Raw genomic sequence first — 139,653 nt, forward strand, 5'->3', positions numbered from 1 at the left:
GAGACGAGTTAGCTGTCGTTCCTGCCGACATAACCCTCAGCCCAGGGCACAGAAGCAGTAACTTGGTTCGGCTGCAGGGAGGATAGCATCAGGCTCACACTCGTGGGCTCACACACTTGCTAGCAGCTCACCAGCTGCTGATGTGCCTGCAGGCAGACCAGGCAGGCCTGGAGGAAAGGGAGGGGCTCAGGGAGACGGTTTCTCCAGGACACAGCTGTCTGGCCTCCTCCTCAGAGCACATCCCTATGTCCCCAGCCTCAGCCCAGCCTCCTGAGACCTGCGGGCATGGGGATGCCTGTGGGTCTGGGGTGGGGAACACAGCACCGCCTTCACTGATGTCTCTGCTGACCGCATCTCCAGACATGGCTGCCCCTGGGGAGATGTTATGCCACCATCCTGAGGATGGGGCTGGGGATGAGGCAGGGTCGGGGTTGGGGGGGGGGGGGCAATGGGCATCTTGTGGTGGAATCTTACCCCTTTTCCCCCTGAGGTGGGGTGGGGCCTTTGTAAGTGCCCACAGCTTGATCCTCCCAAACCACTCCCAAAGCAGCCCCCCACCCACCATTCAGCTTGTTTCTGCTAAGAGGTTGTGGTCACGCCCACCCTCCAGGCTGCCTGGAGGCAGATTCCCCAGGAAGCAACTGGAACATATTCAGGGCTCCTTGCTTGCACGAGCCCCTTCTAACACCTAATTTTATATGAAAAGATGCCCCGAGTTTTCTATGCTTCAGGCTTCAGGGAACCTAGCTGTACCCTAGGAAGGGGGAAATGGAGGCAGGGGAGGACATGATGCCCTCCAGAGCCCTTCCAGCCTCCTGTCCTGTCCCCTCCCTGAATGCCAGGACACTAACTGTGAGACAGTCATCGTCCCTCTCTAGCCTCGGGTCACTCATCTGTAACAGGACAGCCAGACAAGATGGTTTCTGACACTCTTTAGTTTCTGATGTGAGAAGACTGACCACCTTAATAGGACCCTATGGGGACAGCCTGGCTGGCCAGCTGCTCACGGGCACTGGGACTCACTGGGGCCTTGTCACCAGTATTGTAAGGAGGACAAGCCCAGGGCCTCAGGCCCCGGAATCACATCCGCCCTGGATGGCCAAGTCCGCCTCCTGCTGGGACGGGGCCCAGCTGTGTATGGGTGTGTGTGGGCCCCAGGGAGAGGGCATGGATGCCCTGCCCTGGTCTGGGGATGCAGATGTGGGGTGAAGTTAGGGACATCCACTGGCAGTCTCACCTCCTGCTTCCTTCTGGTGTGGGGACCCATCCGAGTCAGAGAAAGAGACCCCACCCTACTGTCTCACTGGTCTCCCCTAAAATGGGGCCTGAGTTCCTGGGGCCAGCATGAGGCTTACTCTTTATTACGCTGAACCTAATCATGGTCAGGGTGGAGGAGGATGAAGCAGCAGGACGGACACTCCTGTTCACCCTTCTCTTGTGGGGTGTGAGCAATGGAGTTAGAAGGACCTGGGTTCAAATCCCAGCTCTCTCACGGCCTGGCTGTGTGGTTTTGGGCAACTGCCTCAGTCTCTCTGAGTTTCAATTTATGTTCAAAACAGGGAACCTAATATCTACCTCATAGGAGTATTCTAAGGATTAAACGGGATAATGTGTGTGAAGTGCCTGGCACTTGGTAGGCCCTTGTGGCCACTCGGTATTACTATGACTATGTCTACTCTTCAGAAGAGGGAAGACTCAGGGGCTGCTGCCCAGAAGGGTCCCGGCAAGTAGAGAGGGCAAGGCAAGGGGTGAATGTGAGACTGAGGTCTCAGCAGGGGCACCAGGAGGCCCAGACACCATCTGGGATGTGGCCTCCTGAGGTGAGCTGCAGAAATGAGACCCCCTCTCTCCCATCCCCCCTTGCCCAGTGTGGCCTCCTGTTGGGGGGCCTGGAGCCCAGTGGTGAGTGTGGGGCCCTGGGCTGAGGCCCTAGTGGCCTATGGAGTAGGCCCCCGAGTCTGTGGACTGCTTCTCCTCCGTGGTCTGGTCACTGGGGTACACTGGGTTGGCCGAGGCAGTGACCTTCAGCGTCGTCTCGTTCACCTGCAGGAGGAAGGCTGGCATGGTTCTGCTCCGACTATGGGTGGGGACTCCCCTGGGCAGACTCAGCATGGGGCTAGCAGCCTGGCCTTTAGGGGACTGACACAAGCCTGTGTGACCCCAAGACGCCATCCCTATACCTCAAGGGCAAACAGAACCCGGAGCCACGCCATAGCAGGATTTGTCCTGCCCAGAAATGGAGTGAGGATGCCTGGATGGGGACAGTGAAAGCAATGACCCAGAGTCCCCATAGTCCTTACAGAGCCCACTCTGGGCCAAACTCCCTCTTGTCTGGACCCCCAATGTGCACTGAGACCCAATGAGCTTCCCTTCAGAAGCCCCCAGAAGGTGAGCCACTGAGCGTCTTGGGGTCCAGCGCCCCTCCTGCCTTGTCCCGCTGCCTCTCGCCTCACCTCCCACTCACCTCCTCAAACTTCTTAGCTTTGTACTGGTCGGCCCCCTTGAGGAAGTTGAGCAGGATGATGTCACAGAGGACAGTCCCCTGGAGAAGAAGGAGAGGCAGGGCAGGCCCTGAGCTGCCGGGACAGTGGGCAGGACTGGCCTGGGGCACACGGCAGGTCAGGGGTGGGGACAGTCCTCCAGGAGATGTCTGCCTGAGGTTTCCTCTTGGAAAAATGTCCAGGGGCTTTGTGGAATGTCTTTGCGACCTACCTTCCCAGTGCCCGGGGTGACGCCAGGGCAAAATGCAGGGAGGGGACTTGGGGGGAAGAAGCAAAGGGCCTGAGAGGGTGGAAGTCCCTGGGAGCAGGGCTCATCCTTTGTCAAGGTGCCTCACTCCCCACCCCGCCCTCATGGCGAGGATCAGGAGCCTTGTAGCAGGTGAGGCCTCCTGCAAGGGGAGGGCTGCCAGGACAATGAGCTCTCCATGACTGGAGATGTTCACACAACGGCCTCCCTGGCAGCAAGGTGGTGGAGGAGACTGAAGATCTGGCAAGAGGCTGGGCTTTTCACTCTAGGCCGAAGCAGAGCTTACATGGGTCACCACCCTGGCTTACCTGGGTCCGTTTCCTGCCCACCCCTACCAGCTGGGGCCCCATCCAGACTGGCTGCCTGCCACAGCCTGGAGGGGCTGAACTCACCACTCCCACAGAGGTGAAGGCTGCCACGGAACTGATGATGGTGGGGATGATGTTGAACTTGCCAGCCTGTATGTACAAAGACCAAGGTGAGTGGACAGAGAATCCAGCAGCAGGGCAGAGGTGAGGCCAGAGGTTGAGCTGGGACTCCCAGCCAGAGAGAAAGAGGTGCAGTAGGCCCCGCCCCTTCATGGTGTGGAGACTGGAGGTATGACCAGCTGATGGTTTCAGAGCTGGTCGGTGGCTGGACCCTGTCCCCCAGAGGAGCCTCCTGTGGGCCCAAAGGTGGTCTGGGTTTCCTCCCTTCCAACCCCAGCCCGGCGCAAGGACTTACATTCCCGTACACCAGCACGTCGAAGCGGATGCCGAAAGCCTTTAGGAGCGTGCGGTACTCACTGCCGTTTTCCAGCTTGTAGTACTTGGCAAACCTGGAGGTCAGAGGCAAAGCTGGGTCCCACGGTGGGCTCCTGTAGGGTCCTCTGGAGCCCACGACTGTCACGTACCCCACAACCCTCACAGATGGCTTGGTGGGACACCTGCCACTGTCCTCCCTGTGTGGTTGGCTGGCCCCCTGCACAGGCATCATCTTGGGGCCTTGTTAAAAGGCAGATTCTTGGGACCCATCATGACCCCATGGAACAACATTCCTGTGAGTGGGGCTCAGGATTCTGCCTTTGAAATAATTTCCTTCAATAATTCTCGTGTGTGTGGAAGTTTGAGCCAATTCACGCTTCTTCCGTTCTGCAGGCTGGGCTCACTGCAGGCGCTGCCCTCTCCACAGGCTTCTCAGCCCTCTTGGGTTCAAAGCCCGGCTCTGTCACTTAGCAACTACCTAATGCTAAGAAGCGAAGGCTTGGAGGAGAGGGGCTGAAAACCGTCTTCCTGAATATGGTCAGTGATGGCCCGGGCACGGCAACAGAGGGCGTCCCGGGCCAAGGCAAAATGGCCTAAATTCAAGTTGCACCAGCAGGAGAGGAGGTTGGACCCTAAAAAGGAAGGCATTTCTAGAAAGATAAGAAGGTCCAAGAACATGATTCTTCAAGGAGGTTTTTAAGGAATTTGCAAAAGCAGTATCTGGCACAGGCAGAGGCTCCAGGAAGCCTACACCGGTGGCTTTCAGGTTGCCCTGAGGCTGAATATGGAGGACCTCCGTCTCTACAGCACCTTGGACAGAGCACCAAAAACATGCAAATCTCTCACTGCGTGCCAATAAGCAGCTAGGTGAGTCCCAGCGAGAAGACACTGGTGACCTGTTTTATAGGTGAGGGGACAGATGGGAAGTAAATGGCCTGAGCTAGGATTCTTATCCACACTGATGGCTCCAAAGTCCCTGCTCTTAACCCTAAACGGTCCTGTCTCTGGGTGCTCTGTAGCCACGCCGGACACAGGAAGCCTGGCGCCAGACCTCAAAGCCCTTCTACATTCTGTGCTCTGTCTCCCACCCCTGCAGAATCCAGGCCTGGAGGGGAGAGTCTCCCTTGTCTGAGATGTGGCAACAGATGCCCATGGGCACTGGGCAGGGGTGGGAGGGCGAGTTGCAGGGCAGAGGCTGGACCGCGTTCCTGAAGCCTGCATTCCTGGCCACAGGGGGCAGCCGTGAGAAACGCCCTGACATTGACCAGGAGAACAGATAGTCGGCATCCTGGGCGCTGCCTTGCAGAGCGAGCGCTGGCTAAATTTATCTTGAGAAGGAATGTGAAGGGAACAGGGAGAAAAACCAGAGCGGACTTGGTTGTTCTCCAGCACCTGCCTTCCAAGAGGCAATAAGCATGATAAGATCATTATCTCACCCACCACCCACCCTCGGAGGAGGCTTGGCAGGGCCTGGTTCTCTGTCTGCCGGGAGGGAGAAGGAACCCTGAGCAGTGGGGGAGGGAAGGGACGAGCTGCAGACACAAGGACCCAGAAGCCCTCACTTTGGCCCTCCTGGGTGGTCAGAGGGGTCACAGAATGCGGCTCAGCCCTGTGGCTAAGACGGGCTTGGTGACCCCCAGGTCTGGGTTACCCTTCCTCTTGGCACACAGCTGGACCATGTTTCCCAGACCCCTTGTGTCCAGCTGGGGCCCCGTGACTAGTTCCTGCCCACGGAATGTGAAGGGACGTGGGGTCTGCGACCTCTGGGCTGAGGAGTGTCAGTGCAGTGGACCTTCCTCTTCCTCCCTTTCCTCTTGGCCAGCTGCTCAAGGGCCAGGGGAGAGCTCAGGGCCAAAGGAGCCACTGAGTCAACAGGTGGCAGGAGCCCAGACCCCTGGAGGCTGGTGGAGTGCCCCGCCCCCACTGACCCACAGTGTGCTGTGCCAGGAACACGGAACCAACCTTTGTGTTAGCCCCTGAGATAGGGGTTGTTTGTTACAGCAGTTAGCCATATCGACCGTTCCAGGCTCCTGCAATTTTACAGCCAGGAAGCCTGAGTTAGAGAATGAGTCAAAATTGGAGAGTCATTTGAGATGAGAGACACAGAGAGAGAGAGAGAGAGAACTCCAATGACGTTGCCCTCCTAGGAATAAACTCTCTGAGTAAGTTCTAGAAAAGATCTAAGTGTGATCCCACGTCTGTCTTTAACTAGCTTTTGACCCCACGCAAGTCACTCAATCTCTCTGAGCTTTTTACCTCAACTGAGAGGTGCGCATGAGGAGGACCGGAGGAGGGACTGTCCAGACATAGTAATTAGAGCATGATATAGTAAATGCTTAGAGCATGTCTCTGTTCTTTCTTGTCGCAGGGGCAAGATAAAGGGAACTAATGATTCCTACATTGCCCTTAACCGTCGCACCTCCTGCCTCTTGGAGGTGAGGGTATTAGCAGTAACAACAGACAACTCATGCTGGGTGCTTACTATGTGCCTGGCACCGTGCTCAGAGCCATCAGACTCAGAGAGGTTAAGCGACTCGTCTAAGGTCACAAAGCCAGCAGGCAAGGGAGCAAAGCTGGGAGTCAGCCTCAGGCAGTGCAGTCCAGCAGCCCAGACTCTTAGCCAGCGTTTCAGACGGTTCTTTCCGTTGCCTGGTTTCTGTTGGGTCCTGGCTCACTTCTTCCAGTTCTCCAGCATTTGTAGGGTGGGTCTCGCCACCCGCAGTCATTGGCTGGGAGAACAGGAGGGGTGGGAGAGCCATGGAGTGTCAGGAGAAGGCCCCCCAACCTGCTCATCTAGAGAGGGGGAAAGGCTGAGCTACACCTGCCAGGCCTGATTGCTCCCAAATGCTCTGATTCCCACCTCTCTAGCTTTGGTTTCCTCGGTCGGGAAACGGGGCTGGGTACAATGACACCGCCATTCCACACCTTGCCTTTGCCACCCTCCACCTGGCCCTGCCACCCTCCTGGCCTCGTTTGCAGAATGCCCTCACTGCCCTGCCCCCCTCTCGCACCAGCCACACGGGCTGCTTTCCTGTAACTGCACACACTTCCCAGACCCAGACTCTGGGCGGCCTTTGCCCATGCTGTTCCCCTCCTCCCCACTTCTACCTTGCAAACCCCTATTCATCTGTCTGGGCCCCGCTCAGGGACTTCTCGTTCTTTCAAGATTTAACAAATATTTAGAGCGCAGCTACTGCCTGCCAGGCACCGGGCTAGGCACGTGCTGATACCCCGGCAAGCTCTGCTCTCATGGGAGGGAGAGAAATATTAATCACGCCAACCCATAAGTAGCTACAATTGGACTTCAGGGCTGGGAAGGAGAAGCGCACTATTTAAGAGCACAGCCAAGGAAGAAATTTGGCCTAGGCTGGCGGGTCAAGGAAGCCTTCCTGTGAAGTAACACTGAAGCTAGGCTTGGAGGGTGGAGAGTTAAAAGGAAGGAAGCCAGCGGTGGGGGCTGCTTTCCTAGCCGAGGGGAACCAAGCCCGCTCAGGGAAGGGTAGGCATTTCTGAGGAAGCAGAGAGACAGCCCTGCCCCCTGGTCCTGGGAGGATGGACACTTAGGGAAGTGGCAGCGTCTGCTCAGCCCCAGCCCAGTGGGCAGAGCCCACTTGTGTGCGTCTCCCCCCAATTCCACGTGCACTGATGTCACACTTGCAGCTTGAAACTGTCCACGGTTGAACATTTACACCACAGAAATCGGCGAACACTACAAACCCAGATTTTGTTTTCTTTTTCTCCAGGGGGCCCGCTTCCCAGCGCTGAGGCTGTGAGGTCCCTCTGGGCTACCTTTTCTGTCACTACTAGGGTCCGAGTCTCCTACAGTCCCCCACCCCAGCAGACCACGGTTGATAATCTGGACTTTTGACTGCAAGCCAGCTCCCATTGTCTCTCTTTGCTCAAGGGCCCCACACACTGAATGCTTGCCGGAGGAGTAACTGAGTTTTCAGAGATTCCTGACATCTCCCAGATTGAGTTTAGCAGTGTTGGCCTCCGGGTTTCCTCCCCTTGACTCTGGCTTCTCCAAACGCACCCCGCTCTTCAGGTGGAGCTAGTCTACAGTGGTAACGACAGCTGTTTCTCTCCCAAACAGAAAACATCTGGATCTGGCAGCTGGCTGTGTGGGAAAGTGGGTGCTATTGGTTCCCACACGGGGACCCAGCCTGCGAGAGGGGAAGCGGGGGAAAAAGCAGGGACAGTTGTATGTGGAGCCCTTACTCCTGCTAAGCACCACGCTAGAGGCTTCCACACCCGTTGTCGCTGGGCCCCCCAGCAACTCTGTGGGGGAGCCAGTGGTTTAGGACTTTGAAATGAGCCAGTTCTGGGCTTCAGTCCTGGTTTTGCCACTTGAATTCCTTTACATAACCTGGGGCAAATTACTTCACCTCTCTGCTCTGAGTTTCCCCGAACGTGAAAGGGAGGTGATGGCCGTACCTGCTGAGTGGACTTGGTGTGTGGCTAGATGAGAAGGCTGAGCACAGTGCTGGGCAAAGAGCTTTGAGTATATTGTCCAGTGATCCTCAGGCAGCACGGTCAGACTTGACAGGCTGGAGGAGGCACAGCTGGGATCTGAACTGGGCCACCTGAATCCCAAGCCTCTGCCCACCCCCTGCTGCTTCCCAGCAGAGGAGCTAGGGAAGGAGTGTCCTCGTGGCCTCAGGGGGCAGGGAACTTGTGAAGCAGGTGCCTGTGGAAACACCTGAGCAGGTGTGACTGCGATCATGCCAGAACCACCAGAGGGGACAGCAGAGCCAGAGCAGGGGGAGGGTGGGAGAGGGAGGAGCCTGGTGGGGTGGGCTGCCTGCCAGGGTTGGGAGGGCCACCTGAGTTTAGACATTTGAAGGAAGGGGTGATTCTGGTGTGCTGGCTACTCTCCACAGCGGGCCGGCGCCTCTGGTCTCAGGGGTTTGGTCAATGCGAGGACCGGATGGGGACCAGGGCAGCACAGGAGTGGCGGGGTGCTTCCTCTGCCCACTGCTCCCTGCCTCCCCTTAGTGCCTGTGGCGGTGTCACCCTGGCTACCAGGCTCCCATTCCTCCCGCTGGTGGGGGGAGGGGTGGTGAGAGCGTCCCACGTGGTTAGGCCCTGGTGACTCAGCTTCCCCGTGTGTGCATTTCTCCACTCACCCCAGCTGGGAGTGCTTCCCACCAGGGACGCCTGTCCGTCACCCGTCAGGACACCCCCAACACGGGGCCTCATGGAACAATTCTCAGGCCTGACGTGCGCGGAGACACGTTCGAGTGCGGGGGAGTGAGGGTGTGGGGGTGCGTGCGTGCTGCCAGAGCCGCAATAGATAAAACATGAGTAAGTGCAAACGTCGATTAGCATAATAAATCGTTCGTCAGGGTTGCCTCCACGGGGCAGCCTTGAAGCTACTGGTAGTCTAGTCTATAAATAACAGTCCCTGCCTCAGCAGCCTCCCTTTCCGAAGCCCTCCCCCAGAAAACTTCTTGCAGTGACCAGACTTTTAGAGCCTGCAGGGGTCTTAGAGATTATCACCCTGAAGCAGCCAATTTTACCCAGGAGGAAACTGAGGCCCGTGGGTGGGGGAACGGGACTTGCTCAAAATCACACTGAGTGCTTGTGTCAAGGCCTGGAACGTGGCCCACGGGCCCCTGACCCACAGCCCAGGCCCTCTCTGCTTTATGTTTGCTTCACCTGAGTTATTCTTGGTTTTCCCCAGCACAAAATATATATTTTTGGTATAAACATGTTATTTGGGTTCAGGTTTATCATTCACACTAGGTTAAAACGTCCTTGGTCATAGGAACTGGTCTGTTCACCTCTGTATTGGAAGAGATCCTCACAGCCCTCCTCACATTAGCCACAAGAGTTTTCCCGCTACTGCCTGATTACCTCCAGTGACAGGGAACTCACTACCTCTAGGAGCGGCCCAACTTCAGCTTCGGGTAGCTCCCACCGTTAGAAATGCTTCCCCACGCTGAGCTGACATTTGCAGCAGGTGGCAGCCCTAAACATTTGCTGAATGGAGAAGGGTTTTTATCACGATGTACAAATCCCTTGGAAGCTCTCAGACATCTGTTTAGAAACGATCCCATAGTGGTGGAAACTCCTTCCTAAAGCAGGGACACGCAACTGTTACAGCAGCAGGGAAAACAGCAACGCGCTTGAGGGGTTCGGGTTGGACTTGCAAGGGAAAACTTGGGCCTGGAATTGGGGTTTCCAAGTGAAGGAGGTGGTGTTCTCAGCAAAGCTTTCTGCCTGGTGGGAAATCATCCTGCTAGCCGAAATATACTTTTACAGTTGATTTTATACTGATAGGAAAATATCGTCTGGCAGTCTCATAGCATGGGGGGTGGGCAGCATCCCTGAACAAGCTGGGACTCCTCCTGTTAGAGAAGGGCCCCAAGCCATATTTATTTACTTATATTCTAGGAATCCAGTCAACCTCAAAGACAGACATTTCAAAAATGGTTTGTTCTCGATCCTTTTTTAAAAAGACATATCACTACTAGTGTATCTTCAATGAGGCAGAGAAAGACAGGTGGAAGCAGAGTTAGGAGATGCACCTGAGAGCCAGGTTACTAGCTGTCTACTCCAGGGGGTAAGGTTTTTGGCCTCAGTTTCCTAATCTGTACAATGGGGGTGGGGGAATCACACTGTCCTGTCTGGATTCTGTGGTTGTGAGCACAGAGTCTGGAGCAGACCGCCAGGGTTTGGGTTTCAGCTCTAGCGGTATTTGCTGGGTGGCCTTGGGCACAAACAGGAAGCGTCTGAGCTTCCACTTTCAGCTACACCATTCTCTCTTCACTCGATGAGACAGATAACCCACAAAGAGCACTTGCGAAATCCTGGCTTGCTGGTAAGTGCTCAGTGAGTGTTAGTGGATAGTTCCTACCCGGGACGCTGGTGGTTGTGAGGATGCGGTAGCCATACAAATTATAAGGGGCTGTACAAATCCAGGATCGTTCTCATTGCCTCTCCCACCATGCAGAATTCAAGCAAATAGGCCCCATGAAAGCGGGCCTTCGAGTGCTTCTGCGGTGAGGATGGAGACGGCTGCTTTTAACACTCTCCTATGGCTCCTGGACGGAGAGAAACCCAGATTGCGGAAGGGGTGATTAAAGCCAAGGGCGCACTTCGAATCCTTCTCTGTCAATTGGCCTAAGATCTCGCTGATCTGCACGTTTCCGCGTGGAAGCAGCTCAGCTGCCAAATCTCAGAGCTTTGCGAAAGCTGCTGTGGGTACATTTCCAACGCGGAGCACTCACCACAAACACCTACAGCACGAGGAACATTTAGCAGCTGAACAGTGTTTTCTGTCCCAGACACTGGGGGAGGAAATCCAAAACCGCATTGCCTTTTAGGAGCAGAGCTGTCTTAGGCGCTCTCAGAGTAACAAGAATCAGACTTTGCTAAGTACACCATTTTGCTTCTCTCTCATCATTCCAGTAGTTACTCCTGGGTTTCTCTCTTAGAGCTGCATATACATTTTTTTTCCTTTTTTTTTTTTTTTCTTATTTTGCAAGAAATGTGATGGCGGAAGGTTTGCTAGAAGCAGTGGGATCAGGTCCCTAGGTGTGAGTCCTGATGTTCCTCTTAATCAGGCTGTGCAATTTTGGGCAAGTCTCAAAATCTTTCTCAGTCTACTGGGGGGTGGGTGGGGGGTCGGCAGTGAGCTGTCAATCCTGTCAAAACACGTGTGAAAGGGCTCTAGGGGCTCTTAATCTGAAATCCTGGTCTAGGCTTTAAAAGGTCTTCAAAGTCTGGAAATTTTTTGACACATAGATATAAATGAAAAGAAGGAAACTGACCACACTGTCTGGGATGTTAATTTCCTGCAAGGGAGCAGACAGAAGTGAAGGGAGTTTCTGCACTCTTACTCTGTATCTGTCCATTTTCTTGGAGTTATTACTCTGAGGAGGTATTTATATACTGTTTGTAGAAATAAAGTATCTTTTAAAAAAGAAATTGCCTGCAGCATTGCTCCTGGCTATGAATATGTGCATTTTTCTTGGGCAATCAATGGTGCATGCTTTAGTCGGGGGTGGGGGGTCACGGGAGTGTGTAGCAGAGTTAGAGACTTTCAGAAGTCAACGAAAGTCTGTGATTTCACGAATGACAGTTGTTAGGGCTGGTACTGGACATCAATGCTTCCCACTTCCTTCCTCACCCTGCCCTGGGCGGTCTCAGCCTGAGCCTGGCTTCTGGCTGCTGATGGGACCCACCTGTCCTATCCCAGTCTCTGGGTTCCAGTAACTGCCACATGCCCTTGCCCCTTCAGACCTGGGCAGCCGCCAGTGTCCAGTTACTGCACAATCCTTTATCAAACTCTCCTCAAATTACCCAATTTGCATGTGCCATCTGTTTCCGGTTGGGACCCTGAATAAGACAGTATTTTAAATCTGTCTTTGCGCCCTCTCTGCCTATACACTCACACACACCACGTCTATTCACTGACCCTCTCACGCACACGCACACACACTCGCCGGCTCCCACAGCGGACATTCACAGTCACTCACAGACACATACCCACACTACACACTCACCCTCAAACTCACACCCACAGACACACACCCTCACTCGCAAACTCACACTCACCCACAGACACACACCCTCACTTGCAAACTCACACTCACCACTCACCACAGCGTCTGCTCCCAGCACTGGGGAACGCCGTGTTCTGGGTAAAAGCCTGCTCTGGTGGGCTGAGGGTCCACCCGCAATGCAAGAACCCTGTCTGCCTTCACCTGCCCACCACTGGCCTGAACACTCGTGCCAGTTCCTATTTTTAGGAAGGCTGCACTTCATCCATTACTAATGCAGACAAACGCACCGATTGCACACTCTCAAGGTACTTGGAAAGAGGCTTCATAAAAATACCATATTTGAAGAAAAAACACTAGTTAAAGCGGCCCCTGGAATCTTTAACCATGCAGAATAAATAGACTTAGAGGTAAAATAGGGTCTTTCCACCAATTTTTAGGTAGGTAGGAATAGACAGAAACCTTCTGGTCACACAAAGACTCATTCAGATGGACAGCACCAGGGACTGTGGGCGGTGTTGAAGGGAGACACATTTTGGCTCAATACAAGGTCACCTTTACAATCTTTGGAGGCCATCTGGTGACAGTCAGGCCATCTTAGGAAGGGGCTCTTTGTCTAGGGCTGCGTTGCAGAGAGATGGATGTGGGGGTTGGGAGCAAAAACCCTCTAAGGTTACCCCAGGATGCACGCCGCTGCCCCTTTGAAGTTCCTACTTCCTCATTTGTAGAATGACCACCTCTGTCTGGGTGTCTCCAAGGGATCTTCAACAACTATAGATTCTGTAAATCTCTGATTTTGCAGGCAAAGAGCCTGGAAAAATGGTGGGGGGGGGCGGCGGTGGAAAGGGGCTGCGGAAGTAATTAGTGATGGAAATGCGAATCTCTAGCCGCCTCTGGATGTCTGAGTTTGCATATTAAAGCAGGGCTGGATCTGGGCTGAATGATTCTACTCCCTCCAGAGCAAGAGGCAGCAGACGGTAGGACTCTGGGAAATCCTGGCCTCTGTTGGAGAGGCCAGTGAGTTTGTTTGGGAGACAAAGGCTCTGCACCGGGCTGCCAACACCTGCTAGTTGGTTAGCCTTCCTGGACCTCAGATTCTTCGTTGGGGACCAAAGTCTCAAGCACATAGACAGGTTTACCTGAGGATTAACAAGTGCCAATGTCCCTAGCCTTCCTGGTTGGGGTAGGGACCATCCAAGAAAACACGTCTGCGTCTCGGTTCCCACGCTCATTGGCTCTGTGACCTTGCAAAACTTATATAAATCTGCGAGCCTCGGTTTTCTCCCATGTGAAGTGGGGGGATGGTAGCAGGGTGGGGGGCTGCAGGTGCAGAACAACGAACCCAAGCACTGAAGACAACTTGCACTCAGGGCACCCAGGGTCGTGACTCCTAACTGGGAGCTCGTGGGACACTCGGGAGCAGCATACATTGCGCCCATCACCGGCTCCACCCTGTGGTCCACGCTGACCTTGGCTGTGGCCCTTTTCCTCTCACCCCAGGATTCAGAAAGGTGGCTCATGCAGGCCCTTAGCTTAGCCTTGGGTGTCTGTGTGGTGTCAGCCGCTTGAAGGCAGCATGCAGGTGGGTGGCTAGGCATTCAGGGAGCCTGGGTGGAGCCCTCTGCTTGCCAGTGCTATTCCTCTGGAAAGTCTGTGAAACCATGCAGATCAAACTGGGCAGCTTTGCCCCTCCTATTCCGGCCTGGAGGTCTTTGGCGAGGGGTCAGTCAGGTGGGGCCCACACCTCTCAGACGGTTTCCCTAGGCCCCCCGGGGAAGTGTGCTCACAGGATCCTTAGAACCCCTCTGATCTGTCTCCCCAAACACGAGCCTATGCAGGACCGGGTCTGCCTCATGTGCGGTGGGGCACAGGCCTGGAGTGCCTGCGGGCGACGCAGCTGGAGATGAAGAACTCCAAGCCAATTCTTCTTTAAGTGAAAGCCATTGTTCTAAAACCCTATGACACTGCTAGTCGGGGTCTTCCTAATAGTTACAGTTTCACACACTTTCTTGCCAAGTAAGTGATTTGGAGGGTTGAAGAATTCCCAATGGCCAGAGAGAAGTTATGAAGATGAAAACTTGCCTTTTAGATCATGAGAATTTTATTAATATGTTACTATTTTAAGCCACCATACAAAATCCTTTGTATTGATTTCAGTGTGATGTACCCGACTGAATAAATATACCAATTTCTGCCAGGGAGCCAAACAGTATTTTTAAACTACTTTAAAATATGTGTTGTTTCCTATGATTTTTTAAAGTTTGGAGTTGATTATGAAAGCACTTTCAAATTTTTAAAAAATTCTTTTTTCCAGAGATTATACATGCATATTTTAAACTATTAAACATAAAGCTTAATGGGGTGGATAATTACTTTTTCAAGTTACAAAGAAAGGTTAAAAAAAGGCAAAATAATTTTTTTTTTGCTTATGTATGTTTCTTTGTTGGAAAGTACCACTACAACAAAGAAAATTTAACTATTCTTTAAACGTATAACTGAAATATATTCTTATATGGGTTTTTTTTTCTGATTACTGTCTATTTAGCCAATTAGCCTGTTTAGTATATAACACAGTGTCCTTGGGGCTCTGCCAGGATCTTCAAAAATTAAGGGAAAAACAGAACAGAGAGCTAAAGCTTTTCAGACATTGGCTGATAGGACCCTCAAGATAATAATGACACCATCGCCCTTTCATGGATGGGGAAATTAGGAGGCAAGAAGGTCAAGGGCTTGCTCAAGGGCTTTCAGCTGGTTCCAAATAGCTCAGCTGGTGTTCTTCTCTTTCCTTTTCTTCAAAGGGGGAGGAGGAGTTGGGGTTGCCTTGCATCTCGAGGCCATTGGGAATATCAATTAGACACTATTAAAGACTGGTTTGAGATCTACAATGGTTTGGAAAGGCCCTGAAGAACTAATGACCATTGTAACTGTTTGTGACTCCAGAGAAATTTCCCGGTTCTGGACAGAAATACATTTCCATCTTGCAAGATGATACCAGCGGTTGCCCTTGCTTTTTGGCATGAGAACCCTTAGGAACTGCAGGCGGAGGAGGAGGAATGGGGCTGCCGAGGACTGACTGAGGCACATCACAGCCTTCCGAGACAGAGAGAACAATGGGCCCAGAGTCCCAGAGCCCAACGTTTCAGGAGCGCGGGGGCCGTTAGGCCTCACCGCCCTCCAGAGCCTGAACCCTTGGCAGGGCCCCTCCCTGCGGCAGGGGTCCTCCTCTCACAGGACGGCCTATCCTCCCCCCAGAGGCTGTGGTTGGAAAGTCCTTCCTAATTTTGAGCAGAAGCCTGATGAGGGAGCGTGGGACCTTTTCTTCCCAATACACATCCCTGCTTCAGGAGCAGTTCTTTAGAACAGCCCTTGCCTCCTTCCCCTGTGCCCCAGGTTACCTGAAGTTGTAGCCTGGGGAGACGCTGCTCTTCTGAGAAACGCTGTCCAGTCGGGTGAAGGAGTATCTGGGGATGCACTGGTCCCAGGCCTTGTCTAAGTCGCACTCCCAGCCGATCTTAATGCCCAGAACTCCGCCCTGGAGAAAGGGGCCAGGTTTGAGCGCGCCCCCAGCCCTCCAAATCTCTGTCCCTGTCCGGGGGCGGGGTGGGGGGGGGCGTGATTTCTTTACATTTTCTTGGTAGAGGACGCAGGTAGGGAGAGAGAAAAGGGACTTGTCTCAGATTTGCTTAGTTCAGAAGTACTGTAGCTCAGAGGGAGAGCCCTCGAGTCTCTAAGTCCCCCTTACGGCATCTTCAGCCCCTTCCTTGCCACACGGGAGAAAGTGGCCACGGATCCACAGCGCCAAGGCCTCTCTCTCTGCCGGTGAAGTGTGAAGACGGGAACGGGGACGGGGCTTGGGGGAAAGGGTGAGGGAAGGGAGACCACTCAGGACCGGCGGCCGAATGGGAAGGGTTCAGGAGCCAAGCCAGAGGCCGGCCTGGGATGCCCCCACCAGGTGGCGCTGTGTCCTGGCCACTCGCTCCCCCAGCACCCCCACTGCCCGCTAAAGGGTCCCTCCCTCTAAGCTCCTGGAAGAGTGTCTAGGTCCTCACCGTGCTGGCCAGTTTGGCAAAATCCTGCCCCGCAAACTTGACCACATCCCCCACACGCAAGATGGGGCAGAAGGGGGCTTTGTCAGGGTGGAAGTGGCAGGTCTTCATGTCAGCCGCGGTCAAATTGGGAAGCAGGTTTCCCCTGGCGGGTAGAGAGCGGAGGAAGGAAGAAAGGAGAGAGGTGGGGCCTAGGGGTAAGGTGGAGACAGGCCTTCACAAGGTTTTCTCCAGCCTTTCGGAGTCTCAGGGCCCCCACGTTTGGGGCGGGGGCGGGGAGTCTGAGACCTGAGCTCTTGGACGCCCACCATCGCCCTCACCTCTGTCCCTGCATCATTCTTGTAACTCCTGCCACCCTCCCTCCCATATTTGCGGCGTGAGTGTCCATGTTGAATGTACCCCAGCTCTCAGGCTGGGGCTCCTGGGGGTGGGGGCTGGTGGAGGAACTGGCCCCAGGGTCCACCTAATACTTGCTGGTCAGGGCTGGCTGGGAGGTCGGGAACAGGAGCCCTGGGGAGACGCGGCGAAGCTGGGGAGGAGGTGGGGAGACCGCTGTGAACGGGCATCTCCTGTCCTCTGGACAAGAGGAGGCAGTGCTCCCCGGAAGTCACTGCCTCTTGGCTTTGGGGAGGAGGACTCACTTCTCAAAGTTGAAGAGGGGAAACCGGATGCTGTTCTTGATGAAAATAGTGAAGTTCTCGGCTTCCATCATGACAGGCCTGTGGGTGAGAACAGGAGGGAGAGGAAGGGGGACAGGGGAGCTTTCACCTCCAGGCCCACCCTTCCTGGCGGACAGGTCCCAACAGGCCCATGGTCATGGCCTCTCAGGGTCTGAGGGTCAGAGGGACGGGACCGTTGTCCGGGAGATGAGTCAGGGAAGGTGCTCTCCTGAGGGCACTACTGCCCCAGGTGGACACTATGGGGTGGGGAGGGTGCCTGCAAACCCCCAGGAGCTCAGAGACGTGGAGCCCCACACAGTGGCGAGGGAGAGCTGGGCTGGGGTCTCTCTTGCCGGCTGGCCAGGCCCTCACATTTCCACCGTGTCCACCTCGGTGGGGCACCAGCCCTGGATCTCACAGGTCCGGAGCTCAGAGCTGTAATTCACGCAGCGGCCGGTGAGGATCCCTGCGAGGGGGGGAGATACAGTGCTGTGTGCTGTCTGGCCCTTTGCTGAGTCCTTTCCCCACCCCACCCCTCCTCATAAGAGATGCCCCCAAACATACACACTTAGAGGGATCTTGCAAGTGGAGGGAAAGGACAGGCCGGGCAAGGGAGGCCTGCTGGTGTCACATGATCCCCGCAGAGCTCTCTCCTCTCTTCCCCAGCCCCTGGCCAAGCCAGAGGAAGGTGACCGTCTCCCTCTTACTGGGTCCCCATGTTCTCCAGTCACAGCATGCTCTTTTTCGCCTCAGAGCCTTTGCTGCCTCTGCTCGCTCTCTCCCACCCCGGTCTCCCACAATACCTCCTGGACGCCACTTGCCACCAAAAAGCACGTCTGTCTGTCACCCCCATCCCTGGGCTGGGAACTCCTCTGAGGGTCCCAATACCACTTTGGGGTTGTAAGAGGGTGGGGAAGGGGCTCCACTCACCCCCACCCGGGAAGCGCTCAGGCCTGCACTGGCTGTCTGACACACAGCGATACTTGTCCTCACTCTGCGGGGAGACAGGTCCACAGGTGGGTGAAGGACCCTGGGACAGCCTTGGGGGAGCCCCTTGTCACCCACTGCCTCCCCACAGCTGGTGGACTCTGGAGGGTGGAGGTCGGTGCTGGGACACAGCTCCAAGGTGGCACCTTGAACCTCTGCTTACACCCACGCCCCTCCCTGCCACCACTCCCCCTCCAACGTTTTCTTCCATGACCTGCTTCATCCATCCATCATCCATCCTCCCTCCCTCCCTCCCTCCCTCCTTCCCTCCTTCCCTCCCTCCTTCCCTTCCCCACTCCCTCCACCTCTGGGCAGAATCCTTGCATCTGGTTTTCAGTGACAATCATCTTGGTGATGATGACAAAGACAGAGGTGCCCTTAGGAGACAAATGGAGAGGAAAAAAAAGTGACAGCGCCCATCTGTGAGGCGAGGACTACTTTATCCCCACTCTACAAATGAGGAAACTGAGGCTGTGGTTAAGAGATTTGGCTAAGGTCACAGGGCTAATCAATGGCAGATGTGGGGTCCAAACCAGGCCCTTCCAACTGCCTACCTGGCCCCTCATGCTCCTCCCCCTGTGTCCTTGATTACAGGACAAATTGTGGCAGAATGAGAAAGGATGCCTTCTGCAGCACTACAGAGGGCAGGCCACCCCCCTACCCCCCTACCCACCAGCGGCTGGGGAAGGGGAGCTCTGGACCACTGAGGCCACAGAATCTGGTGTGGGAATCCTATCGGCATCTGCTCCTCCAACCTGCCCAGGGTCTGAGCATCTACACAGCAACCTGACATAGGGGGGTCATACCTGGGGAGGGGTCACATAATCAGACACATCCATGACTCTGTTGGCGTAGCGTCCAAAACCCTTCACCTTGGTTACCACGGAGGACTCAATGGCTGTGTCCCGCACTTGGTACGCCTTCTCATGCAAGAAAACCCACCTGGGCAGGGGAGCGGGATGGAGAGCAAGAGAGAAGGGTGTAGGCCCCTCAGACAGAGGCGGGGGGGGGGGGGGGGGGGGGGGGGAGGGGGGTCGCCTTCCTGTAGGGAGGCCCATGCTGAGGGTGTGGGACTTCACAGTGAGCGCTGGTTTGGCTTAGACTACCGTCTCCATCTTTCCTCCCATTTCTTGCTTAAGGAGCATTTTTAGACTTTTTTTTCCCCCTAATTGTCCCCCCGCCCCCATGAAATTTTAATACTATACACACCAGTTTATGCCTTGTACGTGTATTTGTGCTTGACACAAAAAAGTGAGATATATTCTTCAGGAGCCAGTGTTCACCCTTTGAGGGCGCTGTCACCCCGCTGAGAACACATCATCACTCCTGCTGCTGCTGAGGCTGGGACCCAGACAGAAAGGGCAGAGGGTCTTAGGCCTGACTTTGCATCCCAGGCCTCGCTCACGGCGGTATCCTAAATGCCCGCATATAGTAGGTGTCCACTAAACAAGTCAATGACGATGCTTGGGAACTGGGCACCTGGAAGTCTCCATCTGTGCAAGCATTGGGTGAAAAGGATGGAAGAGGAAGGAAGGGGCAGCAGCTGAGCAGGTAGATGGAGTAGGACTGGGGGGGGGGGGGGGGGGCGGAGCCTCTAATCTTATTTCTTGGGTTGTGCTGCCACCTGGTGGACATTTACCTGTACTAGTTTCTTCCTGCTGCTCCCAGCCATGAGGAACCCTTCCCTTCTTCCAACCCCACCTGTCTCCCCAGACTCTTGCAGCCTCCCCCAGCAGCAAGAAGGGACTGCAGACAGCTCTTCCCTCTGCATTTCTGTGAGGTGCCCACCTGTCCATTAGAACTTGCCCATCACAGCCCTCCAGGCTCAAGCCACGTGGCCTCACTACCACGCTGCAGTCTCATTTTCCTGGACAGCACACCAGGAGGCGGATGCTCACACTGTGCCCATTGTACAGATGAGAAAAACTCATCAAATATATGTAGAAAATGCTGCACACTCTCAGTTTTGCAGAAATACTGGTGATGTTTTGTGGAATCCGGGAGCGTGTGCATTTGGGAACTCTGGGTTGGGGCCATTTTGGGGGTCTCCACGCTGACCAAGGTGGTACAAGGTTGGAGAACCCTATCAGATGAAGATGGGCGGAAGGAACTGGAGACGGTGTGGGGCAAAGAAGACCAAGTTGGAGCCTGGGACGCCGCTGAGGGCAACACGTGGGCTGGCGGACTTTACAAGACGGGTGTAGGGACTTCAAGCTCAGGAGCTTTTGTGGGCTGTGGGCGGTGGTGAGCGCCACAGGCCTGGGAGGTCTCAAGAATCCTGATGCCCACCTTCCAGGGGCAGGTCAGATGGGATGACCTTATGGGGTCCCCTGATGTTGGAAGGTGCTGGGGGGAGCAGCTCCTGGACTATGCGGGGGATCAGGCATTGGCAGGCCGGGCACCCGCCCATCATGTTCATTTGAATGCAGGCTGACATTTGCCAGCAGCTACTTGTTCAGTCTTCGGTGAGAGGGTTCAGAGTCACCCCATACCAGGCCTCCCTGGTGCCTGAATCCTGCATGCTCTCCTGTGGGAGAGGACAGGTGGAGTGCCAGCCAGCCCTGCCAACCTGTCACCTGTTTTATTGTTTCAGCCTTACAGCAAGCCACCTGCTGATTTATGCCCCATTAAGAGTGGTTCACAGGCTTGTAAAACACTCTTACGAACACCACGCCTCTGTGAAGTCCAAGGCGCTGTGAGCTGTACTTCCTTTGCACTTTTCTTCCCCCTCTTTTTTTTTCCTTTTGGAAGGGAAGCAGGGGCTCATCAAGGTCTTGTAAGGAAGCGTGGCTCACATAGAAATGTCGTCTGCTGTCTTATGTCCCAGCAGAAGAGAAGGGAGCATCTCTGTTGCAGAAAGCTACCCAAAGGAGCGTTCTTCGCTCATGGCCTGGGGCCCTGTGGGGCGGAGGCAGGGAGGTCTCCGGCGGGCTCTGCTCCCAGCTGCGAGGGGTGCTGTCACCACTGTACACTCACCTGAGTGGACGTCACAGCCACAGCCCACCTCCGGAGCCGCAGTGTGCCTGGCCACAGGATGAAGACAGCTCTGAGCACCGACCTGACGACATGGTTTCCTGAGCTGCGCCCCCCCACCTTCTTTAAAGTCCAAGAGCATTTGCTGATGAGAAGCAGAGCTCAGATTAGTATTATCATCCAATCAACACAGCACGCCGAGTCCTATATGTGTGAAGGATTTATCGAGTCTTCACCACAGCCCAGTGACACGCCTTGTTATTATCATTGTGCTGCAAATAAAGAAACCCAGGTGCAGAGCGGTGTGCCGACCGGCCGAGCTCGCACGTGGGTTCCAACCCAGGCAGACTGCTCACAGCTTCCTCACTACAGGGTTTCCGCCTGTGTCCCAGGTCAGGGTCTGGCCCCCTGCACTGGATCCATGTCCAGCTGGTCCCTGACAGTCACTAGGAAAAGCACCTCCTAGCTTAGGAGCATCTCAGAAGGAAGGGCCGAGGGCTTGGAGGAGCAATTAACCAATCTCTTCCCTTCCCTTCTTTCCCCCCTTCTTCAGGGCTCCTTCTCGTGCCTGGCGGGGAGAGGAGAGGCCACATCAGAATTTTCTGAGTTAAATAACAAGTGGAAGAATTCAGTGGCCCCGTGGGGCTTGAGGACGTCACCAGGGCAGCTCGATGTACGGCGATGCTTCATTTCCAGAACGGAGGGGCCGAGTCTGTCTCCAGAGGCCGGGCTGAGGCGATGGGGCAGGACTGCGCCTTCAGTTCTTGGCATTGACTCTGCTGCTCTGACTTATTTTTTTCTCATGTTCCTGGTTTATTATTTATAGAGCGGAAGGCGGGTGGCAGCTCCTTGGCAGGTGGGGTGTGCAGGAAGGAGGCCAGAGCAGTGTCCCAGCACCCGCCTGTCCACCCCCAGGGAGTCAGGGAGGAGGCCAGGGTGTGGGTGTGAGGTGGTGCGTTGTGTGTGCTGGGAGAACAGGGGTCTCTCAGGAAGGCGTGAGCTGGGCGGAGGGAAAGGGGGAGGCCTGAGGGGGAACCGATGCAATAATGATAGTTACCATCTATTACTGAGTCACCCAACTCGGGCAAGGCGCTGACATGCAACTCCTCCTGGCCACAACCCCCTGGGAGAGGCATCCCTAAACCCATTTTCCAGATACTGTGACCGAGACTCAGAGACGTCCAGGCCCTGCTACTAGCTGGTTGGTATCAGAGTGAGGCTTGTAGCCAGGGTCTCAATGACCCATGGTCTCCCTGTCATGGGGCTGAAGTCGGGGGGCGGGGGGAAACAAGAACAAAAGCCACTCCTCTCTCTAAACCTGTAAGATGGGGTTTGGACAGGTCTTCCCACCATACTGTCACCTACTGTGCTGACAAGGTGCCTCAGGGTGCTACCCTGGGCTGAGAGGAGGGGATGAGGGGCCAAGAAGGTTGAATTCCAGCCCTTTTATTTAAACCAGAGCAGCTCCCCATTCTAACGGTTTTGTGGGCATGGTGAGTGTGTGGATTGGGCCTTGTGGTGGGGGGAGGGCAGGACAGGGAGAGTGGGGCTGTGATGGGGTCAGAGGCACCATCTGCCACCACAGGTCCTTCCAGTGGACAGAGCCTCAGAGGGCCAGGATCACCGTCCCCACTGGTTTGAAGAAAACAACCTAAGGCCGTGCACCTGCCAGCACCCCAGAGACTCAGGCCCCATAGTTCTCCTATTTCCTCCTCAGGTCCTCACCGGAACCAGAAAAGAGGCTGGCTCTCAGGAAGTCCCAGCCCACAGAGGAGACTGTGTTACCCCCTGGGCCCAGGAAAGACAATGGGAGAAACACCAGGTAAGTTCTGGGCACAGAGAGACCCATGAGGAAGAGGTGTCCACCACAGATGGGCAGATGAGGCTAGAGGTGGGGGTGTTCTGTGCTGCCGTGAGGGCGTGAGACAAACGGCTGGCTCATATCACACACGTCCTAGGTAAGGCTGCGCATCTGGTCTACCGAGAGGCAAGCTGTGGAAGAGACTCAAGTATTAGCTGAGCATTAACACCAGAGCGTTAGAAGTCCTTCCAAAGTCTATTGAGCACAAGCCACCATACTCTCTCTCCATAGGGCTGTCAACCTGTTAACACGTTTTCCTGCATGCATCCCTACCTGTTTCCCACCCCCTGGCATACCAGCCAAAGCAGTCTTCCCAACTCAGGTCTCATCACGTCTGCCTACCTGTCTCTCTCAGTCAGTCTCTCTCGATCTCACACACACATACACACACGCATTAAAACATTTTGGTGGCTTCCCGCCCATTCCTCTTCTGAGGTCTGGCGTCCAGCTGGGGTCCTGCCCCCATCTTACACCACCCTCCCATTGCTCCCTCCGCTCCAGCCATAGACACCTTCTTTTCTTCTCCCCATTAGCCAGGCTCTTTCCCTTTGCAGAGCTGGGTTTCTCTGCCTTGAACTCTCCCTTCCCTGGGTTGCTCCTTCTCGTCCCTCAGATCTCATCTTAAATGCCCCATCTGCAGAAAACCCTCCCTAGTTCCTGGCCAGGTCAACACACCTCCATACTGCTACTCTTAGAGTGCTGTGTGCCTCTTCTTCGAACCCTGAACCCCAGTTGAAATTTTACACGTGTTTGCAGAGATTATTTGACTAATGTCCCTCTCTTGCACTATGTGCTCCATGAAGGTGAGGACCCTGTCTGCTCTTGCCCGCCGTTCAACCCTCGGTGCACAATGCCCGGTATGAAGAAACGCTCACTCACTTTTTGCTAAACTAATGACAATGGATTCAGGAAGTCCTAATGGCGCATGAGCCCTTGCGCAGAGATGGGGCTCAGGCGGGGGGCTGCGCTGCGGAGTGCACTGATGTAAATGGGAGGAGCTGCTCCAGGGGGAGCTGTCAGGCTGGAAGATGGATGGCGCTGGATACCAAGACGCCATCTCGTGCTGGCTCGGATGGGCCAGGCCCCAGCACCGAGGATCGAGGCATCAGACGGGATCACGATGAGGGACAGACAAGGGCAGTGTGGTGCTGAGCAGGTTGGTCCAGGAGCCAGCTGTCTCTCCCCACCCTCCTTCCAACTCCTGCCTGGAGCCAGCAGAGCTGGGCCAGAACAAGAATGTGCTGAGGCAGCTTTTGGCACTCACCTGGACCATCATACCATCTTGGGGCTATGTATAAACAATCACAGCATCACATGTGTACCTGAACATGAATCTTTAGGAACCAACTTTGAGCCAGGCTCCAGAGATGCAGACATGAAACATTTCAAACAGCTCACAAAACCTCAAACTTGAAAAGGAACTTCAAGGCAATTCCATCCTACCCCAGAGCTTGAGTCCCTCCTCTAATGTCCCCACGAGCAGCCCTGGATGTACGGCGTGCCTGCAACATCCACACGATCGAAGCCTGCTGGCCCTCACCAAGCACTTCGTCCATGTCGGCCCACCTTTCCACACACACCTTTGTGCCCTGCTGCGACCTTCAGGCGAGGAGCCCCCTGCCCCCCACGCAGCTCCAGCCCGCACGCACACAGGATGCCTCCTGTGACTTGCTCGAATTAACTCATGACCGCTGTCAGTGGCATGCTGTCTGACACACACAGACCCATTGTCTCAGAGAACAGCGTGAACTAGAGACCTGCACCCCAGGAAAGAAAACCCTGCTCGGCCTGTGTTTCCTGGTGCCCGACAGTGTGTGCAAGGGACCATGAAGAGGACAGAACCCAGCCTGTTTCTTCCCCAGCCTGTTGTGTGTTCGGTGGCCCTTTGTGCGTGTGTGTGTCCACATGTGTGAATATGCATGTCTCTCTCTGTGTGCGCATGTATGTGGGTGTGTCTGTGTGACTATATGTCCGTGTGCATGAGCTTGCATGTCTGTGTGTCTGTGTATGTGTGTGTGCATCTGTGCATGTGAGCTGGGGTGCCTTAAAGAGCTGGGGGCCAAGGGGGGTGTTTGGACCTCGCTGGCTTTTACGCATCTCCCAGGTTGGGTTATGTGGTACAAAGTCAGGTAGAAGTAGGGAATTTAGGCTTTCTGACAACGGGGAGTATTTCTGGCTTTGTGAGGAGGGACCCTACCCCATGTTCAAAAAAGCCGCTTTTCTCCTCAACAGCCTTTCCCTTTAGTGTTTCTGGTACCTGTGTTTCTCCCTCCCTCCCAAGGAAAAGATCCCCCCGTTTTGTCAACACTCCAAGAGCATGGGCTACCCTCCTTCTCCCATTCTCTCCTACCCCCATGCCAGGAGGGGATTCCCTGTCCTAAATCGGGTCCAGTTCTCTCCGTCTCCCCCCAGCTGCTCTCCCTCCCACTCTATAATCAACCTGTCACCATCTCTGTTGTTTCAGTGCCTTCTGTCCCCTTCTGTCCCTCTTGTCTTTTTGAGACCTCAAAGAGTTGACTGAGGTCAATGGAAAGATGTGTGTTTGGGGGTCTGTCTACTCTCTGGTTGGGGTGGGGATGAGAGAAGGGAGAGGGGAGATGCTCCCCTGGGACCTGTCCTGGCGGAGGGTACTGAGGGGCAAGGACTGCCCTCGGGGTGTGTGCCTAGAGACCACTCTCCAACTATGGAGGATTTATGGGCAACAGAACTCTTCGGACCAGATCACTGATGGGAGCGGCACAGGCTGGTCCTCTGGACATGATTCCACCAAAGAGACTGTTTCCCCAAGAGAGGAGAAGCTTAGGAAGCTGGACAGCAATACGGATGGGAGAAGGGAGTCAGGATGCCAGGCAACCCTCCCCTTCTGAGACCTGAAGGGCCATAGACTCACCCCACAAAGTAGGAGATGATCAGAAGCTGAACTGCCCGGTTGATGATCCCAATGGTCCAGCTCTTCACAACCACAGACTTGGTGGTCTCATAGGTGAAGAAATCCGACATGCAGTTCATGCCGAAAGAGTGTTCAGGGGCTGCTCAGAGGGACCCAAGGATGGCCTCAGGAGGGAAGAGGCTCTCAGGGAGGGAGACAGGGATCAAGGAGTCCTGGAGGGAGCAGCTTAGAGGTGCTTATGGAATGGGGAGCCTGTTTCTTTAAGTCAGGCAACCCTAGCCCAGTGCCCAGGCTCTCTCTGCTCTTGACACTCTGGGCTGCCAAGAGTCCAAGGCCAGGGCGGGGGACCCCTTTTTGTTCGTCTCCACCCCACTCCCCTGTGATGTCACGGCAGGGGTGGGGTCTCCAATCCCAGGCTCCTGATTGCCTGGGATCCAGCTAGTGAGGGCCCTCTGGGACTCATGTTTTATCTGCATTCCGTCTACCGTTTCTGTTCTGTTCTCTTATGCTGCATCTTCATCCAGCTCACCAGCTGCTTTATGCACTCCTAAAAGCCCCTCGCAATGCCCCACCCCCCAGCCACCTAATAGCTTGTCTGCTCTGAGTACCACCTTCACTCCTGTCTTTCTAAAGCCACTCAGTTCTGCAGCCATCCCCGCCTTTCCCAAGTTGCCTCCAGTAGAATGGGAGAGGGGAGGGACCTCCAACAGTCCTCTTGGTCTCCTGGGAGGGGGCGAGTAAGGAGTCACAGTTCATATTTCTAACTCAGGTTGGCAGTGGCTGAAGCTCTACCTGTAGCATAGCGTTATTATATTGTTTTGTGGGGTTTTTGTGTGTGTGTGTGTGTGTTTTTGTTTTACTGTCAGTTTACGTATCGGAATTATTTGTAAAACTGTGTGCTCCTGAAAGGCTGGTGCTATTTCTATCTTGTTCACTAGTTTCCGCAAATCCTAGAACTCTGTTGGAGCTCCGTATGTATTTACTGGATCCAGCTGCACAGATCTTGCTAGTGCTGCAAAGGCCATCAGGAGGTGAAAGCCACCAGTTCGGAGCAACAGAGCGTGCCAGCTGTCTCTCATCCCACGACTGCATCAGCAAGCTGGTGTAACTGTTCCAGGTCAGATTGCCGGAGAAATCTTGAGTTTAAATATTCTGTCCCCATGTCTTCACACGGACACACTGTCAACCATTCTGGACGTAGAGTCACTGTGCCTACGACAAAAGAGAACTGGACTTGGGTAAGGTGGTTTGGGTTCTAGCTTCTGGCTTTACTGTCAACTCACTGAGACCCTGGGCAGCTCCTCTTGGGGTCTCAGTTTTCCCACCTGCAAAAGGAGGTTGCCGTAGACAAACGCCAACACGTCTTCCAGGTCTGGCCTCCTGTGATTTTGCAAGATGCGTCCTGGGACTATAGGGGGCGGGGGCGGGGGTGGGGTGGGAGCGGGCATGGGTTTGGCAATTCCAGGCTGACTGTGGTTTCAAATCAGTTCTGGCTCCAAGGTAAATCTGACACCAGCACTTGAACTTGACACCACCATTCGCCAGCCTCTTCCAGGCGATCCATACATTGCGGTTAGAGATGTGAGATTTTTGAACTCATTTCCAAAAGGGTCCAATCCCATGTGACTGCGTAGAGCAGGGCAGTCACGACGACACCAACACCCATTCTCTTCGCAGCCAGTGGGAAGGGTCGTTTCTCTTCACAGCTCTTTAAGTATTTTTCTTCTTGTCCCACAGTCTACTTTCCTCTCCACGGAAACCACAGTTGCAGAAGGACCCACATCAATCACACACACACACACACACACACACACACACACACACACACGCATCTGTGGAAAGGCCGCTAGAAGAAAACTACAGTTTCTCTTCAGAACCTAGCCCTCCATTGAAGAAGTGTCTGTACTTTTTTTTTTTTTTATGAGCCCTATGCATTCCCATTTTCTGGTAGGATGCCACCCGGGTGGGATTCCTCGCCGCCGGCTGCCCTCGGGTCCTCCAGAGCCGCCGACGCTCTAGGAGACCGCCTAGTAGGCGGGCCGAGCTCGCGTCTCTCTAGCCAGCTCGTCCGCTCTATGGTTCAGGTACAGCTTCCGGTGGCGGGACGCGGGGCCGCGCACGCGGGAAAAGCTTCCCCAGTGTCCCCCCCCACCCCCTGTGTCCCCGCCCCCTCCCCCGCGTCCCTCCGCGCGCCCACCGCCCGCTCCCGGGCCGTCGCGAGGCTGGTTGCTTAAGGAGGTGGGTGGTCGCCATCCCCGTGCCCCAGAAGGGTGCGAGTCCCGCTCCCCCCCGCGGGCCGCTCGAAATGGACTGTTCCGTGTTCGAATCCGCGGGCAGCGGGCGAATCCATTTTAGGGGGCGGGGAGAACCTGGGTCTGGGGCCGCAACGCGGTGGGAACTTTGGGAGGGAGACCCTGCTCTCCGAGCTGGGTTGGGGCGCGGGCGAAGTGCGGACTCCGGCACGCCTTGGGGTACCGCTGCTCGTTGCCATGGCGCCCGGCGGAGTGCCCAGAGCCTGTGTGTGGTTGGGGTGTAAGCGCTACTCCAGGCCCGGTTCTGTAGCGGGGGCCTGGCCCCTCGAGTCCTGCGGAGCCCTCCTGTAGGCCCCCAGGCAGAGCCACGGGTTGCCACCTGGCCCCGTCGGTGGGCAGAGTGAGGTGTTGTTTTTCATGCTCACGTGTCTCACTTTTGAATTTAGATTCCCAACCTGCTGAGTATCTGCACACCCATCCAGGAATTGGGGCCCAGCTCCCCAGTTGAGGCCAAGAGGGGCAGGTCATCATGGCAGAAACACTGGAGTTCAACGACATCTATCAGGAGGTGAAAGGCTCCATGGTAAGAAGGGCTCGGGCTTTTGATACAGGTGGAGAGTTAGGAGGGGAATAGACTTTAAGTTCATTAACAAGAGCTTGCAGTTGATGATGTTGCTACTTTGGAAAGTGAGTCAGAGTATCATACATATCTGGTGTTTCCCCAACAAAAGGCAACTGTGGCAGAGTACAAAAGTTACAGGGTCTCAGAGTTTGAAGAGACCATCCCTGCTGCTTAGTCTGGAATCCTGAAACTGAGGACCTGCAGGGGTTCTGGATGCCCGAGTCCAGATTAGAATCTGGATTTCCTGGCTACGTGTCCCTTTTTACTGGCCCCCACCACTTCAGCTCTGGCTTCTGGGTTGATATCTGGCCAGCTGAGAATGGGTGCGTATTGGTTGGGACTGTACCCCCCAAGCACTGTGTACCGTCTTCTCTGCCTTTGGGCCTATTTCTCCAACAGAATGATGGTCGGCTGAGGTTGAGCCGCCAGGGCATCATCTTCAAGAACAGTAAGACCGGCAAAGTGGACAACATCCAGGCTGGGGAGTTGACGGAAGGCATCTGGCGCCGTGTGGCTCTGGGCCATGGACTTAAATTACTTACAAAGAACGGCCATGTCTACAAGTATGACGGCTTCCGAGAATCGGTGAGGTGTCTTGTTGCCATAAACCCTCTTCTTTGGTGCCATCTTATTTGATTTTAATTTTCTAGAGAGAGTCGGGGCTCTTTCCTTTGATAAGCAACCATGCAGCAGCTAGTTTGGGCCCCAGAGAGCAGGGCCATCTAGGCCACAAAGCCATCGGCATTCAGCTTTGGGTGTCAGAATCTCGGGAGCGTCTTTGTGCCTTGACTCCAGAAGGTTTCCTGCCATCGTGATTTTTTTTGTGGTTTCTGCTTGTTGCCTTTATCCAGGTTTGGAATCGTAGCTTGATGTTTTAGTTTGGGTTTTGTTTTTCCATTTTGAACTGCTGGTGTTAAAGATTTCATTTTAATGTCCATTTTCATTAACATAATACCCACACAAAGATAGCAGTGAGAGGCCCATAACCACGAATTGTCAGTTTCTTATTCTGCTCTTCCCCTCCCAGAGATCCAGTCCCCAGAAACCACCTCTTTCAACGTCCTTTTAAACAGTTTTATAGCTGAGATTAACTCAGTATGGATTTCTGATAAAAAGTGTATTGGGCAATTTCTCAGAAATCAATAAACGCAGAATGTTCAAGTTTGTGTTAAAACCACCAGGGTTTACTGGGATTGCTCTCTCCACTGCACCCACAGGAGTTTGAGAAACTCTCTGATTTCTTCAAAACTCACTATCGCCTTGAGCTAATGGAGAAGGACCTGTGTGTGAAGGGCTGGAACTGGGGAACAGTGAAGTTTGGTGGTGAGTCCTGGGCCAGGCTGAGGTCTGGGGAGAAGGTAGGATGAAGGTTGTCAGCCTTTAACTTGTTTTGCTCTCTTTCTGTCACTGTCTCTGCTTTCCCCTCAGTTTGTAATGCGTATGTATTTATTGAGTACCAGCAGTGTTTCCGGCGCTGTGCCTGGTCTTGGGGGTGCAGTATAAGTGCAGCAGCCACAGCGCTCTGTCCTCAGGGAACCCACCGCTGGTGGGAAGATGGTTTATGCAGACTCAAGGGGAGAGGCTGTGGCTTGACAGCCTTTTCCCCACAGGGCAGCTGCTTTCCTTTGACATCGGCGACCAGCCAGTCTTTGAGATACCCCTCAGCAATGTGTCCCAGTGCACCACAGGCAAGAATGAGGTGACACTGGAGTTCCACCAGAACGATGATGCAGAGGTCTCTCTCATGGAGGTGCGCTTCTACGTGCCTCCCACCCAGGAGGATGGCGTGGACCCTGTTGAGGTGAGGCTGCCCCTAGTCACCTTGGGGACAGATTGGTGCTGAATAGGCGCTGGCTGGCCTGGAAGCAGGATCCCTGCTGCTCCATTACCAGCGTGCTTTTGCAGGCCTTTGCCCAGAACGTGCTGTCGAAGGCAGACGTGATCCAGGCCACGGGAGACGCCATCTGTATCTTCCGGGAGCTGCAGTGTCTGACACCCCGAGGTCGGTACGACATTCGGATCTACCCCACCTTTCTGCACCTGCACGGCAAGACCTTCGACTACAAGATCCCCTACACCACGGTGCTGCGCCTCTTCCTGCTGCCCCACAAGGACCAGCGCCAGATGTTCTTTGTGGTGAGCAAAAATGACCGAGGGCGGGTCCTTCTGGTGTTTGCTCGAGGTTTTAGTAGATGGATTCCCCTGGGGGTTAGTCAGTCAGCAGATTCTCGTGAGGCATCGACTGGTGCTAAGTCTTGTCGGCTCTTCCTTATCAGATCAGCCTCGATCCCCCCATCAAGCAGGGCCAGACCCGTTACCACTTCCTGATCCTCCTCTTCTCCAAGGATGAGGACATCTCCTTGACGCTTAACATGAATGAGTGAGTGCCCCCTGGACTCAGGCCCTGCCGCAGCCCTGCAGGTGTGCTCTAGAAGCCAGCTGTGCTCGGGACCTCATCTTCCTCTGTTTGTAGGGAAGAGGTGGAGAAGCGCTTTGAGGGCCGGCTCACCAAGAACATGTCAGGATCCCTCTACGAGATGGTTAGCCGGGTCATGAAGGCGCTGGTGAACCGCAAGATCACGGTCCCGGGCAACTTCCAAGGGTGAGCGTGCAGGCCCGGGCTCCTGGGCTGCAGGGGATGGGTTGTGTCACCTCTAGAGGCCTGGTTGGGTGGTATCTCGATGGTGTCAGTCACCCCTATCACAGCCACTTCGTGAGGCTCACTTGGGCCTGCACACACTTGCTCCTGAGAGATGGACCCTGCTGCTGCGGTAGGCACTGACTGGGCTCCCTGCACCCTCCGCCAGGCACTCCGGGGCCCAGTGCATCACCTGCTCCTACAAGGCGAGCTCAGGACTGCTGTACCCCCTGGAGCGGGGCTTCATCTACGTCCACAAGCCACCCGTGCACATCCGCTTCGACGAGATCTCCTTCGTCAACTTTGCCCGTGGCACCACCACCACTCGTTCCTTTGACTTTGAAATTGAGACCAAGCAGGGCACTCAGTATACCTTCAGTAGCATTGAGAGGTGAGAGCCTTTGCCAGTCACTTCTTGGGCATCCTGGTCGTGTCCCAGCCTTGACCAGGAGGGCTGGGGCCCCCTCTAGGCCTGTGACTCGTTGCCGACTTCAAGCCATGAGTAGCATTTTTCTTTTGCTTCCCTGGGTTTTGGTTCTTTTCCTTGGAATGCTCAGCCTTTGGAAGTCTCTGTATAGTTTCTCTTCTGTACTTAAAAAAGTATTTGTTTTCCATATTATGAAAGCTCTATGCTCAGTACTGGCTCTTCTCCTCCGCTCCCCCTGTGGTGGAAATGCTATCTCTCTCTTTCCTGGAATGAGCTCGGTGCCCGCCAACACAGCAGCTAATGTTTATTGAGTGCTCACTGCGGGCTAAGCATATTAGAAACCTTTCCGTGCTTAATCCTAGTAACAACTGTGGAGTATGAAGTACAGACCAGTAGAAAGATGAAAAATCCCTTCCCCAGACATCCTTCCCCTGTTTGGTGTATACTTGGTAACGAGGTACACACCCCTCCCCACCTTTTCTTTCTCATAACTCTGAGAGCTACATAGGTTCCTCTTTCAGGACTGGTGTCAGACCCTTCACCGCTGCCCTCCGAGGGGCCCTGAGCTGTTGGGTTGGGTAATATGGTCAAGAGCGCTGGGCCTCAGTGTCTGTCCTGGCCCATGGGTGCCTGAACAGTGTGCTGTCCTCCCCTCGGTGGCCTTGCCCGTCTGGTAACTTGGTGCATCTCCCCTCGCAGGGAGGAGTATGGGAAGCTCTTTGATTTCGTCAACGCAAAAAAACTCAACATCAAAAACCGAGGATTGAAAGAGGTACTGCTGTGTGTGGGAAGGATGAGCCTCTCCCGTTCTTCTGTGGTGGGGAAAGGGGCAGGGATTCTTCTGGCTTCTTTTTCACTCTCTCTTCTCTTCTTACCCTTATAGAAAAAAGAGGTGCGTGTGACCCTTCCCCCCCTCCTGGTGCAGGTTTTTTCAGCATGACCTTAGCTCAGTCTCTGCAGCCCCTCAGGATCCCTCAATGGGACTGGGAGAGGGAGGGGCTTGGACTAACATTCTTGGCAGGAAGTCTTCAGGGCGTGAGCCCTGCACGCTGGCTGTGTGTGGACAATTCAGCCCGGGGTCTTCTGGGGGCTGCTGCTCTGATCTTACAGGCATGGGGGAGTGCTTTTGAGTGTGCAGGGGTTCTGGCTCCAGGGCGGGTTGGCCCTTACTCCCAGCTTATCCCCTGCCTAGGGCATGAACCCAAGCTACGACGACTATGCTGACTCCGATGAAGATCAGCATGATGCCTACTTGGAGCGCATGAAGGAGGAGGGCAAGATCCGGGAAGAGAATGCCAACGACAGCAGCGATGACTCAGGAGAAGAAACCGGTGGGCTAGCCTCGGCAGTGCTGGGGTGTGGGGGCAGTCAGACTTCCCGGTGGCCAGAGCTGGGTGTCTGGGTAAGGGGGTGGGATTTCCACGGGACGAAGCTGATGCATCCTGTGTTCTTTTTCAGATGAGTCATTCAACCCAGGTGAAGAGGAGGAAGATGTGGCAGAGGAGTGAGTTTTGGTTCCACCTCACGGGGGTGAGGTGGTGGCCTGTGAGCTTAAAGGGACCAGAGATTTCTGTACATTATTGTGTCCCAGCATAAGCTGCTGAGCCAGAGTGGAAACGTGACTTTCAGTGAGGTGATAGATGGAAATGCTTTGATAATGGTCAGGGGCTGTAGAAGTGCAAGGCACTTTGTGAAGCCAGAAAAGCGTGGTGGGGAAAGGCCAGAACTTTGTGAGTTCGTGTAAGTGGGGAGTCCAGGGATGAGATTGGCTTTAGGCACCTGGATCAAGGTGCTCAGAAGCTGTGGGGAATCTGTTTCTGTTTGTTCTGATTTCCTTATTTTGGGGTAGGTTTGCCCCACGTGGTGCCAAACGACCTTCAGAAGCTCTGGGCAGGCTTAATCCAACTGGTTTAACACCCAGGAGTGCCTCCTCTCACAGCAGCAGTAAGCAGTGTGGTTACGTGGCCTTTCCGAGGCTGAGTTGTGAGCATGTGCGCAGAACTAGGCTGCATATCCACCCTTAGTGCCTGAGGTTGGGTGAGCCTGTCCTGAATGGCGGCATGGAACAGAAAATTGGGACTCTCTTGATCTTGAAGTCTTTGGAAGAAATGTTGGATGGGAATGAAAAAATAAAATTGATAGCGGTCCACTCTCTGTGCTTGCCCTGTGCTTATTCATAGTGAGTTAGTGAGTAAAGACTTAGGAAATGCCTTGAAAACGGTTCAGCACCATGCAGGTACAGGCAGTTCTCTATTCTGTGAGATTCTCTGTTTTAGGTAGGACTGTTAATTACATGGGTATGTACTGGGTTAGACTAGCTGGTTTCCCCCACTTTTTTTTTTTTAGTAACTGTCTCTACCAGAAAGACTACAGGGTAGATTAAGATGATTAACTCCAAGGAAGTGGTGAAATGGACTTAGGCATGCTGGTGAGACAGAGTTTCTGTCCTCAGGAGCTTGGGGATGCAGTAGGACCTGGGTGAGGCTGGGACCAAGGAGAGCAGCTGAAACCCATTTGCTTTGCTTTGATTGGTTCACTCAGTAGCCCATTGCTATCGCTGGTGGTGGAAGCCACCCCAGCACAGGGGAGCAAGCAGAGTTGGGGATGGTGGTGGAGGCTGTGTGGTCCTCCTCCAACTCTCTTTTCAGATGATGTGTTTGGACTTACTTTCTTCCTGTTCTGAGGCCATGGGGTGCTGTCCTCCCTTCTGGAGTCTAAGCCCCACTCTCCTTGGCAGGTTTGACAGCAACGCCTCTGCCAGCTCCTCCAGTAACGAGGGTGACAGTGACCGGGATGAGAAGAAACGGAAACAGCTTAAAAAGGCCAAGATGGCCAAGGAGCGCAAGAGCCGCAAGAAGCCTATGGAGGTGCGGCCTCTCCTCTGAATGGGAGGGTGCTGGGTGGCCATTGTCTACCTCTTGTCCACTACTGGGGGGCCTGTTGTTTGGTCCTCCTGGGGCTGATTTTTGTAGCTAGTGAGTATGGCCTTGATGAGTTATCTTGGAAACGTTTCCCTCTGGTCCTTGACGTAATCAGCTTTTGGGAGATCTGAATCAGGAGACCAAAGACAGGGGCCCCTAATGCACTGGGCACGGGGGTGCGGAGGGGAGGAAGAGCTGCCCTTAGGGGGCTCTCAGTCTGGCTTGACGCTGTTTAGTTCTTTCTCCATTTCGTGCCCAGGTAGGTGACCCAGATAACTTTGAGGGGAGAATGTCCCTAGGGGTCTGTGGGGTATAGACAGCTGAAGGCCTTTGGGTTGTCATGCAGGTGAAGAAGGGCAAAGACCCCAATGCCCCGAAGAGGCCTATGTCTGCCTACATGCTGTGGCTCAACGCCAGCCGAGAGAAGATCAAGTCAGACCATCCCGGCATCAGTATCACGGATCTTTCCAAGAAGGCAGGCGAGATCTGGAAGGGAATGTCCAAAGAGAAGAAAGAGGTGAGCAGCAGCAGAGATGAGGGTGAGCAGCAGCAGAGATGAGGGTGGCGAATCTTGTAAGCGATAGAGGGGCAGGGGCCCATCGTGGAACTTTTCTGTATGGGTTTTGCCTGCACCGGGGAGGAGACCTAATTCTCTGTGTGTGTGTGTGTGTGTGTGTGGCAGGAGTGGGACCGCAAGGCTGAGGATGCCCGGCGGGAATACGAAAAAGCCATGAAAGAATATGAAGGGGGCAGGGGTGAGTCTTCTAAGAGGTGAGTGTTGGGAACAGAATGGCCCAGTAACTGCCTTTTGGGCAGATAGCTTTGCAGGTCCAAGTTGAGGATTGGGGTGTGGAAGTAGCAGAGAAGCCTCTGACTGCAGTAGGGCAGTGCTTCTCAAGTCAGGGCAGGCAGTTGCCTACGTATGTGGGGAGTGTGCTAGGGGATTCCTGGTCCCTGAATAAATACGGCCCATTTTCCTAGAGGGTCAATTTTATTTGTAGGTGTAGGATAATTAAAAATACATACTATTACAGATCATAATTCATATGAATTTTTAAATAAAAAGCAAGAGATGTCAAGTAAGTTTTGTACATGACCAGGACATGACCCCCGAGTCTTCTGGTTACTCACTTACAATGCTTTTCCTTGGGGCACTCGGGGCTGATGTGGCAGGCTGTTGACTAGTGTGATGGGCACTGTGGCTGGGACCTAGAGAGGCCTTTGAAAGCTGGGGAGGTTTGGCCTTGGTGATGGGGTAACCTGAGGGCCTAGCCCCTTTGCCTTCTTGCTAATGTAGGGACAAATCAAAAAAGAAGAAGAAAGTAAAGGTAAAGATGGAAAAGAAGTCAACGCCCTCTAGGGGCTCATCATCCAAGTCATCATCAAGGCAGCTCAGCGAGAGCTTCAAGAGCAAAGAGTTTGTGTCCAGTGACGAGAGCTCTTCAGGAGAGAACAAGAGCAAAAAGAAGAGAAGGCGGAGCGAGGTGCGGCAGGAGTCTGGGGGCTGTGGGGCCTGGACGGGTGAGGGGCATCTGAGTTGGGAGATAGCATATGTTTCTGGGGTGGGGTTTGTGTCTGGTCCAAAAGAGTAGTGGGATGGAGTGGGCTGGTGGAGTTCTGGGGCTCTGAAGGCTAGTGCTGGGATTTAGGGACCGACGTAGGGAACTGGGGGCCCTCACCACTGAGCAGTGGCTGCGAGGGCAACCAGGAATCTACCATTTCCCTTAAGAGACATTTGGTTTTCAGGACTCTGAAGAAGAGGAACTGGCCAGTACTCCCCCCAGCTCAGAAGACTCAGCGTCGGGGTCTGATGAGTAGACAGGAGGAAAGTTCTCTCTCCTGGGCTTCTCTGGTCGCACCCCGCAGTCTCTCTCCCCGCCATGTTTTTGTACCACTTTCTCATACAAAATGTAGCGTTTGGGTTCTGTGCCATCTGAACAAGCCCTCCTGGCGGCGTGCGCTTCGCTGGGACAGCAGGGGAGGCATCTTCCTTGACTGCTGCTTCACAGGGATGATGGCTCTCTGTAGTTTGGGGAGAGAGTGGGAGGGAGGCAGGGCAGTGCAGGGATTCAGGTCCTCGTCCTTTCCCCACCTTCGGGATACAGCTGCTTCTCGTCCTGTTCACGTTGCTGCGGCAGGGCTCATGTGAGGTCAGGCCTGTAGCTCCTAACTGGGGCATATTTCTACTTTTATTTTGTATTTCTGGTCTGTGAAAAATCAACATTTAATAAAGGGAACTGACTTTGGAAACCATGTCCATATGCCTTCTCTCTATCCCTGTTGTGTGGCTCTCACTGTTCTTGGTGGTGTTTACCGTACTACCGACTGGGCAGGGCCCTGCCGGGCAGCTGGGAAGCGAGTCTTAGGGTACATCCTGTTCTGTTCCCGGCTGGACAAGCATTGGTTTTCACCCTCGTCTGCCGGGATGGGCCACCTGAGAGTCTAGAAATGAGAGCTGATCTGATTAGGCAGTCTCTCTCACAGTTCACTCCATTAGCTAAGCTAAGGGGAGGCAGCTACTGGCTCCATCCCCAATCACCTACGAATTAAGGGTCTTCCAAGGCTTTAGATAATGGAATCAGGATTGACTGGTCTCCCTACAACCAGAATGGAAACCTGAGCCTGGAGAGTTGGGAGGATGAGCGGGGTAGGGGTGGCGGCACAGTCTGATGGGGGTGCAGGAGAGAGGTGGAGTACTCTGGGGCTTTTCTTCAGGGAGCAAAGGGGTGCACCAAGTTATAAGATAAATTTGTATCGGAAGCGGGTATAACAGGAGATACATTAGGAGGATGACTAAAATAGAGCTTCCTGTTTTCCTCCTAGTGGCTGTAAATCTGAATTTATACACGTGTGGTGGCCACGTTGCAAAGGCTCCCAGGTGTTTGCCCCAGGAAGTCTTTCCAGTCGGCCAGTGGTTACCTTCTTTCTCGCCTTGACTCTATGGTGCTTCAATCGGTTCAGGCCGCTGGGCCTGAGGATTGGGCCGTGCGCCTTAAGTCTCCTCTCTAGCCGGGCGTCTCGGTGGCCATTTTGCCGGATCGCTATTAACGGCTGAATTGCGTCAGTTTCACCCGCGTCTGATCCTGGGGCGGGCCCCTTATTTGCGAAGCTCATGAATAATTGAGTACCTGGGCTGCGTCTATTTGCATACGGCCCGGTGAGTTAAGCACGGGCTTCCCGCTCCAGGTTTTCACGGACTCATGGATATTCATGAGGCGCTCTGGGGGTGTGGGCCTGGGCGGGGCTGGGGGCGGGGCCCGGCCGGGGCTTGCAGTGGCTAGGTCCACGGTGACGGCGGCTGCAGCGGTGGCGGCGGTGGCGGCGAGTGCCCGAGCCCGAGCTGAGCGAAGCCAGATCGGGGGGAGCGTGTGAGTGCGCGGGGTGGGGTGGGGAACAGAAGGGTGAAGGAGGGGGCGGGGTCCGGCATTGGGGGCGGGGGAGAAGCTTGGAAGGAGTGGGCGCTTTCCAGCCCGGACCTTGGCTTGGGGAGGGGGCGGGGGGTGACCAGGAAAGTTTGCAGGGGCCGGGGGTGCTGAGGGAGCAGAGAGCACGCAGGGAGCGAGGGGCACGCTGGAGCTGGCGCGTGTGCGCGGGGGCGGAGGGTGCACGGCCTGGAGCTTGTGCTGGCTAAGCCAGAAGAAAGGGGGGAAGGGGCGCGGACTTGGGGCGGGGCCGGGGGCGGGCGGAGCTGCTAGAGGGACCCTTGCCATCCCCTTCCTCTGGGTCCGTACTAGCCCCCTCCCCCGGATCTCTCGGCACGCCCCCAGCCACCCCAGTCCGCCTCCACCCCGTCTGCGTCCCTAGTCTCTCATCTTTTCCCCGGCTGCTTCACATCCCGCGCACCGGTCTTGGGCTTCTGCTGCCCCCTCTTTCTCGTCCTCTTCTCCTTCCTCCTCTTCCACCCCCACCCCGTACCCCCCCCCCCACCTCCACCTCTACCCTCACCCTTTTCTCCTCCTCCTCCTCTTTGGCTAATGCGGTCCCCTCTGTGTCCAGAGCTTCCCACTGGGCCCCTCCAGACGGCCCCTCGCCCCAGGCTGTTCCATCCTCCCATTGGCCCTCCCTCCTCCAGCAGTTTCTGAGCTGTCCCTGCCGACCTCTCTGGATCCGGATCTGGCCGGAGATCCTAAGGTCCACAGAGACGACCCCTCCTGCCTCGATGTCTCTCTCTAGGCCCCTTGCCCCGGACTGGAGCTGCCCACCTCTCCCTAGCCCTTGTGGCAGCCTTTGCTCCCGGGGCTCAGCCAGTCTACCCTGGCTCCTGGGGAGCGCTCAGAGCCGCTGTGATTCTGCAGCTTTTGGCTACGGACTTGGGCACCTGGGTTTCCTGGCACGGGCCTTGGAGCTGCTGTGGCGCCTCTTCATTTGGGGAAGTGGAGCCCCTACCTCATGGCTTAGCCCCCTCTACAGCAGAGGTGTCCGTCAGACCCCCCAGATGAAAGAGTGTTTAGGTTCTGGGCCAGTTCATCCCCGTTTCTAACCACCCACACTATGTTCCTTGTAATAATGTTCAAGGAGAAGGAAATAATCTTGTGTTTTAATTTTATATTTTCTATGATGTACCCCTCCCCCACGCACACTTGGACTGGCTCTGCACAATTATTCACCCACCCACAGTGAGCAGTGCTCCGTGGAAGCTGGCTGACCAAGGGAACTGGTGGTCTTGGGTTTCTCTTTACTCTCTTCCATCTTTGAAACAAGCTGGGGCAGGGTCAAAGGTGAGGGGTGGGTGGGCTTTGCAAAGGCTGGGCATCAGAGGGCCCTTTTTGGATTTGGTGTTACCTTCCCAGACCTGCTGGAGTGGGTGGCTCTGAGGAAGGGAGCACCCATTGAAGGTTGATGGGGGTTAGATTATTCTCAGAGACTCTGCATACCAGATGATAGGAAACATCCCCCTTCCTCTGGTACAAGAGGGACCAGGACTCTGTCCCTGAGGTTGGAGAGTCTGGGGGAGGGGTGTGGTGGGTGGGATGGTACTTTAAGAGCTGGGATGAGAACTGAGGAGGTGGTGGAGTGTCTGAAGAACAGGTGACAGGACTGGGCCCTGTGGGAGGGAAGGAATGGTCTGGGGAGAGGAGGAGGTGGTTACCAAGGATGTTCGCTCATTGGTGACACTGAATGGAATTGTACTAATAATGGCCAACATTTATTGGGCACTTCTGCAGTAGCCATTATGCTGAGTAGTTTACTTGCATTTTCTGCTATAAACCTCCCAACAGTCTTGGTAACTCCACTTTTCACATGGAGAAACTGAAGCTTTGAGAAGTAAGCACTGTGCCTAAGGGCACACGGCAGAAAGTGGTCGACCCATCCAGCATTGAATCAGACCCCAGGCCTGCTACTGGTCCAGGTTTAGAGGAGGGACACCCATTGGCTTCTACCATAGGGCTCTGTCACTTGGTTTAAAATTTCTTCTGCCCCTCAAAACCCCTGAGGCCAACCCTAGGGTGTCGAGGGCTGCCCACAGATCCCCAGTTCGCAGGCTGTGGCTGTGGTACCCTGACTGTCCTAGGAGAGGGAACCCCAGGGAGTTTTTCCCTCCAGGCCACCCCACCCCCCGGATGTTCTCAAGCCCTGTCCCATTCTCCCAGCCCAGGCCTGGGGCTCCTCCTTCCTCTTGGCGCGGCTCTGGAAATCCAGTGGGAGGCCATTGCTATGGCAACAGGACTAGGCCCTGGCTTTACCTCATCAAATTCCGAGCTGAAGCCAAAGCAATTGAGAAATTAAAGAAAAAAATGTATTCCAGATGTTTACTTCTTATTCCTTATTTTTCCGTGTTTGGATGAGACAGCTCTGAGGGAGGTGGGAGTGGGGCAGGGATGTGGAAGGAGGAGGGGGAAAGTGGGGAGAGGGAACCACTCCCAGCTGCAGGAGGGAGGGAGAGAAGGAGGGTGAGCAGGAAAGGGGAGGCAGGCAGTGAGGCGGAGCCCCAGGTTGGGGAGGAGCGGGTTTTTCCCGTCTCCCTTGAGGTGATTCACGAAGAGGCAAGACTTTGGGGCCCTCTTGCTCTGCCCCTGAGCAGATACCTCTAGTGGGGCTGCTACACCCAGGGGGTTCCCTGGGAACAGTAAGTAGGGTGTCTTGGAGAGCTTGCCAGGGGAGGGAGGAGTGGCCAGCTCCCTGCAGCTCCAGGACGTTGGGGTTAGGAGACAAGAGCTGGAGAGTGATCTTGGAAGACTTGAGGATAGGCTGCTGGGGACCTCCCTTGACCTCCCCACCCCCTCTGAAGTTCCCTCTTCCTGTCCCACACTCTGCCTCTGCTAGAAGTACAGACTTCCCCTGGCCAAGCCTGCTGCCAACGCCCAACCCTCTTGCCTTCTCTTTCTTTTCCTGGGCCTTTGGCCACCCCAGCTCATACCCCTCTGCTTCCCAATTCTCATGCAGGTCCTGCCGCATGTGATGAAAGTGTCTGCTCTCAGGGAAGGCACAGCCATGGCTTCCCCACCACCCCGGGAGATGGAGGAGGAGCTGGCATCCGCTGGCTCCGAGCCAGGTAGGTGCCTATGGGTGCAGGGTGGAGTGGGGTGGCTGAGAGGACGGTGGAAGGGGCTGAACCCCATTCTGTCCTGGAGAGGGGTGGTACATGATGATGGTTCTGTTGAGGTGGGAGTGAGGGGAGGAGTGCAGAGGGTGTGCAGGATGAGTTGGAAAGTGTGAAAGTTTCTCCGTTCCCGGGGAGGCCCTTCAGAACTGTTCGAGGGCATAGATCTCCCACAAATAAGAACAGGCTAAGCTTCAAAATGATGTGGGCAAAGCCGAGTGTTTTAAGAGGAGAGTGGGCCTACAAGAGAAATGATGTGTACCTATGGGGGTTTGAATCCAGGCCTCCTGGCTGCTGTCTAGACTCTTTGCTTAGGCTGAGCCGATGAGTGGGTGATAGAGGTTTCTATTAGAAGGGCTGAGGCCATGAGTAATTCCAAGGTCTTTCATTTGGCTTTGGAATGCATTATATAGAAGGCTGGTTCCTGGTCTTGTTTTCTTCCCTGTAGCAGATTTATATACTTTTGTGTGGGTTAGGTCAATAGTAACTTTGCATTCCTCGTCACACACCGGATGGCAGTGTGCAGGTGGCCTGGGTGTGTAACTGAGGGTGGGGCAGCCAGGAGGCAGAGTGGGGAGGCTCAGCTGGGATAAAAGGGTTACTGTGGGTGGTTGGATGGAAGAGTGTCCTGTAAGAGGACAGGACCAGACTGGGGAAATGTTGGGCTGAGTGCTTGAGATGGGCAGGTAGGCATTTATTTATTGGCTTATTTGCTCATTCATTCATTTGCTTGACAAGAACATGTGTTAGATGCAAAGTAGGGTACAAGGAAAAACAAGGTGCCAGCTGGGCCTTTAAATAGCTTTAGCTCATAGGAGGAATTGACTAAACATTTTGGGAATTTGGAGACAAGAGAAGATGCTTCTGGGCTGTGTTTGGAAAATTAAGGAAGGCTTTCTGGAAGAGGTGACATTTGACCTGTGCCTAGAAGGTTGTCAACATTTTGAGTTAATAGGGTGGGAAATAAAGTTCTGCTTCCTGGTTCTTCTGACAGCCTCCCCAATCAACCCTTTCCTTTTCGTAGGTGACCCTCGGGCCAAACCCCCTGTCAAGCCCAAACCTCGGGCCCTGCCTGCCAAGCCAGCCCTGCCTGCCAAGCCCGGCCTGCTAGTGTCTGTTGGGCCTCGGCCACCCCGGGGTCCCCTGGCTGAGCTGCCTTCTGCCCGGAAGATGAACATGCTGGCGGGACCCCAGCCCTATGGTGGCAGCAAGCGTCCTCTTCCCTTTGCTCCAAGACCAATGGCTGAGACCTCTACTGGAGGAGAAGCCACCCGAGAGGCTGGGAAAGAAGAGGCTGGGAAAGAAGAGATGCCACCCTTGACACCCCCAGCTCGATGTGCTGCCCCGGGGGGCGTGCGGAAGGCCCCTGCCCCCTTCCGTCCAGCCTCCGAGCGCTTTGCAGCCACCACAGTGGAAGAGATCCTAGCCAAGATGGAGCAGCCGCGGAAGGAGGTCCCTGCCAGCCCTGACCGCCTCTGGGGCTCCCGCCTCACCTTTAACCATGATGGCAGCTCAAGATACGGTCCCAGGACCTATGGCGTGGCTGCTGGTCCCGTGGATGAGGATGGTGGGATCCTCTCCAGGGGATGGTCCCAGGAGGGGCCTTCAAAGTCTCCCACAGAGTGCCCAGAAGAGCACAGCCAGACCCCTGAGGAGAGGTGAGGGGTGGGAGGCTGTATGTTTTGTTGCATTCTGGAGGACGAAGTGGGTGGCCCCATCTGGGACTGTGACCTTCACTTTTAGGTTAGTTGTGTGCTGTGAGTGCAGGCAGACCCTGCTCTAAGTCACAAAGCTTTCTGCCAGCAGACGGTGTTATGACTATATTCTCTTTCGGATTATAATTTTCTTTATGGAGTTGATGTGTGTTTATGGTAGAGTTCAAATGCACAGTATGGAAGTTTATTTTTTTTTTATACCAAGAGCTGAATTTTGCCTCTTTTAATCCACAGCCATTCTATTTAGTGAAGAGAATACTAGATCTATTCTAGAGATGAGAAAGCCCTGGCTGGTGTGGTTCAGTGGGTTGAGCATTGGCCTGTGATCCGAAAGGTCGCTGGTTTGGTTCCTGGTCAGAGCAGATGCCTGGGTTGCATCCCTGGTTGGCAGGAGAGACAGCTGACTGATGTTTCTCTCCCTCTCATTCTCTCTCCCTCCCCTCTCTTAAAAAAAAAAAAATTAATTATAAAAAAGAGTGAGAAAACAGATTCAAAAGTGACTTCCCATGGGTCCTCAGCAACAAGGACCGGGGTTTGATTTCAGGTCTATTTGATTCCAAAGCATATGCTCCTAACTGCTAGCTCCTTCTGTGTGTGGAGCAGGGTGCCAGGTGCAGGTGTGTGTGTCAGGATGAGAAGGGCACAGTCTGCCCGGTAGGAGTCTGATGGGAGAGATAAGATGTGAACACACCTTGATATCAGGCCAGCTAGTGTCACAGAGCAGAGATTACGGCCAGGTTGGAGACTGTTGCATGTAAACCCTTCTCCAGAGCTGGTCCAGTGTAAAGGAAGGCTAGCCAGGACCTTTTGGGGTGGTGAGCACAGGGCCTTGGAGGACGAGGCTGAGGGGTCTCAGGTTCTATCAGCTGCACAGAGGCCATCCCCAGGGCAGGGAGAACCCGCTTGAGGCACTTTGGACCCCTGGGGCTTTGGTGGCTGTGCTGGGCCCAGAGGCTCCCCACCCCGCAGCTGCTGGGAAAGGGCAGGGCTGCCATGGGGCGAGCCCAAAGCCTAAGGCCTGTGCTCTGCCCTGCCCTCCAACCTTGTCCCTTTCTCACCTGAAAGTACCTGGAGGGCACGGCTCCCAGTTAACCCTTCTTCGTCCCAGGGCTCCAGGCTGGGTCCAGCCCTCTAACCTCCCCTCCCTGGCTCCAAGTGGAGAGCGAAAGAGGAACAACTTCAACCTTGGAAAATCACTCTTCCCCCTCTCCCTCCCCCTGCGATCCTTCTCCTTCTAGAAGTATTGGCAGGGCAGCCAGACCAGCTGTGCTCTCCCTGGCTGGTTAACCCCTTAGGGGCTAGGGGAAGGAGGGATTATCTTTTAGGGACTCATTGAGGGGTCTGCGCTTTCAGGATGCTTGTTCTAAAGGGACTATGGGAATTTAACCCTTGGTGTGCAGGAAGGGAATGGGCACTCTGTCCTGGGAGACTTTCTCTGTGGAACCGCACAGCTTCTCTGTTCCAATGGTTCTAGGCAGGACTCAGTAGAAAATGCCTTGGAAGGGGAGCAGTTAACTTTGGGTGCTGTTAGGTCAGTTGGGCAGACTCTTACCAGACAACCCTGTCCCCTTATTCATCTATTACTGGCTTCTTAATTCTATGCCTTGATTTCCTGTCTTTCTCCTTCCCAGGAGCCCTGCTTTGGACCGGGCCTTCAACGGGGACCTGGCTCATCCTGCCAGCTCTGAGCTACTTACTGATGTGAGTTGTCCCCCTGTTATAAATTGGAATCACGGTACTGTAGAGCTGGAAGGGTCATCTGAAATTGCCTGCTCTATCTCTTTGTAGTTCAGAGCGGGGCACTGAGAGTCCTGGAGGAGGTGACTTGCCCAAGGGACTCCCAGGCCAGTGCTCTTGATCAAGTGTGGTTGAGGCCATGAGGCTACTCGCTATCAAGAGTAATTACCCTTCACAGTTGCCATTGATCAAGTACCTGCTGTGTGCGGGGCCTGTTTCTGGAACATTGACTAACTTAGTCCTAGTGATCACTGAAGCCTAGTAGAGCCTGTTGGTCCCATGTGAGAGGTGAAGATGCCAGAGCTCACAGAGATTAAGTAACTTACCCAGGGGCTGAGGCAGGATCTGGATTGTCTGACTCTAGTGCTCTCCTGCCTGGGCTGCCTTCTCAGGGTGCTGAGGAAAAGTCCCTCTTTGGGAGTTTCTTGTTACATCCCCACCTCTCGCCACCACAGCGTGCTTGGGAGGGTAGTCAGCCGGCTTTCCTGAGTCATTGAGCCCTTCTTGCTCATAGAGGCTGCCCCATCTGCCCAGTGGTGGAGACCTGACTCCATTTGTCCACCCAGCAAATATTTACTGAGCACCTACTCTGAGCCGGATGCTGGGGAAACACCAGAGAGCAGACCACACACCATCCCTGTTCTCTGGGAGCTCTTCTTCCAGGGCAAGAGGCCAGCATGAACCAAGACATCCCTGTGAACCAGCAGATAATGTAGTCAGACAAGTGCTGGGAGACCCGAGAAGGGAGAGAGGTCTGGGGTGAGGATCACTGGGGAAGGCTTCTCTGCGAACAAGGTGAGGGAGGCAGCCGTGTGGATGTTTGAAGGAGAGCATTCTTGGCAGAGGCATCTACAGGGACAAAGGACTTGGTACCTCCCTGGCAAAGAAGCCAGGCTGTCCAAGTCACAGTGACAAGGGAGGGGCTGGGTGGTGGTGAGTATTGAGAAGCGATGAGTGGGGAATGGAGCCTCGCTGGCCAGTGGGAGGTCCTTGGCTTGAGAGAGGGGCAGGAGCCATCCAGCCGTTTGGAGGAGAGGTGTAAAGAGTCACCTTGCCCTTTTGGTTGCAGGGAGCTAAGAGCAGCAGCAGGGGCCAGCTGGGGGGCTGTTGGAATAATCCAGGGGCAAGGTGATGGGCCCTGGAGGTAGCCTGTGCTGAGATGGTGAGAAATGTTTGCTCTGGGTAGAAATTGAAGGTGAAGTTGACGACAGGATTTGCAGGCAGGTTGATAGCAGAGAGACAGAGAGAGGGAGAGAAAGAGAGTGCGAGCGAGCGCACGTGCGGAATCAAGGATGATGCCAGGGCTTTTGGCCTGAGCAACCGGAAGGATGAGGTTACCATTTAGTGAGATGGGGGCTTCTAAGGGTGAAGCAGGATGAGAGGAGATGTGAGGAGTTTGCTTTGGGAGTCGTTAAGTTTGAGGTGGCCTTTTAGACAGCCTCATAGAAATGTCAAGTGGGCAGTTGACTATTTGAGTCTGGAGTTCCAGGGACTCGTCTGCTATACAGATGGTAGTGAAGACTGGCTGAGATCACCAGGGGAGTGAGTGGGTGAGGCACAGGAGGAAAGAGGACCCAGGCACAGCCCAGGAGCCAGGTGGGAGGGAAGCTGGTAAAGGTGGAGCCCTGGAGGCCAGAAGAAGCCAGCTTCCATGACTGGAGGAGGGCAGATCAGCCATCAGGTGCTGCTCACAGGTCAAGGAAGTTGAGCACTGAGAAAGGGACTTGGCTACAGGGGAACATCATGACTTCGCAGTTAGGTGGCGAGGTGAAGAAAGCAGCCTGTGTGGGGTGGGTTCACGAGGGAATGGGACAAAGTATGGGGACAGATAGTGAGTGTAGACAGTGTGTCCAGGAAAATGAGTGGTAGGTAGAGAGAGAGGTAAGGGCAAGAGTGTTTTTCTTTTTTTAAGGAGGAGGAAATGAAAGCAGTTCGTGTGCTGATGGACATGATCCAGGAGAGGAGGAAAAATCAACGATGCAGGGGAGGGAGGAGGGGTTGGCCTGAGCTCTGAGCAAGGACAGTTCACGATCTGGTCTCACATCAGGTAGTGGGCTGTGGCTGTTTCCTCCCCTGGCCTCTGTGTTCCCAGGGCAGCTAGGTTGGCAGCTGAGAGAGGGTGGGAGGAGGTGTCTGAGGTTTGAGGAGACAAGCATTGCCTGGGAGCATTTGGGAGCAATGTACCAACAGGCTAGACAGTAGGATGCAGGAGGGAGTTGAGGGTTGTGTAAAAAAAAGTGACTTTAATGGTGGTAAAGAGAGACATAGTAAGGACAGGAGGCTACTGGGAGATGGTGAGAAGGAGGGACGGTTAGTGGCTGTGCTTCCCAGAGGGGTTGAAGGATTGAGGGAGGTAGTGGTTGGGGGGGGTGGGGCGTGGAAGGATGGACCTGGAGAGACAGGAGGTGGGAGTGGGTGAGGGGGAGACTTGAAGTTGAGATTCTGGAGGGCTGCAGTTGTGAGTAAGGACGAAGTCACCGAAGAGGCGGGTCACAAAGTCATCAGAGAAGGAGCGGCTGAGGAATCCAGCCAGGATGCTCCAAGGCTCGACCGAAATCGCTGCGGACAATGGCAGTGATCCAGGGCTTGAGGGGTCTGTAGGGGCTCTGACAGGAAGGCGCGAGCTTTCAAGCCAGAGCTTTGTAGACAGGAGGGAACACGGAGGGAGTAGGAGGGGCCTTGAGAAGCAAGCAGGACATGCCTTCCTCTGTCCAGGCCCACAGTCCCGTAGAGGGGACAGCAAGGGACGTGTGACCTCTGGGGAGGGCAAAGGTCAGACAGAACAACACTCACTTCTCATCTGGGGCTAGGCCGAGTGGAGCAGCGAAGGAGTGCCAGCTGCCTGGTGCCCCTCTACTCCCCTCCTTCCCCACCCCTCTGCCCGCTTCTCCCCCACCCCTCATCATTCCCCTGCACCCTAGTCCTCCCCTTTCCGCATCGTCCTAGAGCATCCATTCTTTGCAAGTCCCATCCCAAGAGGTGCTGTGTACGCAAACCTTACTTTCCCCTCACCTAACTCTGTGAGAGGGAGGTTGTTGCCACCAGCCCCAATGGACAGAAGGGGAGAGGGGCTGAGGCTCAGAGAAACTGAGTGACCACCATCTGGGAGAGCTTACAACCTACAAGAGACTGTGCCGGGCGACTCCATGCCAGGGAGTTTCATGCCTCCCAGTGCCTTTGCCTGGAGCTCGAGGCCTGCCTGCTTCCTTGGGCAGCACGGGGACCTGTGGGTGCACAGAGCAGGGTGGGCAGGTCCACCCCCAACCCCCATTGTGCTGGGCTTGGAGTCCTGCTTTGAGGTGGAACCCCTGCTGGCCCGGATGGTCAGATTCCCAAACTTCCTTTTCCCTTTATAAAGCCAGTATTCTCTACCGTGAACCATGGACTTACGAGATCCTTTGGTGAGCAGAGGGTCATCAAAGGGTAGGTGGGTATGGTTTGAACCACGTGAAGTGGTGTGGGTCATATGTGACTAGGACTACATGTGTTTTTCTGGGGAGAGGGTCTGAAGGAGGGGTCTGAGAACTCTGAGAAGCTTACGAAGCCCTAGAAGCCCTAACTAATCTTTCCTAACTGTCCTGAGAGACACCCCAGTTTTCTCCTCCTGTCTGTGGAGGGAGAGTGTGAAAAAGCAGCTGACCTGTGGTCTATATCAGGTTGGCAGGTGCCTCCCGCTCCCACCTGAAGGTGAGTGATGGCTCTTGACCTTTCTCTTGCAGGTTTCTAAGCCCTGGGTCCGCTCAAGTCCAGGCTCCACCTCAGAGAATGGAGGGTCCACCAGCCCAGGCCTTCCAGCTGAAGTCTCCAGCCCAGCCCCTGGCTCTCCCAGACTTCACTCACCCGACGGGAGCTCTCCCTGCCACGTTCATCTTCCAGAAGCCCAGAGTCCGTCAGCCTCTGGGCCTTCTCCCTGCTTCCCTGTGACTCCATCAGCCCCTGCTGTAGCCCTGTCCGACGAGGGCTCCTGCTGTGCCCCTAGCCCAGGGCTCCCTGCTTGGGGAGCTCCAGAGACCCTCAGACCTGGCAGCCCTCCTGTGGAGAAGGTCTCGGGGCGCCACAGCCCAGAGCAGCCTCTAGTCACCTTGCCCCAGCCCCTAAAGGAAAGGGGTGAGTTGCTTGATCCCGATCGGACGTTTCCGTCTGGTGAGGAGGTGGCCAGGGCTGACACAGACCTCCGCCCCACCAGCCTGGCTCAGCGCCGATTTTCTGAAGGTGTGCTCCAGCCGCCTAGCCAAGACCAGGAGAAGCTGGGGGGCTCATTGGCTCACCTGCCCCAAGCCCAGGGGAGCCAGTCAGCCCTGGATCATCCCTTTGAGAGTGGGACAGAGTCCAACTGGAGCTTGTCACAGTCCTTTGAATGGACCTTCCCCACTCGGCCTTCGGGTCTAGGGGTGTGGCGGCTGGACTCCCCTCCCCCTTCCCCCATCACCGAAGCCACTGAGGCTGCAGAGGCTGAGGCTGCTGAAGCCGGGGCCACCGAGGCCCCTGACTGGGCTGCATCCAGTAGAGAGGGAGTGTCCCAGCAGGGGCGAGAGGCCCGATCCACTCCAGAGGGACCAGGAAGACCTGGTTCTGGGGTGCAGACAGAAGATTCCAGTATCTCCCCAACCCAAAAAGGTGTTGGGGAGAGTCAGCCTCCATTCCCAGCTGTTCCCCTTAAGCCTCTGCCAACAACAGGGTGTGCACCTGAACCAGCCTTGCTACAGGCAGAGGAGAGGTATGAGGAGCAGGAGCCCATGGCCAGACAGGAGTCCCTGCTCCCTCTGGCCACGGGGGAGGCTGCCCTGCCCCTCCTGGAGCCAGTCCTGGGGCAGCAGCAGCCAGCACCCCCTGACCAGCCCTGTGTCCTCTTTGCTGACACTGCTGACCCTGGGCAGGCATTGCCTGCTGAGGAGGAGACTCTGACCCTGGCCCAGGCTGAGACTACCCAACCCAGGACAGAGGCTCAAGACCCCTGTAGTAGCTCCCGCTGGCTGGATGACCTCCTGGCTTCACCGCCACCCAATGCTGGCAGTGCACGGCGGGGAGCTGGATCTGAGCTGAAGGACACACAGACCCCAAGTGCCTGCTCTGAGGTAAGGATGGGGGCACAGGGGGGTTGGGGGCTTCAGGGGATGGGAGCCAGGGCTTCGGTGGTCTTCGTTCTTTCAGCAAGGACTTTGTGTCAGGAGCTTGGGGGTACAACTGTGAGCAAGGCACCTGTGGACATGCCCCTCACAGCTGTGCGGTCTAGCAATGCTGTTGGCAGGGGCTACTGGATGGCGCTTAGGGTTTGGCCAGAGCTTCTGTCTGATTCCAGCATCTACTACTTGAGTGGTTTTGGGAATGTGCTCTAACCTCTAAGCCTCAGAGTCCTTTCATAATAACATTCTCCTCTTCGGGTTGTACTGCAGGTAAAGTGAGATGTGGAATGTGCTTAGTGCTTGGCATCCACTGAGTGTTCAAGCCATAATTAAGATGAATATTGTGAACAGCAACGGAGCGTAGCCACTTAGAGGTGGGTGCTGGAAGCAGATGGCCTGGGTTTGTCTTGGCTCTGCTACTTGCCCAGCTGTGCCTTGGAGCAAGTTATTTTTCTGCCTGTGCCTCAGTTTCTGCATCTGTAAAATGGGAATAACTCCCCCTCATAGGGTGATTGCGAATACTAAATGAGCTATGGTACTTGTAAAGTAGTGACAGTAGCACCTGGCTCATCTCGAGTACTTGGTAAGTGTTGGCTTTTATGAGCGTTATTGCCATTGAGCTTCAGACCTGCCTTGTAGACAGGCAGCCAAGGCCCAGAGCTGGCAAAGCCTGTGCAAGGTTACCCAGCAAGCCGGCAGCTGGGCTTGGGCCCAGTGCCCTTTCTCCTACCAGGATGACTGATTTTAAGGGCTGGGGTCCAGGTGCCTTTTGAAATGTGTTTTTCAAGCCCTGCCTTGGCTGGTAGGGGCGGGGCTGGAAGGAAGGAGGAGCCAGGAGCCTCTGAGGGGAGGGAGTGTAAGAGGAGGAGCAGGAAGGAGTTAAGACCGGCTGGCTCCTGCAGTAGGTGTGTCGTCCCGGGATGTGGGTGACTCAACTGGCTTCTGGGCGGGGCCACCGGAGCTGCAGTTGCTCTCCAGTGAGTGGGGCCAGGGTGAGCCCGGAGCTAGAGCAGTCGGACAAGTCCTGGCGAGGGGAGCGGCCCAGCCCTGTTCGGGTGCCTGCCGTACCCAGCTGCCTGGGGCGGGTGTGGGGGGCAGGGACCATGGCCGGGTTTGGGGATGGGGAGCACAGCATGTCTATTTTGAAGAGGCTGCTGGCCAACGCGGCACTTCGGGATGAGGCTGGCCGGCTTTGCAGCCCTGAGGCCAGGGTTCGCCTGCCCTCAGCAGTGAGTCAGGGAGTATGGAGTGTGGGTTGCAGGGAGCCCTGGCTGGGTCTTCCCCCTGTGCCAGAGGGTGGCTGTCCTGTGTCAGCATCGCCTCCCCCCCTGCCCCGCATCCCCCAGGGTTCAGGGATGGCTGGACTGTCTTCCTGGGGAGGGCTGGGCAGAGGGTGCTTTCCTTAGGGAGGGAGGGGCTGGGAACTCATGAGGACTGGACTGGCTGGGGTGGTGGTGGAATCTCAGTGTGGGAAGGAGGTTGTGGAGGGACTTTGAGTCTTGTCCTCTCCTAAGGGAAGTGTGCCCCACATCCCTGTGCAGACCACTCTACCAGGGCAGGGAGCCAAGTGTTGCCCAAGGGCTGTAAGCATGACCTCAGGGTCATTGTTTGAGGACCGGTTGCAGTTGCTGAGTGCTCTTTCTATGCCTGGCACTCTGCTGAGAACTTGGCTTCAGTGGTCTTGTTTAATCCTCCCTAACTGCCCATGCAGTAGAAATTACCCCTGTTTAAGGATGAAGACCCCAAGGCCCAGAGTGGTTAAGTGATTTGCTGAAGGTCACACAGCTGGCATACAAACCCAGGCTTTCTGTTGCCAAAGTTCGGCTCTCGGGCAACAGACAGTGCTGGCTCGCATTCTAGATTGACTCTAAGCATTGCTTCTCTCTCTCTCTCTCTCTCTGGTTCTCAGGGACTCCTTGGCTGGGCCCAGAAAGATCTGCAGAGTGAATTTGGGATTGCAGCAGATCCACAGCCCAGCAGTTTCAGCCCTTCCAGCTGGTGCCAAGACACTTCTCAGGACTATGGCCTTGGGGGTGTGAGCCCTAGAGGGGACCCAGGCCTTGGAGAGAGGGACTGGTCCAGCAAGTGTGGGCAAGGAGTGGGAGAAGGGAGCGCCAGGGAGTGGGCCAGCAGGTGTGGCATCAGCCACGAGGAGCTGGAGGTCAGCAGCCCGGATAGGAGTGCAGTGTCCGCTCCAGGGGGTCTTGCAGCCCAGGACCGGGTGATTGGAAAGCCAGCCCCACTTGGCACTCCACAGAGCCAGGAGGCGGATGTTCAGGACTGGGAGTTCAGAAAGAGGGATTCCCAGGCCGCTTTCTCCAGCCATGATGCGGAACTCCAGGACCAGGAATTTGGGAAAAGAGATTCACTGGGTTCTTACAGCAGTCGGGATGCGAGCCTTCAGGACTGGGAGTTTGGGAAGAGAGATTCTTTGGGGGCTTATGCCAGACAGGAGGTGGATGAACAGAGCCAGGAATTGGGGAAGAAGGACCACCTTGGCAGGTACAGCAGCCAGGATGCCAACGGGCAGGACCAGGAGTTTGGGAAGAGAGATTCGTCACTTGGCGCCTATGGCAGTGGGGGTTCTGAGCAGCCGGACCGGGATTTTGGGAAGAGTGCCTGGATGAGGGACTACAGCAGCTGTGGCAGCCCGGTGGCCCTCTCACCCCAGGACAGAGGCTTCGGGACAAGAGCCCTGAACACCGGGTTGAGTCCTGAGGAAGCCCAACAGCAGGATGAGGAGTTTGGGAAGAAGATTCCAAGTAGAGGAGATAGCTTGGGCGAGGCCAGCAGGGATGCAGGCTGTCCAGAGGAGATAGAGTCGGGGGGCTTGTTCAGCCCCAGCACCCCCCAGTTGCAGGATGGGGCACTGGGACAGAGGAGCCAGAGCAACTGGCAGGACAGCAGTGCCAGCCAGGAGGTTGGAGGGCTGCAGGAGAGACGGCAGGCTGGGGGCCAGAGCCCGGGCGATGCGGACCTACAAGACAGGGAAGTGGGGCAGCGAGGTTGGCCTGGCGACATCAGCCTCAGTGTTGTGCCCCAGCCAGAGGCGGCCTTCAGCCCAGGGCAGCGAGACTGGAGCGGTGACTTCTGCACGGAGGCTCCCGAGAGGAGCTATCAGTTTGGCATCATTGGCAATGACCGAGTGAGCGGTGCCGGCCTGAGCCCTTCCAGCAAGATGGGAGGTGGCCACTTTGTGTCTCCTGAGAAGACCTCGGCTGGGCCTGTAGACTGGACTGACCAGCTGGGCCTCAGGAACTTGGAAGTGTCCAGCTGTGTGGGTTCCGTGGGCTCAAGTGAGGCCAGGGAGGATGCCGTGGGACAGATGGGCTGGTCGGACAACCTGGGCTTGAGAGACATGGACCTGGCCAGCTGTGTGAAGACTGGGGGGCCTGAGGAGCCCAGGGGGATGGGAGTTGGGGAGAAAGACTGGACTTCTGATGTTGGGGTGAGGGGCAGAGATTTGGCTGGGGTCGGGGAGGCAGGAGGCCACAGCCAGGCCAGAGAGAGTGGCGTGGGGCAGACTGACTGGTCAGGTGTGGAGGCTGGAGAGTTCCTTAAATTAAGGGAGCGTGGAGTGGGCCAGGCAGACTGGACACCAGACCTGGGTCTGAGGAACATGGCCGTGGGGGCAGGTAGCAGCTCCAGGGAACTTGGGGTGGGCCAGGTGGACTGGGACAATAATCTGGGCCTGAGGAATCTGGAGGTAGCCTGTGACCTAGAGACTGGAGCTTCTCAGGAGCCGCGGGGATGTGGAGTGGGGCAGATGGACTGGAGCCAGGACTTGGGGCTCCGGAGTGTGGAGCTCTCTGGGGCCCCGAGTGAATCCAGGGAGCACGGGGTGGGAGAAGTCAGCCAGTGCCCAGAGCTAGGTCTCAGGGACACTGGCATGTTGAGCCCTGGCCTGGAGGCCAGAGACCCCATGGAAGCCAGGGAGCTGGGGGTTGGTGAGACAAGTGGGCCAGAGACCCAGGGTGAAGATGAGTCCTCACCTTCCTTGGAGACCTGCCCTGAAGGCCCCGCAATGGAGACAGGAGAAGCTCCAGGCTCTGGAGCCAGGTAAGGGGAACACCATCCCTGTGTGGGAGGGAAGGTGGTGCAGCTGTCTGAGAACGTAAACCTTTCTGGGGGGGGGGAAGAACCGGCTTCCCCCAAGGAGTTTTACTCTTTGGGAAATTACAACAGTTTGGGTTGTGAATTTTTATTTTGACTTTTACTTTTTTCAAAATTGAACTACGACCTGTACCCAGGTTGAGTTCCTATTTTGAATGAGTGTGATGTGTGAGGTGTGACTCTTTGTAGCCCACGCTTTAGGATACCTTGGTGACATTGTACGGTGATGTTGTACTGTGACGGTGCTGGAGGAACTGGAATGGTACACGTCACATCTTTGGGTGGTTTCTGGTGGGTTCCTCTTGAGCACAGAGGCTGTTCCACAGGCTCTCGGCTCTGAAGCCAGAGGTGCTCCTGGGCCAGGGACCAGGATGCTTTCCTGAGTGCAGGAAGGAGAACTCTTTGTTCACGGCCTTGACCACTCCAGGTCCGGAGCGGAGTGCACAGCGGCACTCACTGTCTCTCAGGAGGTTAGGAACACGGTGCTTCTTGCCTACCTTGTCTTAACGCCTAGAAGAAGCAACAGTTTAAGAACCTGAAGGACATGGGACCTGGTCCCTGGCCCCATGACCCTGGCCTCCACACACACAGTTGCTGAAAAAACTTTCCAGAGGAACACACTGATAATTTTACCAGCCAACCACAGTCTGTCTCAGGGATTTTTATGTTCTAAAACCGACTGAGGTGATTTCTCACCTGGAAAGGGTGCAAAAAGGCATTGTATGTCTTCCGTTAACATTTCCATCCACTGAGATTTGGATTCATTGTCTTGACTGAGTAGAAAGTTGGCCCTTTCCCAACCCTGGAGCTTCTCACCTGCCAGGGAGGAAGGGAAGGGGAGGGAGGTGTGGGGCAGGCTATGTTATAAGTGGAGGGGCTGATGGTAGTGGGAGGGGGCAGGAGGGACCAGGAAAGGTCTAGAGCAGGGGTGTCCAGCCTTTTGGCCTCTCTGGGCCACACTGGAAGAAGAAGAATTGTCTTGGGCCACATATTAAATACATTGTGACACATAATCACCAAAAAAAATCTCTAATGTTTTCGGTAAATTTACGATTTTGTGTTGGGCCGCATTCATAGCCCTCCTGGGCCGCATGTGGCCCGTGGGCTGTAGGTTGGACCCCCCTGGTCTAGAGGGAGTTGGGGTGGTGGTAGAGGAGTCGGGAAGGCATTTGGGTTTGAGGAGAGGGAGAAGAAAAGGTGATGGGGCCCCGACGTTGCCTAGGGGAGCTCAGGGGGGAGCGTTCTGGGGAACCCCGGCTTTGGAGAGGGAGATGGGGGAGCCTGGGGAGGAGGTGAAGACTGCAGGGACAGAGGTGAGTTCACAGGACTGGGAGTCCAGAGGCTCCTGGGTCCCCTGGGCCTTCCTGAGCCTCACACTGTAATGATAGACTCAGGAAGCGTTAACATTCCTAGTGGTAGAAGGTGGGCACCCAGTGGCCGCCCTGATTTCTCTTCCCAGGACTTGGAGAACTCTGCGGTCCCAGCCCTTGGCTGCACATCTGACCTCATTGGTCTTCACAGCTGCGGGTGAACAGGGAGGGATGATTGTCATCTGCAGTTTGCAGGAGAGAGGGTGTGACCTGCCTGAGGTCACAGTCAGTAGTGTCTTTCCTGCTTTATCTGAAATGCTGTCAGGTGTGGCTGTGGCTTTCAGGACTCAGAGGTGTGAGTCAGTGAGAGTGTGTGTGTGCCCTACACGTGTGTTTGTGCTCTGTTTTGAGGGAGCAGCAGGCAGAGATGCATAAGCTGCATTGAGATGCAAGGTGACCCAGCTTCTCATTCACTGGGCAAATGTTTGCTTAGTCCTGTTCCTGGCCAGGCCCTGGGCCAGGTGCTGGGGGCACAAAAGCAAAAGTGGCTGTGTCTTTGCCCTTGAGTTGCTCACAGACTGGCAGTGGGGACAAAGAACCTCTGGGGGCAGGGGCGCTGGCACAGGTGGAGCCCTGGGCTAGCAGGGCAGAGGAGGGGTGGTGGCTGGGGAAGGGGAGCAGGCCAGCTCCACAGAGGAATTAAGCTGCAGAGAGTGAGAGTGAGTGGAGGGGCACTGGTGCAGCTTCCCTGGCAAGGAACCACCGTGCCCAGATAGACAGCCGTCTGCAGGGCCGGGCGTGTTCTGTGAGACTGGGGCACAGGGAGGGGTGGCATGGGCAGGTGGGCCAGTGTCTGGCTCATCCCAAGGCGAGTGTGCCCCCAAGCAGGTGCTCCTGGGAGGGGTGCACAGATGGTGTCCACAACATCGACAGCAGTAGTAACGATAGCTGTTATTCACAGGGCACACTCTGAATGCCAGGCACTGTGACTCGAGCTTTACATTCTCATTTCATACCCCCAACAACACTATAAAGTTAGCAGCTTTTGTAGGTGAAGGAACTCGCTCAAAGTTTCAGTAAGTAGAAGACCGAGGATTTGAACCTGCCAGGCTGGCCCAGCTCATCCCTTCTATGCTGGGTTGTGTGAGGCCTTGACTGTGTCCTTCCTGAAAGAGCTTGAGAAAAGCATGGAAAGGAGGGAGAGGTTGGGGGGAGGGAGAAACAGATTTCATGAAAGGGCTTTGGGAGAGGGAGATGTGACCGCTTGGTGACCTTGTCCGCCGGTCTGTCTCCTTGCAGCCCTGGTGGGTGCCCGGCCCGCTCGCCGCCCTCTGGATCCCAGAGCCTGCTGGAGGAGGTACTGGCCATCAGCAATTCCAAGGCAGCAGCCCGGAGGGAGTCCGCAGCTTCGGGCCTGAGGAGCCTGTTGGAAGAGGAAGGAACCATGGCAGGGGATGACCAAGGGGAGTCCCCGGAGCCCGGCAGGGACCCCGTGTCCTCCTGGAGGCCCCAGCCTGATGGTGAAGCCAGCCGGACAGAAGAGGTGGATGGCACCTGGGGCCCTGCGGGGGCCGAGCGGGGTGACCAGGGCCTGACACGCCCTCCTCGGCGGCCCCCTCAAGGCCCTCCTCCCAGCTCCCCCAGCCAAGACTTCTCCTTCATCGAGGTCAGTGGAGGGTGAGCCCAGGGCAGCGAGTGGACTGTTGTGGGGGGTGAGGGTGGTGGAACCAGAGCCTGGCCCCTGGGACTCCCCAGCTGCTCTGAGCTCTGAGTGGTCTCGATCTAGGAGGTAGAAAGTGGGTGAGGGGCGAGTCCTATGAACAGGGGGCTCCTGGCTGCAGGAGGGATCCACTCACAGCCAGCTGCTTTTGAGAGGCTCCTGTGGGATAGGGCAGCACCACGGGATGGTGATGGCAGTGGTGTTGCTGTTGTCTTGGGCAGGATACCGAGGTCCTCGACAGTGCCATGTATCGGAGCCGTGCCAACCTGGGGCGCAAGCGTGGGCACCGGGCCCCGGCCATCCGTCCAGGCGGCACCCTGGGCCTGTCGGAGGTGGCAGACTCGGACGCACGCCTATTCCAGGACTCCACGGGTAGGGCCACTGTGTTGTTTGCTGTCTGTTGGTGTCTGGGGCGGTGCCGGGAGGTGGGAGTGTGGGGTGGCTGCCTGTGCTGAGCCCTCTCTGGACCCTTGCAGAGCCACGAGCTTCTCGGGTGCCGTCTTCAGACGAGGAGGTGGTGGAGGAGCCTCAGAACCGCCGGACACGGATGTCCTTGGGCACCAAGGGGCTGAAAGTCAACCTCTTTCCTGGCCTGAGCCCATCAGCTCTGAAGGTACCATTTGCTTAGTCAGCAAACACCTGGCCAGCTGGACACCTTGCATCCAGCCTTCTCCTCCCCATCATCTCTTCATTTCCCCACCTCCTCCTTCCCATTTTCCTTCTCATTCTGCTCTCCAGTGAGGGCCTGCTGCACCCCATGCTGTGTGCTAAGTGTGATGGAAGGGGGATCGAGGCTGTTCTATGTCCCAGAACCTCATGGGGTGGTGGGGCGCAAGGCCGTGTCCATAGTTAGATGTGGCGAATGGAGAAGTTTAGGGGTCAAGGAAGGGCTGGGCCTGTTTGGAGAGAGAGAGAAATTGCTTTATGACCGTGGGAAGCCTCATGCAGCGAGTGCCCATGCTTTGAGGCATGCATGGGAGTTGGCTACGGAGGGTGAGGTGCTGGGAGGCCTTCCAGGCAGAGGAAACAGAATGAGCAAAGGCACAGGGCTCGAGTTGCCTGAATTCAATTCAGCAGTACCTCTTTGAGGGGCTACTGTGTGCAAGGCAGCTTCAGCTCTCGGGCACGTTTGTCGTTAAGTGCCTTCCTGTCCATCTTGGTGAAAGCACTGCAGAGGTGTTTGGGCCTGACTGGCAACTGCACGCCCATTCTGTGAATCCTCGTGCCTGTCCCTCTGACATCTCTGTGTGCGCGGACTTGTCTGTCAGGCCAAGCTGCGCCCCCGGAACCGCTCAGCTGAGGAGGGGGAGCCGGCGGACGGCAAGGCGAGCCAGAAGGAGTCCACGGTCCAGCGCTCCAAGTCCTGCAAGGTCCCGGGGCTGGGGAAGCCCCTTGCGTTACCTCCCAAGCCAGAGAAATCCTCAGGGTGGGTGATGTGAACTCAGGGCGTTGACTAACCTCAATGTCTTGGCCTAAAAAGGGGAACCTCACATTATGTAGAGGAAAACCAAAGCTTGGGGAGGAGGTCGACATGCCCCAAAGTAACTGTATTAAGTTGGTGGCAGGGTCCCTGTCTCTGAAGCCAGGCCCTGGGCTGCGTCTTCTGAGTGGAACCAGGGGTGGGGATGGGGGTTCTATTGCTGCCACTCCTCATTTTGTTCTGCCTTACTCGGGTTTGCTTTGTGACCTTCCCCTCTGCCTTCTAGGTCAGAAGGATCGTCACCCAATTGGCTACAAGCCCTGAAGCTGAAGAAGAAGAAGGTCTGAGAAGTCACTGAGGTGAGGGCAGGTCCCTGGGCTTGGGGAGTGGGGTCCAGGGATGAGCAAGGTGTGTCCTGGAGGACGCAGGAGGCCCCTCCCTTTCCTCCCCATCCCCCTTTCTCTGGCAGGCTGGAAGCAGGCAGGTGGAGCCAAGCTCCAGAGGCTTGGTGTATCCCTCGACTTTCCCTCAGTTTTGCCCACAGAACAGGGTGGTGTTGTCTGGCCTATGATGGATGAGGAGGGCCTCTATCCCAGCCTTCCTGCCTGGGCTCAAGGATGGTTCCCAGGCCCTGTGGCTGGCCTGAGTGTGCTCCAGCAGCCCTTCTGGCCTGGACCCCTGGGGGCACTCACCAGGAACCTTCCTTATAACTGGGCTCAGTTTGGGGAGCCAGGATGGGCACAGGGGAAGGAAGAGGGAGCGCCTCCTCTGCCCCCGTGGTCAGCTCCCCTGAGCTCTTCTCTCCTTCCTGGTGCAGGTCCTTCCCATCTGGCAGCCTCAGGCAGTGCCCGTTCCTGTGGGGTCGCCAGCGAGGAGACGGCTGGAGTTCCCCACGTCCCAGGCTGCAGCCTCTGCTCCCCTCCACCTCTGAGGAGCATCTGGGGAGGCACATTTATGCACTTTGTATCACCTTCCCAACTTCCCCCATGCCTTCCCTTCCTGCCTGGATTGCAGCCTGGATTCTGTCCATAGTGGTCCAAGGTTCCGGTCCTTCCTCTGTGTGCTCTCTGCCCACCTCCCTCCTGCTTCCTCCTCCAGCCTACCTTGGGTTTTCTTTTGATACCAATTTATAGCATTTTTTATAAAAGCCTTTGATTTTTGTAATGGGTGGAGCTCAGCCCCACCCCAGGTCTCCTTCCACCCTGCCAGGTGCCCCACAGAGACCAATAACATTTTGCCACTTGAAACAATAAAGTTTTTTGGGAATTGGTGTTGCCCAGTTGTGGCGTGTGGTCATCAAGCCCTGTCCTCCTGTCCAAGGCTGTGCTGGGAAACGCCGGTTCTAGCCCTGGCCTGCCAGGGGCTCGCTCTTCTGTTGAACATGTCATAACCCTCATGCTCTTGGGCTCGGGGTCCCTGAGGAGGGTGTATTGGTTCTAGAAGGCGGATTGCTGATTTAAACAGCCCCCAAACCTCAGTAGCTCAACACAAATGTTTGTTTTCTATAGAGTGCTCAGTCCCGATGGGTTGGTGGTGGGGACACTCTGCGCCTTGAAGTCATTCAGAGCCCAGGCTCCTTCCGTGTTGTGGCTCGGCCACCTGCAGAAGCCTTTGAGTCCTCTACAGCATTACAGCGAGAGGGGAGCATGATGTGGGAGGCCCACACCCCATTGGCTCAAATTTAGTTCATGGCCCCTCCTCATTGCAGGGGAGACTAGAAAACATGGTTTAGTGTGGCCACAGAGAGAAAACTGGGTATTGGTGAAAATGCACCCTTCTCACCAGCGGGTTGGTTTCTGTAAAGAGTCCTTTTGGCCTTTCAGCCCATGCATTCTGGGATGTCCCCTGGGTTCTGGCCTTCTGCACCCAAGCCCCTGTCCCTAAGCCTAGCTCTCTGTCATCCTGGGTTCCCCAGACTTGCCCTGGGGTTGGGTAAAAGGGGAGGCTCCTGTGGACTCACCTTGATGGGCCTTAACAGAGTCACTGAATTCAGACTACAGCTGCATTTGGAAGTCACCTCATTGACCAGGACTGCTTAGCCTTTTGGGATTTTTATGGGCTATGGCAGCTATCGACTTAATTTGGGAATTTGACCAAAGTTGTGGACTCGCTAGAAAAACGCATGTGTATGAGTTTCACAAACCAGCCCGGAATTCCCATAATTTCCTAGAGCAGTGGTTTTCAGCCGTCCCTGAGCATCACAGTTTCCTGGGTTTTCACAGTCTCCCGAGACTTCAGTGTGGTAGGTGGTGCCAGGAATCAGCATTTTGGCAATGCTGTGGAAGTGGAGAGGATAGAAAGACAGGGGCCTCAGATGGGTGCCTGTCCTCGCCCCTGGGTGGTTCTGTGCCGCACAGCCCCTGTGCCAGTCCTCCCAGGGCCCAGCAAGGCCCAGCTGGTGTGAGCTTTGCTCTATTCTCTCCCATCCCCCTCCCCCTTAGGGGGTAGGACTGGCAACCCAAGCCAAACACTTAAAGCTCATTAGTAGGGTAAATGGAGCCTGGGCTGATCCCAGTGCCTGGGCTCTGCAGGGAGGGAGAAGAGACAGGGGCCCACTTCCAGGGAAGGCAGAGCTAGACCTGGTGAGTGGGTAGGGGTGTCCCACACTCCCTCTGTCTGAGGGGTGGGTGGTTCAGGGCCTTGGATGGGAGGCAGGGAGAGAGAGCAACTCATAGGAGCTTTGGCCACCAGGGCAGGTGTCTGAGAGCAAACGCAGTTGGGAAAGTCGTGATTCTTCCTGTGCAGTCATTTCTCAGGCTGTGCCTGGGGCCCTTGGGAGTGACCTCAGAGGGGCAGGTTTTGGTCTTTTGAAACTGGATTTGGATTTTGGAGACAGTGGAAAGTCCCCTGGATGCCTGTATTGGGGAATACTTGGGGCAGTCAAGCAGGCTTGTCAATTTTGGTCAAAGGCAGCTCTGAAAGCCCTTTCTGAAGAGTTGAATGAGCTCAGGAAGAGTGATTAGAATATATGCACAGGCCATTGGGAAGGCAACAACTCAACATGATCATGAAGGAGCCAAACGCTTTCTGTTCGTGTTAGAAAGCTGAGCAGTCCCTTCCCAGGATTTTTGTTGAAAATTCTCAGGGAATCTGGCCCAATCCCACTGCAGTTAAAAATGACACAACATAGCCTCTCCCCTATTCCTTGCTTCTGATGCCCTCACCAGGACCTCGTTCGTGTATGAATTGAGTACCAGACAGTGGAGGAAGCCTTGGAAACTGAACAGGAGGGGAGCCCACAGAGCAGGCCCACATCCCCTGTGATCCCAAGCTGGAATTGGTGTTTGGGATGGGTTGAGGCTGACAACAAGCTGGCCTTGGCCCACAGCCCTTGGTATTTGGGAGGTGGTGGCAGGTGGTGTGGGAAGTGTGATGGTTTGCTGCCCACCCTTAGCACTTTTTTCCTCCAGCATCCTATCCTCAAAGGTGGTCCATCCATCTGCCAAGGTCACAACCCCTCCCCAAAAGGTTTAGAGACACAGGCAGTTGTGGTATAGGAGCGTGCAAATCAGTTTATATTCTGCTTTTGATCTCAGGGACCCTCTCTGAGCCTCCGCTTTAAAAGAGGTGCACTAAGAGGGTACAGTAGTCCCCACTTATCCACAGGGGATACCATCATTGCAAGGCCCTCAGTGAATGCCTGAATCCATGGGTCATACTCAACTCTGTGTGTATATATATGTATATGTATACACACACACACACACGCACACTTTTTTTCCTATACATACATACCTGTAAAAAAGTTTAACTTATAAATTAGGCACAGTAAGAGATTAATAACAATAACAACAAAATAAAACAATTATAACAATACACTATGATATAAATTATATGCATGTGGTTGGTCTTGAAAAATCCTACCGTACTGTACTCACATTTTCACTTCAAGGCAGCACTTCATGGCCTGTCTCTGGCAAATCCAAATTGCCAGCACCACTGCTCATGCACTTTGGGGCCATTACTAAGTAAAATCAGGGTGACTGGCACACAAGCACTGCAGTACCGGGTCCGCCCATGTGATACCCGAGATGGTGGCTGGCTGACTTGCGTGTCGGCAGCATCTATGGCATGGAGACACTGGACGAGGGGCTGATTCACATTCCAAGTGGAGTGAAGCAAGATGGTGCGAGGCTTCATCATGCTACTCAGAACAACGTGCTATTTAAAGCTTATACCCTGTTTATTTTTGGGAGTTTCCATATTTCATTTTCAGACTGTGGTGGACCATGAGTATCTGAAACCGTGGAAAGCGGAACTGTGGGTGAGGGGGGGCTACTGTATCTGCCGCACAGAACCACTGGAGGGCTAAATGATGGTGGGACCTTCCCTGGGACCAAGCAAGCAAGTGGTCCTGGCTGGCCTGGTCTTGTCTTTCTTTGTACAGTGGGAACAGAGGACCGATTTGGTTTTCTCGAGCCCTGGAGCTGACAATGGCGTGGAAGCTGTTGAGCAGGATTTTCTAGGGGCCGCTTTGCCTGAGGGCCTCCCTGAGTCAGCAGTGTCTCCTCACCTGGGACCAGCCCTTTGGCCCTGCAGCCACTGCCCTGCCCTGCCAGCAGGAGCCCAGCAAGAGCCCAGCACAGCCGGGAAAAGTGCTGGCAGGTTTCAGAGGCTCACCGCCCACCCCTGGGTGAGTGCCAGGCCCTGGTGGCGGGAGCCTCCTGGGAGCAGAATGATAAAGTGGGTTGTAATCGGCTGCCCGAGGACCGACTCTAATTATACTTTTATTTATATAGCACTCTGTCTCCAAAGGGCCAGACGCTCATTCATTCATTTATTTTTTTTTAAAACAAAGTTTGTTGAATTTCTTTCTGATAACAAAAGCAAAGCATATTCGTGATAGGCCACTTAGAAAACACAGGGAAGTAAAATTAAGAAAAGAAATTGCCTGGAACACCACCATTCAGGTGTACTGTAACTTTTTTTTTTTTTAATACTTGTTATTTTAGAAGAGATTCAGATTTAGAGAAAAGTTGCAAAAATAGTATGACGGTTCTCCTGAGCCCACACCTGTGAGTGTGACTCAGATATTAGTATGTTTCATTGTCACAACTCATGAAGCAATATTGGTATGTTAATATTAATTACAGTCCATTATTTTGTCACATTCCTTACTATTTTTTTCTTTCTCCTAACATTCCTCTTCTCTGCTAGGATCCCATCCAGGATCCCACATTATGTAGTTATGCCTCCTTAGGCTCCTCCAGACCGGGATGGCGTCTCAGGCCTTCCTTATTTCTGGTGGCTTTGACGGTTTTGAGGAGGACCGATCAGATACTTTGTAGAATGCCCTTCAGTTTGAGTTTGATATTTTCCTTGTGATCAGGCAGGGGTTCTAGGTTTTCAGGAAGCAGAGTAAAGTGCCATTCTTTTACCAAAGGTGCATATTATCGGAATGACTGCTCACTGTTAGTTTTGACCTTGGCCGAAGGAGTGTGTATCAGGCTCCTCCGTCAAGTTACTCTTGCCCCTTTCCATACTGGACTCCTGGGAAGGAAATCACTGACTCTGGCATTTTCACGTATTTGCTTCCAGTTTCAGCGTTTTCCCTTCTCCCCCCAAACAAAAGCAGAATTCCATGAGCATTTGTTAATTCTTGGCACCTGTTGATCTTGCCAGGAACTGGGATCTGGGTTTTAATCTTGTTGAAATTTTTGGTTTCTTAGTTTCTAAAGACTTCAGCACATAGGCACGTATTACCATTTTAACTGAGTCTGTGCCTTGGTTTCATCAGTCAGAACACAGTTATTGAGCAGTTACTCCGCCCCCACACTGTGCTAAGAGCTTCCCGCACCTTATTAATCCACACACAACCAAGGATGGAGACACTTGCTCTCCTCATGACGTGGACGAGAAAACTGTGATTTGTGCAAGCGAAGAGTTGCCCAGAGTCACACAGCTTGAGAGTGGCAGAGCTGGAACTCAAACCTTGGTCTGTGACCCCAGAGCTTGGCACTAGACCATGCTTAAGTGGACTAGTTAAGAGTGGTCACGGAGAAGGGAGGTTTAGTATGGAAGTTCAGAGGTTTGAATCAGCTCTTCCATTTATGAGCTGTGTGGCCTTGGGTAAGTCACAGCTCTGGGCCTTGGTTTCCTTACCTGTTCAATGGGGACAATAACATTACCTTCCTCATGGGGCTGTTGTGAAGATCAAATTACTTGAACCAAGGCTTGGCTCAGGGTAGGCTGTCAGTGAGGGTTATCCTTATTGTTATGTCTGTGCTATTTTTCACTTTCCTGTCCATCCACCCATCCAGGAACAGCATTGCCCACTCTGGGCCTCAGTTTCCCCATCTGCAGTGGGTATTGAACCAGAATAGGAATTTGTAACCCTTTTTGTTTCGTGGACCTTTTGGGCAGGCTGGTAAAATAAAATGCATAGGATAACAAAGGAAACTATACTGAAATACAGTTATCAAAATATAACCCCCCCCCCAAATCTGTGACATAGTAATACATGTGTTCATTTATTAACACATTAAACTAAATGTAGTGGTAGGTCCAACCACCCCCACAATGTTGAGGTGGGCAATACTAGTCATTATTCGTAGTGACAAAGTCCTAAGAACTCCTAATTCTACTGTAGTTCGATGCTTGTGTTCATAACAGAAATGCTAAATTCCAGTTACAGATTAGAGAACTTCTTTTCCCCTCTAAGTTCACAGATGGCTGAATTCTTAGCATGGACCCCAGATTAAGAACTGAGTTGGAGGAAGCCTGGATCCTTTCCCGCTCTCACACCCGTTATTGGGGTAGGGCCCCCTGGGTCCTGGGGTTGGGGAGAGGAAGCCCTGTGCCCTGGGGATGATGATCCCGGGACAGAGGGACCGCGGGGCCTTTCCAGCCCCAGCCTGGCTTTCCCGGATTGCTCTGGTCTAGATGTTTCAGAGAAACCGCCTGGCAGCTCCCCATAGAGCCTTTGCCCTGGCTGATCAATGGCTGCCTCTGTAGATCTATTGATCCAGCCTTTTGTTTTCCAGAAACAACCAGCCTTTCTTTTGTTAACCCCTGCCAGCCTGGCCCCAAATAGGGTGCCTTCGGTGCCCCAGGCTCAGTGCTGGGCCGAGACAGACTTCAGGAGAAGGATGGCATCTGTGGGTGAAGGGCACCCATCAAAGGTCAGGAGCTGTGCGGGGCTCTCTTGCCTAATGGGCTGGCAGCAAAGGAGCTGGACTTCAGATCCCAACTTCGTCTGACTTTCGAATGCTGTGTTATCTTCAGGTTACCAGCAGTGTCTGTGCCTGCCTCACCATGCAGGTGAGTGTGGGGTCTTTTCCATCCCTGGGTGCACACATATACCCCCTGTCCCAACACACACACACGCACACACACACACATACACACACATCCTCAGATTCACAGACAGGTCAGGGGTGGTTTCACCCACCTGAGAAGGAGCCCTTTCAGCCCCTGGCAACCTCATTGCCATCACTAACCACCCCTATCTTGGGTATCTTGTGGTTTTTCATTTTAGAACACGCAGTCTCTTAGGCAGTGCTAATTCTGACCTTGAAGCCTTTCTTACCTTTTCTGGAACGAGCAGGGCAGAGGCACCGAAAGAGAAACCAGGGGTCCGACAGCCAGGGGCCCCGACAGGACTAGGCTGGGGCACTCAGCACACCCCTCGATTCAGTTCAATCAACAGACATTTTATCAAGCTGTCTGTTATGCATGCTGGGGATGTGGCGATGAGTTAGGTACAGTCTCTGGGTCAAAAGCTGTCGTAGGAGGCAGCTATGGGACATAAGCCAAACTGTGGTGTCACAGAGATGAGAGTGCCGGCACAGGTATAGTGCGAGACTGTTAGAGCAAATTTGCTGACGCAGGGGAGCTTGGAGGGAAACGTCACTGACCAGTTAGCAAGGCCTGGAAGGTGGAGCTTTTCAAAGTGTAGGAAGAGGGGGAAGGAACGGCCCCCCAGGTGTGGTGAGGGGTCAGCTTGGGCGAAGGCCAGGTGTGGAAACGTGTGACACCCTGATGATGGGAGTCGTCTAGTCTGCTCCAGCTGCCACAACAAATACCACCAGCTGGGGCCCTAAACAACAGATTTTATTTCCTCACTGTTGTGGAAGCTGGAAGTCCAAGATCAAGATGTCAGCAGAGTGTGTTTCCGCTGAGGCTTCTGTCCTTGGTTTGTAGATGGTCGTGTCTCCCTGTGTCTCCCTCTGCCAATGTCTTTGCCTAATCTGTAATCTCTCTCTCTTTTTTTTTTGTTATAAAGACACTGGTCATATTGGATGACAGCCCAATCACATGACCTCATTTTAACATAATTACCTCTTTGAAGACCCTGTCTCCAAATACAGTCACAATCAGATGTACTGGGATTAGGACTTCAACGTATGAATTTGGAGGAGGGTAGGGGGACAATTCAGCCATAATAAGGATTGACTGTGGAAGAGGGAAGAAATGCCCGGGGGGGGACGCTGGGGTGGGGTGGACAAACCAGGAGAGGCCTTGTAGAGTTGGGCTGCACATAGCAGGACTTCCAGGCACCTGCTCTGGCTTCAGGAGGCCAACTGGAAAGTGAAAGCATTTCTCCCTGTCCCCAGTGCTCTGGGACTTCCGGGAGTGGTGTGATCTCTCAGGACTACAGTCCTCAGGGCTGGTTATGGGGCGAGCCCCAAAGAGGGGCCAGCATTGGACTTGTGCCCTGGCTCTGTGGGAACCCCTCCCAGTGGGGTGGGTCCCAGACACTTATCAAGTAGGAAGCCTTCCTGCTTTCCAGAAACTCCCGTCCGGATGGGCCTGGTTGTACAAAGACCTCACCAAGCAGAGTCTGGCAGGCCATGGACCGCTCAGCTGCCCGAGGGGAGAAGGATCAGAGTTCTGCCCTTCTGGCTTTGCCCACTCTGGGTGACAGAGGAACCCGGTGTCCACAAGTGGTGCCGATGTCTTGTGCTGGGAGTCAGGACGTCTCTCCAGCTCTTGGTTTCCTGCTTTCCTCCGTCATGAAGTGAGGGGTGAGAATAAAATCTCTAAGGACCTGGCTTCTGGCACTGACTTTAGGATCCTGAAGCTGGGAAGGAAGTGGGGGCGGAAGGGCCAGAGGAGGGGCTGGAACCACACCCCCACTTCCACCCACCAGCCAGGATGGGGAGGCCTGGGAATTTGCTTTTCCAAGGCATGGAAAGTTGGCTGGGGCAGGGGTAAGGGTGGAGGCCTCAACTGGATAACTGTTTCAAAAATTATTGACCTAGTGTGTCCAGTGCGTGAATTTTAAGTGTAGAGCTTGATGGACTTCTAAGTATGAATAGACTTGTGCATCCACCACTGCAACCCAGATAGAGAACATAGCAGAGCTCAGGAGGCTCCCTCTTTCCTACACCTTTGCACCCCACCCCCAGGTAGCCACCATTCTGACCATCGATTAGTTCTGTCTGTCCTTGACCGTCACGAAAATGGAATCACACAACAGCACTCCTTTGTGCCTGGCTTCTCTTGCTGGTTGTTATGCTTAAGAGATCCTCCCACTGGATTTCACAGGAAACAGGGAAGTTCCTCCTCAGACAGTCTCTTCCAAGTGTACCCCGGAGCTTGCCTCCCCCTCAAAACATTCCTTGACATTCGTCCCATCAAGATGTCCCTGTCCTTGAATTTGGGTGGGCTTGTGACGACTGCTTTGACTAATAGAGCAGGTATGGAATGATGCTGTGAGACTTCCTAGGCTGAGGCATAAAAGATGATGCAGCTTCTGCCTTATTTGCTGGAACACTGGTGCTTGGAGCACTGTGCACCAGGTAAGAAGTCTCACTGCCCTGAGGCCGCCATGTTGTGAGGAAGCCACACCACAGGGGGAGGCTGTAGGAGGTGCTCTGTCCTTAGTCTGATTTTGAGTCTGGCAGCCCAGACACCTGCAGGTCCTGGCTCTGTCCAGGGCTGCTGTGAAGACTAAAAAATATAATAATACATAGACAGCATTTGCTTAGTACACAGTAAACCTTCAAGACATGTTAGCCAAACAAAACAAAGCAAACTGGGAGGAGGGGAGCTTCTATGAGAGGCTTTATTATTGAGTTTTTTACAGATGAAGGGAAGAGCTGAGGTCATGGAGCTAATAGGCGGAAAGGTCGTGGTGCCAATGTGGGTCTGTCTGTTGCCAAAGCTCATGCTCCTTCCGCCCTGTCTGTTTGTCTTTAGAGCAAGTGCCTGTGGGTCTGGAGCCCATGCATGACCTTGCAGAGCTCTGTGCCCCGCTCAGGCTCACAGCCACGTCCAAGGCTGGTAGAGTCATCTCAGTTTCCTTCAGGCACAGTGGCAGCCCTCTCTGGAGCGTCCTCTGGCCTCAGTGACCCTGGCCGTGCCGGCCACTGCCAAGGAGCTGAGGCAGCCACTGAAGGACTCTCTGGGTCTGGGGGTTGCAATATCATTGCCTTGCTTTCCAGGAGGCCCTGTTTTTGTTTCCTTCCTTCCTTCCTTCCTTCTTTCTTCCCTTCCTCCCTTCCTTCCTTCTTTCCCTCCTGTTTCTCTGTCATGTAGACTGGATGCAGGGACTTGTTTCAAGCAGGTGCTCAAGGAAGACTCTGATTTATTTGATCATTTTAACAGCTGAGATATGATTCACATACTGTACAAACCACCCATTTAGTGTGCAATTCAATGGCATTTAATAACAGTCACAGAGTTGTGCATCTATCACCAACAATCAATTTTTGAACATTTTCATCAACCTCTAGACACCTTGTACCCCTTGACCATGATCTTCCACCCTCAGCACCAAGCAACCCCTAGTCTCCTTTCTGTCTCTATAGCTTTGCCTATTACAGACATTTCACATGAATGGAATCATGTGATATGTGGTTCTCTGTGTCTGGCTTCTTTCACTTAACATGTTTTCAACATTCATCTATGTTGTAGCATGTATTTTTATTGCCAAATACTATTCCTTGTATGGCTATACTGCATTTTATTTGATAGGCACCGGGGTTGTTTGCACATTTTGATTGTTATGAGTACTATTTTTGAACACTTGGGTACATGCTTTTGTGAGGACATAGGCTTTCATTTCTGTTGGGTAGACAATGAAGAGTAGAGTTGCTAGGTCATAGGTTAACTTTATGTTTAATCCTTTGAGAAACTGCCAGGCTGTTTTTCAAGCAGTTGCACCACTTTTCTTGCCCACCAGCAGTGTGTGAGGGTCCTGATTTCTCCACAGCCTCACCACACCTTCTGGCCATCCTGGTGGGTGTGATGGGCATGGCTCCAGTATTGCTCTGTATTCCCCCGATGGCTAATGATGTCAATCATCCTTTCATTGTTGTGTTGTGGTCTTTGTGTTTCTTCCTTCTTTGGAGAAATGCTTATTCTCACTCTGTTCTGATTTAACTACTGAGTTGTAAGAGGTCTTTATGTGTTCTTGATACAGTCCTTTACTCTGGTTTATTTTTAACAATCTTTGGGAAAGGCCATTTCATAACTTCCCTGTTCCTGTGTTTACTGGTTGGAGAATTGCATCACAAACTAAACTTTGGCTCACCTGTGAGGCAGAACTGACCACCTGTCCCCCGCCTTGGAAGCAATAGCTCACATGCATTCCTGGTGCTGGCGAAAATGGACAGGATCCTCCTGGTTCCCAGTTCCCCTCATTTTTCTTTTCTTGAGCTTTGTCTAGTCACTGGGTCTCAAGTGGCATAGCATGGAGTCACATATCAGTGTCACTTCTGGGACCCTTGCAATCCTCAGAACCTTACCTACCCCAAGAGTGGCCGTGCTTTCCACCTCCTGCTTCATTTTCAGAACTACTGTCCTCAAAGGGACACTCAGAGTAACGCTGGCATGATGTGAAATGGCCCCTGGAGGGCAGCAAAACTGAGACGAAGGCCCAGGGATTGGCGGCAATGGCCGGTGTGGATCCCCGAACAAAGAAAACAGAAGAATAAAAATAGGACTACTGTATGGTCCAGCAATCCCACTTCTGGGTCTATAGCCAAAGGAGTTGGAAGCTGGATCTTGAAGAGCTATCTGCACCCTCATGTTCATTGCAGCCATATTCAAAAGGGGCCAAGATGTGGAAGCAACTTAAGTGTCCTTTGAAGTTTGATTGAATAAAGAAAATGTGGTTATACATATACTGGAATATTCCTCAGCCTTAAAAAAGAAGGACATTCTGCTCTTTGCAGCAACATGGGTGAACCTGGAGGACATTAGGCTAAGTGAAGTAAGTCAGACACAGAAGGACAAACAATGATGGTCTCACTCATACGCAGCATCTAAAATAGTCAACCACACAGGAGCAGAGAGGAGAATGGTGGCTACCAGGGTCTGGAGGGCAGGGAGACATGGAGAGGCATCCATCACAGCAAACAGAGTTAGGTTCTACGAGATTAATAATAACTGGAGAACTACTGTACGGCATAGTGCCTGTAGCTACTGACACCGCACTGCATACCGGAAGAGTTGCTAGGAAGGCAGATCTTGTGTTAAGTGTTCTTGTCACACACACAAAAATAAGGAGGGCATAGGTTATGGTGATAGTCTTTCAAGGATATATACTTATCTCCAAAGCCGTCGAGTTGTAGACATTAAATATGTACAGAATTTTTTAAACACCTTAATAAAGTAGTTTTAAAAAAGAGAGAAAGAAAGAACATTCCCTTCTTGCAGGCAGCTGTGTGTGAAGCTGGGTTAGGGGGTCAGATTGTCCTCTGGCGGAAGGCAAGGGTGTCATGTCATGCCACACGATCATGCCCTGGGGAGGAAAGAGGGGACAGTGGCATCATTTTCCCTCCAAGAAGGATCTCGGCAGCATCATTGAGTGTTTATTAAGCTCTAACGTGGAGCCAAGCACTGTGCTAAGCATTTTGTATTCCTTATCTCATTAAATCCGCACCATAACCCGAGGGGTTAGACACACTTCACCCTCGTGCTACAAAGGAGGAAAGCGAGCCCAGATAGTTTGACTTGCCAACTATCGCCCAGCTAGCAGGTGGCAGAGCTGGGATCCAAACCCAGGCTGTCTGCCTTCAACACCTGCACTTTTAAATCCGTCCTTCTCGATACCCAGGGCACAGAGCCCTTGAATCCAAATCGGGTTGATGTTCATTTTCATACCGTCAGTTTCCATAGAAATTTGCATGGGAGGCAGCTGAGTGGTGGAAGCAAGAGCTCTGAGCAGGGATTCAGACAACTGGCACCGGGAAGCACTCCAGCATGCACAGGTTTTGTGTGACTTTGGCCCATTACATCATCTTTCTCTAAATTTCCTTACCATACAATGGAGATAAAATACCTACGTCACAGGGTTATTGTGAGGGTCACATGAGATTACAGCAGTGGGAATGATTTGTAAACTCTAAAGTCTGAAAAGTCAGGACTGTTATTCTTATGACATTGTTCTCCTAATTCAGGTCAAATCCTGTAATTAGCAGCCCCCAACTTAGATAACGAGTTCTGAGTCTTAGCCAAGAAGTTCAGTGTCGTCTCACTTCTTCTGAGCAATATTTAAGACAATAGAAATGGGGCACTGTTTCCAGCACTGGATTTTGGGGCTTCTGGTACTTGGTTAATCACAGTGTTCTAGCCATCCCTCCCCACTGCCCAACCAGCAGGCCGAATCGTGGTACTTTGGTCTTCACCCCCCACCCCTGCCCCTCCTTTCTGCACTGGCTGGCTGAGCTGGCTGTATATTGGCCTGTGGCTGCCTCCTTCGCAGTTGGGTGGGTCCTTGTGGCAGAGACAGAGTGTGCTCACTGAATGTCCACACGACAACTCATTGGCTGGGTCAGTGAAATGTAAGCAGCAATGACACGTTTTTCTTCTAAGCCGAGACAGGTAAAGAGCCAACTTTCTGCGTTGCAACTCTCCTTTTCCCTGCGGGAAGCCACCTGCAGGATGGAGAAAGGCCACTTGATTCAGTCTGTGTGTGACATGAACAAGAAACAAGTCTCTGTCGTGGTAAGCCACTGAGATTTGGGAGTTCCTTTGTTAAGCGATGTAGCCTAGCATTGCCCAGACAAATATAGTTCCTGCTCTCAGTCTGCGCAGAGGAGAAGAAGAAGGACCTGGTTCTAGGCAAAGCAGCATGAGCAAAGACAGGCAGAATGAAAAAATTGGTGTAGGTGGATCTGAGGATCCTTGCTCACAAGGCGCTGGGACACAGGGGCAAAGGTCACAGGCGTTGAGTCTTGGCTCTGCCATTGGCTGTGCGCCTTGGACAAATTGCTGTCTCTGAGCCTTGGTTTCCTTAACTGTAAATTGCAGACAACAACAGCGCCCAGACCTCGGAGTGGTTGTGAAGTGAACAAGGGTTTACTTAGCTGAGTGCCTAAAAGCAGGGTAAGTGCCAGATAAAAATTAGCCATGTTAAACATCAGTCATTGTTATGATAAGAGAGGACTAGGGAACTGATTTCCGGACACAGAAAAGTGCTTTCTATTCTTGCAGTAAATCTGGAGCCTAAGATGGTAAATAGGAGAAGACAGGGAGATGGGGTTTTCTGAGGGAACCTGGAACTAATTCATCCACCCTGCATTGCATCCATCCATCCATCCATCCATCCAAAAGACTAACACACTTTAAAAAATGAATATTCTCTAAACCTGTGAGAGTGTCTCTAACCAATCAGGAGGCAGAACCTGAAACATTGGGGTTATTGGAGATGCCCTTTTATGGTCATGTAGCCTTCCTAAATAGGAGCTAGAAAAAAATAGAAAAGTCCGGAAGGGAGTCAAGGCCAATGACGTCTTGGTAGGAAAGGCAGCGACAGGAAACCAGCGTCAAAGTTAAGTGCCTCTCCTTGGGGCTGGTCCTCCGGTGTGAGGAGCTTGGTGGGAAGGGTAGAGGGACCTCCATCCCAGAGCACCATGGCCTAGTGCTCTGTGGCTAGCAGTCCACTTGCAGCCTGCTAAGTCTGGGCTGGAGCAGGATGGTGGAAAGGCAGGCTCTGCGTCCCTGAAGTTAAAGCTGTGATTGGTTTAAGAGTGGGTATGTGATTAAATTTGTCCAATGGGATTTGACTTGTAAACTTTTGTTTGAACTATTGGGGAATAGAATTCTTCTTTTCACTGGACCTCCAGCTGGGAGGATATGGGCCTGGAGCTGTTGGAAGCTACTAAGTACAGGGAGAAAGTCTTCCTAAGAGTGAAGGTAACACAGAAAAACATAGTGAAGGACAGGCCACATCCTGATGCCATTATGTGTGAGCCCCTGGATCCAGCCATACCTGAAGGTTGACTAAGCTTTCCAGTTAATGTGGGAGTCCTGGTTCTCCAAAAAGCATCTTTGGCACTCAGAACACCATCAGATGGGGAACTGCTACCACCAGGATGCATTTCCACTCTCTACCATTGCTCTCAGCCCACAATGGATAACTTACTTATTCTGCACCAGCTTATGAGCTGGGCTCCTGGGTTAGAAAAATGAACAGGACTTGGGCCTTATCTTCAGAGTCATGGTCTAGAGAGGGTGACAAACATACTAGAACAGCTCAGTGTAAGATGTACTGAGATACAATAAAAATTGTCATGGGAACTAATTGGAGAAAGGAAGCCAGAATCTCAGAGGGACAAGAGTGTTAAGTAAGGCCGCTGAGAGGAAGAAAGATTCTTTCCAGTAGGTATTTATTGAACATCTACTATGTGCCATATACTGTGCTAGGCACTGGGGAGGAAGTGGTGCCTACAAATAGATATGATGCCTGACTTCAAGGAGCTGATAGTCTAGTGGGTGTGGGGACACCAGGTTTCTCAGAACAATATGTAGAGGCAGGAAAGGACCATGCAGCTATGAAAACAAATAACCAAAGCACTAGACTTGGCTTTGGGATCTAAGGGAGGTTTCTCAAAGATGAAGTGCTTGAGCTGACAGTTGAAGGCAGAGGAGAAATTTACTGGGACAAATGGAATGTGGAGATGGGGAAGCACTCTCGGCAGAAGGGAACAGCATCTGCGAAGGCTCTGTGCTGGGAAGGAACAAGGCAACCAAGCAAATAGAATGAATTATTTGGCTGCTGAACTGTGAAGTTAGGACCCATGGTCTTTAACTTCATGGCTTCCCCACCCCAGATGGTTTTTAAATCACCACAGGTATAATTTTTCTTACTTACAGGATGGGGCAACAGTATCCACTTTGCAGGCTTGTTGAGGAAGTTAAATGAGATGGGCTAAAGGGCCTGGCAGAGAGAAAAAGTAGTTAGTAAACAGCAAAAATTAATAACATTTTCCTCCGCCTCAGGTCTGATCCCAGTTGTCCCTGGTGGAGAGTGATTTAGGCTGTCATTTGGTTCCCAGAGTTTTCACTTTCTTTCTGTGAACCCTCCTCTCCATTTGCCAGCTCCCCAAAGCCCTGTCCCCCCCAGAACCCTGTTCCCATTGGCTCCTCCAGGTGGCCAAGAAATGAGTCAGGCCGCAAGGAGAGAGGCAGGGCATGTTACGGGCTGAATGGCATCCCCTCATTGCCAAATTCACATGCTAGATCTTAACATGTGGCCTTTGGAGGGAGGTTCTCTAAAGAGGTAATGAATTTAAACGAGGTTATTAGGGTGGGCCTTAATCCATATGACCTGTGTCCTAATAAGAAGAGGAAATTTGCACACAGACATGTCAGAGGGAAGACCGTGAGATGACACAGCCTGACGGTGGCCTTCCCCAAGCCAAGGAGAGAGGCCTCCAAAGGAACCAGCCCTGCAGACACCTTGATCTTGGACTTCTGGCCTCCAGAACTGTTCGGAAATAAAGCTCTGTTGTTTAAGCCACCCAGTCTGTGGCATTTGTTATGGCTGCCCCAGCAAAATAATACAGGGCAACAGAGAAGCAGAAAGGCTCCTAGATAAGCCACCTCCCTCCTCCCTCCTGCAGACCCTTGAGGTTGGGAGAGGAGCCTGCACTCTTCTCTCCTTGGATACAGGTGAGAGAGGGAGAGAAGAACAGAGGCCTTGGGAGCAAAGGGCCTTTGTCTTCCTCCTGCTTCCTTCCCTCGTACTGGGATGTGGGTGAATGAAGTCTGAGATCTCTCAAATGAGGTCGGAGCCAGACATCCTGAGCTCTCACGTCCTGACTCGACCACTTCCTGACTGTGTGACTTTGGGAAAGTTACTTACCCTCTCTGTGCTTCACCTCCTTCATCACTAAAATGGAAATCATAAGTGTACCTACTCCGCTGGGTTGCTGTGGAGATGAAGGGAGTGTTCAGAACAGTGCCTGGTGCGGAGTATAAATGCTGTTCAAGTGCTAATGAGCGTTAGGGTTACCCTCCTCTTAGAACCTCGCTTTTAACATGAAAGGAAGGTTCCTGGCCTCCTGAGGACAGGCCAAGGCTGACATAGGGCATTTCCTGATGTTTTAAGACATCGGACACGAAAGAATCCAGAAACGTCAGCTGAATTATTTACTTAGTTCAAATCCTGGTTCTGCCACGCATTCGAGAAATCATGTGACTTCTGGGTTTCAACTGGTCTTTTTGTGAAACGGCTCAGCTGACCCTTCGAGCCGCTGCCTGCCTCATGGAGTCATCGTGAAATGCGAATGCGATAGCGATTGTGACAAGGCTGTGTAACACACACGCCTCGCGTCGTGGTGAATACACACCCCATAGACGTCATCCGAGCTGACCTGTGAGTGCTTACCATTGTGTGGCATTCTTCGAAGTGTCTTACACGTATTTCTCATTCAGTCGCTAGGACGGCTTTATGAGGTGGGCCCTATAACTCTCCACTTTATAGATGAGAAAACCGAGGACAAGGGCGTTAAGCAACTTGCCTGAGATTTCCAGTAAACTGTGGTGCTGGGATTTGCCTCTGTCAGTTGAGGGTGCTCCTACCCTAAATCATAGGGCAGTGCTGTCCAGCAGAACGTTCCATGGTGCCGGTGATGTTCTAGAGCTGCCCTGTCCAAAGGGGGAACCCTCGAAATGTGGCTAGTGTGACGGAGGCACTGAATTTTTAATCTATTTTAATTTTAGTTAATTAAAATTTGAATTTAAATAGCTACGTTTGGCTCATGGCTACTGTATGGGATGGCACAGCATGAGGCTATGGCCTCCTGGGTTACGTGTGGACTTTACCCTCCAGACAGCACAGAGGAGAAAACAGGGCTTTCTCCCAGCATCACGGCTACTAACTTACCAGGTTGCTGGGACTCCAAGTCACTGCCCCTGGCTGTAACCCCAGGCTTCAAGCCAGTCCTGACTCTTCCCTGCTGGCCCTATACGGGAAAGCTGTCTATTCCTGAGAGGTGACAAAGGTCAGAGATTTTCCCCAGGAAGGGACCAGATCTCGCATTTCCCCGTGGGAGGTAGTTGTGGCCCTGAGCTCCCCCCCCTCCCCCCTCCCCCCCTCCCCCCCTCCCCCCCTCCCCCCTCCCCCCTCCCCCCTCCCCCCTCCCCCCTCCCCCCTCCCCCCTCCCCCCCTCCCCCCCTCCCCCCCCTCCCCCCCTCCCCCCTCCCCCCCTCCCCCCTCCCCCCTCCCCCCCCCCCCCCCCCGCCACCCCGCGCCTCCTCCTGGCCCCTCCTTCTCCAACCCCACCCCCACAACTCCAGTCTTTGCAAGCTGCCAGCTCTGAGCTCAGCCTCCCCGGTAAGGCGAAGCTTCTGCATTCCCTTTCTGAGTTGGAAGCCGAGCTGGCCAGTGCTCAAGGCTTAATTAGCTGAAATAACTGTGAATAATAATATTTAAAATGATAGTGGTTAAAGCTCAGGCTGCGCTGTTTCTGATTATGCAGCCGGCTGGCATGAGCATCCCTTCACCAGCTCAGCCAAGTCGGCCAGCCTGCGCCGGATGACTGGGGTGTGCCCCATGGAAGACCCCTGCCGCCGTTCTTCTCCAGTGAATGGAGGGGCGAGGCTCAGAATTTTTGTGGCCCTGCTTTGCCTCAGCGTTATGGTGCCCAGACCAACAGAGCAAGGTGGTCCTGAGGATCCAACCCAGAGGCTTTGCAAACCGTCAAAGGCTCCCAGGGAACCACTGTAGGGCGGGCTGCCTGGCTGTCACAAACTGGGGGACACTGGCGATGGCTGCCTTGATCTTGAGCATGAAACTTCATGTGTCTAATCCTGTTTCCTCCTCTGGAAAACGGGGAGCACGCACCTTCAAAGGTTGTCCGGGAGGATGAAACCAAGCACGTGCGCATGCGCCGTTCTTGGCCCAAGACCGGTTCATCGCGGATGCTCAGCAAACATGACTTCCCGTCTTTCTCTTGTTTTTCTGCTGGATCTCTGAAAATGTGCCCAGTGAAGGAGGAGAGGGATGGGTTGGTTAGGAGGTGGGAACGAGCTGATGTTCTAGAAACACTTCTCTACCTTAATACCTACCAAGCCTTTCTCTGAGGGATGTGGAATGCAGGGATATGGGACTTTTGAGGTTTAGGAGGACAGCAGAAGAGGCAGTGAGTGGGCCCCGTGCAAGGACAGGGCTTTTGTGTTCTCCCCTAAAATCCCAAGCAAAGGAGAGGTCTCCAAAGCCACGCGGTCACCTTTCATAGTTGAACCATAGGAAACTGCCATTAAAAAAAAAAGATTTTATTTATTTATTTTCAGAGAGAGGAGAAGGGAGGGAGAAAAAGAGGGAAAGAAACATCCGTTAACTTCGTCTTGTTCGTCCCCAACTGGGTACATGGCTAGCAACCCAGGCATGAGCCCTGCCAGAAGTGACCTGGGGACCCTTAGGTTCACAGGCTGGTGCCCAATCCACTGAGCCACGCCAGCCAGGGCTAAAAAAACCCTGCCATTTTTTAAGTCAAAAGTTGGTTGAATGTGCACAGGCCTTATAAGATAAAAAAGGCCACTTGACTTGACTTTAATTAATTAACTAAGTCTGAGTTAAGCTATGTACTACTTCTATGCGTCTATTCAAGGACACGAGAATAAAAAGTATAAGTGTTTTAATTATAAGATGTAAATAGCTTCTCAAAACACAACAAGAGTGAGACTGTCAGGCAGGTTATAACTAAGTGCCAAGTAATCTGTAAGAAATGATTGGTGTAGGTGCTGGAAGGAGGGAGCGGGCGTTCCAGGGTACGCGGGGTGAAAGGCAGGTTAGCAGAAGGAGGTGTGTTAAGTCGTGTCTGGGAGGATGGTCAGCAGCGTACATATTTTGCTGTGTACAATGTGCACTTTTTGCTCACATTTTTGAGGGAAAAATAAGGATGCACATTATACGTGGGTGTAATAATCCTGTGTATTATGTGCACAAAAACGTGGGTGCCCATTATACATGACAAAATATGGTAAATAGGCAGAGAGGGGTCAGAATGCTCTTGGCAGAGAGAAGTGGCGTGAGCAAGGTCTGGGACTCCTAGGGTCACCATGGCAGGGAGACCACGTCTGGTAGACATTTCTGCAGCTCACACGATCCCCATATCAGAGTAGGTACCAGTATATATTGGATAAAAGAATGAAAGAATGAATGAATGAGTGAGTAAACTCATGAAACATGTGCAAACACCATTTATTTGGGGGGTAGTGGGAGATAAAGCTATAACGGTTGACTGGAGAGTTCTGGATACAGATGGAGTTTGGATATTACTCAGAGGAAATGGGAGTTTCCTATGATGAATTCAACAAATATACGAGTATATTCCACGTCGAGCCAGGTTGTAGAGGTTAGAGAAAAACACTCCGGATCTCATAATTTGCTGATTTTGAGTTAATGTGGTCCTGGAAAACCAAGGCCATTCTGTGTCAGTCAGGATAAAGTTAGATTATGTTGCAAGCGCAAATCACCCCAGAATTCCAGTGGCTTCCAGCAACAAAGTTATCTCTTGCTGACTCCCCCGCTCTACCCAGATCAGTGGTAGCATTTGCTCCACGGTATCTTCACTCCAGATCAGCTGATGGAGCAGCAGATATCTGGGACGTGTCTGCTCCAAAACAGGTAAAGCTAAATGTGGTCCACACGTGTCTGCTCCAAAACAGGTAAAGCTAAATGTGGTCCACATCGTGCTGGGCCTTACAGCTTCTGCTTAGAAGGGACCCATTTCCTTGGCTAAAGCACATCACATGGCCAAGGTAGAGGTCAACGGGGTGGGGAAGCATAGTCCCCCCCCCTGCCTGCCTCCCCAGGGAGTGGCAGTAAATATTTTTGAATACAACTACCACAGCTCCTCAGGGCAATTTTCTGGAAAGGAAGAGTAAGTAGGTTAGGGAAACAGATAGGCTGTAGGGAAAGAGGTGGTCTGGGGATGCACTCTTGGGTTCATCTAAGACTGATTTTTGGGGTACTTTTCCTCCAGCTGTATAAAAGCCATTTCTGCTTGAACAGGCATGCTCGGCCATGTTCTGGACAGGTGAGTGCTCTTCATAGGATGGGACAGGCTACATAACTTGTGGGTCCAGTGCCAAATGAAAACAGGAGCCCCTTCTTCAAAAACTATTATGAATTTCAAGACAGTGACAGCAAAGCATTAAACCAAATGTGGAGGCATTTGAAGTATGGGGCGCTGTGCAAGAGTCCAGGGTACAGGTGCACAAAGCTGGCTCTGTTCCTAGGTAACCTCTGGTTCCGGAAGTCCAGCCTGGCGAGAGCGCCCCTCTCCTCTGCCCTCTCCCTCTGACTTCCTCTGTGTCTTTTGCTCTCCTTCGGCCTCCGTGAATGGCATGGACCCAAGGGAGAGGCAGGAAATGGGAGCCCCAGAGGGCACGTGGAGGCACATCTGAGGCTGCAACTTTCATGCCAGCAGACAGCTCACTCCCCACAACTCCCTCCTACTCTCTGCATTCTTTCCAGACCTTGGGTGGCTACCTTGTCTTCCTGCTCATCCAGCAGATGTGAACCGCCATTTTCCCCAACCCAAATCTTCGTATCCTTCACCCTCCACACCTGTCCCCACCCTCCAAGGACACAGTTTCTGTCCTTCTGCTGTCATGTGGAGAAACCGTTCGTGAATCCAAAGTCCTGAAGATTTATGCTTATGTTTTCTTTAAAAAGTGTGATAGTTTTAGTCTGTACCTTAGGGTTTTGGTCCATTGAGAGTTAATTTTTCCATATGGTATGAGATAGGGATTCAACATCTTTTTTTTTAAAAAAAATGTGGATATCCAGTTGCCCTAACACCATATATCACAAACATTTTTCTTTCTCCATTGAATTGTCTTGGAACTCTTGTTGAAAATCGATGACAAATGTGAGGGTTTATTTTTGGAGTTGCTATTCTAGCCCACTGATGTGCGTGTCAGTCCCATCTGTCTTCATGGAGCTTTGCATTCTTATTTACTGCCTGTCCCCCTGGGTATAACCTCTGAACCTTTTCTCCAGAGCTGGGGGCAGGGACAGTGGCCCACTTCTCTCAGAGCAACACCCCTGATTTGTGAGCAGGCCACTGAGTGAAAATGGTAGCCTTTAGTCTTCTCAGCTCGCCTCTCCTGGCATGAAACTTTCACCCTAAAGCTCAGCCCCCATGTTCTCGGCCTGCTATGCTTTGGGGTGCCAGGCGGAGCTGGCACAGGGCTGCCTGGGTCAGTCCAGCTGGCATCCCCAGGCCCAGTGAAGGGCTGAGGCTCCCTGGGAGAGACTGGCAGGCTGCAGCGCAGGTGGGACTCCACCCCAGGTGAGCCTCTGATCTGTGAGTGAGGACGACGTGGAGGAAGCGAGCCCCTGGTATCCTGGCTTCCTTTGCCAGGAGTCTAGCCTCTGCAAGTTGAAGTTTGGGGAAATGAGAAATGCTAGTGATCTGCTGTTCCCAGTCAAACACTCTGTCCCTGACTGGGAACTTAGGGGAGAGGGAAGCCCATTTCCTTAACCATACTTGCTCGGATTGGAGCTTCCACTGTCTTGTCGAGATGGGGGGCGGGGCAGAAGAGGCCACGTCGTGGCTCACATTTCCCCGACGCTTGCTGTCCTTGCTGAAATTCAGCTCTTGAACAAGTGTTTCTCCATTTGCTGTCCTCCCTTAGGACATTTCCAGACTTTAAATGGTGGATTTAACACTTTTCAGCATTTACAGTTCTTTCTTGGGGCACAGGTCTGTGGAACTCATCCCAGCATCCCAGAAGTCCCCATTCACTTCTCCAGTCTTTGCCACGATAAAATCTCCTATCTTGCTTCATTTACTGCTCTATTTCCTTTTGCTTTCACTGTCCAAGTTCTAGTAAAAGTTCTATATTTTCTCCAACTTTCTCCTCAATCATTCCAAACAGGGTTTCCGGGTCCATCAGTTCTGAAACAGCAGCTGGTTCCCTCAGCTCAGCGGTGACACCCACATCTCAAAGTCCATGCAGTATTTTTCTCTCACTGTGTGCGCCCTACCAGCAGCATCCCAGCCTTGATGACTCTCCCCTCCTTACTGCACTGTCCTCTTCTCCTGGATTCTGTGACTTGGCACCCACTGGATCACCTCCTGTAACTATGGCTGCTCTTCCTTTGCTTCCTTTGCAGGTTTGGTCTCAACCGACTATTAGATGGGAGGGATCTGGCATGGGCTGTGTCTTAGTTACGGATTGCTGACAAACAAATTATTCCCAAACTTTGCAACTTAGAAAAACAAGCATTTATTATCCCACTTTCTCTGGGTCAGGAACCAGGCTGCAGCCCAGCGAGGCATCTCTGGAGAGGTGCCTCCCAGACTGCAGTTTAGACATTGGCTGGGGCCGAGTGGTCATCTGGAAGCTCAACCAGGACCATAGAAGGTGCTTTCAACCACCCTCATCTGGATATCGGCAGGATTGATTTCTTCACAGCATGTTGGACAAAAGGCCTCAGTCTCTCACTGGCTACTGGCCAGATGTCTTCTTGAGCTCGTTGCCACTTCAGTCTATCCACAGGGCAGCTTACAACCTGGCAGTTGACTTCCGTGAGAGCGAGTGATCGAGAGAGAGGGCAGTGAAGGTGGACACTGGTCTTTTTGCAATTTAGTCTTGGAAGTGACATGCCATTGCTTTACCACAGTCTACTTTTCAGTTAAAGATTTATTTATTTATTTACTTGTAGAGAGAGGTGGAAGGAGGGAGAAAGAGAGGGAGAGAAACATTCATGTGCAAGAGAAACATCGATTGGCTGCCTCCTGCACACCCCCAACGGGGGACCTGGCCCTGCAACCCAGGCATGTGCCCCAGCCGGGAATTGAACCAGCGACCCTTCCATTTTCAGGATGATGCTCAACCCACTGAGCCACGTCAATCAAAACACCACAGTCTATTTTTTAGAAGTGAGTCACTAGGTCCAGCCCACATCCAAGGGAAGTTGTACCAGGACATAAATACAGGAGGCGGGGGAATCATGGGACCATCTTAGAAGCTGCCGACCACAGGACCCCTCTCCTCTCACTATCTACCCCCTTCTTGGACCACTGCAGGCACGTGTAGACTTTGATTACCAGCCACACACGAGAGGGAGAAGATTCACAAACTTACATTTCAGTCCAGAGTGCTCCTCTGATAGCCAGGCTCACACCTAACTAATCAATGGCCATTTCGCTTGGATTCCCCAAAGGCTACTCAAATAGGAAATGTCTAAAACTGAACTCATGGGTTTTCCCCAAACCCGGTCTTGTTCCACTGTTCCCCGTATGTTAGTTATGGCACAGGCGAAGACGAGGGACAGATGGGTGGCATCATCTCCTTCTTCAGAGGTTGTCTTCAACTGCATGGTCAACACTGGCCCGTGTTCATGTTCCAGCCCAAAGGGAGACAGAAAGAAAGAAAGGAAAGAGTAAGCTATTTCCTTTTAAGGGGTGTGACCTAGAAAAAGCACATATCACTTCCACTTCTATCCCGTGGACCGGTAAGAAGGCTGCAGGGAAGGGAAAGTCATGGCGAGGACACCCCAACCTCTTGTCATGTATCCATGGCCCCAGTTAAAACATGGGGGAGCTATGGTACCGATAGACTGGGCTCCCCTCCGAGAAAAGTCTGATTTTATTAGGGGATCAAAACCCCAGGAACAGGAGTAACTAATGAGAGCAGCGATGCAAGGAGGAGGGGGAGATAACCAGGGTTGTGAATTGCCCAACCTGTAGAATGCCGACTTCAAGTTGTGTGAACTTCCCCTGTGGACCAGCCCTTTGGGAGAGAATGCAGAAAGAATTTCTCCCCTGGCTTTGGTTTGTCTTTGGTCAAATGTTTGTCCCCTGGGGTGCTAACTCTTTTGTTTTTTCTGCCTTTTCATGCAAGGACAAGGGCACCCAATGACATCAACAGGGAAGCCCTGAGTGGGAGGCGGCGAGTAGGCGTGGCCTGGGCCAGAGGTCAGACTGTGCCTGCTCAGGTCTGTCAGAGCCGGGGCAGGGCTGGAACGAGAGGCAGACGAGCCTGCGAGGATCTCAAGTGGCCCATGAGCGGCCCGATGCAATCGCAACAGGGAGAAGGAGGAAATAGATACTAGGGCTCACTTAGCACGTTCTACCACACCCTGTTCCCATGAATGCCGTCCCTATTCATTCAGTTCCAGCCAGCGAGAAACCAAACAGACACCCCGACACCTCCTTTTCCCTGGCACCTTTACCCAACCTAAGATATCTCTGAAATCGACTCGCTTTTCTCTATTTTGACCACCACACTCTCAATCAAAGCTCCTATCATTCCTCATGGGGACTAATGTCTCCTAATTGAACTCTTGTCCTCCTTCCTATCCGTTCTCCACACACAGCCAGCCAGCGTGGCTTTTCTGTACCACCAACGGGATCTTGTCACCAGGCCCTGTTAGTTAACACCCTTGGACAGCTTTCCAGAGCTTGGAGGGTAAAGGCGAAACTCCTCAAGGTGGCCCACAAAGGGCTGTGTGGCCTGGCCCCCCGCCTCCCCTTGTAACACACTCCCATTGTCCTCTGTCCCAGCCTCACTCGCCTCCTTTTGGCCTTGGCTTTCCCAAACCTCATGCTGCCTCAGGATCTTTGCACGTGCTCTGCCCAGGGCTCCCTTTACTTGGTGGTTATCCCTTCCCCTACCCTCCTGCAGAGCAGTTACCATTTCCTCAGGAGTGTTTCTTGATTTCCCTGACGATGTCAAACCCTTATCGTGTAAGCATCTGGAGCTGGATTCAACAACAGGCAGACTGAGTATGCATTTTGTATGTGAACCATTATTAAAACAGAGTCACTTCTAATTTTTCATAATATGTTATTTGATTTTGGGGGGTATAAAATGATTTCAAAGAAGTCACTATGAGAAAGGGAAGACTTTTTGGGAATTTTATTACTTATTTTTTTTTGTTCTGTTTGTTTTTGTTTTAAATGGTTTATGGAGGGAATCACAATCCTTTCAGACTTCAAGCCTCTAAAAGTCAGACTCCAAAGCTCTGGCTGTGGCCGCCACTCTCCTTGCAATACTTCCCACAGTGGCAGCTTCACTTTTGATGTCACTGGTTAGGACACGTCATTTCCATGTCATTAGTAATGGCCCCACCAGGCTCTAAGTCTTTGGAAGGCCGAGTTCTAGGTAGTGTTTTGAGTCACCATTGAACTTAGCTCAGGGGTTCCCACAGAGGAGAAATGCAGTAAACATTCGTTAAGTGAGTGAGTCGCAGGAGCCTGGAGCTCCAGCCCTGGCTGGGCCGCAAAGTAGCTTTGTTCCCCGCCCCCTACCTTCATTGTGCTGAAGTTTACCTGTCCAGTCAGAGCAGCTGGTGCCTGAGAAATGGAAAGACTATTACCAGGGAGACAAGAGGAAAAGAGAAAAAAGCATGCCCATCTTCAGGATCCCAGAGCTAAGATTGGAATAGCTTGGAGGGCTTATGTATGAAGAATATTTCTAGATTCACATTTCTAGCTTGGTCCCATTCAACTGTGTGCCCACCTTTTTTTTTCATGCTAAAATTAATGGGTGTAGTGGGAGAGATTTCAGTACAAAGTTCATTCAGATAAATTCTCAGTCTTAAATGGAAGTGAGCTGAGTGGAGGCTGGGGTTGCTGTTATGAGAGCAACCACAAGGTGGCGCTGGATGCTCAGCAGTGAGATTCTCGCCTCCGGGGACTGTCAACTTTTTTCCTATCAATTGTCAGTTCATTTAAAAAAGATTCCTTAGTCTCTTTCCAGTCCATAATTTCCCTTACTAAAACAGAGTTCCACTTTCCCCTTTTAGGTGTGTCTTCACAGAGTGACATGCTTGAGGAAGAGTGGCGAATAATATTGAGGATGATTCAAAGTCTCTTGGTTTTTCTCCTGCACCACCCTGAGAATATGACAGGAATGATATTTTCTATCTCAGTGTCAGAATATGATATTGGATAATTGCAGTGCAATGTAACCACATTTCAGGAGAGAATATACAGCTCGAAATGCTGAGCTGGGTGCAGGGGCCTGGTGCTGGGTTGTCTAGGAGACTGGGGACCTGAGCTGGGTCCTTCCACCTGGAATCATCAGCTGATGGGAATGAGGGTGAGGTCCCTTAGCTAAGGATTCTTAGCGCAGCCCCACAGCTGAAAGCTTCTGGGTGGGCAATTCCAGATGTCATGGGAGCCTAGAGGACAGAGAGGTTTGGCTTCCCTGAGCTCCCTTGGAGAGTCATCATGTGGGGTGTCTGGTCTGTCCTCAAGACAAAGCCCGGAGGCCAGCCAGGGAATCTGGCTTCTGAAGGTCAAGGCTGAGTACCAGTTTGTCTCCAGCAGAGGTCAGCATCGCCCAGAGGTCAGAAGCATAGCAGAGCGCCGGAGGCAGCTCTGGGCTCCTGTCCGGCAGGGATGTGGGTGTCCAGGGCTTATTTTCATCTCCCCAACCACCCCTGGTTCCTGAGCAGTCACAGCATTCACCTGCCCTGCGCTTCCTTCGCAAGGGCAGGTGCACCTGCCTCTGCAGGCAGCTACCTCTGAGCTCACACCCAGGTGCTGAGGATCCCAGGGCTGCTATGGAAGCCTTAGACAGGTAGAGCAGACTATCCCCTTTCATTCCTCAAAAAACTAAGATAAAATATGTCATTAAAAAACAAGGGAAAAAATACGGCTTCACAGATTGTTCAGGATCATATGTGCCACCATGGGGTGGAAGACCTCAGACCCTGGAACTAGCCAGCCTCGGTTTGAACCCCACTTGGAATGCTTAGAAATTGAGGGATTTAGACAACGTTCTCAGCATTTTTGTGCCTCAGTTTCTGCATGTGAAAACTGGGAATATTATCATTCCCATTTATCATACTTGATCTCCTCCCTCCCCACACCGTAGAGATATTGTGAGGACTAAGTAAGATGGAATAATAGGCAGTGCTTTCTGAGCAACTGCTCAGCGCCAGGCACAGCCCTGCCTTTTCGTCCAGTGCCTCAGCTGCTGTTTGCTATTGCCCCCACTCCCTAGTTAATGAACCCCAGGCTTGGAAAGGCACCATAGCAGAACCAGGGTTTGAAACCAGACAGTTTTGCCCTTAGAGGTGACTCTTCAATCATTGGAAAGCACGTTGGTCTTGCAAAAGACCCTTGAGCTATTGCAGCCCTGTGATTCCTGTGAGCCCCAGGACAGCCCTAGGTGAACTGTTCTTCATTCGAGCTCCTGGTGAGGGCAGGCTGTTGGGCTGGGTTGATGCTACAGCACAGGAGACAGCAGGCTCCCTGCAGGAAATCCCTCTGACTCCCCCTTCTGTGAAGTGCTAGCAGGCCCTATTTGGCTGCAGAAACATGGGCCAGAGAGAGCATATCCTGGCTCTTGGGCTTCTAAAATCCAAGTTAAGGGTTCATATCCTCTCTCTGTTACTTGTAAGTCACCTGCTCTTGAGCCAGTGATGGAACTATCTAAACCTCAGTTTATTAATCTGTATAATGGGAATTACGACAAAATATCTGATGAAAATTTTAGGAGATTAAAAAATTTTTTATGAGAATACACTGTGGAAGAGCACTTAGGTGTGCTTACACAGTGCCTGGTAAACTATACCTGTGGGGAGGGTCAGGATGTGACTAAGCGTTACCGATTACCGATTACCAGTAGTTGTGTCTGTGTGGTGGTCTTGCTGAGGGAGGTGAGAAATCACATGCCTCCTGGGTTCTGCCTTGTGACAAAAAAATCTGAGTCCCCCCACTTCATCCAGGTCCAGACAACGGCGTCTGTTTCCTAGTGAGCCTCACCATTCCGGCCGTCCCTCAAAGATGCCTCCAGGATGAACGTCTTAGCACTTAGATCTGAAACTTCAGCTCAGTGCTGCCCAGTAGGAACACAACGGGAACTACATATGTACTTTTTTCCAGTAGCCACACTAAGAAAGCGAAGGCAAGAGGCAAAATCAATTTTAATAATATATTTTATTTACCCCATATGTCCAAAATATATTTTGACATACAATCACTGTAAATGCAATTAATAAATCCAAATGAATACATATCAATGTAATCAGTGTATCCAAAATATATTCTCACATGGCATCTGCATATGAAGACGTCTTCATCCTTCTCCTCACGCTCAGGCCCCGAAACCCAGCGCGTGTCACACATGCAGCTCACTCCACACGCCCCGGCCACGTTTCCAGTGTGTGGCAGCCACGGGTGCCAGGGGTAGCACCCTGGGCAAGGCAGGTCCAGCCCTCCAGGGTCACTTTTTAAAACGACAATCATTCAAATTTTACTAACTCAGTTTATTTATTATGTGAAATTTTGTTACGGGTTTTAAGGTTCTGGATAGACTCTTCCCCTCACATTTATTTTATTAATTTTTTACATTTTATTGATTATGCTATTACAGTTGTCCTGATTTCCTTCTTTTTGTCCCCCTCCACCCAGCATCCCTTAGTCCCTCAGGCCATCCCCACACCATTGTTCATGTCCATGGGTCACGCATATAAGTTCTTTGGCTACTCCATTTCCTATACTGTACTTTACATCCCCATGGCTAATCTGAAACTACCTACTAGTACCTTTTAGTCCCCTTACCTCTTCGCCCATTCCCCCATACCCTCCTCCCATCCTGCAACCATCAAAACACTCTCTGTATCCATGATTCTGTCTGTGTTTTTGTTTGCTTAGCTTGTTTTTTAGATTCAATTGTTGATAGGTATGTATTTTGGCCATTTTACTGTTGATAGTTTTGATCTTCTTTTTCTTAAATAAGTGCCTTTAACATTTCATATAATAATGGTCTGGTGATGATGAACTCCTTTAGTTTTTTCTTGCCTGGGAAGTTCTTTGTCTGCCCTTCGATTATAAATGCTAGCTTTACTGGGTAGAGCAATCTTGGCTGTAGGTTCTGGCTTTACTTAACTTTCAATGTTTCTTGTCAGTCCTTTCTAGCCTGCAAAGTTTCTTTTGAGAAATCAGCTGACAGTCTTACAAGAACTCCCCTGTAAGAAACTAACTTCTTTTCTCTTACTGCTTCTAAGATTCTCTCTTTATCTTTAAACTTTGGCATTTTAATTATAATGTATCTTGGAGTGGGCCTCTGTGCATTCATCTTGTTTGGGATTCTCTGTGCTTCCTGGACTTGCATGCGTATTTCTTTCACCAAATTAGGGAAGTTTTCTTTCATTATTTTTTCAAATAGATTTCCAATTTCTTGTTCTTTCTCTTTTCCTTCTGGCACACCTATGATGCAAATGTTGGATCTCTTGAAGTTGTCCCAGAGGCTGCTTACATTACCCTCATTTTTTTTGGATTCTTTTTTCTTCTTGTTTTTCTGATTGATTGTTTTTTGATTCCTCATGTTCCAAATCATTGACTTGATTCTTGGCTTCATCCACTCTAGTGTTGTTTCCCTGTAAATTGTTCTTTATTTCAATTAATATACCCTTCATTCTGACTGGATCTTTTTTATGCTGTTGAGGTCTTCACTAAGGTCTTTTAGCATCCTTGTAACCAGTGTTTTGAACTCTGCATCTGATAGATTGCTTATCTCCATTTTGTTTAGCTCTTTTTCTGGAGTTTTGATCTGTTCTTTCATTTGGGGCCATGTTTCTTTGTCTCCTTATTTTGGCAGCCTCCCTGTGTTTGTGTCTGTATATTATGTAGTGCTGCTATGACTTCGTGTCTTGGTATTGTGGCCTAATGTAGTAGGTGTCCTGTGGCACAGCCTTCCCCAACACCCAAGTTGGGTACTCGAGGTGCACCCTTCATGTGGGCAGGGTACACCCTCCTCTTGTAGATGAGTCTTGATCGCTGTTGGCAGGTCAGTGGGTGGGATTTACCCAGGCCAGTGAGCTCCAAGGTGGACCATTGACTGCCCACCTCTGGTCTCTGTGGAGGATCAGCTATACAGGAGCAGGGTGGTGGTGCTCCGATGTGGTCTGTAGCTGTTTACTGGATACGCTGGCCCTGGGATTTCCTGGAGGTGCAGGCCAAGGTCAACCCCCACCTGTGTTTTGCCTGGGGCCACCTTGTCTGAGCTATAAAGCAATCTGAGATGGCTACTACTTGTGCTGGGCTTGGAGATTCCCAGGTGAAGCCAAGCTGTGAATCTAGGCTGGTTGCTGCTAGTGCTGGGCCAGGAGCCACTTAGCAAGAGGCAGTGGTGAGGTTCTAGGGGCTCACTCAGGCCAGAAGTTGTTTGTTTGAAAGGATTTAAGACGTTGTGAAGCATGAGCCAAGTCCAGTCATTCATATGGAAAAGCTACTGTTAATAGCTGTAAGTTAGAGGGGAAGGAGCCTCAGGGGGTCTCCAGGGTGGGTCAAACAGTGTTCCCCAGGTTGATGGAGTCTCAGATATGGCACCTGCCTGTGGGCTCTGTGGCTCTTCTTGCCTTTCTGTCTGGAAGAAAGCTGTCCCCCAGCTCTAGCCTTGATGCCAGCCACTGCTGCTACTCCCTGGATGCCACTGGTGTCTTTCAAGCTGCTACCTGGGTGCTGGAGCTCAGAGGGAGTGAGTCTGAGTAAGTTCGTGTGTAGGTTCTTTAGGAGGAGCTGCTTGGGACTCCAGAAATTTCTTCCACTGACTCAATTCCCACTGGTTTTTGCAGCCAGAAGTTATGGCTACTTATCTTCTTGGCACTGATACCCTGGGATGGGGGACCTGGTGTGGGGCTGGGACTCCTTGCTCCAGAGATATCCCTTCCAAATTTTTATCTACCAACCTGTCCATGTGGGACCAACCCATTCCATGTCCCCACCCCTCCTACCAGTCTGGATGGATGTGGATTCTTTAATTCTGTATTTGTTAGACTTCCATCAACTCGATTCCTGATGGTTTTGAGTGATGGTTTTTCCACAGTTTAGTTGTAATCTTGATGTGGTTGTGCGAGGAGGCGAGCCATGTTTTCCTATGCTGCCACCTTGACTGGAGGTCTCCTCCCACCCCACATTTGTCACATTTATAGTAGATGTTTCCTCCGCTTGTCTGTAACTTACAGCTTTGATGTCCTTATTATCACATGGGTTCTATAGGATTTCTCTTTTGTGTAGATTTTTCTAAATGTGAGATTTCTTTTCTACCTGAAGCCCACACCACACTCATTAATAGCAATTTTCTCTTGTGCCGATTCTCTGATGATATGGTAATGGGAAAAAATATAATAAAAAAATAAATAAATAGGATGTATTTATTTTATTACATTTATTGGGGTGATGTTGGTTATTAAGATCATGTAGGTTTCAAATGCACAATTTGATGAAGCATCATCTGCATCTTGCATTGTGTGCCCACCCCCCAAAGTCAAATCTGCTCCCATCACCATAGTTGGACCCCCTTCACCCTTTACTATCCCCTCACCTTCCTTCCCTCTGGGAACCATCATACTGTCGTCTATGAGTTTTTGTTTGTGTTTTTGTTCATTTGTTGCTTTTAGTTTTATAGCCTGCATATGAGTGAAATCATATGGTTCTTGACTTTTTCTGTCTGACTTCACTCAGCATCATATTCTCAAGATCCACCCATGTTGCCTCAAATGGCAATGTTTCATCTTTTCTTATGGCTGAGTCCAGGGTCACTTCAATGGCCACAAAGCCGTGGTTGGCTTTTCCAGCTTCATCCTCATTAGCCCCCAGATATTCCAAGCTCTTTCTCTTGCATCTCTTCACCTTTGCCCCTGTCTTTCTGACTACATGATGTCCCTTCCATGTTGGGAGCTTCACCTCTACTCTCTTGTTGAATCCTCCTACCAACCCCATAAGATAAATACTATAATAACTCCCATTTTACAGATGAGAAACCTGAGGCTCCTCACCATGGTAGCATGACTTGTGAGTGGCAGCCGTGTGCTCTGAACCACACTTCTCTATTGAAGGTCACACTGTTGAATGAGCAGTGATGCCCCCAGTTGGAAGGGAAATGGGCTGCCAGGCTCAGAAGTGAGTGTCTAGTCAACAGGTATTCAAGAGGCCCTCAGACTGGGGAACAATAGAGGAGATTACTGTGCTGGGTTGGGGTGGGGAGGCAACTTGACAATGCTCTTTGTAGTTATGAGGGGCTAGGATACATTCCCATTCCAGGAGAGGGTGTGCTCTGGGCAGTCTGGACAGGGCAGTGTGTCTCCACTGCCTGTTCTGGCCCCAGGTGAGGGGCTTGGCTTCCTTCCTTAGTGGTGCACACTGGCCTTCCCCAGCTCCTGCGGCCCTGGTGTGGCCTCAGGGCCGATTGCGTTGGTCTTCTCCCCTGGAGGGCCTGGCCCCACATCCTCCCATTGTCAGCGCTGATGGAGTACCTCGTTAATTTAGACTCACTGTAAATATTTTTGGAAACACCGCGTTGCTCTCTTGAAGGCTGGTAGGGCTCGGTGTGAGCGGGGCCAGGGTCCCGTCCTCTTCTTCCTGAGCTCCTTCCGGCCTCTGCTGGGTTTCCTGTCCTGGCTGTCTCCTTCCCAAGCTGCTCCTCCCATCCTAACAAAGGCCAGTGAGCTCCATGGAGAAAGGCTTCTACTGGACTGATCTCTAGGGAAGGGACAGGAAGACGGAATGGTGCAGGGGACAGAGTGCTTGACGGGATGGGGACACCTGGGTGAATTCCCTTTTCCTCCTTGGGCCTCACTTTCCAGTAAAGTCAAGTTTATGCAATAAACTTGCTTGCTTTCCTGTCCTCCCCTCACCAATGAGTTGCCACTTTGCAATGATTCTCTTTATCTAGCCCACTCCATTTATTAAATAATAATGAACTCATCTCAGTTTTGATTTATCAAAGGCATCCTGAGCAGCATGGAGCAACCAACCACTCACCACATCCAGGTGTGAAAATTCAAGCTCAGAAGATCAAGCTGCAAATCCAGGCAGGGCACTTGACATTTAGAGAGCTCGTTAAAGGGCAGGGGGGAACGTGCCTTTTCTGAAAGGTTTTAGGAAGTATGGATGCTGGCCCAGGCTACCTCCTGTCCCCTCTTCATACCTGACCTCAGTTGGGAGTCAATGGCCTCAGTGAATTTTAGGAACCTCGCCTATTCTAAGTCATAGGAAACTAGCCCCCATCCAGGAGGTTCTAAAGAAGGCTCTGACTGCTTCTGCGGTTTCAGAAATGCTGGTCCTGCTGCCTCCAGCCAAATGGTCCCCATGTATTTATTAAAGATCTGTTATGCATAAGATGCTGTGCTAAGTGAGTGGCGGCGGGGGGCGGGGGTGAGGTATGGTGGGTGAGAAGGTGAGAGGGGTGGATTCCAGACCCCTGTTGTTCACAGTCTAACAAACAGCCCGTTAGATGCAGCTTGATGTTGTGCAGGGAGAACAGACCTGCCCCGCGGTCCTGCCCATCACTGGCCTGCTCCCCTGAGAGTCAGTTTGCTTCCCTCTTTTGACCTTTTCAGTAAGAAATCCACTTCTCCAACTCTTCCGGGGAGCCACTGCCACAATTCCCCCAATCACACAAAGCCAGCCTTGCTGCCAATGTCCTCGTGTACAGATAGGGAAGCTGAGGCTCAGAGACAGACCTGTCTAGCGTGACACGGCAAGGCTAGAATGCCAGCGACTCAGTCTCTCTGCAAGCGCCCCCTCTCCATCGATTGTCTGCCTCATTATCCAGTTTAGCTTTCTGTCACTGAGTTCCCTGCCTTTACCCTTGTGTCTCTTGCCCGCTCTAGATCAGACACACAGATCAGGGACACGGTCTACATTTTCACCCAATTAATTCCATGTGTGCCCAGTGCCTCCAATAGGGTCTGCCCCATAGTAGCTGCTGAATAAACGTCTGCTCAGTGAATGAATTAGTAGCCAAGATGGAACTGGAACGTGTGTTTCCTGACTCCCAGGCCAGCGCATTTTCCTATGTTTGACGTCTCCAGAGTCAGGGGAGGTCCAGGCGGTGGGAGGATGGCTGGGAGTTTGGAGTAGCACCAAATGGTCTGGAGAAGGAGGGTCTGCTTTAATTGCCAGAAAGCAGCTGGCCATTTGTTTTTGGTCAGATAAGCTGCAAAAGCAGCCCTTGTGAGTGTGTGAGTCTGGAATGGGGCAGGGTTAGGGTGGCAGAGAGGGGAGCGGAATCCCAGAGTGGGCTGGGCAGCCCTCTGGTTCCCCCTGCTCCTGGGTCCTCCCCTCCCCTTTCCCTGTGATAACACCACCAGCTGTTAGGGACACAGCTGCTGCTGACTCTTGGGAAGGGAGAAAAGGGCCCTGTTGTCCTGGGTGAGTTCTGAAGCTGTGGAGTTCAAAGTAGACCTGTGAAGTGAGGGGGCTGGAGCCGGGAGCTGGGAGGGAGGAGGTGAGAAGTCAGCAAGGGGCAGAGAAAGGCAGCTTCCACTTTGATGTCGTCCACCCAGAGCTAGCAGCAAGGCCTGGCAAGGTTCCTGTGTTTCCCCCTCATCCTGAGCCCTTAGAGAGATCCAATTAGCCATGCTTTCCTGTCTTCCCAGGGGGATGTTTATCCAGATCCCTGACCCTACCACACACTCACAGTGTAAATACTGCACCCAAAGCCCCATGCACACACATGTCCTGTACGCTCACACCAGCCCTGCACACATGTGTCACAGCCACACAGCCATGGGCACAGGGGGCCAGGCTAGCTTCTGCTCTCTATGCCAGGAACCAACCTGGGGGTGGGGTGGTGAGAGCTATTGATTCCAGAGGTGCCCCAGCAGGCTTGGCTCTCCACAAAGGGGCCAGTCTGAGGCCCTGTTCCCCTGGATCTGTTCACCTCTGGCTCATCACAATACCCTAAGAAGTCACCCAGGAGAGACTGAAGTCCCCCAGGAAACCCACTCGGCCTCTCCAGGGCAGGGCAGCCTGGGGACACTGGCCAACAGTCCTGCCTTAGCTGCTGGTTTGCCAGATGGCTCAGCGTAGATTATTCTGGATCAGTTTAGCAAAAAGTTGCCCTTGTTAATGAAGGAGAGAAGCCCTGGGGTGCGGATCAGCCCTTTCAATCCTTTTCCTGATAGTGTTTTCATGGCTATAATTTACCAGGCACCAAATGGAGGCAGGGCAGGAATGAAAAGCAGGTTCTGCCCAGGTACTCTCTCTCTGCTGAGGGCTGCCTTCTGAGCCTTGGGGGCACATAAGGTCTGCCTCCAGCTACTGGTCCTTAAACCTTCATCTTCTGTGTTGGGTGTCAGGCCGGGTAAGCCATGAGGAGGGCTGATTCTGCTCGTTTTTGCCATTGCTGGTTGCACTCAGCCCATCTGGTTCCAGCTGGCTCTTGGCTGGAGGCCAGGTCGCATCGGCAGCACTCCACCTCCTCTGGCCCCAGTCAGTGGCATCCTCCCAGCCTTGGGCCCCCGTTTCAACCAGTCTCATTCCTCTGGTGAGATTAACTGCTTCTTACCCCCTGTGAGGCAGAAAGCCGGAGGCCAGAGGATTAAAGTGATGGATGTATTTCTTCTCCCACGGGATCTCTATCTGGCTCAGGATCCAAGTGGGAACAAGGAGGGAGAGGGACCTGATTTCAGGGCACTCCCAGCTCACTTGACTCCTCCCTCTATGTTCCCAGCTGCCAAGGACAGGGCTACCTGCATCCCTCTGGGAGAGCAGAGAAGTTTGAATTCACTGGAGGTCTTGAACTTGGTCTTTATTCTGGAGTGTCCTGAGCAGTCACTTTATTTATAACAGGAGCATCATCTGTGAGCTGACTTGAGCCAAACACATTCCTGCACAATGCTAATGTCCCTTTTGATAGGCCAACTTTGAAGAAGTCTGACATGGTTGAAGGTTAACCATTGCCACCCAAGTTTGCTGTCAGATTATGACCATCAGTCATTCTGCCGTGCACACAGGCCGCTATTAGACAAACATGCAGGAGCAAGCTGGTCCCAGGCCGTTTGGACCCTGGGTACTGTGAGAGCCAGGAAGCCCCAGCTTGGGTCCTGTTGGGTGTCCCAACCATCATTTTTCAGACAAGAAAAGATTTCAGCCAAGATTCTAGGGTCCTGTTAACTGTCCAGCTGGCAGCGGGCAGCCAGGAATCCTCTTTGGGAATGGCTAGGCACCGGGGCTGTTTCTGGATAAAGCTATGTTGCTAACTAACCCTGAGGGTTTAGTACAGACTGTTCCCTGGCAGGGTTCTTATGCCCTGTTCAATCAAGAGTGGGGAGTCTCTCTAAAATATTTTAGTCAATCTATTTTTAATTTTCCCCAAGAGAGCTTATTTGAAAGTAAATTCCATGCATCCTAGCGCTGTTGTACATTTCTATAATGCTCAACAGATGACAAATGCCTCAGTTTAAAAAGGGTTGGAGTTTTTCCTTTGGGAACATAGTGGTTTAGTCTGCGAACTCAAGACAGCCTTGGTTCAAGTTCTGTTTCTGGCAATTACTAGCCAGGTGACCTTGACCAAGTCATTCTTCCTTCCTGTGCCTGAGTTTCCTCATTTGGAAAATGAGAGTACCTACTTCTTAAAGTTGCCTTGACAATTAAAGGAGATAAATACATATAAAATAGAAAATGTTTAGAAGAATGCCTAGCACATAGTAGGGGCTCAATAGGTAATCCTCAGGACAAACGTCAAGGTGTTCTCTTTCTCAGATTGCCTTTAGCTAAATGTCACCCAAGACCCTCAGGATCCTCCTTATCTTTCTCTCCAGCCTCTTTCTGCATCTCCCATTGCACCTGAAGGCTTTGGCCATGTTTATGTTCATTTTACTACCTTTGCACTTTATGTTTCTTCCTCCTGGTCTATGCTCCCTGTTTTTCTCCCACCTTCTATTTTTGTCAAACTCCTGTTCAAACAGCACCAACTGGGAGCCTGAGGACATGTTTTCCTTGTCCTGGCCTATCTTTTTAAAAAGGAATTTAATTTCTCAAATTTAAAAATCAGGAAATTTCTCATAAAATCCAGAATTTGAAGTTATGTTGAAAAACTGGGAAGGTGTGAAAATGCTGGCAACCAGAGACTGAGCTGGGGTGGCCTCCTTCTGAGTGGAGCGTGCTTGCTCTGGTTTGCTGCTGGCTCCACCGCTCCCTATTGTCTCAAACTGGCTGCTTTACCTGTATACATTCTTAGCCTTGGCCTTGTGGGTATCTAAGTTTGGGGGTCCCTGCTTTAAGGCATCTGCAGAAGAGTTGCTGACCAAGCCTCCCTTGAGACAACAGATTCTAGTTTTCTGAGACCTTTACTTGGGTTGCGGACAAGATTCATCTCCTGATTTTGTGTCATCTCATCCCTGCCCACCTTTAGATGACCTCCTCCACTCTTGGGGTGGGTATTTTTTACCTCACCTTTTGCACACCTCCCTCCTGCCTGCCAAGTGGTCCCAGAGAAGTGGGCAGACAGGGTAAAATGAGTTCCTAGAGGACTACTCCATGGCATCTACTCAGCAGCGGCCCGTTTCTCTGCTTCCTCCTCTGGTTGTAACTTCCTGTCCCCACATGGCCTCATAGAAGCCTCCTGGTCCACGCAGGGCGTACACACTTGAGGCTGAAATTCTCATTGTAAAATCTTTATTCTCATTGTACAGTACTTCCTCCTCTTTTCATTCTCTGCCTAATTCATCCATCTCCTTATTCACTCAACAGCCACGTAGTGATCACCAACTACATGCTGGGCACTGTTAAGTGCTTGGAGAAGAGGAAAAGCAAACAATAACACCAGACCAAAATTCATCCTGTGATGTCTGGAAAGACATTTACCTTGTTAGGTCTCAGTTTCCCCACAGATTTAATGACTTGATTAGAGATTCTTTTCTCCGGGTTTGTTTTTATCCCGTCACTCTGTCCTGACTCTCTGAAACTTTTTATACCATATGCAAACTGCTATCTGCCATCAGCTTACGAGCGCTAGAGAAATCTCCCTGTCACTGTGTCTGTAAAATATAAAAGTTCCCAGAAATAGGGTCAGAGCTGAAGGGCAAAGGAGAATGAAGTCTGGTCTGGGTGGGGGCTAGGAGGACAGGAGTGGAGGGAGGGTGAGACAGACTCAAAGGGCAAGACTGCCTGCCAGGAGGGCTTGCCAGATGCTCAGACCATCCTTGGAAATCTCACCCTCCTAGTCCCCAACCCGCCCTGGCTCTGGCTCAGGCTAAATTGCAATGTGCATAATTTGCCCCATTTTGAGAAGATGGGAGGGGGTGAAAACAGGAGGGAGGTGAAGACTGAGAAGGGAGTGCTCCAAAGGCCAGAGGAAACCAGAGGGATAGAGGCGGGACCAGGGGGAGAGCTGGCTGCAAGCCACAGATAACATTCTGCCCAGCACGGCAGGGGTCAATTTGGTCCACTTGCCCGGTGACAAGCAGGAAAAAAAAAAAAAAAGTGGGCTGTAACTTAAAGATCTTAAGACTCACAAGTGAGGGGTTGGTTTGGAGGTGGGAGGAGGGAGTGACGAGCCAAGGAGGAGACAGAGACTCAGGAGGGCGCAGGAAGTGTCTCAGCTGAGGCTGGGGTGAGGCAGGAGAGGGTGGAGGGAAGTCTGCAGGAGAAGGCATCCTCCAGGGTCCCAAGAATCTGAAGGCAGCTCCTCCCGCTGCTGGGAAGGGCTCTGGACACCTTCAGCAGTTCTTGCCTGCTCTCCACTTCTCAGTCAAGCCAGGAGCCCTGGGTGCTTGCTTGCTGAGTTGGTGACACAGCCACGGAGCTTGTTCCCCCGGGGACCTCCTGCTTGTCTTCTCTTTGTCCCCCAGCATGGAGGAAGGTGTTGAATTTGATGACTATGGGGCAGACAACCAGTCTGAGTGTGAGTACACAGACTGGAAGTCCTCAGGGGCCCTCATCCCTGCCATCTACATGCTGGTCTTTCTCCTGGGCACCACGGGCAACGGCCTGGTGCTCTGGACCGTATTTCGAAGCAGCCGGGAGAAGAGGCGCTCTGCTGACATCTTCATCTCCAGCCTGGCGGTAGCTGATCTGACTTTTGTGGTGACCCTGCCACTGTGGGCCACCTACACCTATCGGGACTATGACTGGCCCTTCGGTACCTTCGCCTGTAAGCTCAGCAGCTATCTCATCTTTGTCAACATGTACGCCAGTGTCTTCTGCCTCACTGGCCTCAGCTTTGACCGCTACCTGGCGATCGTGAGGCCCGTGGCCAATGCTCGCCTGAGGCTACGGGTCAGCGGGGCTGTGGCCACGGCAGTCCTGTGGGTGCTGGCTGCCCTCCTGGCCATGCCGGTCATGGTGTTCCGTGCCACAGCCCCCACGGTGCTTCCCAACCTGGACAACATCACCAAGATGCAGTGTTACATGGACTACTCCATGGTGGCCACCACCAACTCAGAGTGGGCCTGGGAGGTGGGCCTTGGGGTCTCGTCCACGGCCCTGGGCTTTGTGGTGCCCTTCACCATCATGCTGACCTGCTACTTCTTCATCGCGCAAACCATCGCAGGCCACTTCCGCAAGGAGCGCATTGAAGGCCTGCGGAAGCGACGCCGGCTGCTCAGCATCATCGTGGTGCTGGTGGTGACCTTCGCCCTGTGCTGGATGCCCTATCACCTGGTGAAGACGCTCTACATGCTGGGCAGCCTCCTGCACTGGCCCTGCGGCTTCGACCTCTTCCTCATGAACGTCTTCCCCTACTGCACCTGCATCAGCTATGTCAACAGCTGCCTCAACCCCTTCCTATACGCCTTCTTCGACCCCCGCTTCCGCCAGGCCTGCACCTCCATGCTCTGCTGGGGCCACAGCCGGTGTGGGAGCACCTCCCACAGCAGCAGCGGGGAGAAGTCGGCCAGCTACTCCTCGGGGCACAGCCAGGGGCCAGGCTCCAACATGGGGAAGGGAGGAGAGCAGACACAGGAAAAATCCATCCCTTACAGCCAAGAGACCCTTGTGGTTGACTAGGGCTGGGATCCCAGAGAAGCCTGGTGCCGTCTGTCCCACCGCAGCCCTTGCCCTTGCTCTCTGAAAGTCAGGTAGCATGAGGGCACTTTCTCTCTTGCACTTGATTCCTTTCCCGGCTCCCTGCCTCCTGCCTCCCTCCTGTACTCCTTTCTCCTTCAGTTTTGGGCAGATGTTTGGGGTGTGGTAGAAGGACACAGAGCCCTGCAGACCCATGCTCAGCCACTCAGCATCTGTGAGACTGACTTTGTACTAGTCTCTTAACTTCTCTGAGCCTCACGTTCTCCATTTGTGTAAAGTTAGGAGGAAAATGGGGGAAGTTATACTGGCACTAAAACGATGTGTTCATATGTCTCAATAAAATTTGGTTTCCCCACTTCCATCCTTCTTTCTTGGATCTCCAGCTCTTTTTCCTCCCTCCTTTCTGTTGAGTTTTCTCTACCCTTGTCCTCCTGCTGTTTTTCCCTCTATCTCTGCATTTTTTTTCTCTGAATCCTTGCCTCTGGCTCCCACCCCCTCCCTCTCCCATTGCTCATCACCCCCCCATCCCTTCTTCATTTTTTTACCTCCTCGTTGTGAGGGGCTCCTAAGGGTTAAGAATCCTGAAGCTTGTAAACACTGCCCCTGTTCAAGCTCTTTATCCTGTTCTCTGAGGAAGCCAAGGAAGCAAGCTGGGGCGGGGGTGGGCTGGGTGTCAGTGAAGAGTTAGTACTCCAGTCTGCAGACGGAGCTCCAGAACTTTCCTCCAGATCGGATCAGAGTGCTGTGATTTCAGGCACCTGGGGCGGGGGTAGGGAGCTCCTTTCCTGCAGCCCACCCATGGTACCAACTAGATGTGTTTTCTCTAGTTTTCCTGGGACCCTGTCATCCACCCCTTTTCTCTGCGGGAACTGGAAGTCACTGGGGTTGTCAAGCAACGGGCTCCTTGGATTCCTCCTGTGAGTAGGGGGTTGGGAAGGGAAGGTGGAGGAAAAGGGGAGTCAGCATTTGGTCTATGCGCTGCTTGGCCTCACTCCCCAAATCCTGCAACCTCCTCCAGAGCTGAGCTGACCCCACCCCACCTGTCTCCCCCAGGGCATTTTTCTTGGGCACTGGTACTACTCAGTGCCATGAGTTACTTTGGCTGCGGTGGAGACTCTTGTCTTGTGTGTGTATATATATATAAGCCTGGATGAACATAGCATGATAGCAGCGTGCCTATGTTTATGTCACTTGTCACTTGGATGAACCTCCCTTCCCTGCAACACATATATCTCCATTTTTCTTTGAGGGAAGAAGGGACATATTGAGGCAATATTAAATAAACATGAGCCCACCCCCACTGGATTTGGGGGCTGTGACGGCTGGTCCGTGCTTTAAGAGAGAAGTCTGTGTTCATGTTTGCTCCTGGCTCCCTGTAGGGACATGTTTCCCCAAAACAGCTGGCAACTGAGGCTTGGGATAAACCGTATAGTCTTATGTGCTGGGTCCTCATGCTTTCGCTAGTTCCATGAGGCAAACAGGAGGCTGCTGAAGAGCTGCCCTTGGCCCCTTTCCCAGGCCTTCTCACTTTGCTTTGAGTTCATGGTTTCCTTCAGCACCCTCCCTGTTTCCAGGGTCTGTGACCTTTTCCTAAGGGGGGGGGGGGTACCAACTTGCCATGGGAAGAAGAGCTCTGTGGGTTTTTTCTCACCTCATCTTGATGATGGGACCCCTTGGCTTCTCCCACTCTGATTGGGGGCTGGGAACAATGACTGGAACAGCCACACAGGGCTGACAGCAGATGTCCACACACCCAGAGAGACCTTGGGGATGAAATTGATGGTGGGGCCTTTGTGAGCTGGGAGCAGCATGTGTATATTCTGGGTTTTGCTTAGAAGATTCTGGACGTGGAGGACAAGACATAAACCACAGAGGCAGGAAGAGCCCAGCTTGGTGTAAATGGACATCTTGGCTATTGTTGGGATGGAGCCAACTCTGGGAGCAGAGGAAGGAGGAGACAGAGAATGTAGAGACTCGACTTAGTAGTCTCCCCATCACAACCCAGAATCTTCCACAGACTCACTTTCTTGGCCCAGGGCTGTCCTCAAAGCATCCAGTCAAGGGTGAAAGAAGCTTCTACAAGGGAAGAAGGTACCCCTCTTAGGCTCCCCTGGGGATCTGCAGGGACCTCCTGCCTGGAACTCAGCAGCAGTCCTGGGCAGAGGGTGGAGGAGTCTGCCTGCTGTGCCCTTCCCTCAACCCCTACCCCACCCCTTCTTCAGAATGTCTGTGCTATTTTCTGACCCTGTTGGTCACTGCGGTTCATCAAATAAATCTGTTTTGTGTAACTATTGTGTTCAAAGACTCTTCTCACACAAGTGTCTTGGGCTGCTGAAAGGACCCCCAGTTTACAAACATTATAGTGGGAGATGGAGTGAGCCTGGCTGAGAGGGAGCAAGAGGGGACGTGGAAGCTGAAAGGACTAAAGTGGGAAACCGGAAAAGATGTGGGGAGGCAGGGAGAAGATGGAGGAAATAGACCCCAGGGAAGCAAAGGCTGTGGAGTGAGAGAAGAAAGAAGACAAAGCAGAGGGATGGGGAGCAGACATGCTACATTTTTGTCCTCAGAAAAGCCTAAAACAAATGGGCACACATTTTGGAGTCTGGAGCATAAGTCCAGGGGAAAATATTAACATTTTTTCCCATAGAGGCAGACCTATTATTTACTCATTCATCTCTTTATTCATTTATCATCCCTTATTAACCTTTCATTCATTCATTCATTCATTCATTCAGTATCACTTGAGCGTCCATTCAGTTTAGACCAGAAGTTCCAATGCTTGTTCTCCAATCAGAGTCACTCTGGATGGTTTGAAAATAATCATCTTCAGTGTCACCCAGACCAATGAATCTGAGTCTCCTGGACTCACCCTAGATGTTTATAATTAGTAAAATCTGCTCAGATGACTTTGCAGGGAGGCCAGGTTTGGAGAGGTCTCCATCTACATAGATTCTAAATTAAAGTGGGTACAAAAGACTAGAGTCAGAGGCAGGGGAAGCCGGGCTCTGGATGGTCATGGATCTGGGGGAGGACAGGGCTGGAATGATCCTCAGGGGGAAATATTCAGTTGAGAGATGTTTCCACACCTCTCTACAAAGGCCTCTGGTACTAAAAACATTTGCAGATGACACAACCATTATGGTGAAACAGATGGGAACACGAGAGTTCACATTTACTGCGTTTTACCACTGTGCTAGCATTTTCCAAGCACCATCTCATTTAACCCTTGCAATCCTTTGAGAAGGGCACCTTCACCTCATTTTGCTGAAAAGGACATTGGAGTTCAGGGAGCTAGTTAGGTCCCTCAACCAAGGTTACACAGCCAGTTCATGGAAGAGACAGACCTGGAAGCAGCCAAGTATAACTCCAGAGCCCACGCTCTCAACCCCTGTTACTTCCAAAGTACAGAAGATGCTGTTCTAGGTGGCTGGGAAGGAAGGTGAGGTGTCATCTGTAAGGTGCCTGCCACGCGTGGACCACACATGGAGAGTACTCCATGAACAGGCAGGGACAGGGCAGAATTGGGACAGGAGACGGATGTGGACAATTCATGAGAGGGCTGGAGAAAGAGAGAGGAGAAAGAGAGAGAGGTGGGAGGGGAAGGAAATGGAAGAGAAACAGAGACAGAGACACAAAAAAGGAGAGACAGAGACAGAGAGAGAGAAGAGAAATAGAGACAGAGAGTGAGAAGGCAGGTGAGAAGCAGAGGCTGGGAGGAGCTGGAGGACACGGTAGCTATCAGTGTTTGTTTCAGTCTTCTGAAACACACCAGGGAAAACCCTGCAGGAATTGACAACTGTAATGACAAACTATACATGCTACTTTTTTTTACAGATGCTGAAAAAAAATCTTACCAACTCTCCAGGGAAATTTAAAGTAAGTTACCACCCTTCCCGCCCCCCATTGTAAGATTATAGAGCACTTAATAATTCATGTGTTCACACACTTCTTCATTTTATTCACTCATTCACTCACTCACTTGTTTATTCAACAAGCCCTTATTTATTACCTACGTGCCGAGCAGTGTGCTGGTCACAGGATCAAATGGTGAACATGACCCAGGGACTGCCAATTTGTGGTGGAAACTGACAGTTGAATGAGTGATTATGATTGAGTTTGGTTTGAAGGAAGGGAATGTAGGAAGTGTTTGGAGGTCCTGATCGAGACAATGGAATGAATCAGTCTGGGTGGATGCCAGGAAGCTGCTGGCAAGAGTGAAGGGGAGTAGTCCATGGAGAAACTGTTCTTTGCAGAGGAAATGCCCACAAATAAGAGAACATGCAGCCCCTCTGAGGAACTGGAAAGAGAGCTCATCTTGTTTTCACCCCAAACCCACTCCCAGCTTTGGGAGATGACCCAGGCAGAGGCACGAGGGAAAAACTTGCCCAGTTCTCAGGGTGTGGATGACAAGCAGATTGGGGTCTGGGACTAAAATCTGGTCTCTAAACTCCTTAGGGGAGCCAGAGTTTTTTTGTGTGTATGACTTCTAGTTTCTTTTCTCCCTGGGCTTGAGTTGTCTTCCTGTAAGATACCTGCCAGGGTCTTTCAAATGGGCTAGGAGTTCAGTTGGAGAAAGATGCTAAGAAGAGGCAGATGGATCTCTTGGGAAGACACTCATCTGAAGCTAGAATGACACCCAGCATAGCAGGATCTAGATATGATGTCCCACATCTCAGCAGGTAGTACTCTGTCTGAACTCCAGGGGGTTCGAAGATTGTAGGCCCTGATTCATTGGGTGCAGCTCTTCTCAGTTATTGCCCAAAGTACTTATAAAGTCACTGTAAGTGACCTTTGAGTCACAAAGAGGTGACACAGGGAGATTAAAATTAAGTGTGTACAAGAAAGGAGATTTGGAGATGTTGGGCTGATTCTAGAAATTTCAATTTGTAGTTCGAGCATTAGAGTATCAAGCAATGTTCATTGATTTGTTCATCCAACAAACTTTATTTTTTATTTTATTTAACTATTAAAATATTTTAATGCTCATCCAAGGGCATTTTTTCATTGTGTGTGTGAGAGACAGAGAGAGAGAGAGAGAAGCATTGATGTTAAAGAGAAACATCAATTAGTTGCCTTCTTGTATGCACCACGACCAGGGATGGAACCTGCAACCTGACTGGGAATCAAACTCACAACCTTTAGGTCAACAGGATAATGCTCCATCCAACTGAGCCACACTGTCCAGAGCAAAAAACTTTTATTCAGTACCTACAATATGCCTGAGACTCTTAGAAGCTGCAGATACAGAGGTAGACCAGACATGATCTGTTTTCCAGTTTTACCCTACCATTGAATAGATGGGTAAATTAAGACCCACAGAGGGAGAACAATTTATACAAGATCTCATGGTGAAAAGACGGCAGGTGGGACTAGAACTCATGCTTTTTACTGCCAGGCAAGACTATGTTCCATAGCTCCAAGCTTAGAAAAGAGAGAAGGTCTTTTATTGAGATTATGAAGAACAAGTGGAGTGGGTCAAAACAATGGTGGACCACTAACTGGGAGGAGGAGGGAACAAAGGTGCTTGAAGATGATTAGCTATAGTTTTGTTAATATACCTTTTATTTTAGAAGAGTTTTATTTTATTTTTTAAATTATATCTTATTGATTATGCTATAGAGTTGTCCTGATTTTTCTCCCTTTGTCTCCCTCCACCCAGCATCCCCCAATCCCTCAGGCAATTCTCACACCATTGTTCATGTCCATGGATCATGATATAAGTTCTTTGGCTACTTCATTTTCTATACTGTACTTTACATCCCCATGTCTATTCTGTAAGTACTTATTTGTAATTCTTAATCACCTCATCTCTTCACCCATTCCCCTATAACCACCCGCCCCCCAACCCCATCTGGTAACCATGAAAACATTCTCTGTATCCATGATTCTGTCTTTGTTCTTCTCGTTTGCTTAGCTTGTTTTTTAGATTCAATTGTTGATAGGTATATATTTTTGCCATTTTATTGTTCATACTTTTGATATTCTTCTTTTTCTTAAATAAATCCCTTTAACACTTCACATAATAATGGTCTGGTGAGGATGAACTCCTTTAGTTTTTTCTTGCCTGGAAAGCTCTTTCTCTGCCCTTCAATTCTAAATGATAGCTTTAATACTCTGGTTTCTTTTCAGATCGCATAAATCTTTCTCCTGTTACTAAATGATAGCTTTACTGGGCAGAGCAGTCTTGGCTGTAGGTCCTTGCTTTTCATGACTTTGTATATTTCTTACCAGTCCCTTCTAGCCTGCAAAGTTTCTTTTGAGAAATCAGCTGACAGTCTTACAAGAACTCCCCTGTAAGAAACTAACTTCTTTTCTCTTGCTGTTTTTAAGATTCTCTCTTTATCTTTAAACTTGGCATTTTAATTATGATGTGTCTTGGAGTGGGCCTCTGTGCATTCACCTTGTTTGGGACTCTCTGTGCTTCCTGGACTTGCATGCGTATTTCTCTCACCAAATTAGGGAAGTTTTCTTTCATTATTTTTTCAAATAGATTTCCAATTTCTTGTTCTTTCTCTTTTCCTTCTGGCACACCTATGATGCAAATGTTGGATCTCTTGAAGTTGTCCCAGAGGCTGCTTACACTACCCTCATTTTTTTTGGATTCTTTTTTCTTCTTGTTGTTCTGATTGGTTGTTTTTTGATTCCTCATGTTCCAAATCATTGACTTGACTCTTGGCTTCATCCACTGTACTGTTGTTTCCCTGTAAATTGTTCTTTATTTCAATTAATATACCCTTCATTTCTGACTGGATCTTTTTTATGCTGTTGAGGTCCTCACTAAGGTCTTTTAGCATCCTTGTAACCAGTGTTTGAACTCTGCATCTGATAGATTGCTTACCTCCATTTTGTTTACTTCTTTTTCTGGAGCTTTGATCTGTTCTTTCATTTGGACCATGTTTCTTTGTCTCCTTATTTTGGCAGCCTCCCTGTGTTTGTGTCTATGTATTAGGTAGAGCTGCTAAGTTTCTGTGTCTTGGTATTGTGGTCTAATGTCGTAGTTGTCCTGTAGGGTTCAGTGGCCCAGTTTCTCCTATCACCCAAGCTGGGTACTCAAGGTGTGCCTTTCATGTGGGCTGAGTACACCCTCCCCTTGTAGTTGAGCCTTTGTTGCTGTTGGCAGATCAATGGGAGGGATTTACCCAGGCCAGCCAGCTGAAAGGATTGGCTGTGACCACTGACAACAAACCTCCACCCTCTGTGGAGGATCAGCTGGGCAGAGGCAGAGTGATGGTGCTTTGATGTGGTCTGTAGCTGTCCACTGGGTGCACTGGCCCTGGGGTTTCTGGGGCAGTGCAGGCCAAGGTCAGTCCCCACCTGTGTTTTTCTTGGGGCACTCCATTTACACTATAAAGCAATCTGAGATGGCTGCTACTTGTTCTGGGCTTGGAGATTCCCAAGCAAAGCCAGGCTGTGAATCTAGGCTGGCTGCTCCTAGTGCTGGGCCTGGGGCTCACTGAGGCCAGCTGTAGCTTGTTTGATAGGATTTAGGAAGTTGTGAAGCATGAACCAAGACCAGCCATTCATATGGAAAAGTAGTTTGGGTGGGCCTGTAAATTGGGTGGGGTGAAGTCTCTGGGGATTTCCAAGGTGGGTCAAACAGTGTTAGCCAGGTTGATGGATTCTCAGATATGGCATCAGCTTGCAGGCTCTGTGTGGGGAGGGTTTAGAAAAGGGACAATGGCCTCCTCTTGCTTTGATGCCAGACACTTCAGTTTCTTCTTGTATACCATTGGTGCCTTTCAAGCTGGTACCTCAGTGCTGGAGCTTAGAGGGAGTGAATCTGAGTAGGTGAGTCTGTGCGTGGTTCTTTAAGAGGAACTGCTTGGGACTCCAGAAGTTTCTTTTACCGACTCAATCCTCACTGGTTTTTGCAGCCAGAAGTTGTGGGGACTTATCTTCCTGGCATTGGAACCCTGGGTTGGGAGTCCTGGTGTGGGGCTGAGACTCTTTCCTCCTGAGATATCCCTTCCAAATTTTTATCCACCACACATGGGTAGGGACCAGCCCGCTCTGGGTCAGCACTCCTCCTACCAGTTTGGATGGATGTAGTTTCTTTAATTCTGTAGTTGTCAGACTTCCACTCAACTTGATTTCTGATGGTTCTGAGTGATGGTTGCTCTACATTTTAGATGTAATTTTGATGTGGTTATGTGAAGAGGTGAGCTATGTCTGCCTATGCTGCTATCTTGACTGGAAGTCCTAGAAGAGTTTTAGATTTAAGAAGCATTGCTGATCTAGTACAGAGAGTTCCATATATTCCACATCCACATTCCTTTATTAACACTTTACGTTGGTATGACACACTTGTCATAATTAATGAACCAACATTGATACATTACTATTAACTCAGTCCATATGTTATTCAGATTTCCTTAGTTTTTACCTTATGTCCTTTTTCTGTTCTAGGGTCCCTTCCAGGAGACCTTATTATATTTAGTCATTATGTCACCTCGGGCTTTTTTTTGGCCGTGACAGTTTCTCAGACTTTGTTTTTGTTGGCCCTGACAGTTTTGAGAAGTATTGATACATGTCCAGTATTTTGTTCTGTGTACTTTTTCAACAAATAGGTTTTTATTGCCATGAACCAGGCATATGCCAGGTAGATGATAAGGAGAGAGCAATAAATAACATTCAAATGATTCCTGCTCGTTTGCAGTTTAACAATGAGTAATAAATTGTGTTGTAGTAAGCATCACTGCAGGGGAAGCACAGCATGCCGTGGAGGCACACACCCACCTACTGGTGTGCAATGATGAATGAGCACAGACAGGCTAACCCGCTGGCTGAAAACACAGGTCCACCTGCAGTCCCACCTGGGTTTAAATGTCTGGCATTCTCTCCCACCTCCAACACACCCTAGAGCTCATTTCTCGCTTGAATAACTGGAAATCTGCAGACATGAGACAAAAACATATCATATTCAATGGACATCTTACCTCACACTGGTCTGTTCTTTATTATTTAGTCATGTGACTCATCTCTTGCTCAATTGAGAATGCCTCCTATATGGACAGAGGATAGTGAGAAATGGAGTCCCCAAATCTGCTTGAACTACACTCCATGTCAGCACCCTTCTTGTCCTTTACGTCATGTCCCCTGAGCACTGGAGACACACCTCTAGAAGTTCCCTGATTGGCTGCCCTGGAATGGCTCTGTGTGCTTGTGTGTCTCCTCTGTTCCACAGGCAGCTCCTCCAGTGTAGGGACTGTGTTTACAGATCTTTGTACTCCTGGTGCCTGGAATGGAGCAGGTGCTCAAAGTGTGTTTGCTTAGACATTTGAACCACTAGATAAAGAAAGTTCAGGAGGAAAGGTGAAAAGCACTGATTTTTGCTTAAATCAAAAAAGTTGAGTGCTTTAAAAAAAACACCAGAAAACTGAAGTAAAGACTGGTGCCAGAAGTGATGTGCCAAGATTGATGAGAACTAAGATTACTAACCACTGACACAACAACATCAAATAGCCTTGTCCCCTTCTAGCTGCTGCTTGGGAACCAGAGAGCCAGAACACAGGATTAGTTAAACCCTGTCCCTGGGGGGCACCTCTGGTATTCTCGTATGTAGAATTCCTCAAGTTATAACTTTGCAGCGATCAGTTCAGAATTTATGCTGCACACTATGTCTTCAAGTCTCTGTGGCTGGATGATGGTGTGCAAGGCTGGTTGGCTTCCTGCGGAAGTGATTGGTGTTCCAGCTGGAGTTGGTACTGAGTCAAACAGCTTCTGGGAACCAATGTTCAAGGAGGAAGGACTCTCATGATGATGGGATGTACCAAGAGTGAAAAATAAAATATTGGACTTCCCCTTCTATAAAAATGCTCAAGGAAAACTTCTCTTCCGGACCCTAAGAAAATCTAGGCCAAGTTTAAGGGCATCCAAGATTTGTCCGTTTTTCTTCTGGGTCTGGAATATGTCCATAAGTTCAAGAGGTTTTCTTGTATGATAGAGATGAAATGACCTCTGATGATAAGAGAGACACCCAGGCTTCATTTTAGGTGGACTACTTTGGTTTCTTTGGCAGAGAACAGACTTGAGCAGCAGAGACAATAGTGACCCAGAGTTTGGGGACTGTCATCCAAAGGTGCCAGGATTGAAGAGCATGAATGTGACCCTTGCCCTTAGGAAAAAGGATGCACCAATATTGTGGTTAGTTGGTTTCCGGGATGAGACCCAGAAGCCCTTGAGTATCCTTGGGATTCAGCTGGCTGCAGGTCCTGTCCTGGGGTTGCTATCAGGCTGTCAGGGCTCTTGGAAGGTGGTGGTTACTTACTGTGCTAATAATAAGCTATTTTTATGTTTGAGAAAAGCAAACAGCAATTACCGAAGGAGCTGACTAAAGACAGATGTCGCAGGCTGGAGAAGGAAGTTATTTGGATTCTGATTGTGGAAATCCCAGGCAGCCCAACATGCTGGCAAACACAACATCATTGAGCTGGCAGGGAGTGTTCTTACCTTCCTACTTCCCCACTGAAGGCAATGAGCCCTGGGGAGGCAAGTGACTTTCTTAACGACGTTGCTAAGTGGCAGCTGAGTTGGTTGGTCGATTCCCAAGCCTGCTTGCTTTTCATGTCACCCCGTTATCTCTTTTTTTTTATACTGGATGGCTTCAGAAGGGATACCTGTCAGAGGAGATAGAGAATCAAAGGTCGTATTGACGTGTCCCATTTGTGTTAGTGATGATTTAACTTGTTTTATTCAAAACTGTGATGTTTGTGTCTCTGTTCTGTTCTAAGCACAGTTAGACAGGTCTAGTCTGAATCCCAATTCTTGTTTCTTTGTGTTATCAAGTCCGGTATTTCCTAAACTTTAGTGTGTAGAAGAATCAGTGGGGGATGTTGTTAAAAGTACAGATTCTGATTCAATAGGTCTAGGGTGTGTATAGAGGATCTGGTTTCTAAACGACTTCCGGCAATGGTATATACTGGTCCAAGGAATACATTCAGAGGAACAAAGACCTGAGACAGAATACTCATTAATGGACTGTTTTCTCACCTGCAAAATGGAATAAGAAAAGTAATTACCCATAATACTGTTCTGAAGGTTCCATGAGTAATGTTTGCCAGGGGCTTACACAGTCTGTGGCACATAAGAGGTGATCAGTAGTGTTTTAGTCCATTTGGGCTGCTAGAACAAAAATGTCATGAAGTGGGTGACTTCTAAACAACAAACATTCCTTTTTCACAATTCTGGAGGCTGGAAGTTCAAAATCATGGCCTTGGCAGATTCAGTGACTGGTGAGGTTGGTGAGACTGACAGCTAGCTGTCTTCTCAGCGTGTCCTCATCTAGTGGGAGGGGCAAGTGAGTTCTCTGGGGTCTATTTTATGAGGGGACTAATCCCATTCATGAGGGCGCCTCCCTCCTGATCTAATCACCTCCCAAAGGTCACACCTCCAAATTCCATCTCCTGGGTGATTAGATTTCAACATATATATATATATTTTTTTTTTAGTGGTGGGGGGACACATTCAGTCTATGGCCAATAGGTTTGAACTTTCTTCCATTCTCCCCTTTACCTCTCCTATTACAAAAAATGTGACTCAATGAACCTTTCACTACAGAGGACTTGGAGGATTTTTGCATTTAAAAAAGAATGCATGAAGAAGAAAGGAAGGCTCAACTGCAAGACTCCAATTATTGGTAATTCCTGTGTTTAAAATATTTTTATTTGGGTGGCAACAACAAAATAAAAATAGAGACTTTTGACAAAAGTGTGCATGTAAAATTAATCTGCTCAGAAGTTTGTTGGAAAAGAAAGATTAAAAATAATATACTGTATACATAGTTTTAATGTTAAAATTCACTATTTCAATCATCTTTCAAGTCTATGTCTCAGCTTATCTGTCTGGAAGTGCAGAAAAGGCAGTAAATAGGATATAAATCCACACTGGTGGTCCAGAGGCACAAGTACTGTTCTTAAAACTGCTTCTAACCAAGTGTATCCCACGGAAAGCCACTCCACCAGCCTGACATCAGTTTCCCCATCTATAACATGAGGACATTGAACAAAATCTGGACAACCCATCATCATAGATGGCCTTTTTTTGCTTGATTATGGCCCTAGACCTCAGAATCTCCCTCAACACAGCACTCTGGGAAGTTGAAGCAGCAAATGCAATTTTGAACCACCATCTCTCAGAACTGACATTTTAGGATTGTAAGAATTGCTAATGGTGGAATCTCAGGCATTAGAGTTGAAGATGGACCGTAAAGGATGACTAGGATTTTGGCAACCTGAATGCGGAGTAGGGGTGGTAAGAAGGTGTCCAGACTGAGGGGACAGTGAACAAAGGCAAAAGGTCAGGGAAGGGCAGGAACAGGTCTGGCTAGCTTGTGTGTAGGGTGTACATATAAGGGGGTGTAAGGTAAAGTGGGAATGATTAGACTAAGGACAAATCAGAATGCTACATTTATTTATTCAACAAATATTACATGGCAGATTACAGAAAGTGCTGTGAAGGAAGTACATTTCTGTATAGAAAATTATTTTGAAGTCAATTTTAGACAAGGAGCTCAGAGAAGGTCTCACTGGAAGGCGACCTTCAGTTGATACCTGAAGATGATAGTGAGTCCACCATGCAAAGGGCTGCTTGAGAGAGTTTCAGATGCAGGGAACAATACATACAGAGACTTTGAAGCAGGAAAGATAACAGTGTGTTCTCAGAGCTACTGTCAGAGCTTGGGGGCAGGAAACCATGGAGAAGTTGGCATGAGACAAAGTTAGCGAGACAAACAGGCCAGATTATGTAGGGCTTTTGAGGCATTACAAGGAGTGTGACTTTTTTCTAAATGCAACAAGAAGCCATCAGAATAATGATATGATCCAATTTGCATTTAAAATTATCCCTCAGGCTTCTGTGTAGAGAATGAATTGGAAGGGAACAGGAGAAGAAGCAGAGAGACCAGGTAGGAGATACTTCAGAGGCCAAAATAAGAGATGATGGCTGGTCACTTGAGATAGGGTCCATAAAGGCTAAGGAAGGAGGCATATTGGAGACATATTTAGGATGCAGAATGACTAAGACTTCTGATGGCCTGGGTGGTTGAGTGGGTGCAAAGATGTGAGAGAAAGGGGGTGAGAAAAAGAAGAGGGTTCTACTTCCGTCGTGTCACTCCTGAGATGTTAATAAAACATCCAAGTGAAGATGGCAAGAAGGTAGTTTGATATGCAAATCTGGAGTTCTGTTGAGAGGTCTGAACTGGCCATAAAAATATGAGCCTTATAGAGAGCTGGAGCTGTGAAGAATGCCCCTGAGAATCCAGGTAAGAGGATTGTTCACTGGGTTGGGTGACGTGGGGGTCACTGGTGACATGAACCAAAGGAGTTACAATGGATTGTGTTGGTAGAAGACAGAGAGTTGAACAATGGGTAAGCATTGGAGAATATTTGTGGAAGTAACTCTTTCAAAAGTTTTGCTGGAAAGGTGAGCAGAGAAATGGGCATCTTCTCCAGCTAGAAAAGAATGTGGGATGAAGGGACAGCCTTTAGGAAGTCAGAGATTCGAGGGTCAGACATGTTTGTGTGCTGGTAATGACCAAGATTGTGAGTGAGGGCGAGATTGAGAGTAACCATAAAGATGATGATGCTTCTTCAACAGAGAGGGACTGACTGGAAGAGAAACACCTTAAAGAAGGAATTAATGGATCAGGCTTTGATAACACACAACATTCCTTCAGCCTTCAGTAGATTAGGAGGGAAGTTAAGAGGATGTGCTAAGAAGCAGGTAAGTTGCTAGACTTTAGTGGTAGAAAGATGAAGGAGTCCTGGTTTTGTGATATCTAATTTTGAAGGAACATAAGATGAGGTCATTAGGTGTGCATGAGGTAGTGAAAGGTGTATATAAAGCTTTGAAGGCTTAAAGTATTATCTTGGGCAATGAAAAATCAAAATTCCTAGGGAAGTGTACAGTGCTGATTCTCTCCTTTGAGATTTGTGTCCATGAATTTAAAGTGAAATCACAGCCAGGTTGTGTGATTTTCTCTGGCAGCATTTAGCTGCTGTGGCTACAAGCACAGAGAAGATGCTCATTAAGTCTTAGAGTTTGCAAGGTGATTGTGATAGAAGAGAGAACTGTGAAGTGTCATGGTAATTTGCAAGACAGTAATTGTAAAGAGATGCAATGGAATTTAATTTATGTAAGGAAGGAAGCAAAGACAGGAGGAGGTGGCTGCTGGATAGTGGACATGTGGTGGGATCAATGGATTAGGGTCAGGAAAAGGGACAAGAAATGTAAGAGTGAGGGTCCTGCTATCATGAGTGAGCTGGAGGAATGGAAGGCAGAGGTCAAAGAACAGGATTTCAAAATAGAGATTTCTAGTAATGACATGGTCTGTGGTGTGACTGTTGAGTGAGTGGCTGCCATGGAGTGGAGAACAAGATTCTTGGGGTGAAGGACATCAAGGAATGGAGAGGCCAAGCTGCCAGTAGTTTGATAAGCAGATATTGAAGTTCTGAGAATCACTGTAGGAAGAAAGCAGTGAATATGATTGCAAAGTGGCAAGAAGGAAGAATAATGACTAAGAGGAAGGTAGAAATAGTTCAATGAGGAGGAGGCCAAGAACTAACTAAAAGTGGGGCAATGGTTAGCCCTTACAATATGTGTGTGCAAATGAGGAAAAAATGTTCCTCCTCCACTTGAAGCAGCTGTGCCCTAGGATGCATAGTGTGGGGAGGGTGGGCTGGATTTTACTCATCCCTCAGGTGGGCATCCTTGGCCAGGACACACTCTACTTGGATAAGCTGTACAGCCATGCCCGGTAGCCCTGGTTGAATGGCACAGGAATCAAACGAGTCAGCTTTTTGCAAGGGAAATATCCTGAAAGAGGTCATAGGGAGCAAAGATCAACCCTCTGGTTTTACAGGCAGAGAAATGAGGCACAGAGAAGGGAAATAAACATATAGGAGGTTGACAGCAGAACTGGAGAAAAACTGTTCTCCTGACGGTCGGAGTTTTCTGCCACAACCTGTCGTGGAAGCGATGTTTTAGCTAATGTTCCAGAATTGCAAATTAAAAGAAAACATGTTGTCCCTCAAAGTCGCTTCTGTGGGAGGTGATAGACTCCTTTCTGGCGATGCTGCCATTGTTCCAGCCACGTCTGGAATCTCCTTCAGAGAAATGATCTTAAGAGCCAGCTCCTGATCACAAAGGCAGCCCACTGCACTGGAGAACCTTGTTTAATACATGGGGTGGGGCCTGTCTTTGTCCTTCTCTTGTGTTGGGCCTGAGAGTCTGAGATGCTGCCTGGAAACATGGCTTCTCTACATCTTATTTGAACATGTATATGCTTTGCACTCAGCATGTTCTAGGCCCATGATATCCCCACTGAGGTCGGGAGTCAGCTGTCGCTGTGAGGTATGTTTGGACTGAAAAGGTTTTTGTTTTGTAAGGCTGGTATGCATGAGGTTTGCATCTGTCTGGCATCTTAAATGCAAGCAACCTTCCCCACCTATTTATGCAGGCAATGGATTTAGTAAAGGGTATTAGGTGGCTCACAGCCTCTCAGGAGAATTATGCTTCAGGAGGGAGCCATCCTCAAATTCTGCACTTCTTGTGGGGACCACACTGCTTGCACCATGAAGTTCTGGCTGGGACCAGATGCATCACTTCCACCACTGCTGACTCTGAGACCTCGGTGACTTTCTGCCTCTCCACCTCAGCCAGGAAACATTCCATGTGGCTCCTGGGTCCTCGGCTTGTTCTCTTTCAAAGTGGTTTCTTCCATGAGCTTGCTTGGTGAAGCCTGGGCCATATGCTGACACTGGCAGTGAAGGAGGCCACAGAAAGTGGAATTCAGCTTCTAACCTGGGAGGTGGTACTCATATTGTGGGAAGATCCACAAACATAGGGAGTTTGTACAAAAAAAAAAAAGCGTGTATGCTGCAGACATGGCAAAGGTCATCTCCTAAGCTGTGGGCTTCCTTGGGCCTTCATACTTAGACTTTGAGAAAGCTGCACTTATGTGTACAGTGGTGACTGGGCCATCGTCTTCCCAGATCCAGTGGCCCATCTTCGCAGAGTGTGATCACCAGCTTGGAGACCACAGGGCAGCTAGAATTTTTGCACTAAAAATTTTGGCTTCGCTTTAAAATGAATGTAGTTAAGAGAAAAACAGGAAGTTGTTTCTCCAAGCCCCTGCACATGGGTGGTGGTCAAGGTCAAATCCTCCTGCCAGCAAACCCATGTGCATGGAGGATGCTGAGACATTCTACCTGGAAATGCTACTGCTCAGTGATCAGAATCTCTTCTGTCTAGTCTCTACAATGAATAGAAAGATGACCCAGCAGCTCCCATACATATGGGGAGGGGTTCATCTGATAAGTGTTTATTGAGGGTGTACTAGGTGTTAGGAACTAGGGCTTGAGCCTGGGCCGAAGGGGCCAGGAGGTTTCAGAAAGGAGTAAGATATGGAGTCTATGTACAGGTAATGTGGTCTGTGTTGGCAACAGACAACCTATGTTTAATTGGGCATCAGTGGGGTGCAGAGAGTAGAGGAAAAGGGTCTTGGGACCTTTCAATCGTGCGACCGTGTCTGGGGCCTTGTGAACTACATTTCCCTTCTGCAAAATGGGGATAATAAGACTTAGCTCATGTGGTTGTTTGATGGGAGTAAGTAGTATAAAGTACATGGAGTAGCCAGTGCCTGACACAGAGTAGGCATTCAGCAAGCATAGTTACCCTGAGGCCCCCCACACCTGTCTTTCCCTCCCTTCAGTGAAAAGTGTGATGGGACCATAGAGGAGATGGTGGTCAATTCTGCTTGATGGGTTCTGGCTGGGATCCTCCTAATGATGAAAAGTTTCTTTGGGCAGTGGGCGGTGGGTCAGGAAGATGCTTCAGGCAGTGGAAACAGCATGATCAAAGTCACAGAATACCGTGTTTGGGAACTGGTGGGCTGAACAGCTGGTTGGTGTGTGAGTGGGAAGGGGCCTGGCTGGGAGTGAGGCTGGAGGGGATTTAAGGGCTCTGTGAGTCCCGCTGGGGGGGTATGAACCTTCTGTAAGCATGGGTGGTCAAGGAAGGGGTTTAAGGCAGAGGACTGGTCCCTAAAGGACAGAACAGCTGCTCAATGGCTGGTGAAAATATTTCTTTTATTTAGGAACTGACCTGGATTTGGAGTTTCCCCTATCTTGGCTTGGGAAGATTAAGATGAAAGGCCTGGACTATATTTTGGTCCTCATTCAATCTGCGTGGGGATATGTGTGGTTGATGTCTTGGAGAACCTTTACAATTTTTTTTTGAAAAAATAAGCTTTATTGAGGTGTAATTTATATACCATAAAATGTACCCATGTGAAGTGTATAATTTAATCAGTTTTAACAAATGTGTACACCTGTTTAACACTCACTATAATCAACATGCAGAACATTTTTATTACACTAAAATGTTCTTTTTTTGCTTCTTTTGTTGTCTTAACACCATTCCTGTTTCAAATAAGAAGCATAATAATACTATTTGTTAAATATCTATCACTCTCAAACAATGTTAGATATGTTACATAAATAACCCCAAATCCTTTTCTTAGCTCTGTAAAGGCAGATATTATGATCTCCATTTTGCAAAAGAGAAAACTGAAGCTCAGAAGTGTTAGGCTCTCTTTTCAATGTCACGTAGCCAGTGTACAGTGATGCCAGGATTCAAAGCTGGGTTTGCCTCATGGTAAAATCTGTGCTGAGCCCTGGCTGGCGTGGCTCAGCTGGTTGAGCATCGGCCTGTGAACTGGAAGGTTGCTGGTTGGATTCCTAGTCAGGGCACAGGCCTGGGTTGCAGGTTTGGTCCCCCATTTGGGCACATGCGAGAGGCCACCGATTGATGTTTCTCTCTCACACTGATGTTTCTCTCCCCTTCTCTCTCCCTCCCTTCCCCTCTCTCTAAAAATAAATAAAAAATAAGTAAATATTTAAAAAAATCTATGCTGATTTCACCACGTCACACTCCTGGGTTCCATTGGATTACTTCTGACATGAAAATGACATATCTATATACCTCTATATATTTTTCTGCTTATATCTATATCCCTAATTTATCTATTAATCATCTCTTTATTTACCTAACTATATAATGGAATGGCTGACATTTACCACATATCTCAAAATCGCCTATGTTCTCCAAAGCTCTGGGAAGCCAGGTGTGTTGATGAAGAAGCTGGAATGTGGTTAACTGCTGTGCCTAAAGGTGTCCTAGAGTGAGGGGCTCTGCCTGTCACCTCAGTCATGGACAGACCCAGAGCTGGTAGCATGTATTAACTCATACACTCCTAGTGGTGGAAATGTTAAGCCACATTTAGCTGGTCATTTTGAATAATTACCCTCAGTCTCATCTTTGGAAAGCCAGAATGGGATTAGACTGTAAACCTGCGTGGCCATGGCAGTGAAGTCTTGGGTGGCATACAGAGGTAGAAGAAGGGAAGAAAGAACAAAAGGGCTTATCACAAGCCAAGCTCAGTAACTTTGTAATTTATTCAGGATCCAGGCCAGGTCTGCCCCTGAGAGCAGTAGCAGATGGGCCTGGGTAGGCCCTTTTGATGCTGACTGTGTCCGTAAAAGGTTGGGTGAAATCTCCATCAGGCCATAAATATGTTCTGAGCTCCAAAAACAACCTTTCCTTAAAGGGCAAAATGCTCTCTGGTGGGGAGGAGACTTTATTTGGGTTTCCCTGGGGTGGGCAGCAGCTCACTGAAGACTCCTGGCAGGAAGCAGTCCTGGTGGCTCCTGGCCAGGCCGGTGCAGACCTTTGACCTTCTCTTTGGGCCTCAGGAACCGCTGCTTCCCCGGCAGGAGGAAGGTGGCAGGGAGGAGGGGAAGGCACAGGGAGGAGCAATGGGGGGGAAAAAAAGGAGCTTTCTGAAAGAGAAAAAAAAAAGAAAAAAAAGGGCTGTCATAGAACCAAAGTGAGTGGGAGGACCCCACTGAACTGTGAGTCTTAAGGGGCTCTCGGTGCTTTCTTGTTGTTATTGTTGGTTTCTTTTGTTCTTGACCTTTAGATCTTGAGTACAGAAAGGATCACTGGCTCTCCATTTTGCTTTCTGTAACAAAGGCCCAGAAAGGGGAGTGATTTCCCAGGGTCACTTTCCACTGCCTCTCACAGCTCTACTGTGCCATTTTGGGATCTAATTATTCCTGAATGGGGTGGGTCGACAAAAATAACAATAACAGCTGTAGCAGCCACAGCTAAAGTTAATTGAGCGCTTCCTAATCTTGACATTTCCTGAGCTTGATTATTTCGTGGGCTTTACTTCATTCAGTCCTGGTAGATGATCAGCCCCATTTTCCAGATGAGAAAACTGAGGCTCAGAAAGATGAAATAGCCCGACAAAGATGAACTGGTAGCCAGCAGGGGAGAGTTCAGATTGAAACCTAGGTTGATGGGATCCAGGGCAGAGGATCTCTCTGTTTCATTCATCCCATTTTCCGCCAGGCTTGGCAGGCAGGGGTCAAATTGCTCAGTTTATTATTTTTATGTAAACCACAATAGTTTTTTTTTCATTCTACATTTCTGCTTGAGTCTTGGTGCTGAGTCTAGCTTTTAGGCAGACAAAATTGATTAGTTTCAAATTAATTTTCATGGGTAAGGAAGGACTGGTTTAGAGAGACCAGGAGTTAATATGCATATAGAAGATCTATTGCCTCCTTGAGAATAAACCAATATGGCAAGAGAGATCACAGTTAATATTATTTCCCATTTATCCAGCTCCCTGAAGAGAAGTAACGTCCACTGAGCACACTTGTGCCAGTCATTTTAACATCTGTTATCTCAAAATCATTGCAGCTATCTTGGGGGAGGGTGCTATGTTTTTATGCCCATTTTACAGATTAAATTTAGAGTTGAAGTAATTTTATCAAGGCAATGCTATAAGTGGAAGTCAGGTTAAGGACCTTGAAGAGTCAGAACCCTAAATCCACTATGCCAAGTTACGCTCCAGGTGTTGGGCAAATAATTTAAATGGAGGGAGGACCGGATTTACATTCTACTCCCTGTGCTGGGGTGAGACCTAGGCAGACGAAAGGAAGTCTGCCTTATCTGATTTTCTTTTGAGGACTGGAGAACTAATTAATGCAAGCTACAGGGAAGCAGGGAACTCCTAAGGCAAGAGTCAAGGGGCTTGGGCCAGTGGTCCCCCGTGTTTATCCACCAATGACCCCCTTGTGCTCAGAAACAGTTGGACTTCCAAGCAGACTGTACTGAATGACTGAACTAATCCCTAGATTCCCTCATTGACCAAAAAATTAAGCTGAAACAACAGAACTACCCACCAGAATTCTGGGTTGCCTCATGAGGGCTGCGGAGAGCAGTGTGGGCTCTTGTTATCCATCCATTCCGTAGTCAGAGGCTCACGCTTTCACTCACCGGGGCTGTTGTGTGAAATATTGCTCGTACTAGGGACCTCTTCCACCTGAGTACACTCTCAGCCATCTGGATTCCAACCTGGGACCCATCAACATGGGAAATAAAGTATTTGTCTCCTGTTCTCATTTATCAGCTGCCCATTGTCCTTTGTCATGTTGAGCAGGATTGGTGGCTGGGGCTGGGGTATGGAAGAACGGGCAAGCCTGCAGCGGTGCTGGGATTCCAGTCTGCAGCGTCTGTAACCCTCCCGTCACTAGGCCTCAAAGAGGCTGAGAAGCTAGTTCCCAAATGGTGAGTCTTAAAGCCAGAGGGCTAAGGACTAGCTGCTGGGAACTGGGGGCTGCTGAGGGCATGGCAGCTCTGGGAGGTTACAGAAGGGTTTCCACCTGCTGGGAACAAACAATTCTGACTGCAGGGTCATCTTTATGGGAGGTTTGTTTCCTTAGTGGACTGAGCCCAGCTATACTGATGAAGGTGGGGCTGGTGAATGTGATCATGTGTTTGTGTGGGTATTTGGGTGTAAATGTGTGTGTCCATGTGAGCATACATATGTGTGTGTGAATGTGTGTGTTCTATTAGGGCTGGGTTTGGATTTAACTCAGCAAAGCCCCTTTGAAGTTGAAATCAGAAAGCTGAGCCCTTCTGTCCTCCCATCCAGAGCAATTCCATGGCTGAATGGCAGGAAAGGCATCTATAAGCTATTTTCTCACTTTCACACTGTCTCCTTGTCCCAAATGGTGTCACAAACAGTGTATTTGTGAGACCCCTTGCTGCTAGGTCTCTCTAGTTTCCATGGAAACCACAAAGCAACTTGAAGAGGGGTGAGGGGGGGAGGGGCAAGAGAGAGGGAGAGCCTGGGGCTCCATGGGGTGGGAGGCTTCCTCTCCAAAGGGGCGGGGCAAAAGGTGCAGGGGGAGGAGCAAGGATGCCACTAAGGACGATTTGTTGTCCTTAGTCTTGTGGCTTTCCAAATTGATTACAGGGCAATGAAGCCTCAGGGCCTGGAGGAGGAGGCTGAAAGAGACTTGGAGCTGTGTCTTGGGACCTGAGCAAGATTCAAAGTCTGGGACAAAGGGGCTGGAGGGAGAACCCTCTCCCCACCCCATTGCCTGTGAGTTAAACCCTACATTCCCTGGACCACCATTCAAGGTTTTCAGTATCTAACTCCACCAGAGCAGCCCACTTTCCTTGGTTTCCTTCCCAACAGTCCCATAGGACAAGTGTTGGCCTTGCTCCTGTAAGTTTCTCCAGGGCAGTGACCTTGTCTCATTTCTTTCTGAATCTCTAGTACTTGGCCCTGTAGCTGATATGAATTGATAAAATGTGCATGCTCACTTTGTAACCCAGAGCCTTTGCTTTCCTGTCTGGAGAGTTCCAGTTCTTCCCTCCCCAGCCCCCCACCCAAGTAAGGCCTACCTACATCTTCCTTGCTCAACTTAAGTCCCACCTTTTCTCTGAAGTTTCTCCAGCCCACATTCATCACCAGGGTCTTCAAAACAAGGAATATAGCTCGGTGTCTTGCACATACATATTAACATCTGGTTTCTCTGAACACCTGTGTCTGTGCTTGATCACAGCCTGTTTATTTTTAAAGTGCAGGCTCTTTCCTCCTGTTGGAAAGAGCATGGAATTTGGATCACAGTCATACTGATCAATAATTCAGTTCCTATCACGAGCGCTTTGCATGCAAAGTATCATGAAGTAAAAATCAGTCTGAGTGTGAGCTCAGCTCTGCATCTCTTTGTGAACTTGAGCAAGATATTTCAACTCTCTGAACCACAGTTTCCTCATCCAGTAAAATCGGAATTATAACAACAATTTCTATAGGGTAGTCTTGAGGATCATAAAAGCTATCGGTCAGGTCTTTGCTTTGAAACCTGGGAGGGGCCCTGAGGATGAGTGTTATTGTCGCTGTTGGAGTTCTCAGAGGGCAGGAGTCATGTCTTATTGATTTCACGGCTGGCCTCCTACCCCACTCCATGCACAAGCGCTTAGCCGCCCTGCTGGGCAAACACACACCAAATGTTTGTTGAGCTGAGCTAAAGGTTGGTAGAGAAAATAGCGCTGGGATGGTCCCTGAGTCCAGGTGGGGAATCCCACAGTGTGTGGCTCACGGGAGCTGAGTATTGTTGGGGTATTTGGGAGATTCTTAGAGTAACAAATCTATAAGGGTCAGAAGTCAGAGCCTAGGGCACTGCAGTTCTTAAGAGGAGATTTAAGGAAAGGGCAAAGTGAAGATTAAAATATCCTAAGGAATGGGGGATAGGAAAGCTCAGATTTTAAAAATACTTGGGTACCTGCTGCCTGCCAGCCACTTTTATTTACAAATTCTCATCTGGCTTTGTTTTCTCAACCACCTAGTGAAGTAGATGTTACTGTCCCCATTTTAAGAGTGAAGGGACTTGCCCAGACCCAACGCTTCCTCCACTGTTCCATATTACCTCCCTGACCCTGACCCAAGGTCTTGAGGTCTCATGCCCTAATGGAACTAGAGTAAGATGACCCCTTGAAAGACCTGCTAAGTGTTCCCCCGGGAGAGAAAACCAATAGGTGTGGTGACTGTAAGAAAACATCTGGTTGGCAATCACAGCTAGTCATCCAGGAGTGAGCTCACACCAGGGAGCAGAAATGCAATGGAGCTTCCTGTGTTGTTGCCCTGGTGGTCTGGTCCTTGCACCCCCTGCCTGTCTGTACGTCCACTTAACTCCCAAACATCCATCACCACAGGGCGTGGGGCGGGGTGACACAGAGGGGCAGTGGCATGGAGGGGGATGGGAAAGGCAACTGATGATCACCAACAGCTGGCCTTACTTGGCCCCCTCCCACCAGGCCTCGAGGTTCCCAGGGGCAGGGGTGAGTGATTAAGAACCGCCTGTCAGGACGTGCCCACCAGCTGCCAGGTGACCTCAGAGGCTGTTTAGTGTCTAGCAACACAATGTCAGTCACAACCTTTGCCCTGGCGGCACCACTGGAGGATAGAGCTTATTTCAAAAAGGAAAACATCTTTAAAATAGAAGCTCTTGCCTCCTCCTCCCGCCCCCTGGCTTTTCCTGAAACTTCAAGGCTCTCGGTGGAAGCCTAGAGATGGCTATTTCCCTTCTCCAGTCAAGCTGAGAAAGGGGGCAAGGTGGGAATTTCATCAATGGAACTGGCCACTGGGAGCAATTATTATCTTGGATCCCATGAAAATGATGTGACTTCCTAAGAAATATGTCAGAGAGCACCCACTTCACCCCTTTTATAAAATGGGGAGGACTTGCCCTGGCTGGTGTGGCTCAGTGGATTGAGTCCTGGTCTGTGAACCAAAAGGTCACTGGTTCAATTCTCAGTCAGGGCACATGCCCTGGGCCAGGTCCCCAGTTGGAGGTGAGTGAGAGGCAACCGATGGATGTATCTCTCGCACATTATTGTTTCTCTCCCTTTCTTTCTCCTCCTTTCCTGTCTCTCTAAAAATAAATAAAATCTTAAAAAAATAAAATGGGAAGGACTCTTCTTGTCATTCCTTAGCCCCTGCCTGTCACTCAAAGGGGTAGTGTGCACTCCCAAGACTAGGGCCACAAGATGCAATATGGCAGCTGCCAGCTCTATGTCACTGTTCAAATTTAAATGATTTAAAATGAAATCATATCAATATTTCACTTTTTCAGTCCCACTAGTCCTCTTTCAAATTTTTAGCAGCCACATGTGATGAGTACCTATCAGACTGGACAGTGCAGATATAAGACATGTCCATCATTGCAGGAAGTTCTTTTACACAGCACTGGCCTAAGCAGGGTTCTCCAGGCTGGCTGCCCATTGGAATTGCCTGGGAGCTTATGAAAAGTCTTGGCTGGGGCTCACCCCCAAGATGCTAAGTCATTAGATCTGGGATGGGGTCTGGCACTGGGATTTTTCAAAAGTTCCCCAAGTGACTCAAATGTGCAGTCAGTGCTGGTCCAGTGAACCCAAAACTTACTTTTCTATAAGGATCATGGGGAGTTTTTTTTGGAAAAAAATATAGATTCTTAGGGAACTTCTTTAAGGAATCAGAGTTGGCAGGTCTGGGGCAGGACTCAGGAACCTGTTTTTGTTAGCCATGTTAAGAACGTCTTATGGTGAAGCAGGTTTGGGAAACATTGGTGTAGACTAGAGACAGAAAGAATGTCACTCACCAGACACCTTTAAAGTCAAGCACTGTGTTGTGGCTGTGGCCAAAGGGTGCCAAGGCCATGATTGTCCAGCAAGGTGGGCTTTATCTGTACCTATGTCACAGTTAAGGAAAATGAAAATACATGAAAGGAAGTTCTTTCCCCAAGTCACTCTGCCAGTGAGTGGTGGCTCTGGCCTCTAGATCCAGCCTGAGTGTTAAGGGAAGTGGGCTCTGGAGTCATTCTGTGGTTTGAATCATGCCACTAAGTGTGTGACCACAGACAAGTCACTGCCCTGTCAGAGTCAGTTCCCTCCTTTGTAAACTGGTAACCAAAGCGGTCCCTACCTCTTTGGGATGTGGCTGTGATTAAATAAGATAATGCAGGGCAAGAAGTTTGCAGGCATCAGATTTGCACTCAACAGACTTCACTCTGGTGATAAGGACAATTCCCCTTCAGGCAGGTCTGTTCTTTTCATCATGTCTTTATCCCAAGAGAAATTGTTGTGCTTCTCTCACCATCTCCCTGTCTGCCTGTCTGTCTTTGATTTATTCCTTGGCAGGGAGGTGTCAGTTCTATCCCTTCATGCTGTGTGTCTCTACCTGCTGGATGTGAAGAGCCAGGAAGTCTCCTTGCGGTTGACTAGGTGAGTCCAGGCTGTCTCCTTGTCTCAAGCCCCCTGTGCTCCTTTCTCTCTCTCTCTGCTCTCTTTTTTTCAGACCAAAAAACAGAAGCTTAGAGTTGTTAAAACACTCACCTGGCCCTGGCTGGTGTGGCTCAGTGGATTGAGTGCTGGCCTGTGAACCCAAAGGTAGCTGGTTCGATTCCCAGTCAGGGTACAAGCCTGGGTTTCGGGCCAGGTCCCCAGTTGGGGGGTGTGTGAAAGGCAACCGATGGATGTCTCATACATTGATGTTTTGCTCCCTCTCTTACACTCTCTCAAAAATAAATAAATAAATACAATCTTTAAAAAAAGAAAGAAACAAACACTCATCTACCTTCACATAAGTAGTAACTAACAGAACTGAGATTTGACCCCAGGTTCAGGCCCCGAAGCTGTTACTCTAGGTTGTCACCCAATCAGAGAAAGAAAGAACAAAACGCCCACAGAACGAATGCAGCATTTTGAGTGTCTCACTTTGTATTCTGTGTTGATGCCCATCAACACATTGGATACTTGTGATGTACTCTGCGGGGTGGGGCAGTTATCCCAATTCCCAAATCAGGAAAATGAGGCCCCGGGACGATGCGAAATGCTAGGATTACCAAGTTAACAGGAGTCAGACGTGGGAGAAGCCATGGTCTGTTGGCACCTGCATTTCTGCTCTTTCCATGGAAATGATACTTTTTGTTGGCTGCAGTTTGGGAGCATCGTCACCCTCCTTCTGCCGAGCCCATGAATGGTGAGGAGCCTTTCTCCTCCAGGAGTGGAAGTGCTTGGATTTGGTAAAGGCCTGAGCAAACACAAGATGGGAGTTACCTCATTATTCCATCTTCCTCTAGCTTTTTCCCAGCATTGAGGGGAGATCCCATGACCTCTAGGTCCCTCTGGGGAAATGCTGGCTCCTGGGAAGCCCTTTTCCCTTCATTCACTGGAGTTCTCCACTTACATAGAATGACAACTAGCTCATGGGCTAGGTAGGCAGCAAGGGGACTGTGCAAGGGAATGGGTGTGTTGGAGTTGGCAGATCTGGATTTGAATCTCTCCTGTTTTATTTTCTTCTTGCTATGTGGCTGTGGGCACATCATTTAACTTTTTATCTGAGCCCCCGATTGTCCTACTGTAAAAGTGAGACAACTAATAACATCTGTGTTATGTGGTTGAATTAGACAATGACTGTTAATGTCTAGCACTGCCAGACACACAAAAGCTTCCCAGTAGGGCCCATTGCCATCTACACTCACAGTTATCAGCCAGCCAAGTAGAGGAACAGATAGAGGGAGAGGAAGTTGTCACGGTCCACCTGGAGTTGCCCCAGGGCCCCTTTCTCTCAGTGTTGATTGGGGACAGCGGAAAAGGGGGGCTGATCCTGGAGAAAGGACAGAGGCCCTTTAATGAGTTCAGGAAAGCCCATCTCCTGACAATAACAGCCGGGACTGTGCAATAACATCCTGCCAGGAGAGGAAGAGACAGGATTCATGGGGGGCGGGGAGCGTGTGGCAGCCTCAGTGCCCGCCTGCCTGCCCTCTGGCCCCTTACCCCTCAGGAGGCTCAGGAAGTAGCAGCCGAGGATCAGAGGGACAAGAAGACTTCCTCCTCCACATGCATCCTGGACTGATATGGAGACTGGGATACAGACAGTCCTGTTGGGCAGACTGTTAGTGCTTTCTCTCTGGGCTGCTCCCACCGTCACCCCGGCCTCAGCTGGAGCGCAGGTGCATGCTCACGGCCTCCCATGGTTCCACTGAGTCAAGGAACAGGACCGGTGAAGGGGAGTGGTTCCTGCCAGTCAAAACACCAATATTTGTTGAAGGCTTCAGTGATGATGGGGACACTGTCCCAGTTCCCAGGGAGTTTACCATTGGGTGGGGTGGAGAGACCAGGACCAAATACAGTGAGTGCTTGGGGGTTGGGTGAGGTGAGGGAGAACAAAGGAAGGCTTCTTGGTGGAAGAAGAGGAGCATACAAGTAATGAGGAGCAGTAATTGGATGTGTGAAGAGGTGGGGGACAACCCTGTGTGACATCTGGTGAGGGGTGTGAGAAGAGCTGAGTTGGGACCATGGCTGGAGAGAACACCAGGGCCAGGGGCTTTGAGAGCAGGTCACATAAAGAAGAATGACCTTGCACTGCAGGGTAGTAGGAAACCTTTCAAGCAGGGAAGTGAGGTGATCAGATGTGCGGTTTGAATCTTGACATGTCCTCTCCCACCAGTGAGCAAGCCTTTATAGGGATCTGCTCCTACTCTCAAGCCTGGAGGGGACCCAAGGAAGCTGCTTGTCAGAGCCAGGGTCCAGCAGAAGTGGAAGGCAGAGATCTGTGTGGGACGCAGAGGGACAGGGCTGTACCCCAGCTCTGTCAGTCGTTCACACAGTGACCTGGAAAAGTCATTTTCACCCTCTAGACCCCATTTCCTGGGTGTAAAAAAGAAAAGATGGAACCAGATGAATCCAAAAGGTCCATTCAGACAAAATATTCTATGATTGAAACCTAAGATAAATTTCCCTGCCCTCAAAAGAAGGTTCTGGTCTGGGGGCTGTGACTGAATGAGGCAGAATACTTGGCAAATGCTGCTGACCCTTGGAAACCATGTGATTGGGGTAGGGAATGGAGGGAGAGCCGTAAGTCTCCATGTCCTGGAAAATGGACTTTAGGTATTCAGAAAAGGCAAGGATTGCCAAAATGTGCTCACCACCTGCTGGAACAGGTTGGTTCTCCATTAATCTCAGTTCTGAGTGGGGTCAGCCTCTCCAGCTGGTGAGCAGGGGACGCAACAAGCCACAGCTGCTATCCCCATGGCTCTGTCCGCTGATTCCTGCTTTCAGGACCTTCCTAATAAAGGGGTGACTTGCTATTCCAAGTCTTTGGAGCCCTGGGGAAAGATGTCAACTTGATGTAGGAGACCTGGGTTATACGCCTCATTCTGAGTGACATGTTGTGCAACCTTGGGAACGTGACACTTCCTCTCAGGGACTTAGTTTTCTCGTCTATGCAGTGACAAAGTGACGCTTTTCCAAGTGACAGCTGCATTCTGGGCACTGGGTACTGGTGATGAAGGATGAAAAAGACTAGGTCACTTCACTCAGGCGGCCTTCAGTCCGGTGGGGAGGGTTGTGTGAAAACATGGGCTTTTGGTAGAATGTATAGATAGAGTGAGTACAATGCTGAAGGGATGCCTGGGGGTGTAGGGGTACAGGCATGCAGCCTCTGTCCAGCTGGGGAGGTGCAGGAAGGCTCCCTGAAGGAGGAGGCTAGCTTCACATTTGAATGATTAGTGAAAGTAAGGTGGTGGAAAGAGGTGGGGGGAAAGGTACTTTAGGCATTTCCAAAGAACAGCGAGTTATTGTATTTTGCCATGTATAATGTGCACTTTTTAGGCCAAATTTTTGAAGGAAAAGTAAGGATGTACATTATACATGAGTAGTACTAATTCTGTATCTATATAAATGTTTTCAATTCTTTTATTTGTACTTATGCATTAAAAGTGTAACTCTAGAAGGCAATAATGATATCTGTATGCAAAATAATACCCTGGAATACAATAATCGGTTTTGTTTCTAAATATAAATAAATACAAAATTGAATTAAAAAATTAAAATGAAAGATTTTTTTCCTAAAAATTTGGGCCAAAAACATGGGTGCATATTACACACCGGAGCGCATTATACACAGCAAAATACGGGTATATCTAGTCACCTTGCTTTTGCAGCATAAACTCCGGCTCCCCACCCCCTTGCTCTCCCTAGTCTGACTGATGCTCAGGAGCTGATCCTCCGTCTGCCCAGCCGGGCAGGCAGCCAGCACCAGAGGTCTCCAGGGTGGACATCTGAGCACCTTCTGCTGGAATGAACTCTGAGCATAGCCCACACTTGACTTGAAATCACAAGCTTGTCTTGGGAAGAGTGTTCCAGCAGTCAGCAGGATGTCTTCCCAGGAGGCTCAGTCTTAGATCAGAGCCGGCATAGCCTTGGTCTCTGCCAGAGTTTGCTGGGAGAGATGCCATCCACCCCTCAAGGGCTTAACACCCAGCTCCATCTGCCCATCTTGGGGAGTATTCATTGAGTGGAGGCTGGGGGACAGTAACAGTGAGAGAAAACAGATAATCTCATCAATGTGCACGCACAATAATAAACACATACAAAGATTGCTGTGCAGGAAAGGGAGGTCCCATGGGAAAGTGTAAGCAGGGCGTCTGAGCTGGCCTGGCAAGCTTATGGAAGGACGTCTGAGTGGGGATACTTGAGGTGAGATCCAAAGGAAAAGAAGAAACTTGTCAGTTGAAGAATGGGGTGGGATAGAGAAGGAAAAGGTCAGCATTGCAGACAAAGGAATAGCATGAACAAAGGCCCTGGGGTTAGGAACCCTGTCCATTAAGGCAGCAAAAGAAGCCCAGGTAGCTGCTGTGCAGAGGGAAAGGGAGGGTGACGTGACATGATGCTGAAGGGTTGGCCGAACTTAGTCCTGCAGGTCCTGCAGGTTGTGAGAAGGTTTTTGTTCTTCATCCTAAAAGCAATCCTAAGAGGAACCCATGTCAACAGGGGGCTAATATATCAGATTTGATGCCTCAAGGAGAATGGATGGGGGAGGAGGTGGCGGCATGGCTGGACCAGTTAGGAGGCTACTGCAGTGATCCAAGTGGGAGATCAGTCGGCCTGAACCAGCGAGTGACGGTGCAGGCGCTGAGGTGCTGTCAGTTTGGGAAGTGTGATGGGATGCATGCAGATGGCCGGGAGTGGGGCTGTGAAGGACATCTTCTGGTTTCTGCAATGACAGAGCTGTGGAGGACTGCAAGGTCATCTAGTCCACCCATCATCTGACTACACAAGGAAACCGAGGCTCAAAGATGGAGAGGGATGTGGCCACACTGGCAGAGACCTGGACTCCAGCCCGTGCTTATCCTGTTCTTTTACAGTAGAATTCCAGAATCTGAAAGTGAGAGCAGGAAGAAGCCCTAGAAACCAACCAGTCTAATTAATATCGTATAGATAAGGAAACTGAGGCCCCAAGGGGTGAAGGCTTTAGGGGCCAAAGGCCACCCAGGGAGTTAATTAATTAATCAACGGGACGGACTAGGCATATATAAACATGGCTCGGGTGACCCCTAGATAGTGGGACATGTGTTTGTTCAGGAGGGACATAACTTGGCAGAAGTCCCTCCAAATGCTTTCCCAAGCCTCCTTGCGCCCACTGGTCCCTCTGTCAGCTGGCTGCCTGGGGTTAGAGAATCCAGATGTCTGGGGCCGCTGAAGCCAGCCGGATTTTCCCACATTGTGGGTTCCCAGCGTTTGGACTCATCAGCTGAGCAGTGATGCTGCGGGAGGGTGGGTGACAGGGGAGGAAAGCCAAGCTGTTCTTTCAATGCGTTTCCCAGCATCTGAGTTTAGGGAGAGGGCTGGTCTCCCTGGGCACCCTGGATGTGCCCCCTCTCAGCGGGCAGAGCCCTGCAGCTAAAGCCACAGCTTACACAGGGTCCTTGCTCTTTAGAATCGAGTGATGAGCTAGGGTCTGACAGATGTTATCACAGACTGCCGCTTCCAGATGTGTTAGTGTGGACGCCAACATTTTCAGTTTTTAAAAAAAATGTTTTTGGAGAAAAGCAGGCTGAATGTTTGAGATTGGGATTGCATTAGGAAATTTGAGAACATATTTTTTGGCAACTGAGTAGTGCATCGTCAGTATGACCTGGCTTTGCCCTGAGGGCCTAGAGGGACTCTGTATGCTAGTTCTCCATTCTCCACAGCTGTCTGCGTGTGCCCTCAGGAATGGTCAGGCGCAGGGGACAGCAGCACCAGCTCTGTGGAGGCTCAGGTGGCTGGGAAGACTGGCAGGTGGGAAAGCACAGTCGTCACAGTCACACAACCCTGGGGGTGGGAGGGTGGGGCACAAACGTGTCCTGACTTCACTAACTACCTGCGTGATATTGGTACTCTCCTCTCTGAAGCCCAGTCTCCTGTTTTTCTAAGTGGAGATGAAGACACTTATTTCACAGTGTCATTGTGAGTATCAAGTGAGATAACTGATGAAAAGCATTTAGCATATTGACTGGCATTGAAAAAGTGCTCAGTAAATTTCAATTGTTGCTGTTACTTCTCACTCCAGGACCCTAACATCAGTCAAGATCGAGTGAGATTGATTCAGAAGAACAGAACCTCCCTCTTTGGTGTGGGCCTCCTGGATGCCCCTTGGGGTTCACTGCCATGGCAACAGGCCGGTGGAGTGGTGAGAAAGCCAATTGATCGGGCAGCTAAGCAGCCAGAACACTGCTTGCTCTGCCGGCGCCACAGCCATGGCCAGCAAGGGCGGCAGCCTGATTAATGTCTGTCCGATCCCTTGGCCTCTGTTTGGCCATCCTGGCTTCTTGCTCAGGGAGGGGCAGAGGCTCCCTCACTGGGATGTGCCAAGCCTTTGGTCAGTGGGCACAATTACAGGTGCCGAAGAGTCTTAGGATGGCTGCAGCAGAATACTGGAGCTGAAAGGGACCCTGAACATTAGTCCAGTCTCCTTTCTTGAGGACTGAATACAGAACAGACAGGCAGTGAATGCCTGCAGTGTGCCTGGCACAGTCTGATGTTCTTCTCTCACCATCTCTCTGACAGTGAAGTTCTACAGTCCTCTGCTGGAGGTGTAATTATCCCCAGCAGGGAGGCCGAGATCCAGGCCCAGAGATGTGAAATCTTTCATTCGCAGCACACAGCTGGGATTTGCACCCAAGACTTCTCTGATCTCAGTTCCTATGTTCTTCCTACATTATTCACAGTCTGGCTCTTGGAAACATGTCTGGCCTCCACTGTATTTCCAGTGCCTTGAATGGTGCTTCGCATGTATTAGGGGTTCAATAAAAGTGAGCAAATAAATCGCCATGGGATCATCTAGGTACCATTTTTTTGTAGCTGTGGTCGTAAACACGGGCCAGGTAAGTGTTTGTGTGTGTAGAGCATCTGTCAGAGACTATGTTGGGAAAGAGAGACCTAAGGCTCTAAAGGTGCTCCCTTGGCATCCCAGCCCCTGCACAACAGGCTCTTCTTGCACAAATGCCCTTGTTCCAGCCACACTGGACTCCATGCTGAACACACACTTTCCCTCCCCAGTGCCCTGTCTCTCTCTGTCTTCACCGAGGACCCCATACCCATCTTTGAGTTTCAGATGTGCTCTTCTCCATGTAGTTTTCCTTGATGTCTTTAAGGGAATTTGATCTCTTGCTTCTGTGAATTTCTCTGCTACCTGCAGGTCTCTTTTATGTGTCCTGATTGCATTCTACGTTGTAATCTGTCTTCTCATGACTGCACCATTGGGGTTCAAGAAACCCCATATATAAACATGGCTCGGGTGACCCCTAGATAGTGTGGGACATGTGTTTGTTCAGGAGGGACATAACTTGGCAGAAGTACCTCCAAATGCTTTCCCAAGCCTCCTTGCGCCCACTGGTCCCTCTGTCAGCTGGCTGCCTGGGGTTAGAGAATCCAGATTCTCTATTCTAACCCCTATGAGACTACGAGCTCCAGGTGGCCCTGACCCTGTTTGGTTCAGCCATTGTCTGGCCGTGAAGCACATTGGCACACACAGCAGTCGTAATGAATATGGAATTGAATGGTGTTCGCTTGGTGCAGAGCTCCCCGTCCTGGGACCCCTGTCTCCCCAATACCTTATATTGGGCTGGATGAGTCAAAGAATAGGCCTAAAAGTAGGTAGGCCTAAGGGGGGTCGGGTCTCTGTCTGCCTCCCTTCCACCCCAAGAGTGTCTGAAAGCAGCCCTCTCCAGGGACCTCTCTGACCTTGCCTGACCTTCGCCAGGGCTGTTTTCTCATTCTCTTAGGTCGGGCTGAGAAAAACAGGAAGAATCATTAAAACACAGAGCCTTCCGAGCCAGAAAAATTATCCCTGATTCTTTTTACATACACCCAAAGCTTTGTTTGTGCGTTGCGACAAGAGTGGGCTTTTCCTGCTGCCCTTTAGAAGCCTCTGCTAATCTCCTAGATCTGCCCCCGGTGCCATGCCCAGCCCCCTCATTTCTCTTTCTCTTCTTTTCACAGTTAGACTCTCTGGTGTTTTCCACATTTAAAAAATGTTGAGTTGGAGAACCCCTCAGCTGTATCTAGAATCTCTCGCGGAGAGATCATCTGACTCCTTGCTACTCAGAGTGATCTGTGCACCAGTGAAGCTGGAGGCTTGTTAGACCGGCAGCTCCCAGGCCCTTCCAGGCTTACAGCATCTGCACTTTAGCAAGAGCCCCAAGGACTGTCATGCGCGTTAAAGTTGGAGAAATGCTGCTCTAACCCATTTTTTAATTTTTAAATAAGAGGTGGCATCTGAACTCTAAAGAGGGAAATTGACTTGTGAGTTAGGGGCAAGATTAACTTGGTTTAACAAACATTTGTTAAAAAGCCAGTTAAAGTCCCAGGCCTGTGCTGGGCTCTGTGGATAAAATTTGAAGGGGGCATCCTGGTTTCTTTGGTCTTGAGTAATTCTTTCGTGTACCCACCATTGCCTTGCCCACACCAGGGCCTCAGCAAGTGTTTGTTGAGTGAATATGTCTCTTGAATTCCAGCCCACGGTTTCTTCTACTTCACTACAGCTGCCTTCTATAATTACCAGCCTCCTTAAGTAACTCATAGCACTTTCAGACGGAAATAAGTTCTTCAAGGAGAATTTAGAGAGTGGGTTGTATCCTTGGTTTTCCCAACTCTGGGCAGCATAATACCAAGATTCAAATAATGAGAAAATGTTTCTCATGCAATCTAGAAACCCATATATCACAAATGACAGAATGGGAGAATCTGTACCAAAACAAGGCACGATTTCCAATTGAAGAAACATCTTTGATGAAGCAATACAAGGTACATAACAGGCTCAGGTATCAGTGTCCGGGTCCACTTCCCCAAAGGTCTGCTGAGCAGTCTCATCTCTGAGGCTGATCTGTTCTGTCCAGCCTAGTGGTCTTCTCTGTGTCCCATCTTGCTCTTGTCCCCTCAGTTGTCTATTGGAATGTCTAATAGTTCTCCCTTTAGGGGCTTTCTTATTGATTTAAGGTCTGTTTAAAGTAATACTGAGAAGCTACCTTTATTTCTCAGGAAGGCTTTCCTTTTTCCTCTCCTCTCTGCTGGTCACAGTCTCCATATCTGCCTCTGTGCTCCCTTTGGCTGCTGCATTATTTCTGGAAGCTCAATATTTTTCCACTATGGTGGTGGGATGGGATTTTAAACTCTTTGCACGGGAGCAGTCCCATACTTTGCATCTGCATTGTAAACAACGTTTCCATTGGGGAAAAACATGCCACCACGATCCGATTCTCTGTAACAACGACATTTTGCAGTAGTAGCTTGGGATGGCAATCCTCTTCAAGACCAGTAGGAGACAGGTTGTAATCTTCTTTTTGTTAATTTTTGTTGTCCATGTCAAACTCTTTTAATAGTCACATCTTTCCAGTATTGTGTGCAGGCATTTCCTAATGTGAGGGAAAGTGATATAAATTTCCTGTGGCATTATACTTGGATAGGTAAGAAATTAGAACTGGGGATTTCACCTGTTCCTTGCATTGGCCAATTTAATCATTCTAGAACAATTATATTATTTTTAACAATAAAAATAGCACTAGCTATTTTTTTTTTGTTGATTTCTTACTATGTGCAAGGCACTATGCTAAGTTCATTAATAGGGATTAAATCATTGAATCCCTAGTACATCACTGTGAGATAGGTGGTATCCCCATTATTTAGAGAAGGGAATGAGTTAGGGAATGAGTAACTTAGTTAATAAGTAACAACAGCAGGACTTGAACTTGGGTGGCGTATACCCTCTATACAGCTTGCTTCTGGATGGAATGGTCACTCTGGGTTTTAGTCTTATATTGCTGGCACATATTTGTCCCCAATGTCTTTTCCTCATAAACTAGCATTTCAGTTGTGTATTGTCACATAACAAATAGCCCCAACACAGAGCTTAAAACAATAAATGAAGCATATTACAATTTAAGAATTTATTTGTGAAAATATTGATTCAAATCAGGCAGTGCCAAACCAGAAGTGGTTAAGAGTGCTCTTCCAACAGGAATTATGGGCAACAGTTTAAGGATAAGGCATGGAAGCAAGGCAAGAAAATTATTTGGTGAACTATGAGCAATTGGACTATAAGCAATAGCTTAAGCAATTGGCTTATTTGGAAAAGACAAGTTGGCTGTTGGTGACTGGTTGTCCTTAGGTTTTGATTTCTTAACCTTAAGTCATTTACAGACTTAGGTTTTAGTTTGCTGGTGTAGGCTGTTAAGGCATTAAAGCCACCTCAGTCTAATGGCATCCTTGTTTAATTAAATAGTCATCAGCACTGTAGCTAAGCTAGATAGTTCTTTTTTTTGAAAAACTGATTTTATTTTTTTCATTACCATTTAGTCCCCGTATACCCCTCCCTCCAGCAATCACCACACTGTTGTCCATGTCCATGATTCCTTTTTCCTTTTTGCTCAATCCCTCCACCCCCTAACCCCTGACCCCCCTCCCCCCCCACTCAGCTGTCATCCTGCTCTCCATCTATGAGTCTAGACAGTTCGTTTATTGCTTCTGCTTGGGATCTCCCATGGGGCTGTGGTCAGAGGGTGGCTGGAGCTGGGATGTTCAGGACAGATCCACTGATATGTCTGGTGCCTGGAGAGGGTGGCTGGAAAGCTGGGCTCAGCTGGCTTGAATGTCTGAGCCTCTCTTCTCCCCTCGTGGTCTCTGGACTGTCCTTTGTCTCCATGGATCAGATTTAATGCATGGGAGCTCGGGGCTCTCGAGAGCACGCACACAGAGACTGCCAGGCCCTCTCAAGAATTAGTTCTGGAAATGGCATACTTCTGCTACCTTCCCTTGGTTGAATTCAGTCACAAGGCCAGTCCAGGTTCAGTGTGGGAGTGAATTACTCAAGGTCACCAATTTTGGAGGCCCTTGGTCCTGTATTTGGACACTAGCTGGCCAACACGACCTATCTGATATATGATAGCAGTTTAGTACACTGGGTCTGGAGAACAGATGTGATTAAAACTCTGGTTTTGTCACATTTCTGCTGTGTGATGTTAGATAAGTTCCTTAATCATCTCTCAGCTTCTAGTTTTTTCCTGTAAAAGAGGGAAGCTAGTCGCTATCCCTAATCAAATATCATTCTCTGCAAGGCACCGTTCTAAGCACTTTACATACATGAAATCATTTAATGTTTTCAGACACCCTAGGAAGTGGCTACCATTGTCCTTTCAAATTCACAGAGTAATTCAGACACCAAGAGATGACATCACCTGCCCATGGTTGCATGGCTGGCAAATGGCAGCTCTGGGATTTGAACCCAGGCACTGTGGCTGCCTAGGCCATGTTCTTCATTATGCTTTGCATTTCTCTCTCTCTTTCTTTTTTAAATTACTGACTTTTGGGGGGAGGAGGGGGAGGGAGAGAAAAAGAGAGAGAGAGAGAGAGAGAGAGATCGATTCGTTGTTCTACCCACCGATGCATTCATTGGTTCCTTCCTGTATGTGCCCTGACTGGAAGATCGAACCTGCAACCTTGATGTACTGGGGCAACACTCTAATCAACTGGGCTACCCGGCCAGGGCTGAATTTCTCAGTAGTAGCTATGTCCTAGGGTGACATCAATGAAATGCTACATGGAAAGCCCTTGGTGCATTGTGTGATTAGGAATGTTCACAGTATTAGCACCATCCAGGGATGCCCAGCTTGTCACTAGTCTTGCATTACTTGGCTAAGATGAGTACAAGCTGTTTGTTCTCATTTTGAAAAATATGATTCTATGTAATACTCTCATTTCAAACCTATCTGGGTCCATCTCAGATATAATTGGTTTCCTGGATTTTCGTCTTTGTCTACAGCTGAGGGAGTTGTACACTTCCCTTCCAGGAAGTCACTTTAGGTTGCTTCTCTGCATCCAGCACATACATCACTGTGGAACTCCATCTATCTGTACTTTGAAAATGCTGCTGATTCTTGAGCCTTTAACTCCTGTTCTCAAAGCTCCATTGCTCAGTTTAAGGTCCACTGGGACTTTCAGAGGGGTGCAGAGAATTTCAACTAATGCTGTATGTTCAGACTTTTCTATCCTTGTCTCTGGGAGCTTAGGTTTGGGCTGTTTCCTGTCGTTATGAATCTGTTTGTTTACCTGCTTCCTCTCTCTCCCTTCCAACTTACTCAGCAGGGTTTTGCGACTTATTGATTGTTGGCTGTCTGCTGATACTGGGTTTTTTTTCCATACATAGAATTGAGATGATCTTTTTGTTACTCGTGTCTTGCTGACCATAGCTATAAAGTTAAAAAAAGATTGGGTGTTGTTTATTTATTTATTTTTTTGATTTCTGTTTTGCTCTCCCTATATCTAATGTATCAGCAGGTCCTACTGGTTTCTGCCTCTAAAACATCCTCAATTTGTTTCCTTATCTACCACCAACCGTGGTACTCCTTAGAACATCTTTCAATGGGGCCAGTGCAGAGACTCCTCCCTGGCGTCCCAGCTTACATTCTTTCCCACCAATTGAACATATACATACATACATACATACATACACACACACATACATATGTATATATACATACATACACACATAAATGCATGTCTGTCTGGAAAAAGTCCAGCCATTGTTAATATAATGAGAATGGTTTGCACAACATCGAAGTGACCTGGCAGCCAAGAAGAGTGGACTGGAATGTGCATGGGTGAACAATGACGACTTCACCGTACTAATCAGTGGGGGTGGTAGACACTGTTGAGCGAGCATGTGTACTGTGTGGCTGTCGCATTCAAAATGACTGAGCAAGTAGAGCAACAAAGCTGCATCAAATTTTGCATTAAAGCCTGAACATTCCTCTGTGGAAACTATTCAGATGATTCAGAAGGCCACAGCTATGGGCAACTGGTGATTGGCAGCTTCATCATGACAACACACCCAGTCATGCATCAAAACTTGTGCAGAGTTTTTTTGGCAAAACATGAAATCACCCAGGTGACTCAGACCCCTTACAGTCCAGCTTTGGTACCCCGAGACTTCTGGCTTTTCCCAAAACTAAAATCACCTTTGAAAGGGAAGAGATTTCAGACCACCGATGAGATTTAGGAAAATACAATGGGGCAGCTGATGGTGATTAGGAGAACTGTGTGATGTCCTAAGGTGCCTACTTTGATGGGGACTGAGGCATCATTATCCTATGTACAATATCTCTTGTATCTTGTATCTTTTTCAGTAAATGTCTCTATTTTTCATATTACATGGCTGGATACATTCTGGACAGATTATACATACACACACATGTATGTGTATATATATACACATACACACACAATGTATATATGTTTGCAACACATTATTATCTGGAATTATTTGTTATTCTTGTTTATTGTCTGACCTACCTTCATTCTCCTCATCCCCACTCCCACCCCCATTTAGAAAGTAGGCACTAAGGCGGGGGACTTCTCCTCGGTGACTGCCACACACCCAACACTTGAAACACGTGCCCAGCACATGGAGTTGCATGAACAATATTTTTGAATGATTGAAGGCAGAAACTGCTCTGTTACGTGGGAATATGATTCTTGACCAGCTAAGACTCTGATACCAACCATTTCCATAGCTTTGGCTTTAATTTGCATAAATAGAGATCTCTTTTGAATCCTGGCTCAGCTATAGGAGTAGAATCCTCAGAGTTGTAGAAATCAGCCACATTATTATGTATTTTCTAGCACTTCATGCTGTATACTCCCAAATGATTCCATGAACTACGAGTGAAGCTGGGGGTGGGGACCCCACTTGATAATACTAGGTTTTTCACAGCTCTCTCATAGTGGCCTGCGGGTTGGGGATAATGACCAGTGACACTATATAGTCAGCATTTTCTCCTCTGAAAGCCTCTTAACCACTTTGCACGGGCTACAACTCTTTCCCATTAATTCCTCTTACTTCCTCAATGGCAGTAGTGATTTATGGTAAAGATTCTGAATTCTGAGTGCCATAGGTAACATATTTTTCTCAGTTTTCTTACCTTTCATCACAAGGACCATTTTTAATGAGGAGGTTCATCTCCATCATGAAGTTCATGTTGCATTATTGTCTGTGTGCTTCAGACAGTTTGGTCTCATCCCAAATTGATCCAACTCAGGTTTCTAATGTTTTAAAGGAGTTTAAAAGTAGAAATGAAAAGGAAGAGTGAGAAAGCAAAACATTTGGAGCATTGACAAAATTGAAAAAGCTGACTATTTATAGATTTAAACGATAAGAGATAAAATAGGAAAAGCTGACTGTTTCTAGACCTAAATGATAAGAGATAAAATAGGAAAAGCTGACTGTTTCTAGATCTAAATGGTAAGAGATAAAATAGGAAAAGCTGACTGTTTCTAGATCTAAATGGTAAGAGATAAAATAGGAAAAGCTGACTGTTTCTAGACCTACATGATTAGAGATACAATTGAAAAACAACTTGAGCAACAAGACCCACTAAATTTTTTTCAGTTAAAGTAACTTAGCCAAGTGGAAACAAACAAGAATAAGGATGTGGCCTTCTTATCTGTTGTTTCAGATAATTATAAGGTTGCCATTAAGAGAAAAGGCAGTGGGGGAAGAGAAAGCAGGGAATCAAGCTAGGCTAGAAAACATTTTTTAGAAAGAACTTTGTGTGTGCGCTGAAACATGAACTTAGTGGAAGAAAATTGAATTAAAAGTTTACCCAGTGTTTAAGGGAGGTGAATTGTTGAGAAAACATGAACCTGGATTCAAAAAACTCTTGACCATTGAGACTTAAACAAATATCAGGCCAGCATATTTGCACCAGCAGGAGTCTGGTTGAAGAAGATGAGCAGCCTCCAAAGAGTTCATGCTCCCGAATACCCACATTAGATACAGCCATGATGGGTAATAGTAAAGGGAGATCCTCCCAGAGAGAAGAATCAGAGGTGATGGAGAATGACCAACACAGAAAGTTCTTACCGGAAAGCAGAATCGGGGTATAATAAAGCAGGGATTTTTCAATCAGTCTGCCACAGCCCACTGCTGTGCCACAGGAGTTTTTAAAATGTGCAGTACCTGACTGTTTAGTCAGGGGCACTGACCTCTTTCCCCTTAGAATGTCAAATAAAGAAATGACAACAGCCAATACAACAGCCATCCGATGTGAATAAATAAAAATTTTATCTTTTTTTGGTCAGGTCAGCAAAATATATAGATATATATATTTTGGGGGGGGCTGCAGAATTTCAGTAATTAGTTTATGTGTGCCATGAGGTAAAGACAAGGTTGAAAGTCTTTGTAATGAAAGAACTTGATCTGAGGCCTTTAACATGCTCTCTCCCCACGATTTCAGAACTGCTATGAGCCATGACTGCTGTGTGATTTTGTTTCCCCCTTTTCTTAACAGGGGTTTTCATTTGCAGTTACTCTCTTCTTGTGTCACCATTGTGTATGGGGTATGTGTAAGTGGGCGGGTGGTAACTTTCTACAATAGTTCCTAGGTCACTCGACTATCAGGAGGAGAACCTAATGGAGAATCACCAGGGATGTTGAGCTTGGAGCTGGATGGAGTTGGCTACAGGATGAGGTAAGTATGGGAGGAAGATTGAAAAAGGCATTTGTTGACTAGTAGAGCAGATGATATTAGAAACTGGTGGGGTTTATCAAACCTTGTTTCCTTCACCTTCTAGGTACATACAGTCTACTT

The 139,653-nt window shown here is 50.8% G+C and overlaps 4 protein-coding genes and 1 long non-coding RNA gene across 8 annotated transcripts in view; 3 read left to right on the forward strand and 2 right to left on the reverse strand.

Annotated features, from left to right (window-relative positions):
- Nucleotides 1-433: 433 nt before the first annotated feature.
- P2RX3 (purinergic receptor P2X 3) lies at nucleotides 434-25,715 on the reverse strand. The gene is made up of 12 exons (XM_024577760.4): nucleotides 25,415-25,715; nucleotides 18,497-18,632; nucleotides 17,996-18,067; nucleotides 17,634-17,697; nucleotides 17,076-17,169; nucleotides 16,686-16,763; nucleotides 16,048-16,189; nucleotides 15,394-15,530; nucleotides 3,472-3,565; nucleotides 3,141-3,206; nucleotides 2,465-2,542; nucleotides 434-2,043 (listed from the first exon to the last, which is right to left on the reverse strand). The coding sequence occupies exons 1-12, from the start codon at nucleotides 25,531-25,533 to the stop codon at nucleotides 1,930-1,932; spliced, it is 1,194 nt and encodes a 397-aa protein (XP_024433528.2). The 5' UTR covers nucleotides 25,534-25,715; the 3' UTR covers nucleotides 434-1,929.
- A 1,830-nt stretch (nucleotides 25,716-27,545) lies between these two features.
- SSRP1 (structure specific recognition protein 1) lies at nucleotides 27,546-36,524 on the forward strand. The gene is made up of 17 exons (XM_053923868.2): nucleotides 27,546-27,652; nucleotides 28,113-28,249; nucleotides 28,688-28,873; nucleotides 29,506-29,611; nucleotides 29,899-30,089; nucleotides 30,194-30,424; nucleotides 30,565-30,668; nucleotides 30,762-30,890; nucleotides 31,096-31,317; nucleotides 32,053-32,125; nucleotides 32,546-32,684; nucleotides 32,812-32,857; nucleotides 34,091-34,220; nucleotides 34,621-34,791; nucleotides 34,957-35,045; nucleotides 35,572-35,758; nucleotides 36,021-36,524. Exons 2-17 carry the CDS (start codon nucleotides 28,196-28,198, stop codon nucleotides 36,090-36,092), a joined length of 2,130 nt encoding a protein of 709 aa, XP_053779843.1. The 5' UTR covers nucleotides 27,546-27,652; nucleotides 28,113-28,195; the 3' UTR covers nucleotides 36,093-36,524.
- Nucleotides 36,525-37,525: 1,001 nt separating this feature from the next.
- TNKS1BP1 (tankyrase 1 binding protein 1) lies at nucleotides 37,526-59,228 on the forward strand. 2 transcript variants are annotated; one of them, XM_053923870.1, is made up of 12 exons: nucleotides 37,526-37,642; nucleotides 40,659-40,767; nucleotides 41,840-42,473; nucleotides 44,162-44,231; nucleotides 47,987-49,342; nucleotides 51,300-53,449; nucleotides 56,113-56,479; nucleotides 56,755-56,905; nucleotides 57,010-57,146; nucleotides 57,802-57,959; nucleotides 58,240-58,312; nucleotides 58,771-59,228. In XM_053923870.1, the coding sequence occupies exons 2-11, from the start codon at nucleotides 40,674-40,676 to the stop codon at nucleotides 58,298-58,300; spliced, it is 5,178 nt and encodes a 1,725-aa protein (XP_053779845.1). In that variant the 5' UTR covers nucleotides 37,526-37,642; nucleotides 40,659-40,673; the 3' UTR covers nucleotides 58,301-58,312; nucleotides 58,771-59,228. The 2 variants fall into 2 exon arrangements, with proteins under 2 accessions (XP_053779845.1, XP_024433529.2); XM_024577761.3 differs by lacking the exon at nucleotides 37,526-37,642 and adding an exon at nucleotides 40,205-40,341.
- On the reverse strand, nucleotides 53,789-65,731 carry LOC123478428 (uncharacterized). Its single transcript, XR_008426807.1, has 5 exons — nucleotides 65,482-65,731; nucleotides 61,832-62,017; nucleotides 56,086-56,236; nucleotides 54,200-54,319; nucleotides 53,789-54,013 (listed from the first exon to the last, which is right to left on the reverse strand). It is a non-coding gene; the product is annotated as an uncharacterized lncRNA (long non-coding RNA).
- A 31,676-nt stretch (nucleotides 65,732-97,407) lies between these two features.
- The window catches only part of APLNR (apelin receptor), a 46,784-nt gene continuing 4,538 nt past the window's right edge, over nucleotides 97,408-139,653 (forward strand). For 2 of the 3 annotated variants that reach the window (XM_024577787.3, XM_053923872.1), the window contains exons 1-3: nucleotides 97,408-99,774; nucleotides 102,692-102,733; nucleotides 139,441-139,533. In XM_024577787.3, coding sequence (XP_024433555.1) covers nucleotides 97,685-98,839 — 1,155 coding nt within the window. In that variant the 5' untranslated portion in view covers nucleotides 97,408-97,684 and the 3' untranslated portion in view covers nucleotides 98,840-99,774; nucleotides 102,692-102,733; nucleotides 139,441-139,533. Of the gene's footprint in view, nucleotides 99,775-102,691; nucleotides 102,734-139,440; nucleotides 139,534-139,636 lie in introns of all 3 variants that reach the window. The other variant, XM_053923871.1, reaches the window with a different exon arrangement.

This window comes from Desmodus rotundus, chromosome 5 (assembly GCF_022682495.2).
Source record: "Desmodus rotundus isolate HL8 chromosome 5, HLdesRot8A.1, whole genome shotgun sequence".
Classification (NCBI taxonomy): Eukaryota; Metazoa; Chordata; class Mammalia; order Chiroptera; family Phyllostomidae; genus Desmodus; species Desmodus rotundus.

Coding starts and splice junctions, on each gene's coding strand:
- SSRP1 (XM_053923868.2), top strand. CDS start 28,196: ATGGCAGAAACACTGGAGTTCAACGACATCTATCAGGAGGTGAAAGGC. Junction 29,612..29,898: donor GGGAACAGTGAAGTTTGGTG/GTGAGTCCTGGG, acceptor TTTTCCCCACAG/GGCAGCTGCTTTCCTTTGAC. Junction 32,858..34,090: donor GAGGAAGATGTGGCAGAGGA/GTGAGTTTTGGT, acceptor TCTCCTTGGCAG/GTTTGACAGCAACGCCTCTG.
- P2RX3 (XM_024577760.4), bottom strand. CDS start 25,533: ATGAACTGCATGTCGGATTTCTTCACCTATGAGACCACCAAGTCTGTG. Junction 17,698..17,995: donor TGCAAGGATTCTGCCCAGAG/GTGGAGGGAGTG, acceptor GTCTCCCCGCAG/AGTGAGGACAAGTATCGCTG. Junction 17,170..17,633: donor TGAGCGCTTCCCGGGTGGGG/GTGAGTGGAGCC, acceptor CCCCCCTCGCAG/GGATCCTCACCGGCCGCTGC.
- TNKS1BP1 (XM_053923870.1), top strand. CDS start 40,674: ATGAAAGTGTCTGCTCTCAGGGAAGGCACAGCCATGGCTTCCCCACCA. Junction 49,343..51,299: donor CCCCAAGTGCCTGCTCTGAG/GTAAGGATGGGG, acceptor TCTGGTTCTCAG/GGACTCCTTGGCTGGGCCCA. Junction 56,906..57,009: donor CCTATTCCAGGACTCCACGG/GTAGGGCCACTG, acceptor GGACCCTTGCAG/AGCCACGAGCTTCTCGGGTG.